The sequence below is a fragment of the Peromyscus leucopus genome, chromosome 1 (assembly GCF_004664715.2).
Source record: "Peromyscus leucopus breed LL Stock chromosome 1, UCI_PerLeu_2.1, whole genome shotgun sequence".
NCBI lineage: Eukaryota > Metazoa > Chordata > Mammalia > Rodentia > Cricetidae > Peromyscus > Peromyscus leucopus.
This window is the reverse complement of record NC_051063.1, coordinates 90,806,544-90,950,722: the sequence shown is the minus strand read 5'-3', so window position 1 is coordinate 90,950,722 and position 144,179 is coordinate 90,806,544. Positions and strand designations below refer to the sequence as shown.

General features: G+C 42.1%; 2 protein-coding genes and 1 pseudogene across 2 annotated transcripts; 1 reads left to right on the top strand and 2 right to left on the bottom strand.

Annotated features, from left to right (window-relative positions):
* Positions 1-67,648: 67,648 nt before the first annotated feature.
* Positions 67,649-110,076, bottom strand: Copb1 (COPI coat complex subunit beta 1). Its single transcript, XM_037211333.1, has 22 exons — positions 109,952-110,076; positions 109,226-109,374; positions 101,622-101,851; positions 100,520-100,689; positions 98,061-98,175; positions 96,950-97,042; positions 95,002-95,139; positions 92,280-92,399; positions 91,448-91,555; positions 91,218-91,364; positions 90,558-90,703; positions 88,153-88,249; positions 86,680-86,840; positions 84,313-84,433; positions 75,832-76,059; positions 75,484-75,663; positions 73,878-74,022; positions 72,650-72,769; positions 70,309-70,454; positions 69,611-69,700; positions 68,494-68,649; positions 67,649-68,028 (listed from the first exon to the last, which is right to left on the bottom strand). Exons 2-22 carry the CDS (start codon positions 109,314-109,316, stop codon positions 67,969-67,971), a joined length of 2,862 nt encoding a protein of 953 aa, XP_037067228.1. The 5' UTR covers positions 109,317-109,374; positions 109,952-110,076; the 3' UTR covers positions 67,649-67,968.
* Positions 110,077-115,232: 5,156 nt separating this feature from the next.
* Positions 115,233-127,710, bottom strand: Psma1 (proteasome 20S subunit alpha 1). The gene is made up of 10 exons (XM_028875883.2): positions 127,587-127,710; positions 126,408-126,452; positions 125,841-125,942; positions 125,625-125,728; positions 124,166-124,254; positions 123,464-123,534; positions 122,747-122,876; positions 120,076-120,155; positions 117,293-117,403; positions 115,233-115,582 (listed from the first exon to the last, which is right to left on the bottom strand). Exons 1-10 carry the CDS (start codon positions 127,587-127,589, stop codon positions 115,526-115,528), a joined length of 792 nt encoding a protein of 263 aa, XP_028731716.1. The 5' UTR covers positions 127,590-127,710; the 3' UTR covers positions 115,233-115,525.
* Positions 127,711-139,102: 11,392 nt separating this feature from the next.
* The window catches only part of LOC114697566, a 14,932-nt pseudogene continuing 9,855 nt past the window's right edge, over positions 139,103-144,179 (top strand).

Genomic DNA, 144,179 nt, shown 5'->3' with positions numbered 1-144,179 from the left:
CAAATTTAAGGTTATCTTTGTTATACTCTCTCTCTATTTTTTTTTTTTTTGAGACAGGGTTTCTCTGTGTAGTTTTGGTGCCTGTCCTGGATCTCACTCTGTAGACCAGGCTGGCCTCTAACTCACAGAGATCCGCTTGCCTCTGCCTCCCAAGTGCTGGGATTAAAGGCGTGCGCCACCACCGCTCGGCTTAACACAACGCTTTTCGTGACAGTGAGACACGTCTGCTCTTGGAGACACCAATCTACTTCAAAAAAGGATGATGAGTATCGAAGAACCCCATATGGAGTTTGCTTTCTTTGTGGTAAAAGCTGGCCATTTGGGCTAGAAACTACCCTTGCCTAAACTGCTGACAGTATGCTGTCCAACCTGGACAAGCAGGACACAAAATAAAGTGACTGCCAAGCTTTGTCAAGACAGGGTAGGACAGTCTTTCAAAATTTCCTGCTTCACAGAAAAGTCTGTCAGACATTCTAGGCATGTAGGCTGGAGATAGATGCGCCAACATTACAGAGGAACCTTGGGTGACTGTTCAGGTAGCCATATGTCTTTGTCATTTCTTATAGTTTTATAAGTTGCTTAATCTGCAATTCCTGTTTGCTTAGGTAATACCATATCCTTCTTGGGTCTTTGATGGGGTTGAAGACTAAATAGCTAGCGTTTTCTTTAGTCATGATAAAAAGTAATAGTTATAAAACTCTAGACCCATTAAGAGAGGTTAATAGTTAATGGAGTATTTTCTTTGAATTTTCCAAATGCAAATGGACTGGACATTGTAAATGTAATTAATACCTGATAATTGTTCTTATTGTATATAGTTTTACTAGGTTAGAGTTAAAACCCTTCCTTTTTATTTAAACAAAAAGGGGAAATGTGGAATAATCTTTTTGTACACTATGAAAATGTGTCACTTGGACTGGTTTAATAAAAAGCTGAAAGGCTAATAGCTAGGCAAGATTTTCAGGGCAGAGAGGATGCTGGGAAGGAGAAGGGTGGGGTTGCAAGGAGACGTGGAGGAAGCATGACATGAGCAGATGAGGTAACAAGCCATGATCCACATGGTAGCATGCAAATTAATAGAAATTGGTTAATTTAAGATATAAGAGCTAGTTAGAAACAAGTCTAAGCCAGATGGTGGCTGGCCCCTGGGGTCGTCCTCCTTCTCTGGCTACTTCTCTTTCTTCTAGATTTCTCCTTTTATATATTCTCTCTGATTGCCAGCCCCACTTATCCTTCCTCCTGCCTTGCTATTAGCCATTTTGTTCCTTATTAGACCATCAGATGTTTTAGACGGACACAGTAACACAGCTTCACAGAGATAAACAAATGCAACATAAACAAAAGCAGCACACCTTAAAACAATATTCTACAACAAGAAATAATGACTCCTAGCTCCCCAAATTATTGTGAGAATTGTAGTATACTATGACCAACACTTCAAAAGACTTCCAGCTAGTATATGTAAGGCTATCTCAGAGAATCACTTTGCAGAATTTCATAAAAGGCCAGTATGAAGTTCTGGTGAACTAAAGGCTTTTTGTTCCTAAAACTCTATATTGAAACTCATCACTCCTAAGGTTACTAACTCTGGTGGTCCAAATGAGAATGTCTCCCGCAAGCTCCATGTTTGAATATTTGGTTCCCCAGTCAGTGCTGCTATGGGAAGACTTGGGTGTAGCCTTGTTGAAGAAGTACATCAATGGAGGTAGGCTTTTAGAGTCTGAAGACTCTAGACATTGTCAGTTTTCTCTCTTGGCTTCCTGCTCATGGCTCAAGATGTGAGCTCTCAACTTGCTATTCCAGCCTCCATACCTGCTGCCTCTGCTCTGCCATCATGGACTCTAACCCTGTGGAATTATAAGCCCAAATAAACTCTTCTGGAAGTTGCCTTGGTCATGGTGTTGTATCACAGCATGGAACATTAACTACTATACTAACTCCCTGTGGAATTAGGAGATAGTGCCTTTGGGACAGGATCAGGCAATGATGGCATAAAATTGGGACCAGTGCCTTTGGAAAACACCCTAGAACCAGTGTGAAGGTGTATGGCTGTCACGCTAGCACTCGGGAGGTGGAGATAGCAGGATCAAGACTTCAAGGCTCACCTCAGCTACATAGTGAGTTTGAGACAAGCATGGGCTACATGAAGACCCTATTTCAAAAGAGAAACAAGCAAAGAACTATGATCCCTTCTTCCTCCATCATGTACAACTCCAGGGAGAAGATGGCCTTGGAGGAGGAAGCTGGCCTTCACTAGATCTCAGCAATGCTGGTACCTTATTTTTGGTTTCCACTAGACTTGCATGAATTGTAATACAGGCCTGGCACACAGTAGTGTTCATTAGGTGTCTGTGCCTCTACCTCCCCCGCACCACTCCTCCAGCCTCCCCACATCCATCTGCACATGTTTGAAGTATGTGGGCCTTACTCAGGAACCGTTCAGAGAGGAGCCAGGCCTCTCTGAGTCCTCCTTCTCACAGCACTTCCAAGCCTGCCTTCTCCATAGTGATCTAGTCTCACCCTTCATCCTACAAGCACGGCAGATAACACAGAACATCGTCCTGCTGTTCTCTAGTGCCAGCTACCTCCTTTCTCTCGCTGGGAATGCAAAGACAGAGAGGCTCGAGGCCATATGCTCCCAGCATCAGCTGTGTTTCCATGACAACCAACCCAGCATAACTAGATGTTTCAGCGGAGAGGGGCTGTGACACTGGGCTCTCCATAGACTGTGGCAAGCTAGCTATTATTGTCTCTCTCACCCTACCCGCAGGACTAAAGCAGGTTGGCTATGACTTGAGGAGGTAGGGAAATTTATGTTTGCATAAGTAGGAGACCAAGTTTGAGAGTGCACTTGGCTGCTCATCATAGCCGAAACTGTTTTGTAATTTAAAATAAATCTAAAAGCAAAATAAAAATTCAATTGGAAGTACCATGACATAGGAAGTTGCCTGTTGTCATATGAATAATATGAATGGAGATTTTGATCTCATTCTTCCTAAGAAGGTCAATAAAACTTCATATTTACAAACTCCATAGGATTTTATCTCTTAACTTTTTAAAAGTCTATGTGTATGTATGTGTGTCTGAGTGTGTATGTGTGTGCATCACATGCAATCGGGAGCATGTGGAGGTCAAAGGGCAGCTTGCAAGAGTCAGTTCTCTCCTACCACCACTGGGGTCTGAGGGTCAAACTCAGGTCGTTGGTTTTTGCAGCATATGAGCCATGGGCACCTGCTGAGCCATCTTGCTGATGCTTAGTGCGTTTCCACCTTGTGATGTTTCCGTTTGTGGTGGGATTGTTGGAGGCCCAACCTCAATGAAAGATAAAGAGCATAAGTAGTTAGGACAGTTATTGTCTCAGGGTCTACAGAAGCCCCTTCCAGGGCTAGGTAATTCAGTAGCTCAGAGGTGTCAGTAAGACTCAAGCACTTTCTGCCATGTACTTGCTACACGTGGAATGCTTTCCTCGTGTGTAAAAGATGATCAAATCACAGACTTGGGAGGTGGCTCAGTCAGGAAAGTGTCTGTCACGTAAGAATGCAGGTCCCCAGCACCTACAGAAAAGCTGGGCACAGTATCTTGTGTCTATACCGCAGTGCTGGAGATGTAGAAAGAGGCAATTCTCTGGAACTCACTGGCTGTCTTAGCCCAGTGAGCTCAAGGGTTGGTGAGGAACCCTGTCTCCAAAATTAAGGTGAAGAGTTGAGTGCGGTGGCACACTTCTTTAATCCGGGGGAGGAAGATGCAAGTGGACCTCTTATGAGTTTGAGGCCAACAGGGTATAATAAGGAGCTCCAGGGGGCTGGAGAGATGGCTCAGCAGTTCCAGAGGACCTGGGTTCCTTCCCAGCACCCACATGGCAGCTCATAACTGCCTGTAATTCCAGTTTCAGGGGATTTAACACCTTCACATAGACATACGTACAAGCAAAACATGAATGCACAGGAAAAAAATAATAAACAAATTATTTTAAAAACATAATAAGCAGCTCCAGGCCAGCTAGGGCTATAGAGTGAGACCCTCTGTCTCTCTCAAAATGAGAGAGAGAGAAAGAGAGAGAGAGAGAGAGAGAGAGAGAGAGAGAGAGAGAGAGAGAGAACTAAGACGAAGAACAATGGAGGAAGATAGTCAGTGTCGACCAGCAGCCTCCATGTGCATGTTTACATCTATGTGCACACATGCATTCACCCCACCAACACAAACATATTCCCTCCCACACAAGCAAGAAGATCAGCTCACATCCAGGTACCACTAGCAGACATTGCATCTCCAAAGACAAGCATTTGGTTTATGCTTTCTTGTTTAGTAGTGAGGAAGACAGACCTCTCCCCACTCACCTTGCCTGAAGACATCCTAAGAGGTCCCACTGGGCCCAGGGTCACATCTTCATCAAGGATTCAAAGTCAACCATTTGAATTTTATCTGGAGGGAAATAAGTAACCATGAAGGAATTTTCAACCAGCTGATAATGGAATCATAAATTTTGAGGGTTGTTTTGTTTTTGAGAGAGTCTCAAGTACCTCAGCCTGGCCTGGAAATAACTATGTTCTGAGGACGACCTTGAACACCTGATCCTCTTGACTCATTCAAACTTCCAAGTGATGGGATTATAGGCATACACCACTATGTCAAGTGTTTAATTCTGGTTTTGTGTATGCTAGGCAAGTACTCTTCCAGCTGGGCTACAGGCCCAGCCCAGATTTCTGTTTTCAATAGGTCATTTAGACAGTAATATGAAAAATGGAATAGAAGGAAGGAAAAGATGAGAAACAGAGAAACCTGTTAGCAACTACTATAAAATCCACCCGAGGAATGAGATCTGAAGTAAAGTGGTGATGGACATTGAGGGTGGGAACTAGATAGACAGAGAACTGAACATGTGAAATTGTGTGCATTAGACAGAGAATGATGGACTCGACTTCAACTTAGACGTCCTGGTTTTGTGTATGAATGAAAAAGGTTTATTACCAACTGAACTGAAGAACAACACAGAAACAACAACAAAAAGAACAAAAATAAAAAACTGAAGGTGATAGCTCAATTGGGTTAAATATGGAACTTAGGGACCATGGCATATTAGGCAAATAGACAGTTTAAGGCCTAGAATCTCAGGGATATGGAGCTGGGAGTTGGCAGCATGTGAGAAATTCGTTGAAGCCAAAGGAATAGATGAGATCACCCAGAGCAAGAAGGGAAGGATGCCAAGGAGAGAACCCTGAGTGAATGCATTTGGGGAATGAACCATGGCTTGGCTTTTCCTTTGAAGAAAGCCAAAGAGAGAATCTGGAAAGGATATTGTTACAGAAGCCAAAGCAAACGATATCTGAAGAGAGCAGCCCAGAGTGTTAAGTACCCAAGGGGGTAAGAAAGACAAGGGGCTGATTATGCGTATGTATGTGTGTGGGTCTGTGCACACAAGTGCAGGTGCCCAGGGAGGCCAGAAGCGGGTGTCAGATCCCCCAGAATTGGAGTTACTCAGTGTGAACTGCCTGATGTAGGTCCTGGGAACCAAACTTGGGTCCTCTGCAAGGGTAGTTAGCATATACTCTCAACCATGGAGAGCCGTTTCTCCAGCCCTGGCTTCAATTTCTATGGCTGGTAAGAATCACTGAGACGAGACAGTGAATGCAGGAAACGTAGGCATCTCTTTAAGTCTCCGTGTGAAGAGGAACAGAGACAATGAGATAACTGAAGCGGAAGGAGGGAGACTTGTGTAAACAGGGCTAGTGCTTGAGCATGTTTGTAGACTGCAGGAAGGAAGCCGGAGCCAGGGGAATACTGCAGTTACACAGTGACCCAGACCTGGGCCACTGTTGGAGCAATACTCTGAAATGTAGAATTTTCTCTTTCTCTGGGGCTACTCCAGGGGGTCCCCAGGGCTGCCTCTCTTAGCAGAGGCCTACTAGGCACCCCTTCCCTCTGAGACAGAGTCGCATGTAGTCCAGGCTGGCCTCAAACTCCCTGTGCACTCCCGACCCTCTTCCTGCCTCCCCCTCCAAGGGATGGGATAATAGCTGTGCACATCCCGCTCTCACACTCACCCCCACTTCTCTGCTTCTGCTCTTAAGGTTGGGTGACACATTCACCCACATGTTCTTTTTGTTTTTAGAAGATAAATGGGAATCCATTTTGGTCTCATTACTGGCTTCCTGGGAATTATGCAAAATACTGGCTGCCATCAAGATCACCTCATTAGTGTCACTGTGTGGTAATTTCATGGAAATGACTCCTAGGCACATTTGATCTGGCTAGCAGGGAGCTAGCCACACTTGAGACATCCAGCCTCCTTATCTTGCCTGGCTCCGCTGTGGTAGGTAGAGTTGTCCCAGGCCAGGCTTCCAGGGGGCTGCTTTGTCACTCTCCCTGCCCTGTCTGTGCTTAGAGCATCCTCTTCCCTAGGCGGCCCCTCCCAATGCTTCTGGGACAATTGCAACTAGAAGCAGAGTAAGGGCTCACCTTGTGAAGATCAGGGAGGAGTGTGTAACTTGAAGGAAACCTGGCAAGATCTGTTAGCACCATAACGGTCTCCCCAGCACGGCGGGCAGGCAGTCCTTATTTTCATAGGTCCAGTGGGGGCACATAGTGAAGTATAAGACTCCTAAATAGGCCGGGCATTGATGGTGCACACCTTTAATCCCAGCACTCAGGAGGCAGAGGCGGCCGGATCTCTGTGAGTTCAAGGCCAGCCTGGTCTACAGAGCAAGCTTCAGGACAGCCAGGGCTGTTTCACAGAGAAACCCTGTCTCAGGGGGAAAAAAAGATTCCTAAATAGACATTTTCTGTACATATGCGATTTGTTTGACTGTTAAGACAGACAGCCTGAAATCTAGAGGGTGGATGGTGAAAAATATTCCAAGCAAATGGAATCTGAAAACATGCAAGAATAGCTAGACTCTTATCTGTCAAAACATGCCTCATGCCAGAATTAGGAAACACAGTCAGGGGGGTAGGGATTTAGCTCAGTGGTAGAGCGCTTGCTTAGCAAGCACAAGGCACTGGGTTCGGTCCTCAGCTCTGGGGGAGGGGAGGGAGGAAGGAAACAGTCAGATCATAATAGCAGGTGTCCTCAACACCCCACCTTCACCAAATAGGCCATCCAGACCATAGATAGATAGATAGATAGATAGATAGATAGATAGATAGATAGAGGTAACAAATAACAGCAAAACTGAACTGAGGTCCTCTGCAAGAAAAGAAAGTACTCTTGCTTTTTTTTTTTTTTTTTTTGAATCTCACATGATGCCTCCTGATCCCACCCATCTTCCCATTTGCCCTCTGCCCTCGCAACCTCTCCACCCCAGAACAAAACAGAATTCAAACGAAAAACCAAAACTAAACCAACCAACCAAACAAACAGAACAAAAAACAAAGCAAAACAAAACAAGCAAAAACAAAAAACAAACAAACAAAAAAAAGGGAGAAGAATCTAGTCGTGGAAGCTTAGTATGGCCTGGTGTGTCACACAGTTCACCCTTTGGTCTTTCCAGCTTCACTTGCAAGTATTCATTGGCACGAGGCACTGGTCTGGCTCCAGGTCTCTGGCATCGGCTACACCATCCATAATGGGTTCTCACTGGGCTCCTCTTGGACAGCATCTTGTTGTCCTGGGTCATGGGGATCCTGCAGTTTGGGATCTGTAGGTTTGTCTCTGTCACATGCTCCAACAGTTCATAGATGAAGTAGATGTTGGGGTGGGCCAACTCATATCCCTGGCTCTGGGCCTGGGTGGTAGCTGGGTGGTCAGGCCTCCAGCTCTCCCCAGTCATCCCCACTGGGGTCAGCTCTCCAGCGCTGCCTCGGCCAGCCCACCCAATGCAGCCTGCAACAAGGAGTGGGGCCAGTTCTCTTGCTCTCAGGCCCTCTGGTCTGGCTCACCCACACTCACACCACCAGCTCCATTGTCTTGCCCAGGTGAGGTGCAGGGCCTGCTCTCTCCATTGCTGTAGGGGGCATGCGAGGGCGATGGTCAGCTCGGGCCCTCAGGGCTGGCTCACCTGTGACTCTGACAACAGGGTTAGTTCTAGTGTGCTGTCCTGGCAGGGTCCAGGGTCCACTCTCCTGTGTGCTGCAGCTGGTGAGGGGCTGAGCTAGTTCTCACACTCTTGTGACCCCGAAGCCCAGAAAGCACTCTCAACCACTGAGCCATCTCTCTAACATTAAGAAGGGCCATTCTCAAACATAATAAAAGTTACCTATGACAAACCAGTCGCCAACATCATACAAAGTGAAGAGAAATAGAGTGTTTCTTTTTAAACTGAGAACAAGTCAGAGATGTTGACTTTTAGTACTTTTAGTCAATAAAGTGCTTGAAATCTTAGCCAGAATAATAAGGCAAGAAAAAGACATAAGAAGGACACATATGGAAAAGTGTTGAAGAACTCAAATGAACCCTATTTGCAGATTATAAGATCTTATGCTTGGAAGACTAGGAGGTTTCTACCAGATGACTCTTAGACCTGATAAGCATGCTCACAAAGCTGTAGGACACCAAAGCAACATACAGACATCAACAGTATTTCTAGGTACTCAAAACAAACTGACTGCATTGAGCATAGTAGTGCATGCCCATAATCTCAACCATAAGAGACTGAACCAAGAGCATTGTCATAAGTTCAAGGCCAGCCTGGGCTACATAGAAAATCCCAGGCTAGCCAGGGTACTTAACAAGATCCTGGAAACAAAACCAAACAACCTCATTGAAAAAGAAGTCAGCAAAGCAGTTCCACTTGGAATAGCCTCGAAGCAACAAAAACAAGCTAGGCATATATTTAACCAAGGATCCTCAAAACTCTACAATGAAAACTATGAAGCGCTGAAGAGAGGAACCATAGAGACAAGTGGAAAGACTTCCTAGATACATAGATTGACAGAATTAATGTGTAGCCATGTATAGTGGCCACACCTGTAATCTCAGCACTGGGAGGTGGAGGCAGGAGGATCATAAGTTCAAAATCATCCTTGGCTGCAGAGTCAGTTACAGGCCAGCCTGGTTCTGTCTAAAGCAAAGTAACCCCAAACATCATCATCATTATCAAACAATAAAGATAATGAGGATGCTTAAATGGCCACATTACCAAAAGCAGTATGTAGATCCAATGCAATTTTCACCAAATTCCAATAACACTTTTCAATAGAAATAAGAAAAAAAAACCTTAAAATTTATAAAGAAACAGGAAAGACCATGAAGAGCCAGAATAATTCCAAGCAAAAAGAACAACATTAAAGGTATGGCCATGCCTGACTTCAAACTGTACTAAAGAGCCATGGTAAGAAACAATGAATGGTGCCAGCACAAAGGCTAAGAGATAGACCAATGGGACAGAAAAGATGGTCCAGAAAGAAGCCTGTGTAACTGCAGTCATCTGACTCTTGACTAAGGTCAAAAACACACTGAGAAAGCAGATGACTGTTTAACAATGGTGCTGGGCAAACTGGATAGCATGGCATGTTGAACACTTAAACAAGATCCCCAGCTCTCACTTTGTAAAGAAATCGATTCAAAATGTACCAAAGCCTTAATGGAAGACCTGAAAATTTGAAATTGTGAGAGGAAAGCATAGGGGAACACTTCAAGGTCAAGACATGCAATTGCTTTTTTAAAAATAGAACTGGAATATCCCAAGAAATAATAGCAAAGACTGGCAAATCTGATTGTGTGGAAACATTAACCCTCTCTGCACAGTAAAAGAACCATCAACAGAGCAAGGACAACCTATAGAACAGAAGAAATCATTGCCAAATGCTCTTCTGAAAACCTAGATTATCCAGACTGTATAAAGAGATCAGTATCTAGATGTACAGAGGGGAAAAAAAATCAACAAATGGTCAGTCAATGGAACTTTTCAAATGAAAAAGTACAAATGGCCAATTGGTACAGATTGAAGGAGGGGAAAGAGACAAGATTGACTGGGCTGGTTGGCAGTAAACTCCAGGGATTTGCCTGTCTCTGCTCCACCTCTGCCCCAACCCCCAGCATTGGCTCTTAGCTGTTGCCTCGCTTTTATGTGGGTGCTGGGGATCTGAACTCCGGTCCTCATGACACATGTGCGGTAAAGCCTCACTGACTGAGCCATCTCCCCAGCCTCCAAAGGCTTAATCTGAAACGAAGTAGAAATCTGATCGCTACCCCACCATCTCAGTTTAAGTTGAGGCCTGACCTGATAGGTGACAGCTGGAGCAGAGAGATGGCCTCCACCTCAACCGCCTACTCTCCTTCATGGGGGGAGGCTTCTCCCTGACCACTGGTGAGTCCTTTCAAAATGGTTCACCTCCATTTGGTGGGACACTCTCCATTGACTTTGAGAGAAGTGTGGGGCTTGCCTGAAACAGGGAGGCCCAGCTGGTTTGCGGCCTCTTCCTCCTCCTCGTTGGAGAAGACCTTGCTTGAAAATATCCGTCACATCTCTCCCTTTCCTATCATTTGGTCAGTTCCTCAGTTCTGGAGGCTTGAGGCTATCTCCACTGCATGGTCACTCTGCCTGCTTCTGGAGGCTGTTGGTTTGGTGGTGTTTGAGACAGTGTCTCATTATGTATTCCAGTCTGGCCTGAGACTTGCTATGTAACCCAGGCCGACCTCAAAGTCTGGGTCCTCTTCCCTCTGCCTCCTAACTGCTGGGGTTACAGGGTGTGCCACCTAGAGTTTATTAGCTGACTCACTTGGCTATTACTGTAAACTGCAGGCCTCAATTTAGCCTGAAATACCAAAAGAGATAATTTTCGTCCTTGTTACTACCTCCATTTGTTTAGAACTCAGGCAGGTAAGATGAATTCCCTGAGCCACCTCAGAGACTTGAACAGCCTTGTTCCTGCTTCAAGTCTAATTCTTCCAGCATATCGGAGTGGGAAAGAATATTAAGCCATCTTTCCCCTGCTGGTTAATCTTGGCTGTCAAATTGAATTGAGAGACACCTAGGAAATTAATAAAGCACAGCTACCAGTGTATGTAGGAGGTCATTTGGGCAGGAGCACTTCATGCCCTGTTTGCCTGAATTCTACATCCAGGGGAAGGGTGGTGAGTCAGAGGAGTGCTATCCCCCCAGTATAATCCATTCTCTTCAAGAGGTGAGATGTTTACTGTTTGCTTTATCATCCACAGACTTCAACGTCAATTGAAGGGAAAAGCCATCAATATCCTGTAAGTACAGATCTAATGGAGACATTGTAAAGGCCTCTTGACCTCACTTCCATGATGAGGGGAAGCAAGGCAGCAACTGGATATAGTCCTACAGCTCTTTTTAAAGGCACATACTAAGTTTAAAGGGGGAGTACATAATGTGAACAGGATCCTGAAACTTCCTTCACGGTTTACAACGAAGAAAATATCCTGACATCTATAAGTTTTCTCACTGTCAGAAAATAAGGCTGAAAATACAGTGAGGCACAAAAGTAGACAGAACCTTCTGGTGTTGATTTAAAATTAAAACAGCAGAGGAAATGTGTATTCAATATGTAGATAGATTTAGAAACAAATATACATATAGGCCAGGTGTATAGAGATGGCTGTAATTTCAGCACAAAAGAGGTTGAGTCAGGAGAATAGTGAGTTCAAAGCTAACCTAGATTACATAATGTTCCAGGTTAGCCTGAACAGACTACATAGGAGATCCTATATAAACAATAAAACTAGTAGGGGGATAGTGGCGAACAACTTTAATCACAGCACTCTGTTTTGTTATTATTGTTTTTCAAGACAGGGTTTCTCTGTGTAGTTTTGTCCTGGATTTCGCTCTGTAGACCAAGCTGCCTCAAACTCATAAAGATCTGCCTGGCTCTGCCTCCCAAGTGCTGGGATTAAAGATGTGTGCCGCCGCCGCCGCCGCCGCCGCCTGGCTGGCTCTGGATTTTTATTAAGACCAGCTAAGATTCATGCAACACAAAACAAAACCTAAAACAAAACAAAAAACCCAAAACTAAATCCACTGGGTGGGAATCATAAATATCATTCTGTGTGTGTGTGTGTGTGTGTGTGTGTGTGTGTGTGTGTGTGTGTAAATTGGAAGTTTGATGGAGAATAGTTGTGTGGGAGCGGGGTAAGGGGAGTAATATGGTTGCACGGTTTTAAAACACCTGCTACAAAATACTTATTAATTTACAAAGCAAAAGAGAGTAAGATTTTCAGTGGGGAAACCTGGCAGACACCACTCTAATCAAATGATCAAAGGGAACATAATTAGCAACGGGGCAAATTGAAACCATGTACCACCTGCTAAGATGAGTGAGCGTATAACATCATTCCTGCAATCTAATTATGAGAAAATATCAGACAAGCCTTAAATGAAAGATACGCTACCAAATAACTAGAACTAGAATTTTTTTCAAACAAGGTCATGAACATCAAGGGCAGCCTGAACTGTGTCGGATTGAAGGAGACGAAAGAGACCCAATGGCTCAACTCAATGTGTGGTGCTGAGCTGGCCCCTTTGATGAAGAAGAACTTAACAGGATAATTGGTGAGAGCTGTGTGGGCTCTGAAGCCTGCATGGCTGTCTTGTGATGCAGTCAAATCCCTGATTTCGAATGCACATTGTGAACACACAGGAGAATGCCTTGCGCATGGGAGGGACATACTGAAGTACTCAATAGTGGTGGGTTATTTATTGTGTTGATATATCAGTTTTGAATGTGGGGTAGAGGTGTCTACCATTTTGTTGTTGTTTTGGTGGACAGGTTCTCCTTTGGTCTGGGCTAGCTCTGAACTGACTACTATCAGTGATGGTCTTTAACTCCTAAACCTCCTGCCTCTGTCCCCCAAGTATTGGGACTAAAGGCATGTGCCGCCATGCTCTGCTTCCTTCCATTTTTATGGCTTTTTTTTTTTTTTTAGAGGTTTAAAAATGTTTCTGACATTTAACTTTCTCCAAGAAGCAGAAAAATGTAAGGTACTAAACCATCGATTGTGATGTGTATATAGGCCACACTTGTTGACTACAGGACTTCTGTTGTAGCTTAAGGAGAGTTGCCCCTCCTACCCACGGTGTACTGGAGAGCAAGCCACAGCCTCATGCATACCTGTCTTAGTTAGGGTTCCTATTGCTGTGAAGAGACACCATGACCACAGCAGCTCTTAGAAAGAAAATATTTCATTGAGGGTGGCTCGCTTACAGTGCCAGAGGTTCAGTTCATTATGAGCATGAAGAGGAGCATGGCGGCAGGCAGACAGATGTGGTGCTGGAGCCGAGAGTGCTACATCTTGACTCAGAGGCAACAGGAAGTCGACTGACTGTCACAGTGAGTAAAGCTTGATTAAAAAAAGACCTCAAAGCCTGCCCCCACAGTGACACACTTCCAACAGAAGGTATAGCCTAGATTAAAGGTGCGCCCTCCAGGTCAAGGTCTGGATTAAAAGCATGTGTCATCCAGCCTCCTCCAACAAGACCACACTTTCTCCAACAGGGCCATACCTCCTAATAGTGCCACTCCCTATGAGCTTATGAGGGCCAAATACATTCAAACTACCACAATGCCAGACCAGTGTTCTACCATGGAACCACACTCCCAGCTGAAGGCTGACTTGTTTTTTTCATCCATTCATTCTTTCTTTCTTTTTTAAAGACAAGGTTTCTCTGTGTAGCCCTAGCTGTCCTGGAACTCACTTTGTAGACCAAGTTGGCCTCAAACACACAGATCTGTCTACCTCTGCCTCCCGAGTGATGGTATTGAAGGCATGTACCACCACCACCTGGCAGAGGGCTAACTTTTTCACTGGGGAATATTACCATCACCTTCCATGGATGCTGTTGCCTTCAGTTCTTGGGGGTTCCTGGTGTACTGCCAGCAGATGTGACTTGTCTCTATTTTTAAAGATACAATTTGCTGTGCGATGTTCTGTATGTCAAATGTGTTGCTCTGATTGGTTAATAAATAAAACACTGATTGGCCAGTAGCCAGGCAGGAGGAAGTGTAGGCAAAACAAGGAGAGCTGGGAAGTGGAAGGCTGAGTCAGAGAGACACTGCCAGCCGCCGCCATGATAAGCAACATGTGAAGATGCCGGTAAGCCATGAGCCATGTGGCAAAGTATAGATTTATAGAAATGGGTTAATTTAAGATAGAAGAACTAGATAACAAGAAGCCTGCTGTGGCCATACAGTTTGTAAGCAATATAAGTCTCTGTATGTTTACTCTGTTGGGTCTGAGCAGCTGTGGGACTGGCAGGGGAGAGAGATTTGTCCTGACTGTGGGCCAGGCAGGACCAGAAAAACTCTAGCTATAACAATTTTATTAATTCTTGAGAATTTCACACATGCATACAGTATATTTTGATCGTGTTATCTCCAATTCTCCCCCCAACTCCTCCTAGATTCACTCTTATCCCCTCTTTTTTCCTCCCCCAGATAACCTACTATGGTAGTTTGAATGTCATTGGCCCCCATAAGCTTATAGGGAGTGGCACTATTAGGAGGTATGGCTTTGCTGGAGTAGGTGTGGCCTTGTTGGAGGAAGTGTATCACTGTGGAGGTGGGCTTTGAGGTCTCATATATGCTAAAGCCATGCCTAGTATCTCAGTTCACTTCCTGTTGCATGCTGATCAAGATGTAGGATTCTCAGCTCCAGTACCATGTCTGCCTGCATGCACCATGTCCTACCATGATGATAATGGACTGAATCTCTGAAACTGTAAACCACCTTATTAAATGTTTTTCTTTAGAAGAGTTGCTGTGGTCATGGTGTCTCTTTATAGCAATAGAAACACTAAGACAACCACCAATGGCAATTTGTGCATCCCAGATACTCATGGGTGGGGAACCATCCACTAGGGCATGGCCAGCTTACCAGGAGCAACACCCTTAAAGAAAACTGGGGGACTGGAGAGATGGCTCAGAGGTTAAGAGAACTGACTGTTCTTCCAGAGGTCCTGAGTTCAATTCCCAGCAACCACATGGTGGCTCACAACTATCTATAATGAGATCTGGTGCCCTCTTCTGGCATTCAGGCATGCATACAGGCAGAACACTGTATACATAATGAATAAATAAATTATAAAAAAAAGAAAAAGAAAAAAAAAGAAAACTGACTCTTCTCCTCCAGAAGCCTTCTGCCACCAGTATCTCCTCAGCTATGGGAAGGCGCTGCATGCTGGAGTGTAGATTGGCTCGATCTTATGCAGGTCTTGTGCAGGAAGCCATAGTGTCTGTGAGTTCATGGGTGCAGGAGTTCATGTCCAGAAACACATTCACTCTGGTCCTCCTGACCTCTGGCTTTAACCTCGCAGGGGAGGGTGTATGTGGTGACATAGATGGATGACTTGCTTTTTGTCTGTGGCTCCCTCTACCAGCGTCTCCTGCTTTAATTTGGTTTCACTTAAAAGAGTGAGACAGAAACCTTGATGTGGGTGGTTTTCAGGAGATGATCTCAGGAAACATGAATGAAGAAATGGAGTAAAAGAGGTCAAAGGGAAAGACAAGAAGATAGGATACCAAGCTTGTCACTGTGGTAGTGGGGGCTGCAGAATATACCACAGAACTGAGCCTGGTATACTGTCCCATGCACAGGGCACCAGCCTGCTTAGGAGGTGAGGAGAGGTAGCTTGAGCCCAGAAGTGTGAGGCCAGCCTGGGCTACACAGTGGAAAATTTAGGGGGAGGATTAGAGTATTAGTTAGTGGGAGAGTATATGAACAAAGCCCTGGGGGTCAACTGCCAGTATCAGATATGTAAGACAAACACTATTTCTGGAGAGTTCAAGGTAGAGGGTGGAGAGTTCAGGGTAGAGGGTGGGTTATGCCAGTCATATGCTGTAACAGGTAGGGACTGAGGGATGCTGGGAGAACCTGGTGGCCAGGCCCATTTCATATGTTAAATAGGCACCACAGCTGTTGGTCCCAGCCTTGAGACCTAACATCCCTTGCATGTATGCCAAGCAGCTTCTATAACATCCATGAAGCTCCAGGGCAAAAAGAAAATATGTGAGTTTCATCCTTGTGGGTCACTGCTGTTGGTTCAGGTGGGTTGAGCTGTGGTTGACGTCAGAGGTGCTCAACACCACTCACATGCTTTGTCTTTGCCCAGAAACAATTTCTTCATCTGCTTCCTTTATTTCAGATGGCCTGTCTGTGTCGTTGAGGATAAAGTCTGTGTTTTTATCAGTCGTCTACATGGAATGGGATGATCTGAGCAGGAAAAGGAAAGGAGTTTGACTTTGCTGTGACGTCATGAGATTTTGCTGGAGCGCTCTTGATGACTGTAGAGTGTTAAGTATTGAATGCACCTTCGTGAACAGTCCCCGAACTGTCCCTAGCCCTCCACTGCTTAGCAAAGTGGGCTCTGCTCATCTGAGGCCAACCACAAGCTGGACTCCTATACAGGAAGGAATGCCATTCAGGGTCACAATTCTCATGACAGTTTCGCTTGCCATTAGTCTTACACTAAAAGGCCGCCTTTAATCATTCAATGGATGACACAAGCTGTAATCCAAGAACATGACTTGGGACTAAATTTAAAAAAAAAAAATTTTTTTTGGACAGGTGAGGTGGCCCAGGAGTAAAGGCACTTGCCACCAAGCTTGATGACAACCTGAGTTTGAGTCTAATACCCACATGGTGGAAGGAGAAAACTGACACCTGTAAGTTGTCCTCTGACCTCGCCATGTGTGCAGTGGTGTGAACACCTCTCTCCAAATGAATAAATAAATAAATGTAAAAAATGAAAACCTTCTTATGGGTGACCAAACCTCAGCTAAGAGCCAGAGAAAGGAATCTGCTGCTCTCAGACAAGCTCAGATCCTCTCGTGTACTTTCGCTCTGTAGTGTTCTATCCTACTATGATTCAATATTTAATCGTGAGATTCACTGTTTAATGGCCAGCCCTCTGTTATTCCCATAGCTAAGCTCGATGGGAATAGCGACGTGCTACCATTTAAAAACCACTTCCCTCCACACCTAGTAAGCAGTTAGATTCTAATCAATGTTTGTACAGTGTGCGCTCTCGGTTGCTAGGGCTGCACCTCCAGCTGATGTGAGCTTTAAGGAGAATGTGGTATTGTGTGCAAGAGGAAGGTTAGAAGTAGCATTGCTTCCCAGATTTTCTTTGACTCAGAGGCTTAACGATGTCATCAGAAACCAGGTTCTTTCCAGCGACTGTTCCACATTCAATATTGGTGTCATCTTCTAGTAATAAGATGTCTGGGAGAGTTTCAGGTATCATATAAAATCCAGAAGAAAAAGAGAGCTTCTCTCTCGGCCTGCCCCATACCTCTTGTATTTTGAGGCAGAGTTTCATTCTCAGGCTGGCCTCAAGCTTGCTATGTGGCTGAGGTTGGTCTTGATCTCCCCATCTTTCTGCTTTCACCTTTGGGGTCTTGGGGTTACAAGCATGTGCTACCATGCTCAGCTTCTCCTGGATCTTTCTTTAAGACAAAGTAAACTTCCCAGGATCTTCCTGTAGACTTATCAGGAAGTTTACATCCACTGAACAGAATGTAGTCATCTGTATCTTCCTAGCTGACCATGGTAGAGAGAACAAGACTGTGTTTAGAGTTGACCTGTAGGCCCTATTAGAGGGGGAGTAAGGAAGAGTGGCCTGCTTCCCATGAGACTCTTGCCTATGTGAAGGAGAAACAGGTAGGGAAAGAAATGATTTTTTAAAACCCTTTCAAATGAAAGCTAGAGGCAACACTGAATACCTACTGTGGATTTACATAGACTCTAACTCCTCCTGGAATACTCCTGTTGGAAGCTGCTGGCCTGAGACAGCCAGCGATGTAAGGCATCGACCTGACGTCAACCTCAAAGCATCTCTCTCTTTCTTTCTTGTTACCCACCTCCCTGACACGTTCTGGAATCAGCCCTCGGCCGTAGCTTTTTACCTTGAGTGGTCTTTTATTCCTCCCTCAAGGCACTGTTTGAATACTTGGTCAGTACCATCACAGAAGATTCTCTCATGAGTTTCCTCTTGAATTGCATGTCTGTATTTATGGACAAGAATCCTCTCATTAAAGAAACAAGGACAATTGCATCATCCATCATCCCTCCTTCTCAAAACCATGGGACTTAGAGCTACACATAATGCTCAATGGCTGTAGTGACCTCATCCCAGGCTCTTGGTACCACTGTGTTTCTCCTTTCTCCAGAAGTTCACCTCAAGTCTGGCTGCAGTTGTTATTTATGTTATAAACTGAGACCTGAAACAACCAGTTTCCAGAATTTTCAAGACCTTACTGAGGAGAGAACCAAAAGAAATGTGGCTTAGTCTAGCATATCCCCCTGGATCAGCGATTGATATCTCAGGTCACATGTCTTCCTTTGACTTTTATGAAACAGGGTCTCAGTAACTCAGGCAGTTCCTGCTGGTGGTGACTACAGATGCCCGATAGCAGTGCTGGCAGTCTGAGTCCTGAAGGAGCTGGGTTTGAGCAGTCGTTGGAAGTTGTCAACTACAGTTATTCCCCCCAGCCCACCCCTTTTTAAAATGTCATTGGTTGAACACTTCTCTACACACTTTAGGATGGTCTCTGCTGGCATGAGGGACTAATGGTGAGATTCTACCTCACTCTTGGGTCACAGAAACTCAGAAGACAGCCGGACTCCCTACATGAGGGCCAAACTGTGTCAGCAGTGAGTCTCCAGAAGAGACCGGCCAGGACTGGGCGAGCACAATCTCAGGGCTCATTGAAGCAGAGGCAGCAGCGGGGCTGCCTGATGAGGAGGCCTCCTCCCTCCCTCCCCCCCCTCCCTTCCGCCCCTCCCTCCCTTTCTTCTTGTGTTTATTCATTCATTCATTCTTCCCATCATTCCTTCCTACCGCTGCCTCCACTCAGAGTTGAAGCTACAGGTGCACATGAGACCACGCCAGCCAGGCTTGTAACATGGGTGCAGGGATCCAAATACAGATCTGGTGGCTGGACGGGGAGGACTCTTAATCACTGAACCATCTCTCCAGCCCCAAGCTTCCACATTTTTCAGTGTCTAAATAAAGTGGACTTACTGGGCCAAAGGTCACTTGTAATTTTGACACACAGTGAGGAGGGACTTGCCTATTACTTCTGTTGTTATTCTTTGAGACAAGGCCTTACAGTGTAGCCCAAGCTGACCTTAAACTCATGATCATCCTGCCCCAGCCTCCACACCTGACAAGGCCTCCCTAGGTTTGAACACATGTGGAACATCAGCCTGAATTATTCTTGGAAATAGCTGGGAGAATCCAGGAATAAAATTTCTTTCTGAGTCTGGCACAGCAGTACACATCTGTAATCCCAGCTGGGCAGAGGATGCAGAGCCAGCCTGGGCTACAAAGCAAGTTCTGGATCACCCTGGGCTCGAGGGCAAGACTGTGTCTCAAAAAGAAAACAATTAATGGAAAGGAAGACTTCGTTTCTTGGGATGGACTGATGGGATGATGATTTAGTGGTTTGGCCTTATTAACTGGGATTGATCTTAAATCTACCAAGTCATGGTTATTTATTATCCTAAGATCATCATGACAGGGCTGACAGTTATCCCCCTAAATCTATTCTCGCCTTCTTTAATAGGAGTAGGTGTTGGGAATAGGCTATAGGCAAATGGCTAGATGTGTCCTTGAGATTAAATTTACAATGGACTGTGAGTGGAAGTCAAGGGAACACCCAACTTTGCTGTATTTCTTTAAGCACATCACTTGCCTTGGACTTCTACTCCAGGCATTTCTTACAAGCCAAATCATGTACTGCCTTGTGGTCCACCCTGGAGCGTGCAGTTGAAGCTCACACTTCAGGGTATTTAGTACTGTGATGCCCAAGAAGGGAAAATGTTCACTGAAGGCTTTCAAGCACTCCTGCAGAGACAGGAGGTTCAGAATTCAGATGTGAAATAGAAGGTTTTAGAACCTTCCTGCTGAGGTGGGGGAGGGATGAGGTGATGGGGCAACTTCATGTATTTGTTTCTGAGTTGACTGGCCTTGCTGAGGTACCCGGTACCTCCTAAACCCATGCCCTGGTCATGAAAGAGGTTGACACATGGCAGGCTGCTGCTGAAGACAAGACCTGCTGCACTCTCTAACTCCATGGAATGTCCTTCGCCTTGCAGGCACTGTAATTTGTAGATGTTTAAGGCAAATCGCTGGCACATGATAGTGAAGTATCTTGAAGCCAGGACACGTGGGCTGGTGAGATCACTCAGTTGATAAGATGCTTGCCACACAAGCGTGAGGACCTGGATTTGATCCCAAGAACCCATATAGAAAATCTGGGCATGGTGGCCTGAATTTATAACTCTAATGCTGGAAAGGTAAAACAGGCGTGTCTCTCCAGCACTCACTGCTAGCTGCCCTGGCTTCCTCAGTCAGCCTTCCAGGCCAGTGAGAGACCGCCATTGTAAAACAATCAATTACAAAGAAAAAGGAGCCAGAGAGGGGACTCTTCAGGTAAGAGCTGGCTGCTCTTCCGAGGACCAGAGTTCCATTCCCAGCCCCCACACAATGGCTCACAACCATCTATGACTCCAGTGCCAAGGGATCCAAATCCATCTTCTGGCCTCCGTGGGCACCAGGTACATACAGGGAGCCTAGACACACATACGAGCAAAACACCCATACCATAAAAAATAATAACTGAGAAACAAACCAGAAAGAAAAAGATGGGTAACCCCTGAGAAATGACACCCAAGGTGGTCTGCTGGCCTGGCCTACTTGCCCCTCCTCTCCCTCCCTCCCTCCCTCCCTTGGGATTTCCCTGCTTCCTGTTATCTCCCTCTCTACACACAGTAGGAGGGAAAGTGTGAAATTTAGTCTCCCATAAAGCCCACTGACAGTGGGGGGTGGGGCGCTAGGTAACCTTTGAGCACAGTCTTAGGCAGCCTGGGGAGTCAGACTCATTTAATGGAGACCAAGGCCTCCAAGTAAGGAAAGTGTCTGGAGGCTTCTGTCAGCCACTCAGAGCAGGCGGAAGAAAGCACACCGAGAATGGAAAGTTTTCGGGATTCCTCCCCTGCCATACAATGGTGTGAGGCTCCCTCTGTCTGTCTAGGAGATTCCCAGGGCCTTCCCAGCCAACACCCTTGCCAGTCCTGCCAAGCGGGGAGCAGATTTCATTTTTTTTTTTTTTTTTTAGAGCTGAGCTCTGAGTCAGAGGGGGCCCACGTGTCAGAACCCATGCTCGTGCGGCCAGGGGTGGAATTGCAAAACCGTCCCCTCAGGCTCCAAACGCATCACCCTCAGATTAATAACTAAGCCCCGAAGCAGCAAGTGGGAAATTCTCCAGCAGCCTCTGCAGCAGGCTTCCTCTCAAGGGACTGCCTTGTTTCTGTATCTCTGTGACCCATGTGGGGGTGGCATTAGCCTTCCTCCCATTGCTCAAGTGTCTCTAGATTGAGGAAGGGATGAGGTGAGCTCCAGAGAGCTGGTGTGGGAAATAATAAGTTTGCCCCAACCAAGCAACCATAACTCCCTAGGAACTTCTGGTTATAAAGAGTCAATTCAAGATTACAGACCAACCACTGTGGCAGCACACACCTGTAATCCCAGCACTCTGGAGGCAGAGGCAGGAGGTTCACTGCAAGTTTGAGGCCAGCCAGGTCTGTAGAAGTGAGTTCCAGGCAACCAGGGATACACAGCAAGCGTCTGTCTCAAAAAGCCAAACAAGCAAATAAAAACACCACTACCACAACAGAAAGTAATCACAGGCCCCACCCCACCCCCACCCCCAGGGTCCAAACTCCACAGATTGGATAATCCTAACATCCTGGATCTGGGGGCCTAGAGATAGTTCTAGCTAATGCAAACATCACAGAAGAAGCTTTAACACAAGTCATTCAACTGTTAGATCTGAAGTCCCTCTCAAGGAAAAATCCGTTCATTTCCCTGCTGGGGCAGCCAGCTACAGTCTTGTTTCTAAGATGGTCCTAGCTCTCCTCAGGCACAGCTGACTAGTAAGGTAGAGATGGAAACCCAAGTCCTAGTGTCACAGGCCTTGGAAAGGCACAAAAAGAACTGGGATAACCGTGGTGTTGACTTGGGAACTTAAAGAGAGAAACCAAGAAAAGGAAGCATTTCGTGGCAAGGTATGTAGAAGGAAGCAGAGAAGCCATGAAAAACTATAGGCAAATAAACGATAAGGAAACAGGAATGACGGGAGCTATGAACAGAGCTAGGGCTGAGAACACGGAGCAGAAGTGTGGATGGGCAGACTAAGCATGTGAGTTGCACCAGCAGCTGGGCACTGAGGGCCACAGAACCCCTGCTGTGGGGTCTCCAGCGTCTCTGGAGCTAGCACAGCCTTCCAGAACACATAACCCAACCCCCTCCCAGACCCCCCCCCAGGCCCCTTCCACTAAAGTAGGAAAGAAGTCTGTCTGTCCATCTTTGTTGCTCTCTCCACTCATTATGTGAGTAAATGGACTGATTTTCTCTTCTTTCTTAAGAAAATTGTCTTTAAAGATTTGTTCTATTTTTAATTTTGTGTTTGTGTTTGTGTCTGCGTGTCAGCATATGCACATGAGTGTGAGGGCTGGTGGAGACCAGCGGGGTCGGATCCCTCTGGAGTGTTAGGGGTGGATGTAAACTGCCCCATGTGGGTGCTGGGAACCAAACTCTGGTCCTCCGCAGGAACTTTACCTGCTGAGCCATCTCTCTAGCCCTGGTTTTCTCTTCTTAACTCGCAACAGAATGAAGCACAGCCTTATCTCAGATGCTTAAGAAATACTACTTCGTAGTAATGAAAGAGTTGAAAGGGAAGAGAAAAATCACCCACTGTGCTTCCCTTTTCAGAATAATATTAATGATGATGATAATGATGATGCTGGTAATAATAATAATAATAATAATAATAATAATAATAATAATAATGGTTTTCACGCACCAATGATCCCTCTGGGTCCATAGGTTGTACACTGTGAAGCTTCTACACTGAGCACATACAGCCTTTCGTTTCTTTTCGTTGTTTCCCACACAACACAGCATGGTCAGACTGCACACAGCATTCCCCTTGTGTTAGGTCGAGTTAGTCTCTAGAAGTGACAAAGGAGACAGAAGATGTAGAGAAGTCCTATGCAAAGACTTAGCCATTTTCTACATGAGCCTTGAGTATCCCTAGATTTTGGGGTGTCCTAGAACCAATTCTCCATGAATATTAAGGAGCTTATGTCCTGATATACATTTTACATGCTAATTTTGCAATTATCAGGAGCATTCATTTTAGTTTGGGTTTCTGTTGTCTTATTAGGGCCTCAAGAGACATTTCGAGAGGTGTATAGTTCCCTGATAGAGTCTTTGCCTGCCCTGTGGTGCAGGAGGGGCCTAGATTCAGACCCCAGCATCAAACACTCACCCATCTACACAGAGAAATTCAAAAGATGGAGGAGGAAAAGGCTTCAGAGAACACCACCATGTGTCTCTCCTGTGTGATGGTGTAGAACCATGTTATCCAACATCATAGTCACTGGCCACATGTGGCCAGTCAAGTTTGCATTTACCTTCATTTCAATGAACTAAAGGAAGGTTTCAGTGACCAGCCACATTTCCAGTGTCCTGTAGCTACGTGTGGCCAGTGACCACCATGATGGCACAGATACAAAACATTGCCCTTATTTCAAATGCTCTCCTGGATGTTGCTGGGGGAAGGTCCCATACATACTCTGTCAGTGCTGTGGGTCTCTCCCACCTGCCTCAAGTGTGCTCTTACAGTGTGAAGGCAAGCACAGACAACACATCAACAAATAAGCACACCCCATGTTCCAATAAAACTTTACAACAACAGTACTAACAACAAGGCAGTGGGCCAGCTTTCACCCCGCCTCCTGTTTTATGTGGTGGGCGGCCTTTGCTCTAGCTCATCCCTGCTTACTTCCTGCACAATAAATAGTCACATCTTCACTGTTTCTCATCTTCCTCCCCACCCTGGACTCTAAGATCTGTGTGAGAGAGAGCCTGGCTTGACTGCTCCTTGCAGAGAATCCCTACCGACAGGTAATGCTGAATGAGTACTTATGCAACCAACTGAATGAATACTCGGCAATGATATTTACTGGACTGGGAAACACCAGATGTACGAACAGTTATTTGACAGAAGAGAATGATTTCCCAAAGAGATGTACTAGTTTTAGCATCATTTGTTACTTTTATTCCTCTCTGAGGAGTGAGAATCTCTTACTGTTTGGGCTCTTCCTCCTCCTCTTTTTCCTCCCCCTCCTCTGCTTGCTATATAGCTCAGGGTGGCCTTTTAAACCCTGACCCTCCTGCTCTGTCTCCCAGCTGCTGGGATTATAGAGAGGCTCCAGAGATACTGTCCAGGAGTTGACTCAGTGTAGCTGCTTTTTGAACCTGCTCTCCAGGAGGCTGTGACTGGAGATCCGATCATGAGAGAGTTCCCTGGGTCACCAGCCATGTGACCATGGGGAGACTTCCTAAGTCTCTGCAAGACTGTCAGCTTGAGCTCTGAGAACTATGACCCCTATCCTGTGTGGTTTGGGCTTAGCTGAATTGGAAAGACAAAATCTGTGACCCAAGGAATTGTTTAATTCAAAATTCCTCAAATTTCAGTCACTTACATACCCCTTCTTGTTTTCAGTACATTTCTGTACTATCTGCAAATGTTTATGGATCATTTTAACCTTTTCAAACTCTTTACTCGTGAGACTAGGGTGTGGCTTGGCGCTAGAGCCTGCCTAGCATGCACTGGCTTCGGATTCAATCTCCAGTACTGGTGTGGGATCAGTGAATGTTCTTCAAAACCTTTAAATATTTAAATCAGTTTGAGTCCCTCCTTAAACAACTCCAAGGATTCCTCATCTCTGAATGAATCTCGGTGCCCTTCCCCCGGTACTTCTCTGACCTCATTTCTGCCACCCGTTTAGTCCGCTCCAGCCACACTGACCTCTGCGTATTCTTGGAACATTCCTAGCAAGCCGCTGCTCCGGAGCCTTGGCTCAACCCACTGGAATGCTTAGGACTCCTATGCCAGTCCTCAGAAAGGACCTTCCTCAACACCCTGTGCAGAAGAGTAGCCTCTTTGCTCTTCCAAATAAGTGTCCTAAGTATCCAGAAAATGTTCACACACCCACGGCCAGAGTACTGTTTGAGATTGCAGTGTATTTCTAGAAAAATGTGGGAGAAATAAATAATATATAACATAATGTAAAACTATACCAGACATATTTTTAGTCAAGCATAGTGACACATGCCTGTAACCCCAACATTTGAGAGGATGAGGCAGGAAAACTGCTGAGAGTTCAAAGCCAGCCTGGGTGGGCTACACAGTACTTTTCAGCATAGCCTGGGCTACCCAACAAGATTGTATCTCAAAAGAAAATCATAGTATTTTTTCCTCCCCTCCTCTCTTCCCCTTCCCCTGCTTAACTTGCTGCATAGCCTGGGCTAGCCTCCTCTGGCTTGTTGTCCATCCTAGGGCTGGCATGTAGCCTGGGCTAGCCTCATCTGGCTTGTCCTCCTTCCTGGGGCCAGCATGTGTGCCTGACCCTTTTGTCATGTGACGTCTGCAGTTCATGCTGCATCGCTTCATTTGTCTAGGTTTCAATCTTGTGTTTTTCATTGAAGTGTTACAGTTTTCTTGATAAAAAGCATTATGTCTTTTATTGGATTTCTTTCTAGATGTATAAAATCATGTTGCTTTTGTTAAGGGTCTCTTAAAATTATTTTACAGCAGAAAATGTTTATAAACCCATTTTTATTTTTAATATTATTTATCCCTTCTCTCACTCTCTCTGAGCCTCATAGATATCAAGGAAGTGTTGAAGACCTGATGGTGTTGAATGGCAATATTATTTTTGATATAATGGAAAGTATTGAAGAGGAATCAAAAGGGGGTGATAAAGGATTGTGTGTGTGTGTGTGTGTGTTGGTGTTTGTGTGGAAACCTTAAATCCACTTTACATTCATCCACTCTGGGGAACATTGATCTGTTAAATTCCACAACTGTGGTTGACATGCCTCTTAGATTATCAGTTGTTTTGGCTCACCCTTGGGCCTCTCTTTAGTTCAGGAGGTGAAGGAAGGATGAGAAATAAGGAATAAATAAGAAAGAGGCAGAGGGTCTCAGTGTCTGGATTTGCTGAGCCTCCCCCAATCCCATGCCCACTGAACTGCCCTCACTGGTCCCTAAGCAGCCATGCACCTGTAGGAGTCCCCAGGGCAAAGGGGGGGGTTGGGGGGGCACTCATAAAGGGTAAAAGTCTCCTGCTTTCCTCCACAGAGGACTGGGCTGTGGGTGTGAAGCAGGAAATGGGGGCTTCTGAGAATCGCTGAGCGTTCCTGGAAGCCTGTACGAGCTGAGACATCTGCCTTCTGAAGCTCACTCTCTGGTGGCATTTGGGGTCTGGAGGACAGAGGCCCCTCTGGGAGCGTGTGCTCAGTAGTTGCAAACTCCGAGGCCTCACAGGATGTTTATGGTGTGCTGGAGAAGGAGGCTTTTAGCTCTGGACTCTTTCCGTCTCCCTCCACTGTGACCCATCCCTGCAGGCAGTCTTTGCAGCTTTTGCCTGTCAAACCGAGGTATGTCTTCTGGGAAGGAAGAACATTTTTCAGGCTCCTCCTTGTCTGAGGAACCTTTGCACTGAAGAAGTCAGGAAGCCACAGACTACTGGGTGGGCAGACCCTACCTGGGGTTACCCCACCTTAGAAGGGAATGCAGCTGGTCTGAGTCATCAGGAGATGTCTAACAAATAACATATTCTTACATGTTCACCCATCAAAGAGAGGGTGGAGGGCAGCTTAATACCCAGAATAGGGGTGTTTCTGAGATAGCTTCTCAGCCTGTGAAAGCCACATGACACTATTGAGTCACATAATCCTTCCTTTTTTTTTTTTTTGAGTGTGTAGATGTTTTTTGAGTGTGTAGATGATAATATATAATCTAATCTGTTATTAAAATATGTTATCATTGTGTATGTGCATTGTGTGTATGTATCATGTGTGTGCACAGGCACACATGCCATGGCTCATGTTGGAAGGACAGAGGACAACTTTGTGGAGTTAATTCTCTCCATCTTTATGTGGGTTCTGGGGGTCAGACTCGGTCACTAGGCTTGTGTGTCAGGCAGCAAGGGCCTTGGCTGCTGAGCCATCTTGCCAGCCCAACAATAGTGTTTTTTTGTTGTTGTCTTTTGTTTTTGCTTTGTTCTGTTTTGTTTTTGTTTTTGAGATGGGGGTTTTTCTCTGTAGCCCTACCTGTCCTGGAACTCAGTTTGTAGACCAGACTGACTTGAACTCACAGAGACTCTCCCTCGGTCTGCCTCCCAAGTGCTGGGGTTAAAGACATGTACCATCGTTCCCCGCATAATGTGTAGTTTATGTGCTGTATTGATTATGGCAGTGCCAGTCACAGTAACAAATAAATTCCTGAATAGATAGAGACTCAACTAGATTTTCTGTCACATCCAGTTCAAGTTGTTTGGCAGTTGGCTCTTTTCTCTTTTGTGCTTCCAGATCCCTGGTCCTCTCATCCTGTGGTTCTACCATCTCCCAGGGCTTCAACAGGCAGAAGGAGAAGCAGGATGCACAGAAGTCACGCTCAGTTCCTGAAAGCTTTGGCCCAGAAATGATAGAGATTTCTGCCAACATCCCATAGGCAAAACTATATACATAGCCACACCTGGTAATATAAATCATGCCTGAATAGTTGCTTCCTGGAAGTAGCCTGTATCACAGGGGGAGTGAACACTGGTCGTCATGCAATGTATGCAACGCAAAGGTGTGCACACGCAGCAGTCTGTCTGTGGTGGCTGTGTGTGCTGAGCATGGGTGGAGGAAAGACACATGCACTTTTCATTTGGAACAATTAATACTGTGTAGGCTCGAATTTGCTTCTGTAACTTAGAGAAGAACAGTGGGGATGATTCACTGTAAAGAACAGGACAAACACATTGCCTGTTGTCATTTGTTGTTTAGTTGGTTTTTTTGAGACAGGGTCTCTCTACATAGCCCCAGTTGTCTTGGAACTCACTACATAGACCAGACTGACCTGGAACTCACAGAGATCTGCCTGCCTGCCTCTGCCTCCCAAGTGCTGAGATTAAAGGTGTGCACTGCCACACCCAGCTGTCATCATTTTTATCATTATTGATGTTATTACTATCTTGATGTCAGGTATTGAATTCAGGGCCTCCAGCATGCTAAGCTGGAGCATCACTCCAGCCCTTTATCATTGCTAGAATCAGAAAGCCTGATTTCAAGCTTTTCACTAAAAGCAGAGAGGTTTTAGGCTGGGTGTGATATGGGAAAAAACAGATTTTTTTTTTCAGTCTTTAAAAAAATTAAATGCCAACCAAAGAAGACTTACAGGTGGGTACAAATCCAGGAAGCAGTAGAATGGTGGGCTTGGAAACACCCACAGTGAATACTCCATATGCATTTCTCAGACACAAACACCAATGGAGTTCTCAAGAAAATGGGATGCCATGCATTGACTCTTACAGGAAATAGAGAATATGCAGGTTTTCTCATTTTATTTGAATGCGAAGATTTACTGTTTTGCACATAGAAAACAAGTAAGTGGCTTAGAAAGGAAGAAGAGGTTTATAATTGACACTATTTAGTATAAGATAAAATATTAACCTGCTCAGAAGATGGATATTAGAGAGATGGGGAGACAGATGGGGGCAAATAGACTACTGTGAGGGCTCAGGGAAAGAATGGAGGGGTCATGAAGACAGGTGGTCCAGAGGAGCAGAGCACAGCTTGTGAGAAGATCCTTGGTCTCTGGATCAGGTCAGAATTATATGTTCATTTAACAAACTGTTAATTGTGCCCTTACTGTGTAGGCCAGGATCCCTCTAGGTCCTTGTATTAGTCACCATTCTGTTGTGGTGATAAACATCATGACCAGAGGCGACTAATAAAGAAAGAATGTAATTTGAGTTTATGGTTTCAGAGAGGGAGTCCATTGCGGCAGTAGGCAGTTGGAGCAGGAAGCAGAGAGGTCACTTACATATCTTCAATGTAAACCTGGAGCACAGAGGGTGAACCGGAAGTAGGGTGAGGCTATAAATCTCAACCCGCTCCTCTAGTGATGTACCCCTCCATCAAGGCAGTTTTATCACCTCCTCAGACAGTGCCACTAAGGGGGGTACAAAGTGTTCAAACCTACGGGGTCATCTCTCATTAGACGGCCGCAGACCGAGACAGGCAGCGCTGAACAGTGTCGAACCTCTGCCCTCCTGGTGTTTGCATTGTCCGGGAAGGAGACACGGTCAACAAGCTAAAAGCAGATGTCATGTTAGGTACTTCAGTGGAAACGAGTGCCGAGCAAGAGAGCAAAAAAGTACAGAGGAGAGGGTGGGCAGAGAGGCGAGAGCTTGAGTGTTGTTTCCTGTAACTGCTCACATGGCCTAGGAAGACCTCACTGGTTAGGAGCTATTTGAGCCAAGGCCCTGAGAGGCTCTTGTGACCTTGTGTGTGTGCGCGCATGCACACAACACACACACACAAGTATCACAGTTTCTAATTGTCTCACCAACGTCCAGTTAACCTTTCCTTCTAAACAACAGAACCCTCCTACTGGCCAGGATGTAATCAATGATTAGGTGAAAGCCAACCCCATCTCTCACCCAAGTGGTTCCCAATTACATCTCAATCCCTCTAAGGCAATGCTGGAAGTCCAACGTCACTTGACAGAGACAAGTTCAGGAAGCCAGGCCAATGCCAATCCACATAGGAGCCCTCTGGCCACCGTCTCTGGTCCAGGATCAGGCATATGACCTAAGCAGCTAGCCTAAGCAGATTAAATGGAGGGACTTACACTTCTGTTTGGGAGGAGGAGTTTTCCTCTGAAGTGAACAAGGACACATGTTGTCACAGTAGTTGCTCAGGACATGGTGGCACGGCCATCACTGGACAATGCAGGAGGCCGGGCTGCAGACAGAGCCAACACAAAGAAGAGGGCAGAGTGGGGAGACGTACAGAGAAACGGAGTCAGAGCCCTGATTATTCCATGCCCGGAGCTGCTACACTTCAAGACTCCCCATTATGTGCCACGAACAAGCTCTTTACTGTCTGTGCCGTTCCAGTTAGGGCTTCTGTTCCGTGGTGTTGGAAGGTCTGAACTAAGACAATAAAGTTTTAGCAGCCAGCCGTTCTCCAGAATGAGCTCATGCCAGACGCACTTTCTCTCTGCAATTTCGTTTACTGCTTCTGACAATCTTAGGAGACAAACACAACTATTGTCCTTATTTGTAGGATGGAACTGGGCTTTAACTCCAGGTCTTATGGGGAATAAATGGCAGAACCAAATCTGCTGGAGCACACAGCCTGTGCTCTTTGCCAGAACGTTGTATTCATTTTCATGTGAAGCGGAAGGAAGGCACAGGAGAGCGTGAGAGGAAGCCAGAGGAAAAAGAGGAGATGGTAGCATTCTTACTGTTTGTTTGATTGTATTAGCTGGCAGTTGTCGGGGACCCAGGGCCTTGGCCATGTTAGGCAAGTGCTCTACCATTGAGTACCACCCACAACTGCCTGCTTTTTGCAATTTTTATTTGGATATAAGGTCTCACTAAGTTGCCCAGGCTGGCCTTGAACTTGTGATCTTTCTGCCTCAGCCTGAGTAGCTAGAATTGCGGGCCTACACCACCAGGTCTGACTTGTTTTGAGGCCGGGTCTCATGAAGCTGGCCTTGAACCTGCTACATAGACAAGGTTGACCTTGGGCTTCTGCTCCTTCTGCCTCCACCTCCAACATAGCAAGATCAGCCCGAACTATGTAGGGAGACCTCACTGCCAAAAAAAAAAAAAAAAAGCTCCAGTAAGCCAGGCATGGTAGTATACTCACAGAATCCCAACAACACTCAGGAGTTAGAGGTAGGAGGATCAAGATTTCAAGGTTATTCTTGCCACATAGAAAGCTTGAGTCCAGCAAATCATTAAATATAGTCCAGGCTGGACTTAAACTTAGGATCCTCCTGCTTCTGCCTCCTAAATGCTGGATCTACAATTGAGAACTGGCAAGTCAGTTCTGCTTTTGTTTTAATTCGTATCTCCTTAAAGAATTAAAATGATGACCAACCAAAAAGAAAAAGTTTGAGGCCAGCCTGGGCTACATCAGAGTCTGTCTCTTCACTACTACTACTACCAACCTCCCAAACCCCTCAAAAAAACTGGCCCATGAGTATTCTCATTAGATGAAACAAAGTTGAGACTTATTAAGATTGAGGACAGTATGTAGTAGTGCAGGAGAATGCTATCACATCTGTCTTATTCCTACAGTCCCTCCATCTGTAATGCCTATTCCTGGGACACCTATTCCCCACACCCAAAGTTTCTCTGCCCAGGGATCCTAGTCTTTAAGAACTTGATTCACATGTCACACCCTGTGAAACCTTCCCATCTCTCCAAACCTTCAACTTACAAATTTTTGTTCAGATTCCTACTATAGTCCAAATATTATCACAATGAGCTCATTTTCAGCTCTCTCTCACAAAGCTCAGGGGCCCCCAGGGGACAGAGACCACACCTGGCTAGACCCCATTCTCCCAGTGCTTGGTTTAGCTAAGAGTCAGTGAACACTAGAATAAGAGCCCATGAGACTGAACGAGTGCACACATATCTGTCAATCATCACATCACAGCCTTGCTAGGTACTGGGCTGAGGCCCTATGGAGATGTAAAGTTAAGAGGACTGGGCCCTTGCCTCTTGACATTCATGAACAAATTGAGAGTGTGTTCACATCTCCTGATCACACATCACAGAAACTCAATATAAAGTAGCTTAAAGGATACAAATAGGGCTAGGATGCAGCATTTACATGTCCCTGGCAGGACACTTCTCACTGCAGAAGCGGCCCAAGATCTAAGGGGTCCCAGCAAGGCTATTCTGAAGATCAGTTCTCTTTCTGTTACTTACCCTTGGTAGCTTTGTTCTCAGCAATCCTCTGTCCATGTGGAAACTCCTGACAACAGCCCTGTCTTTACATCTAATCACAAGCAAAACAGAACTTCTAATTCCAGTGTTTTCAGCTGGGAGTGATTGTACACATCTGGAATCCCAGCACTTGAGAGACTGAGGCAGGAAGACTGTAAACTCAAGGCTGGCCTGGGATACATGGGAAGTTAGAGAGTAGCCTAAATTATGTAGTAAGACCTTATTTTTAAAAAAGGATCTCAGGGGTATTATCACTAAAATATTTTTATTATGTTTATTTAGTCTGTGTATGTGTATATGTGTGTATGTGTCACAGTATACATATGAAGGTCAGAGGACAACTTGCAGGATCTGTTTTTTTCTCCTATGATGTGGTCCCAAGGACTGAATGCAGGTTTTCAGGCATGGCATCAAGAGCCTTTTATCCACTGAGCCATCTCACCAGTCCCTCAATTCTAAAATTCATTTTAAAAAACAATGTTTATTTATTTATTTTTGTTTTCTGAGTAGGAGTATTTTGCTTTGCATGGAGGCATGTACACTATCTGTGTGCAGTACCTTCAGAAGACACAAAAAAGCACTGGATTCCCTGGTACTGGGGTTATGGCCATTTGTGAGCTACCATGCATAGGTGGACTTTTCTTTTGCACCCACCAGTTCCCAAATAACCAACAAGGAGACTTAATATTACTTATAAATTCTTGGCCAATAGCTCAGGCTTGTTACTAACTCACTCTTACATTTAAATTAACCCACATTTCTTTTTATTTATTTATTTTTTATGTATACAGAAGAGGGTGCCAGATCTCTTTACAGATGGTTGTGAGCCACCATGTGGGTGCTGGGAATTGAACTCAGGACCTCTGGAATAGCAGTCGGTGCTCTTAACCTCTGAGCCATCTCTCCAGGCTATTAACCCTTAACCCATTAATCTCTTATCTATGCTTTACCACATGACTTGGTACCTTTTCTCAGTATGGCATGTCCATCTTACTTCTCCCTGTGTTTGCTGATGACTTCATATTCTACCCTTCTCCTTCCCTGCGTTCTTAGTTGGCTCTCTCACCTAATCTTATCCTGTCCAGCTATTGGCCAGTCAGCTTCTTCATTAAACCAATCAAAGCAACATATATTCACACAGTATATAGGAATATTTCACAACCTTGTGTGCTAAGAATTAAACCCAGATCCTCTGGAAGAACAGTTAGTGCTCTTAACCACTGAGCCAGCTCTACAGCCCTCCTCTTTTTTTTTTTCCAATGAAGCAAAGTTGAGATTTATTAAGGAAAGTATAGTAGTATACACCCAAGGGTGGGTGTTGCCTTTTAAAGACAATCTTCTCTCAATGGTTTTGATTAAGTGACTTGATCTACTGAGCTAATCACAATGATTTCATCGAAAAGGCCTCAACCACATGCTTACCTCAAGATTTGAGTTAGAATCAACCTCATCCAAATCATACAGACTAAAAGGGAAGGAAAATCACTGGAGCAAAATCAAGATGTTCTCACTAAAAGGAAGAGAAAAAAAAACCAACACATCATTTGTAAAAGAGATGTTCTATATATGAGTCATATGCAGGGCTGGAGTGATACATGTCTTAGAAGCTAATAGCCAAAGCCAGGTAGGAGAAATGGACCTCTTCAAGGTGAGCCATCCAGGAACATGGAAAGACATGGCCAAAGGCCATGGGACCCTTTGGAAAAATTTTTCCAATTTTAGTGGAAGCCTTTGGGAAACAAGGGCAGGACTTTGGTTGGGGGCTAGGAAATAAAGACCAATAATGTCCTAGATTGGGAGGAAGCCTATTGGTTTGACAGGTACCAAGAATAGGATTCTGTTCCATGCTGATGACTGGGTAAAGCAGGCCCAGGGCCAGCACTCTCTCTGAGACGTTCCCTCCCTTCATTCCACTCCCAACAAGATAAAACAACATGAGACCAATGTTCTGCCCCAACGCCCAGGACTGTGCCTGCCTCTTCTCATCCGTAACAAAGAGGAAGTCTGGGCTAAGAGGGCACCGGAATGGCCCCTGTGGCTCAGCACAGCACCACTCTTTCAGGGAAGCTGTGGAAACAACCATCCGAGTGGAGATACACAGAGGCTACCATGATGGTTGATTCTGGAGACTCAGAGCAGGTGTGACTGTACATGTGTGCAAGCCCAGCATTCATGTGGCAAGATTGCTGTGAGCTTGAGGCCAGCTACAAAACATAACCTTGTCTGAACCTCCCTTCCCCTACCATAGGCAAAGCAGGCAGACACTGGTGTGAGATGGGCCTGGTTTGGAGTCTCACGTTGAAGATTTATGACATTACCCCGGATGCATTTTGTAACTACCCTGAGCCTTGGTTTCCCCACAGTAGTAAAAAATCTATACCTACCTACCAGATAGGTAATGAGGTCAGAATAAGATAGAACACATTAAGAATTTGACATGTTGCAGGTAGTGGTGGTGGCATATACCTTTAATCCCAGCACTGGGAGGCAGAGGTAGGCAGATCTCTGAGTTCAAGAACAGGACAGCCAGGGTGGTTACACAGAGAAACCCTGTCTCAAAAAACCAAAACCAAACAAATAAACAAAGAACATAGCATGTGTCTGTCCCACAGATTGGTCAATAAGCATGACTTTGCAGGCACAAAGTCTTCCAGGGCCCAAATCCTGGCTCCAGCATTATCACTATTTCATTAATTCTAAAGTACACTTTCCTCACTGCCTGCCTCCATATTTCAAATATCCATGAAATCAGGACTCACTCAGCGCAGTGATGTGGTTTACTTTCCTGTGTCTCCCGACAATCCACAAGATGACAGAATGTCTTTATAATCAATGTGCTGTCTTGGGCTAAGTACTTCACATTCTGGTAACTCAGTTTCTCAGTTGTAAAATGGGGATGTTAATAGTATCTACCTTATAAAGTTGTTGTGAAAATAAAATAGGTTTGTTTTGCAAGTTTCTGACATACCATAAATGCTTAACAAATTCCACTTTTATTTGTGTTGCTATGTCAAACCAGGTAGGGGTGTGGTGGGAGCTCTATGATGCGAGCATCCCCTGGCAGCAGCAGCCTGAGGGCCAGTGCAGATGTGGCGGTGTGGTCAGTAGGGCAATGGTGGTTCCCATAATCAGAAGGGGCATGTGAATTGAGTGTGATTTTGCATGCTAGCACTCAGGAGTTGAGGTGGAAAGATCTCTAGCTCAAAGCTAGGCTAGACTACAGAGAAGGACTTCAATCTAAAAAACAAAACGAAACGATGGTGGGGTGGAGGGATGGCTCAGTCCATAAGAGCATTGTTGTTGTTCTTCCAGAGGACCCAAGTTCAGTTCCTAACGCCCATGTCACATGGCTCACAGCCATCTGTAACTCCGGCTCTAGGAGAGCACTGGCATTTATACTCATGTTCACATACCCCCACACAAACACAGACATCTACACATAATTTAAAAATAATAAAAATAAATCTTAAAATTAAAAAGAAAAAAACTAAGGAAGGGTAGAAGAAAGGAGCAGGAGTTTGGAAACTGACAAGTGGCTGCTGGAATATAAAAAGATACAGGAAAGGGGCTTTTTACATGAAGATCAGCCGTGATAGAGTGTCAAGGCTGCTGCCCAGTAGGGATGGGCTGGTGGGTTAAAAGGAATTAATAGACTGGGCCAGCTAGTATATTTCCGTGCTGGACGTGGATATTCCCTAATTATAATTTAAGTTACCCATGTAGTCATTGTTATATGCCCCTGTGCTAGTTGATAATTATTATATTATAATAAATTTTTTTATCAAACCTATGAGTCAGGTGATTTTATTAGGTCAGTTTTGTAGAAGAAATCAAGGTTCAAAGAGATAAGCTGTTGTGCTCAAAGTCATGTGGCTTTTAAGTGGCAGAGCTGGAATTTGAATCAGGACTCTTTTTAAACCTGGGTTCTGGCACCTCAGTCCACCCTCTGTCACACTGCTTCCAGAATTCAGTTCACCAGCAGCTCCCAGTATATCTAGAAGCAATCTCTTCCCTCTCACACAGCCCCCTCCTCAGGTCTCTGTCCCCCAAGCCCACAAATGCCAAGCTCACAAGGCATCTGTTTTGCCAAAATTCTGTTCCGATTCGATAAACTCTAGCCAGGCCAGCTCACTCAGCATGATTCAGCCAGAGAGAATAGCAAGGCTGCATGCCCGGCATGCCGACCGGCTGAGCTCAGGCAGGATGGGTGGTGTTCAGGAGCCTCAGCCTGACAGATGGTTCCACTCGGCTGTCTTCATGGGCCTGGTGCCAGCTGCAGTGCTCAGTCTCTGCAGGAGGGAGTTGTGGGAGCCTAGTCCTGTGAGTATCACATGCATGGATATATGGGTGTGTGGAGGTACAGAGGGAGCACACGGGAGTGAGGGTGTGTGTGATCCACATGCATGTTTGTGTATGTTTACCTCTGTGTGCATGCCTGGTTGTGTGTCTCTGTGTATACACTCAGAGGTGTGTGTGTTCAAGTTTCAAATCTGCATTCATTCAGGTTGCGTGTGCTCACAACCTGGAAGAGGAAGACAGAGAGGTGACGGTAGAGGGAAGGAGAGGTTGCTTTTGACTATCCCTACCTGCAGGGGAAAGCTGCTGCATTCTCCTTCCCTCGGCTCTGCCTTCACCCAGGGACTGACAGGCGCAGCAGCAGCAGCCACCACCGCCATCCCATTCCTCTTGTGAAATGGAGGCTGTGGCTGAATTTCAGATTTCTAAACACAACTTCTTGATTATGTTTTCCCATAAGGTGGAGTATGAATTTGGGGTCCCTCTAAACATCTGGTGGACCAGAATAACAGCCTCAAACATGCCATTTCACGTGCATATCAGGGAGCTCACAAGGTACCTGCAAAACCTATCCATGGGTTTTAGGTTAAGAAACATTTTCCGCTGGGCAGGGTGATACACACCTTTAATCCCAGCACTCCGGAGGCAGAGCCAGGCAAATCTCTGTGAGTTCGAGGCCAGCCTGGTCTACAGAGTGAGATCCAGGACAGGCTCCAAAGCTACACAGAGAAACTCTGTCTCAAAAAACCAGAAAGAAAGAAAGAAAGAAAGAAGGAAAGAAAGAAAGAAGGAGAAAGAAAGAAAGAAAGAAAGAAAGAAAGAAAGAAAGAAAGAAAGAAAGAAAGAGAAAGAAAGAAGAGACATTTTCTAGGTGATAGTGCACGCCTTTGAGAACTCCAAAGGCAGAGGCAGGCCGAGCTCTGTGAGTTCAAGGCCAACCTAGTCTACAGAACTAGTTCCAGGATAGCCAAGGCTACACAAAGAAACCCTATCTCAAAAACCAAAAAAGAAAATGAAACTAAACATTTGTACAATCACACAGGGAGTGCCGACTGGAGTGAAACCTTGTTAGGAGTTCACAAGAGAACCGGGTGGAGATCCATTACAATAGGGCACTGCAGTGAGTGTGGGGACAAATGGCTGGAGGAACGGCCAGAGGCGCTCCAGGAGCCATCTGCAGAAGAGCTGGCTATTTAGGCAGGGCACAGAAATGTGAGAGGCAATTGTGAAACTGCAAAGATGGGGAAGGACATAAAAAGCAGAAGGGATGCTGTGTCTGGTCTGAAAGAGAGCCTTGGAGCAGACCGTGGATGGCCTGATGCCTACCAGACTAGAGATTCTGGGGTTAATCCAGCGTGGTATTGGAATTCTATAAGAGAGAGAATAGTCTCACTTAATGGGTGATTTACAGAAATCAAAACGCATCTAGCACTTGCCCAGAGAGCAAATAGGAATCTGTTGCAATTGTCCCTTGGAGAGAAATGCAGACGTGAGCAACAGGAATGTGGGGAACTCAAGGAAGGGTTTGAACAAAAGATATTTAGCAGATAAACTGTCAAGAGTCAGGCTGAGGAGCCAAAAGGAAAAGCACTGGCTTTCATGTTCCAGCTTGCCAGAAAGGTAGATGCTAGTGTGGTCGGCTGAGCTGGACCCACAGTGCTATAGTGACAGTCTCTGGGAAGAACAGGGATTGGGGACATGGGAGCCGTCCCAGAAGAGGTTTACACCGAGTAATGTGCTGTAGATGTGGAGCACTGCGAAGAGAGCTTAGGAAACACAGATCTGTGAGTCATGAGAGATGGATGAGGAGTGAAGTCTGGGAGCTGAGGGAGAGCACTGGGCAGAGTGGAGACGTCACAGAACAGGACTGGGAAAGAAGTCAGGGTTGAAGGGTGAGTGAAGGAGACACAGAGAGAGGAGTCTTCAGAAGGATTGGAATACATTCAGAAGAGAAGTGACTCCCGGAAGGTAACAGTGTACAGAATTTTAAGAATGAGGAAGTGATCGTTAGTGTCAAAGGCTAAAATAAGGTCAAGTAAGCAGAGGAATGGTGTAGAGTGGGAGGGAAGTACAGAAGCTTTGCACTCTGTTAGCACTGTGGTCACAGCGTCCCTGGACCACTCCAGGGAGGATGCACCGAATCTGAACAGTGAGAGAGCACGGCACAGGCAATTGTAGGAAGCTACTAGAATTAATGACTTCAGTGTTCAGCTAAGATGGGGTACGAAGCACTGAATTTAACTTGCTGCCTAAAACAATGATAAACAAGGCAAAAATACATAACACAACTATTTCAGAGCAGAGAACAGTTGCTCAGGATGCTAATTGCTGAAGCAGGGGGAAAAAATAAGATGAGTCCCCACACTGCATCTGTTTGCTCTGTGGAGAGTTTGCAGGCTGCAGGGCACAGAGGGGCAGCCAAGGTAGAACTGGCAGTCTGAGGGGAGGAGTTACAACTAGTTGCTCAGGGAAGCTAAGATGGCTAGTGCTCACAGGGCACAGAGATCTCCAGAGTTCCGGAGAGGAAGGCCTGTTAAGTCTCTACCTCGGTGGTTCTCAACCTGTGGGTCGCAACCCCTTTGGGGGTCACATATCAGATATTTACAGTACAATTTGTAACAGTAGCAAAGCTATGGTTGTGAAGCAGTAATGAGTAATTTTATGGCGGGGGGCATCACAGCATGAGGAACAGTATTAAAGGGTCGTAGCATTAGGAAGTTGAGAACCATTGCTCTACCTGGATATAATGACTACATACACATGAGGAGGCAGCTAAAAGCTAAAGAAAGAATGCTGGGAGCAAACAGGTGGAACACACTTTGGAGCCCACATAAGGTTGGGAATAGTTCATGCTCCCAACAACCAGAGTTGAGGAAGCCTGAACTAAGCCTGGGGAGAATGCCCAGCAGGATGTTGCCTGACACTGAAGCCAAATTAGTCCTACAACAGGCTTCACTCCCCAAACTACAAAGTAAGCTCAAAGGTACCAAACTGTGTCCACAGAAGTCAACTGCATCCTAGAACAAAGCCCCAAACAAGGAAATGAGAAAGTCCAGCACAGACAATGTAATGTTCACTGACTTACAAAAAAGGTAGGAAATTATGACTCACGATAGAGAAATATCAATGAATAGAACTAGACCTTCACTGACAGAATGAGAGAATTAGAAGAACAAATACATCACATATTATAAATACACCTCATATGGACAGAACAAAGCATGAGCATGGTGAGGAGGGGGATGGATGACATAAAAAGACCCAAATCAAACTTAAAGAAGTAGAAACTGTAATATTCAGATGACAGCAACAGATTAAACAATGCAGAAGAAAATATTAGTGAACTGAAAGTCATAGAAACATGTTTTCTGAAGTGAAGAAAAATTTAAAGTATAAAGGAATCAGCTGCCATTGGGTATAGTGGCTCATACTGGTAATCTTTGCACTCGGAAGGCTGAGACAGGAGGATCACTGCCAGTTTGAAGCCTTCTTGGGCTGCACAGTGCACCTGAGCACAGTCTAGGCTACATAGGGAGACTCTCAAAGAAAACAAACAAACAATAACAAAAAGAAGAAAAAAGTATCAGCAAGCTATTAGTTCCCAATGAATATCTAACTGGAGATCCCAGAGAAGGGACAAAAAAATGTAGAACAAAGTACTATCCCAAAGTTTCTCCTTTTCACAGAGATCTGTCTGCCTATGACTCCAAAGTGCTAGGACTAAAAGGTGTGCACCGTCACACTTGGCCCAATTTTTCCAAATTTAATGAAAACTATAAACTCATAGAGCCAAAATCTCTGGGAAGAGATTGAGATCATCAACTCCCCTATCAGAAAAAGTAAGCCACCAGTTTGATTAAAAGCTTACATCAGAGTCTCCAAACAGAAGACCCAGCCCCAGCTGAGGTTCATACTCTACAACACAGGGTTTTTCTTTGAGAAAAAAAAAATCAACTAAATCTACTGTTTAAAAAAAAATTAAGAAACCATTTACCCAAGGAAGGTAAACAAACTGCTAATGAGAACTTGAGAAGACACTTTTGTGAATAAGAAGATAAAAGCCAAAACAACTATCATTATATATTCACCAGAAATTCAGAAATAAAGCCATTTAGTATTAACTGTTGATGAGGATACGTATATCACCATAAAAAGCTATGTATTCCCACTTCGGACAACAGTTTTCTGCTTCTTAGAAGGTTAAGCATTCTAGGCATGATGGCACACACACTTAATCACCATGTCAGTCAACACACTCATGACACCTCAGAGGAGGCACCAAAGTGATTGATGTTTCCTTAAGAAATGAAGACAGAAACTTCCTCTTGAGTTAATTTGACCAGAGTGAGCCCAAAGTTGAAATCTCTACTTTTTATACCGTACTTTTCATCTGTCTGCAGTCTGTGGTTACTGGGCTGTCTGTAGTCTGTCTGTAGTCAGTCTGTTCTGTCTCTGTTGCCTGTGTGTTGTGCCTGTGTGTTGTCCCTGTGTGCAAGTCTGACTCTGCACCCGTCCCTAACAAAGGGGCTGTGCTATGTGTTTATTGAACAGCACAGAAAAGATGATATGGGATGCTTTACCAAGAATTTCAACAGACTTTCACAAAGGAAGAGGTCAGTTACTGACCCCAACTGACCCAAACTAGCACTTAAAGCATCACACAGACTTATCAACCTACTCCAACATGTTGCTTCCAATTTTGTGGTGGATATCTGTCTCAAGGCTGCTTTCAAACTAGATGGCTGCTTTCAGTAAATGATCACCATAATCTACATACATTATTCTGAGTTAGTGACATGGAAGACTACATAATGTAAGATTAAAGCTCAGCATTTGGCTTAGGGTTTTGTTTTGTTTTTTGTATGTTTGCCTGCATGCCAGAAGAGGGCATCAGATCCCACTGTTTTTTGTTGTTGTTGTTGTTGTTGTTTTGTTTTGTTTTTTGTTTTTCGAGACAGGGTTTCTCAGGGTTTCTCTGCGTAGCTTTGCGCCTTTCCTGGAGCTCACTTGGTAGCCCAGGCTGGCCTCGAACTCACAGAGATCCGCCTGGCTCTGCCTCCCGAGTGCTGGGATTAAAGGCGTGTGCCACCACTGCCCAGCCCAGATCCCATTGTTGATGGTTGTGAGCCACCATGTGGTTGCTGGGAATTGAACTCAGGACCTCTGGAAGAGCAGCCAGTGTTCTTAACCTCTGAGCCATCTCTCCAGCCCTGTCTTAGGTCTTAAAAGCTGATTGTATAGGAAATTCAAGGCATAGTAAGGTTACATTGGTATTTTTTAAAGGCAGGTTAAACTAGAACAGCTTCTGTCTCTGTTACTTTTCTATTGCTGTGAAAGACACCATGACCAAGGCAACTTATAAAAAGAAAGTCTTTAAATTGGGGCTTACAGTTTCAGAGGGTTAGAGTCCATGATAGCAGAACAAAGACATGATGGTGTGAACAGCTCAGAGCTTACATCTTGATCTGCAAATTGGAGGTGGGGAGGGAGGAGGACACTGAGAATGGTGTGAGTCTTCTCAAACCTCAAAGCCCACCCCTAGTGACACAACTACCATAAGGCTACACCTCCCCAACTCTCCTGTGGTGATTTGGAAGAAAATGGCCCCCAAAGGAAGTGGCACTATTAGGAGGTATGGCCTCATTCGAGTAGGTGTGGTCTTACTGGAGGAAGTGTGTCACTGTGGAAGCAGGCTTTGAGGTCTCATATGTGCTCAAGCCACGCCCAGTGAGACAGACCACTTCCTGTTGCAAGATGTAGAACTCTCAGCTACCTCTTTAGCATCATGTCTGCCTGCATGCCGCCATGTCCCACCATGATAATGGACTGAACCTCTGAAACTGTAAGATACTCCATTAAATGTTTTCCTTTATAAGAGTTGCCATGGTCATGGTGTCTCTTCACAGCTATAGTAACTCTAACTAAGACACCTCCCAAACAGTTCCACTAACTGGGGACTACAGATGTAACAGTCTTATTAAATGAGAAACACAGAGCCAAATGCAGAATTAAAAGCCCAAGAGGTCAGAGCAGTAGCTAAGAGCTGAGACTTAAAACTGCCTTCTTATATACGGAGTAAGATCCAGGAAAGGCGCAAAGCTACACAGAGAAACCCTGTCTCAAAAAACAAAAAAACCAAACAAACAAAAAACCGCCTTCACCTTAGGGGATCAAGTATTCCAACATATGAGTCTATGGGGGTCATCTCATTCACACTACTACATGAGGTTGACTGCACTGTTTTCTTCAGTGCAGGTGAAACCTAAACAGGCTGAGCACACAGTAGGACAGCGGGTGAAGTACATGGACTTAAATGATGATTAATGTAGCTTCAAAGTCTGGGGAAAGTTCAGTTTCTTTGAAGGCAAGAGCTATTTTCAGAAAAATATTCCACTACAAACCCCAGCACTCACGAGGCAAAGGCATGTGGATCTCTGTGAGTTTGAGGCCATTCTGTGCAGCAGGCTTTTTCTTTTAGGCTAGGAACCAGCTCCCAAATCATGACACAGGGGCTTATGATTAGTTTTGAATGCTTGGCCTCGCTTAGGATCATTTCTGGCTAGCTCTTTTAACTTAAAGTAAGCTGTTTCTCTTTATCTACCTTCTGCCTCAGGACTTTCTACTTTCTTACTTCTGTATATCTTGCTTTCACTGCTTCTCTGTGTCTGGCTGGCTGGTGGCTGCCTGGCTTCTGGTCCTGGGTGTCTTCCTTGTTCTCTCTTCTTCTTCTCTTTCTTCTCCAGCCTAGAGTTTTCCTTCTATTTATTCTCTCTCCCTGCCAGCCCCACCTATCCTTTTCCTGCCTAGCTATTGGCTGTTCAGCTTTTTATTAGACCAATCAGGCACCTTAGGCAGACAAAGTGAAACAAATGTAACACATCTTTACATCATTAAACAAATGCAGCATAAACAAAAGTAACACTCCTTTACACAGTTAAAGTAATATTCTGAAGCACAAATAAATGTAACCCATCTTAGCCTAGTTAAAGTACTTCTACAATAATCCTGGTCTACATGGTGAGGTCAAGGCAGGCCGGGGCTACAAAGTGAGATCCTGTCTTAAAAGAAGAAGTTAAACACAAACTAGGTGTGAATGTACATCTAGTAATCCTTATACTTGGGAGACTGAGGCAGGAAGGTTTTGAGTTTAAGGGAATCCTAAGTGATTTGACAAGATCCTATTGAAAAACTAGAAAAAAAAAAAAAAGAAAAAGAAAGAAAAGAGAGAACTTGGGGATGGAGGTATCCCATGGTTGATCCCTCTATAGCAAACAACTTTTTTAAAAAATTTTATTTATTTTATTTTACAATACCATTCAGTTCTACATATCAGCCACAGGTTCCCCTATTCTCCCCCACTCCCACTCCCTCCCTTACCCCCAGCCCACCCCCCATTCCCACCTCCTCCAGGGCAAATCCTCCCCGAGGACTGCAATCAACCTGGTAGACTCAGTCCAAGCAGGTCCAGTCCCTTCCTGAACTGAAGCAGAGGTCATGGAGCAATGCTGATTACCAGCTTGCTTTTTTATACCAACCCAGGACCATTGGCCCAGGGGCAGCATCAATCACAGCTGGGCCCTTCCACATCAATCATTAATCAAGAAAATGCCACAGGCCAATCTGATGGAGACATTTTACAGTTAAGGTTTCCTCTTCTCAGATGACCCCTAGCTTGTGTCAAATTGACCTAAGCCTGCCCAGCACATCTCCCTACCATACCCAGCCTCCCTACCCCTGCATTACCCTTTTAACAATGTTTATATGACACATAGTATTGGATGGTTTGAGAACACATCTTCAGCTATAGCAGAGGAGGGGACAGGTCCAGCAGATTTGCCCACAGCTTCCAGCTTTTAGCCATACATTATGAATGTCAAAGTTAATTTCCAGGCATTTGCTCTTGAGTGGTCTAAGTGCAACCTTGATCAGTTACAGCTATGGTATGACAGTGCTCCAGAAGATACCCATCCAAGGCCCAGGGAGCAGCGGGAAGAGGACAGGCGCTGAAGCAGAGAATGTCATAGGAGAAAAGCAGAGCCCACAGCACATGGATGGACACTCAGGCATGTAACACAGTGGCTGAATCAGCAGCTAAACCAGAGCTTCCTGTCCCTTGAAGATGGCATAAAGATAGGAGCATGCTAAAAATGGAGAAGAGAAACCACAGTGTAGAAGCTACAGAACCATCATCACTCTTCCGTCATTCAAGCTGCAAAGAGACAGACCGACAGTCAGGGATGAAGCCGGTGATGGGGGACTGTTCATGGGTATTTCAACCACCTTGACATAGAGATCCTTCTTTCTCAAGAAGGCACAAAGAAGGATCAGAACCTTTGTTGTATTCTTATTATTACTACAGAGCCCAGCAACATCCGATCACTAAAAAAAAAAAATCTTTAAAGGCTACAAAGAAGCAAATAAAAGCCCCATCATTGCCAATTAATTCCTAAGAAACACCTAATGTAAACAATTGCTTATGTATGGATCTAAGAATTTCCACTTTACTTAGGGATCTGGTGAGAAATTATAAAAAAACTTAAGGAAAAGAAGTCATCAGATAGATAAAAAACCTTCCCACCACCAGGGGTGATGGCTTTGGTTTCGCCTTGTTCTTACCCTGGAAGGGCCCAAAGGACACCTAGCATATTAAATGAAAATTACCCATATATCAGTGGGTAGTGAAATTCTGAGCGTTTGCTCTGAAATTTCCAAGCATCAGGGACAAAGAGAAGATTCTAACCTTCTCCTCCTCCCAAAATACATAAGAGTTTGCAAACCATTGTAAGGGGATTGATAGTACACTCGGCACTTCTAAGGCCAAAGCAAGGAGGATTGCCTCAGGTCTGAGGCCAGCCTAGGCTACATAGTGGGCTCAGGACTACATAGTGAAACCATGTCACAAAACACACATTGTTTGGTTTGGATGTGAATTATGTCCCAAAGACTCATGTATTTAAGGTTTGGTCTATAGCTCTTAGATACAATCATTGAGAAACAGAGCATGAGGGTTCGGACCTAATCTATTGGTGGAATCATAATTAGCTGATATTGTTGGGAGGAGGTGGGTGATGGGGCCTTGGTAGAAAAGGCCAGAGCATGTTCTTTGGGGCAATATCTTATCTCTATTAAGATACTGATATCCTCTCTCTCTCTCTCTCTCTCTCTCTCTCTCTCTCTCTCTCTCTCTCTCTTTCAGGACATAAGCAGCTTTGTTGCTGGGGGTGGTATAGCACGAATCTTAAAAGGTCTTATTAATAAAAACAAACCTGGACCCAGGTATTGGGGTGAATGCTGGAAGATCAGAGAAGCAGAACAAGCCACAGCCACCTCACCTTGCCAGTTCCTCAGCTGATCCTGTTTCCTCAAACAGGAAGCTTCTGAGTCCTCATCCAAATGGATCTCAGCTGAACTGCTGCTCAAAAGCCTAAAAGCTTAACCAGCCTTAGTTCCTCATCCTCATACCTTAAGTACCTTTCTGCTTCCTGCCATCACTTCCTGGGATTAAAGGCTCTTGATACCATGCCTGGCTGTTTTCCAGTGTGGCTTTGAACTCACAGAGATCCAGATGGATCTCTGCCTCTGGAATGCTAGGATTAAAGGTGTGTGTGCCACCATTTTCTCACCTCTATATCTAGTGGTTGTTCTGTTCTCTGACCCCAGATAAGTTTATTAGGGTGCACAATATTTTGGGGAACACAATATCACCACAGGGTGGGCTTTGAGGTTTCAAAAGCCCATACCAGGCCTAGTCTTCTTCTCTCTGCCTTCTAATTTTCAGATAAGATACAAACTCTCAGCTATTGCTCTAATGCTATGCCTACCTGCCTGGCACCAAGCTCCCAGCCATGATGGCTATGGGCTTACCCTCTAAAGCTATAAGCAAACTCAAATTAACTGTTTTCTTTTATAAAAGTTGCCTTGGTCATGGTGTCTCTTCTAGCAATAGAAAAGTAATTAAGACACTAGGCTACGTAGCAAGATGTGTGTGTGTTTGTGTGTGTGTGTGTATGTGTGTGTGTGTGTGTGTATGTGTGTGTGTGTGTGTGACTTATTGAGTCAGTAGTTCATTTATTGATATTTTGACTATGCCATATGTCAGGGAACCTCAAATGTCTGATGTCCTGTTTATTTCTATTTTAACTTAACAGGTCCTTCAGAAAATGCTTTAATAGTCTGTCCTGGGGAACAGATGTCTGGATACCTGTACCTGGTCACCTGGAAAGTGAGAAGCATGGAATTACAGCCTCCAGTCTCAGTAGACATGCATTCATTCACACTCCACGACTACACTAGGTAGCTCTTAGCACAAGCGCTAAACAGTGGTTTTCAAGTAGCACTATTTGAAAAGATTGGAAGGATTGGGAGATGTGGCCTTCATTAGAAAATGAAGCTCAGTCTTCTGCTGCAGAAGGGCAGAAGACTCACCTAGGGAGAAGCAGTGAGGAAACACTAAAAATCTGTTTCATCTCTTTTCTCTTTCTCTTTGTTTTAGATTTATTTGTTTTATAGATGGGTGCTTTGCCTACATGTGCATGTCTGGTGCCCAGGGAAAGTCAGAAGAGGGCTTTGGGTCCCTTGGAACTGGAGTTGCAGATGGTTTTGAGCCACCATGTGAGTTCTGGAAATTGGACCTGGGTCCTCTGGAAGAGCAGCAAATGCTCTTAACTGCCGAGTCTTCTCTCCAGACCCAACAATCAATTTTTTAAGTAATATCCATTTGATTTTCCTAGATTTAGTTCCTATGTCCCCTAGCCTCTGTCCTGAGCTTCACAAGAATTCTGCAGTACAAATCAGATTGGTCCTCTGCCTCTATCTTAGTCACTGTTCTCCTGCTGTGAAGAGACACCATGACCATGGCAACTCTTACAAAGGAAAGCATTTAATTGAGGGCTTGCTTAGAGTTTCAGAGGATAGTCCATTACTGTGGTGGGAAGGAAGCAAGGCAGCACAGAAGCAGATGTAGTGCTGGAGAAACAGCTGAGCGGTCTACATCCTGATCCATAGGCAGAGAGAGACACAGAGAGACACAGAGAGAGAGACTGAGCTCAGCATGGGATTTTGAAACCTCAAAGCCCACCCTCAGTGACACACTTCCTCCACCAAGGCCTCGAAGGCCACACCTACTCCAACAAGGCCACATCTCCTAATCCTTCTAATCTTTTCAAATAGTGCCACTCCCTGGTGACTAAGCATTCAAATATAGGAGTCCAATGAGGGCCATTCTCATTCAAGCCACCACAGCCTCTCACTTTCATGAGTAGAATTTAGTTTCTTGGCTTTTTCCTTGTTAGAATTAGTATTTATCTGCTTTTCAGATTCTGAAATCTTATTGTTGCTGTTTTTTTTTCTCTCTCTCTTTTTCCCCTTTATCCTGTGGCTCTAGGCTTCTCTAAAGTGTGTAGGCACAATTCCATTCCTACTGATGGTGCTCCATAGCAGTGCAGATCCTTTTTGGGGGAGGCTTTTTCAGATATGTGCCTTCAGCCTACCACCTTCATTAGGGAGGTCTTTAGAACTTCCTCCACAGAGTCTGCGGTGTGGATCTGCGGGCTGGAATTATTGTTCCCATTCTTAAAGAGGGAAAACAGTTTGTCCAAGACTATGGAACCAACACAAACCCATCTTTGCCTAGACACTTTCTGTTTCTATACAAATGTGTACGTCAAAAGTTACAAACTGAAAACCACAGCACATGCAGTCCACAGAGATTTTTATTTGGTCCCTCGAGGGTTTTGAAGCTTAAGAAACTCCATATAAAAACTCAAGTGTTTGGACTGTCTTCAAGAAATCCAAAGACTTAACTGTGGCGCTTGCCCAGCAGGCCTCAGGCTCATGGTTTGATACCAGCGTTGGAAGAAAAAAGAACCAAGATCTAAATCCAAAAGGCCTGTGGATATTAGACCTGCATTGCTACAGGCACCAGCAGCTGGAGGGGAGCTGCGCCTCTCCCCATAACTGGGGACCTTCCTCCAGTTTGTCACAGCCCCCAGAACCTGCCCACGGCACTCCTGTTACCGCCTTTCTGGTCTGTGATATCGTTTGCACAAAACACGAATTTTAAATTGAACAATGAGTCTTTTTGTTCGTTTGTTTTTCGAGACAGGGTTTCTCTGTGTAGTTTTGGTGCCTGTCCTGGATCTCGCTCTGTAGACCAGGTGGGCCTCGAACTCACAGAGATCCACCTGGCTCTGCCTCCCGAGTACTGGGATTAAAGGCGTGCGCCACCACCGCCCGGCCTGAACAATGAGTCTTACTACACTACACAACTGGCCCTTCCTTTTGGCTTAATTGTGATTGATAACTCTTCACTTTGTTAGCTTCTCCCTTTACAGCTGTGCCAACAAATCAGGCAAGGACCTCTGCGTCCTTTCCCACCTCACCCAGAGATGGTGATGAATCCAGGAGTGGGAATCTGAAACTTAGAGCAGAGATTCTGAGGCAGAAGTTACCAGAGTTGAATCCTAGTAATAGTCTTCTAAAGAAAGGTCCCACCAGCTCTGACCACCCAAGCCCTAGAGCTGCCTTGATGCCTTCTCTATGGAGCTCTAGTTACTCAGTAATTTAGTGGACTCTGTTCTGTCAACTTTTCCAATGTCTTTTCAGTAAATTTCTTATACATACATGTGTTCTTACATGTTTTCTTTTGTTTAAGCCAGATTTGTATATAATTTATTTAAAATTTTTTTTAAATAAAATTATTTATGTAGGTTGTAGTATGGAAAAACAAAAATGGCGGAGGCCACCAGAGCCTGCCTCAGAGCTCCAAGGAGTCTGAGAGACCCATGGAGGCTCTGAAGAGCAATACGGCAGGGTTAGAAGTCTGCAGTAGCTCTGGAACACTTGAAACAAAACAAAACAGACCAGGTAAATGTGATAGGAAGAATCTTTTAAAAAGTGGCCTTGCCGGGCAATGGTGATGTACACCTTTAATCCCAGCACTCGGGAGGCAGAGGCAGGTGGATTTCTGTGAGTTCGAGGCCAGCCTGGTCTACAGAGCGAGATCCACGACAGGCACCAAAGCTACACTGAGAAACCCTGTCTTGGAAAAAAAAAAAAAAAAGATGGCCTCAAGAAATTGGAAAGAAATATGGTGGAACAGAGCCGCAGCACTGAGTGGAGAATGACCAATCTATACCCTTCCCTGTTGCATCTTAGCCAGCAGGCTGCAAGCACAAAGGTGGTGCCAGATGAGCCGGAGCGGCCTGCGCCGAGGACAGGGTGGTGTATGGTGGCATTACTGAATAGGGCTGGCCCCTAGCATGGAGCTGCCACTGCTGCAGCCTGTGCCCTGCTGGGAGACTGCCTGCATCTGCCCACAGGCTACAAGCTCAACAGTCAACAGTCATGCCTGGTGAGCCGGGAGGTGGCCGGTGCCAAGGACAGGGTAGTGCACAGTGGCCTGGAGCTACCTCAGAAACATGTCATAACTGAATAGGGCAGGTCCTAGTCCCGCCAGCTGCCACCCAGCATGCAGTGGTGCTGCCCGCAGGCCACAGGCACAAAGGTTGAAGCCAGGAGGCCTTGGGCCCACAGTCACTGAGGGCAAGGAGGTGTGTAGCCCCAAGATGCCCTGCCTATCTACAATGCCACCCTGACCGGGCAACAGCAGGATATCTAAGAGGAGCCTCAGTGATGGTCCAGTATTTATGGTGCTTCAGAAACCAGAAACCTTGAACCAGACCAACAACTTTTTGTTTTGTTTTGTTTTTTTGAGACAGGGTTTCTCTGTGTAGCTTTGCACCTTTCCTGGAACTCACTTGGTAGCCCAGGCTGGCCTCGAACTCACAGAGATCTGCCTGGCTCTGCCTCCCGAGTGCTGGGATTAAAGGCATGCGCCACCACTGCCCGGCAGACCAACAACTTGTTGAAATGAATATTTGCATGTAAATCTTTTTGGGCAAAAAGAAAGACTGTGTGATACACTACAGTTTCCAGTACCACTATGATGAATGAATATGTGATAGACAGGTGGGAAAGATGGAGGAACAGAGCGGTGAGTGCCGAGTGGAGAGAAGCAGAACTAGAGACTCAAGTGTGGGGATGAGTGTGAGAGAAGGCTGCAGTGGACAGGAGAACATGTCCTTGCTGATTAGGACCGACAGGGTGGTGGTCAGCAGACTCAGCCCAAGCTTCAGCACAAGCCCAGCTGCAGGATCACCCTGGTTCTGAGCAACGGCAGGATGTCCTAGATGAAGAATGATTCATTTTCTGGATTGGACTTCCTTGAAAACCTCTCTGGTCCATGCTGCCTCTGGAGGCCATGTTGGTATCTGTGGTCCATGTTGCTGCCCCAGACCATGTTGAAGCTCAAGGTTCATGTTGATGTTTGTGTTCTGGGATGCTACTGGAGATCATGTGCATGTCCAAGGCCCAGGCTACCATGAGAGGACAGGTAGACAACCGTGGTCCATGCCGCTGCCTGAATCCATGTTGATGTCCATGGGCCATGCTCCTGCAGGGGCCATGTTAATGTGAGTGGCTTGTGCAGCAACCTGAGGCTATGTTGACATGGTCTATGATGCCACTGAGGGCCATATTTGGGTCCGTGGTCCTGCTGTGGCCAGGGCCATGTTGACATCCATGGCCAGTGTTACCACTGAGGGCCCTGTGGATGTCCGTGGTCTATGCCACCACCTAAAGCCATGTTGATGTCCCTGCACTGTCCATGGCCAAGGGCCATGCTGGAGTCCACGGTCCTGCTGTAGCCAGGGGTCATGTTGTTGTCCATGGGCTGTGTTACCAGTGAGGGCATGTGGATGTTTGTGGTCTCTGCTACCTCCTGAAGCCATGTTGATGTCCATGGGCCAGGCTGCTGCTGGGGACCATATTGGTGTCTGTGGCCCATGTTGCCCTGGAGATCATGTTGATGGCTTTGGCCTGTGCTGCCACTGAGGGCTATGATAGTGTCCACGGCCCATGTTGTGGCAGAGGGCCAAATTTTTGTCTGTGGTCTTCATTACCACAAGAGACCATGCTGAGGTCTGTGGCACATGCTGATGGTAGAGACCATGTGGAAGTCCATGATCTGCAATCCTGACGACTGTAAAGGGCAAAGAAGCTACTTCTGCAGTGGTATGGATGACTGTGGACTCACAACGAGAAAGAAAGACATGGAAGGCTTCTGTGACAACTCTTCCCACCCCCAAAAGAAACAGTCTAGACAGGAAGCCATTGAAGAAACCTCTTAAAAATTGTGATAAGGCTGGGCAGCGGTGGCGCACACCTTTAATCCCAGCACTCAGGAAGTTGAGCCAGGCGGATCTCTGAGTTCGAGTGAGGCCAGCCTGGTCTACAGAGTGAGACCCAGGACAGGCACCAAAAACTATGCAGAGAAACCCTGTCTTGAAAAAACAAAAAACAAAACAAAACAAAAAAATGTGATAAGGATGCTAAAGTGTAGCTCTCCACAATTGATGGCTTCTGGTGGGGGTGTAGGTGGGGAAGGACTCCGTTTTCTTTAAGGAGCTGGCCACTGGGAGTTTGACCATGCTCTGGTGAGTTTATGGGCAACACAAATTGGACTTGTTTTCTTCTTCCTCCTCCTCCTGATCCTCCTCCTCCTCTTTGTTGTTCTGGAGCTGTGTGTGAATCGACCTTGGCAGACTGGGAGGTGAGTGTGATCGGAGTGCATGATGTGAAATCCTCAAATAAAAGAAAAAATATTTTTAAGTATATATGTGTGTGGAGTATTGGTTTATGGGTATATGCACATGCATGGAGGTGGAGGTGGAGGTCAGAAGAGGGCATTAGATCCCCTGGAGCTAGAGTTAAAGGTGGCTGTGAGCTGCCTGACAGAAATGCTGGGAACCAGACTCAGGTCCCTTGCAAGAGCAGTCTGTGCTCTTAACCACTGAACTGTCTCTCCAGCCCTTTTGAGGAAGTCCATTTCATGTATTTTTTGTCACTCTGACCACTAATAGTTAGATGTATACTCCTCCAGACAGGTGTTTCATTTTTCCAAAGATGATGTGGGGCTAGAGAGATGGCTCAGAAGTTAAGAATACTGGCATCTCTTCCAGATGAGTGTGTGGCTCTCTCGTGAGAGTGCTTACCTGCCAGGGAGGGAACAAGGTCCATCACCACCATTTTTTTTCTTAAACACTTGGAGCACGTGTGGTGTAGATGAACTGCTTTGTCAAGATAAGAGGCCCCACTGGCTGGAAGCAAACAAAAGGCCATGTACAAATCCTTCTTCTTTTCCCCATCCTACCCAAGGCATGGAAACAGTTGTTTTTTTCATTTCCCAAATGGAAATGAACCTGGGTTGGGGGAGCTCACTATGTTGAGAATTCAGTGAGAAAATATGTTAGGCACTTACCATATCGCCAAGTCAAAAGTTGCACTCAACACAGGATGGCATGAGGCCACAGAGGTGGTTAAGAGCATTTACTGCTCTTGCAGAGGACCTGGTTTCTGTTCCCAGGTGTTCAAACCCAGGTTTGGTTCCCAGCATCCATAAGGCAGCTCACAATAGTCTATAAATCAATTTTCAAAGAATCAGACACTTGCTGGGTGGTGGTGGCACACATCTTTAATCCCAGCACTCAGGAGGCAGAAAAAGGAGGATTGCTGTGAGTTCAAGGCCAGTCTGGTCTACAGATTGAGTTCCAGGATAGTCAAGGCTACACCAAGAAACCCTGTCTCAAAAAAACAAAAACACAAATAAACAAACAAAAAGAATCAGACACTCTCTGATGTCCTTTGTGGTCACCAGGCACTTACATACATATAGATAAAACACCCAAAACATCAACACACATAAAAAATTAAAATGTTAAAGAGTTTCAAAAGAAATTGATGTGTATACCTTACTGCTTCATCACTTTAATAGACTGACTAATTCCAAATGCTGCACACTACCATTAGATCTTATAGAATACAGTGCATGAATTTACCACCATTACTTAAGTGGAGATACACTTAGGTCATTCCCAACAAGTGTGGTTTTTGTTTTATTTTGTTTTTAATTCTCTTAAGATACAGTCTTGCCTTACAGCCCAGATTGGCTAAAACTCACTGTTGAGCCCAAAGACCCAGAAGTCCTGCTTGATTGCTGGATTGAAGGCATGTGTCACTACCTCCGGCTACAAGCCATTCTGACAGAAGCATTCTTGCACATGGCTAAACAAAGAAGTGCTGCAGAAAGCAAATGGAAGCCAAAGGATGACGCACACCTTTTATCCCAACACAGGCAGAAGCAGGCAGATCTCTGTGAGTTCAAGGCTAGCCTGGTCTAGATAGGACATCCTCGAACAGCCTCTCTATCTACAAAGAGCCTGTCTCAAACAACAACAAAAAGGAACCAAATGGACAAATGCAAGCAACAGAATGAGGAGGCCTTTCTTTCTAGAACAATCTTTTAAAATTAGCATACATAGTCATGGGTCCATCATCACAATGTCATGCATAGTTTGCTTTTGGTGAGTTCCCTCCCACTTCCTCTCTTTCTGGCAGGAGTCTCCATTCCACTGCCAAGTAACACACATCCTGTGACCCTCCTCTCTCCCTCTTTTTTAAGCCTTCTTGTTCCTCTTTCAAGGTTCTCTTTCTACTTTCACGACCCACACCCCACTCCACACATATAAAGATTCAAACCTAGGACCCCATATGAGAGAAAATGTGGTAATTATTATATTAAGGTTACTTAGCTTAATATAATAATTTCCCATTCTACCCATTTTCCTGTAAATGCCATGCTTTCATTTTTCTTTATGGCTGAGTAAAGCTTTACTGTTTATGTGTATATTTTCTTTATCCATTCACCTGTTGATAGACATCTAGTTCTATTTCCTAGTTTTTATAACAAGTAAAGTAACAAACATGGCTGTACAAGTGTCTCTATGATAGGACTTAAGAGTCCTTTGGTGCCGGGCATTCGGTGGCACATACCTTTAATCCCAGCACTTGGGAGGCAAAGCCAGGCGGATCTCTGTGAGTTCTAAGCCAGCCTGGTCTACAGAGCAAGATTCAGGAAAGGCACAAAGCTACACAGAGAAACCCTGTCTCGAAAAACCAAAAAAAAAAAACAAAACAAAAACAAAACAAAAAAAACAACAACAACAACAACAAAAAATGGGAACTGGAGAGATGGCTCAGCAGTTAAGAACACCGGCTGCTCTTCTAAATGACCCGAATTCTGTTCCCAGCACCCACATGGCTCACAACCACCTGTAACTCCAGTCCCAGGGAATCCAACACCCTCTTCTGACTTTTTTGTGCACTGCCTGCCCGTGGAATACATACATACAGGCAAAACATACACATACAAAAAAAAAATAGTATGCGCCTCAAACAAAAGACCTCCTATCATTCCTTCCATTCTTGGACCAGCCATTTAAATCAAAGGCCCAGGACAGAGAGTCTGATGGGCTTGGTGAGTGAAGCAGGAGCCTAGCTCCAATGGGGAATGAAGGAAAACACTGCCAGCCCAGGCACTAGTGATGTCTGGAACCTGTAAGAACAGGCAGCCTCCAATCAAAGACTGGAAGAGTTGTACGCGGGAGGTGTGACCTTGACAGGTGGCCAAGCAGGAGGCAGCCATCCTCCATGAAACTAAGGTTTGTAGACATTTTTGTCAATTTGTTTGTTTTTCAATAGTCTCAAGAACTGAGTCAGCAGTAAAAGTGCTATATAATCAAGAGGGGAGAGACCTCGGTCAAAGGTCAGCGTCTGTCACTTATTTGCTAAGCAGTGTAGCCTTTGACTGCCTTTCTTTGAGCTCGGTTTTCCTACTGTGAAATAATGAACACTATCAGGATTATCACATGGATCAAGCGGGTGAGTGGGAGCTGTGAACTGTAACAACCCACACATATAGGCTGCTATTACTATTATTGCAGCATGACTTCATGGCAGCATTTGCAGCCAAGTTCTTGGTTCCTTGCTCTAAATTTAGAATAGGCTTGGGAAGAAGGGTGGGTAAATACTAAAACATTTACTGAGTGCTACTCTTTGTCGGTAACCGAGCTAGGCAGGGTGGCAGTGAGATGAAACAGCCAGGATTCATAATTCTGGAGTTCCCAGACTGAGAGACAGACACAGTAACATATTACATTGTGCCATATGGTATAGTGGTAGGGCAGGGAACCCTGCGTGAGCCTGGAGAAGGGACAACCGAGTCTGAATGAGCCACATTCATAAAAGAAACACTGGTTGAGCTGACCCTTCATCATGCCAGAGAAGAAGAGACCCCACTAGAATTTGGGGCTACAGACCCACAGTTCAGAGTCGGCTTCCATAGCCTTCTTCCTCCAAGGAGGAAGAAGAGGCCTCTTGCTCTCATGGGGGAGCATACTCCGTGAGTGTGCTAAAGGCCTGGCTGCCATGGGAACACTGCATTCATATTCTTGCTTAATCTCTTTGCAATTTACCATCAACAGCATGCTGTCACAGGGTGAAAGCACACCCCCGTTTCCCAGCTAGGAAGTGCCACGCTTGCTTCTCAAGTGCACACCATGCCTGCTGTTGGCTGACAGCCACACTTCACTTGGAAAAGGAGAGGCTGCTGGGTCAACATGTGAACAGCTCTCCTGGGAAAGTGCTGTTGTATTTTTTAAGGGTCATTTGTCACACGCACACTGTGACTGTTCTAGGAGCTTGTAATTCCTCCACTCCACAGATGGAGACAGGAGCCTGGAGTAGCTGGCTAGCCAGACAAGCCATGTCAGCCAGCTCTGGGGTCCACTGAGAGAACCTGCTACCATGAATCAAGTGGAGAGCAAGCACACAAGATTCCTGATGGCAAGTTCATGTGTCCATATGCATGTGGCACATATATTCATATGAGCCCATACGTATTTGCACCCTGCACACACATGTCAACACATTTGTGAACACACATACATGTATGCTCACTATACTCACACACACACACAGATAAAAGAAAAAATCTTAGCTATTCTGTAAACTGAAAGGAATACAAATATTCTAAAGAGATACTTTTGGAATTAATTTTCTTTTCAGGATGCCCAAAAAAAAGTTGAAAATATTCCTAAGAGATACTTAGGGCCCTTCCTTTGGCTACCAGATGATTGAAACTATGGACCTCAAGGAACTGAAATTTCTCCCAGGGTCTCATGCCGGAAGAAAACACTGAAGCCTGGTGCTAGCTGGAAGAGGAACTCATGTCCCAAAAAGAGACTCCACACAGCTCTAGCAGACCACCCAGTCAATGGTGGTTAATTTTGAATGGGACCGCTTCTTGACCCCTGACTGGAAGTGCTTAAACTTTATCCTCCTGTCAGGGCCCTGGAAGCTGGACTTTGGGCGGGGGAGTCTCTTTGTCCTCTTCCCGTATGGCTGCATGGACTAAATCTGTTTTTCACCAGTGGCTCTTTTAGTCAGGGTGCTGAGGCTGGGTAGTCAATCCTGGCTTGTTAGGACCACCCGAGCAAAGGCTTCGCCCACAGCTCGGGGTGCCCAACTCATTTCCACCTCAGGTCGTTCTTAGTGCCCCACTGGCCTGCCCCCTCCTACCTACCAGCCACTCTCTCCTCATGAGCCCATTTATTTTTTCCAGCACTCACTCGTTCGCTCAGAAAATACCTTAGTTGGTGGAAAGCTGTCTCAGAACACAAGCTCATGAGTGCTACCATCTTGGATTTTGTTCACCATTTACAGGCTGGGACAGGCAGAGAGAGGGCCTGCACAAAACAGGGGGTGCAGTAAAAGCAAAACCCGAATCTGTGCAGAGACTGCCCTATCACCCAACAAAAATGTTAAGGAAGGAAGCGGCTGAGGGTGGCTCAGGGGTGGAGCGCTTGCCCAGCGAGCCCAAGGTCCTAGGTTTGATCTGCATCACTTAAAGAGAAGCAAGGAGACCGGGGCAGAAACCCACAGCTGGAACCTGTGAGCTTAAAGGTTAGTAACTATTTCACCTGGGGTGGGGGGGGGGGGGTGGACTCAGCCAGAAGTAGGTGATGAAGAACTTTTTTTTTTCTTTCCAAAAAGCAGTTATCTGGTTTAAATCCCCAGCACTGGGGGGAGGGAGTACTTATCACATCTCTCCCACTCTCCCGACCTCCAAAAGCTGATGATGACACTTCCAAGGGAACACAGTGCATTCTGTTTGTACCAGCTGATTAGAAGTTCCAGCTGAGTCACCTCCCAAATGATGTGAAGAGTGACAAGGCTTCTGGCCTTCTGGAAAAGCTTGACATGGACTGCACACTAAACCAATTCCATCCAATACTCTGATAGCGCTGATGGCCACTCAGCCTACGAGACGGAGGCTTGAAGTCAAGACAACTAAACACTTCCTATGCATACTAAGCACCTGTCATAACTGGGCTTTTCTTGGAGAAACATGCAGACCATTCTGAGCTCTTTGCCAAGTAGGAAAGATGAAGGTGAGGGGAGCTTTGGAACAGCTGAGACAAAGTTGTTTTATCTTTGCGTTTTTGGTTTTTTAGCCAGCATTTCCCCATGTAACCCAGGAAGCCCTAGAGCTCACTCTGTAATTCAGAGTGGCCTTGTACTCGCGGCATCTTCCTGCCTCAGCCTCCCAAGTGATGGAGGGATAGGCACGAGCCACCATGCTGGACGCTGAGACCAAGTCTGATTAGATAACTTAGACAGGGTTTCTCTGTGTAGCTTTGCGCTTTCTGGACTCACTTGTAGCCAGGCTGCTCGAACTCACAAGATCCCCTGCTCTGCTCCGATGCTGGATTAAAGTGTGCCACCACGCCTAGATAACTTTTATACACAGCATACTAACAAACCCTGCACATTCTCACTTAATGTTGTTTGTCTTGAAACAGGGTCTTACTTACTGTGTAGTTCCAGCTGGCTTTGAACTCCCAGCCCCTCCATTCCTGAGGGCTGGGATTTCAGGTATGTACCACCAAGCCTGGCTGCAGTCACTATTTATTTCCATTTTCTAGGGTGTGTGCTGGGTGAGGAGCAGAGAAAGGCTGAAACAAACATATTTGCTCAAGATCGTAGTTAATAAATTACAAAGGGAAAACTTAACTCCAGGTTTCTTTGCCTCCAAAGCCTGCATACTTTCTCTCTGCCACACTTGCCTCCCCAGCATTCCTGGAAATCCTTACTGATGAAATGCATTGGTCATCTTTAAAAAAACTTTTAAAAGGTAATGGTATGATCTAAACGAAAGGAAGCAGGAAGTCATAAACACAAGCAATCCATATGAAATTGCTTCTGACTCTTTAACCCACGATCAGGAACCCTTCAAAGCTGGAAGAGTAGTACATAGACTCCCATCTTATAGAAGGAAGAACAGGGTTGGGATTCCTACTCCTTCATCAAAGTTAGCACTGCCATAAAACCCTGCAATCTGAACCCACTCCCCATCCCACTGCAGTCCACTCCACACCACGTTCTGTCGACGTCACTCAGTGTGTTTGTTCTTTATCTGCTTAGAATCCTTAGCTCTGCATTCCCAGTGAGATGAAGTAAAGATGTCTCAGCATATCTGGTCCCTCCCTCCCTCCCTCCCTCCCATCCTTCTCCTTTCCATTCCCCCCTCCTTCCTTTTCTTATACTTTGCTCTTTCCTCTTTCTTTCAGGGTCTTGTAATGTAGCCCAGGCTTATCTCCAACTCAAGATCCTCTTGCCTCAGCCTCCGGTGTGGTATGATTACATGGTGTGCTACCATGCCTAGCTTTTAGCCTGACATTACCCACCAGACTCTTGACTCTCAAGTGTAGTCTCATGTCTGCTACTGCTTCTCACAAAACCCTGAGTTGAGCAGAACTCACCTCTCTGTGCTACATGTCTCTATGAGTGTATACAAAGTGAGCTTGGCTAGAACAGCTCTGACTCCCTCTTTCCTGTTCATCATCTGACACTTGGTGTGCTGGCTTGTTTCAAGTTAGCCTGACACAAGCTAGAGCCATCTGAGAGGAGGAAACCTCAATAGAGAAACCTTTTCCCCCCATAAGATCTGGCTGTAGGCAAGCCTTTGGGACATTTTATTAATTAGTGATTGATGGGGGAGGGCTCAGTCCACTGTGGGTGATACCACCCCTGGGCTGGTGGTCCTTGGTTCTATAAGAAAGCAGCCTAGTAAACAGCATCCCTCCATGGCCTCTGCATCAGCTCCTGCCTCCAGGTTCCTCTTCTGTTTGGGTTCCCATCCTGATTTCCTTCAATGATGAACAGCAATGTGGAAGTGTAAGCCAAATAACCCTCTCCTTCCCAACTCGCTTTCGGTCACAGTGTTCCATCGCAGCAATAGTACCCCTGACTAAGACACTCAGTGAGCACATTTATGCTTTGATGGTTTAGTTCAAAAGCCATCTACTTATGAAACCATGCCTGGCTCCCTCTAACAGCCATTTCTGTTCTCATAACAGCGTGCACACTTTTCTAAGACTCAAGTAGTTAAACAGTGCTCTGGCTCACTGTTTCATCCTCTGAAGTAAGTACTCACTAGACTGTGCGTACTCTCCTAACTTCAAGACATGGTACAGCCCTAGACATGCAGATCGACAGCCAGAACCTGGGGTCTTGGTGTGTCTCGACTGCTCCTTCTACTGACAAGTGAGGAGATCTTACAGGCTGAGTACTGCATTACCAGGGCACTCTCTTCCAGGACTTTTCCAGAGTTGTTAAAACTGAAGGCTTAAACCGAGACTTGTATTTATACGTCATTACCAAGGTTTATTTCATAATAGTGCCTATAGGCATTCATTTTGAATACAATGCTTGAGTGCCTGGACCTTACCAGTTATATTTCATAGACACCTAGGCCAGGGGTGGGCACCCAGAAGTCAAGCTGCCATTTGTTGCCACCACAAAAAAGTTGATGCATTTAATTGAATTTGATGAGCAGGTAATGCTTTACTAGCAGAAACACAGTATACAATATAAAAGCACAGGAGCACACACAGCCACAAGGACAAGCAGTGAGAACCAGTTGACTACTCCCATGACTCTTCTCTAGTTCTTTAAAAACTCAGTAGTAGGTATTAAAGAGCTAAAAATAATTTATGAGAGTTGGACGGTGGTGGCATATACCTTTAATCCTGGCACTTGGGAGGCAGAGGCAGGCAGATCTCTGTGAGATCGAAGCCAGCCTGGTCTGCAGAGTGAGTTCCAGGACAGTCAAAGCTACACGGAGAAACCTTGTCTCAAAAACCAAACAAGATTATGAGAAGAAACATAAAATCAACAAAATTATATCAGTTTGTGTTTTCTGGGGAGAAAGACCATCACTGTCTGCTTCCAGCTGTGGAACGCAAGGGTCTGGCCTGTGGAATCCTAGTATTCTGGCAGAGAGAGTCAGAAAACCACACTCTTATAGCAGAGAAAACAATTACACCTTTCTGCATGGTAAGGGGCCACTGGGAGATAGGGAATACAGTGTGACTTCAAACAACTTTATAGAAAAACATTTTGATTATGATTCACTCAACTTATACACACACACACACACACACACACACACACACACACACACTCACACACACACCACTGTTGGGTTTCTAGAAATATGTTTGCTCAGCTTAGTACTTTACTAACTTTCCCAGACTCACTTAAGGAGTCAGATAGCCTTTTCCTGACAGCGTGGCTGGTGAATTCCTGCAGTCAGTCAGTCCCCACCCTCCTAGGAGAATGCAGGGCTCCCTCATGAGGGATGCCAGCTCTTTGGGTGGGTCCAAATAGGCTGAGGCTTTGGCTATTTTGAAGCCCAAGAGATGAAGATCACAGATCTAAAAAATTATAAGAGCTGAAATGGAGGTAGGGGGTGGGGGGGATGGGGGTAACTAACATTTCTTTTCAAGCTGTACTAGGTATATAATCAATATATTTCAATTTCTACTCCCCTGGAGAGATTGGCAATGTAACTAACATGCTTATTTTAAACACATACATTCTTACTCAATGGTATATTTTCTTACTGTTATTTCACATCCATGGTGTAATTGACAGACTTAAATAAATTCTTGTATGAGTGTGTATGGGGTGGGGGGGTAGTTTATATGCCATGGCGTGCCATGGCGTACATGTGAAGGTCCATACAACTTAATGGAGTTAGTTATCTCCTTCCACCTTACATGGATTCTATAAGCTAAAATTTAGCTCACCAGGCTTACACTGTGCTGTGTAACACATTCTTGAGAGATGTAAGTAAATGTCTATTTACCCCAGATAGGGAACTGACCAAAGTAAGGATACCACCAAAGTCCAACTTGGTGAACCAATGAGTTTTATTGTGGTTACTTCCATGAATATGGGTGAGGGGTTACTTCAGCAGCAGAAATGACTCAAGATAGCTGCATCACTGTAGCACACCACAGCAGGAGTGACAGCTCACACAAGCTGGAAACCTGGAGTGCACCACACAGCCTGCAGGCAGCTCAGTCCCTGTCTCTTTCAGATGGCTCTCCTGAGAGTGACTCTTAGCAGGCCTTACTGCATGTATATCTATGCTCATGGAGGCCTAGGGAATCTGGTCAGTTTCAGGGACTTCCGGGGCTACTAAGTTGTTTACTTCCTGAGCTTGGTCAGCTTCCCTGCAGGAGGCAATGTTTCATTTCCCCTTACAACATCCAGTTGTTTTATTTCCTCTTTAACATACTGTCTCTCATGGGACTTTCCTCTAAAATGGAAGGTTTAATTTCAGTGGAAATTACTTTATAGCACATCATTGGCCCTTTAGCACCTTTACCAACTGAGCCATTTTACTGGCCCCATTTAGGTGAGTCATGGTTCATTGAAATTTTTATTTAAAAGATTATTAAAATATTTGGATTTTTTCTTTTTTACAATGTATCAAAATAGTATTATCAAGGAAGAGTTTGAGAAGGCAGGGAACCGTACAGTTACTCGTTTTTCCCCCTTTATCTTTTTGAGACAGGAGGGTCTCTCTACATAACCCTGGCTGTCCTGGAATTCACAATATAGACCAGGCTCGTCTCAAACTCACAGAGATCCACCTGCCTCTGTCTCCTGAGTGCTGAGATTAAAAGTGCATACCACCATGCCTGGCCAGTTACTCTTTTTTTAAAAAAACATAATTTTAAGAGGTCTATGTGAAATTTGTTTAGTCTGCTGTAGAGCAGGTTAAAGACACCAAGAATAGAAATCAAAGTAATGACATTGTGTTTGGGATTTAAAATAAAAGACTACAAAAATACTGAAGAAGGTAACACAGGCCTTGGAATTTGATGATATGGGAAAACAGAATTAAGGATTCTAGCTAAGTGACACAGAATACAGCAGAAGACATAGTAAGGGTGTGTTGTTTATTTTTTCCAGGGCTGGGATTGAACCCAGACCCATATGCATGTTAAGCAACAAGTCTCCTATTGAGCTAAACCCCACCCACATTTCATGTTAAGGAGGTAACTATAAAACAAGAGGGTTTTCCTGTATGTTTTTTTTTTTTTAAGCTAGACACTCTAGAAGTCAATCAACGTTTGTTTAATTTTATAGATAACAAGGTAGGCCCAGGGATTATTTTCAGAAAGCTACTTAGAGAATTGGAATTTGCCTGTTCAAGGTTGTGTCAGTCCACCATGCTGCAAACCACCTGAACATCTTCCCGGCTGTACCTTTCTTCTAGACTAGAAGCAATGGAGTCTTCTTAGAAGCCTAGATAACATGCAGAACCCCAGGTAAAGCACACTAACCCTGCCTGCACTCTCATTACTGCACGGCAGGTTTCTCCATCAAAAATGCTGCCACTGCCAGGTGGAAAAACCAGGGAGGACGTGCTCAGATTATCCGGTGACTTCTGATCACCAGACAGCACACTGCCACGGTAACCCTAATGCATGTTACCCCTGCTGTTCAGCTTTTTTTGTTTGTTTGTTTGTTTTTTTAAAGAAAACAGTCATATATGATTGTCATTCTCCAAGTAAATCAAGTGTGTCCGTTAGAGACAATCCATAGGAATATGGTTGGAGACAGCCTCATCTAGCTGAGACAACTTGATATGCAAATAATCTGAGAAAGCTAAGATCAATGACGTCTCAAAGAATTCCCAAGAAACCTTCTTTTAAGTAAAAAGAACCAAAAAGCATTCAAGAAGAATATAAAATGAGGTACTAAATTCTGAGGGAGGCATAATAATAGTGTGTATCAGATTCACTTTTTGTGTGAAGGGTGAGTGGGGAAGAAAAGGAGTAAACACTTACAGTGAATGTTTACTATATGCCAAATAGCTATGGCATTCTAAATCCACATTCTGCCACTTCATCGACTCTGAGAAGTAGACATAAGCATCCTCTAGCTGAGGAAGAGGAGATCAGATAGAAGTGGTGATGAGATTAATTGCAAGGTACCCTGGTTTATATCTGGGCTCATCTCTATTAAGCCTTAAGTAACTTAACCTCTCCTAAAACTGTAGCCATAATCTGTAAATGGTGTTACAGGTTTTGCCTTACAGGGTCGTTCTGAGGACTATAGATGCCATGGGAAAAAGCAAATAAAACATTTAATAATTTGAGTTAAATTTACTTATTTTGTGCTGGAGATCCAAGGTTCTAGCATGCAAGGTAAGTGCTCTACCACTTAGCTATACTCCTTAGCCACAGGTCAGCACTTCAGATAAAAATCACACAGCAAATGAGTGGTAGACAAGGTTTTATATTTAGCAACCTCTAACGAACCACACTGTTGCACCACACTGGTACTTCTTTAGATGCTGCAACATGGAGGTAGAAGGCAGTGCTGAGCTTTGAGAAAGAAAACACTGGTGGTATACCAAGATTCTGGAGAGGGCAGTAAGGCTAGCAGTTTGACTAACCCTACTACATCACAACAAAAGAGCCTATAATTTTAATGCAATCCTTTTCTTGGTGGGTGGTATTAAACCCAGGACCTCTGAACATACTAGGTAGTTACTCTACCACTGAACTACATCCCTAGCCCTTGAATTCAATCTCTCGTTAGCCTTTTATTTTGTTCTTTGATGTCACCTATATATAAAGTGCATATTTATTATACCCCCCCCCTCTAATTACCCTCTTACCCCTTTTACTCCTCAGTGGGTACATGACTAAAGACAATAACTGTCTCTTCTCTAGAATCTGTCAGTAGCCAGTAGTTCAGCAGGGACAGGTAGGGTCCCATGAACACCTACCTCCTTGACTTGTTACTGTTTGCTGACAGGTCCAGTCTTGTGTGGATTCACTGCAGGCAGCTACAGCTGCTGTGAGGTTGTGACTTCATTGGCCTTGTTATGTCCTTATTTTCAGGCTCTTAGTCTTTCTTTCCATTCTCTATGATGTTCACTTGGAGCAAGTGGTATAGATCTCCTATAGGGTTGAGTACTTAACCATCACTAAGGTGAGTCTTGTGCTCCTCTGTGTGTGTGTGTGTGTGTGTGTTTATGTGTGTGTATACTCATTTGCAAATATGCATGTAGAAGCTAGAGGTCAATGCAGATTCTTCCTCTACTCTTTATTTTTATTTATTTATTTATTTATTTATTTATTTATTTGAGACAGGCTCTTACTGTTGGCCTGAATTATGCACACCAGGCTGGCTTTGAACTCAAAGATCCTCTTGCCTCTGCCCCTCAAAGTGTTAGGATTAAAGACCACCAAACCCATGTGCCACCAAGCCCAGCCCTACCTTACTTTTTTTGAGACAAGGTCTCTCACTGAACTTGGAGTTTGCCAGTTCAGCTGGATTGGCTGGCCAGCAAGTCCCCAGGACCCAGCCATCTTCACTGCCCACTGTAGAGTCACAGACGTATGCTGCTGAGGATCCCCCTTTCCGACCTGGGTTTTGGAGACTTGAACTCAGGTCTTGACGGTTGCACAGTAAGCACAAAACCCACTAAGCCACCTCTCTAGCTTTCGATCGTGATTTAAGAGAAAAGCTATACATAACTGATTAGAGTATTTACTAACGTGGAAGAAACAGGTCACCAGTAAAACTTACTTCATTCAATACATTTCCTATCTACTGCTGAGCTTTTTTAAATGACATTTTATTTGTGTATGTATGTGTGCATTCATGCATGAATGCAACAGAACACATGTGGCGGTCAAAGGACAACTTGTAAGACTAGGTCCTCACCTTCCACTGTGTCAGTCTCAGGGATGGCCAGGGTGGGCAGCAGGCATCTTCACCCCTGAGTCATCTCACTGGCCCTTGTGTGAGTTCTTAAATATATTTTAATTCTCTGGCCTTTTCACATATTCTGAATTTTTTTTATCATTCACATTATTTTCTAAATTATAATGGAAATGTCTGACAAGTAGCAAAACATTGCTACTAACTTTGACATCCAAACTCCTTGGTTTATGTTTTTGGACTGTCTTCTTATATAGCCCAAAGTGATCTTAAACCTGGTCTTCCAAGTACAGGTTGTGCATTGCAGTACAAGTTAAAGAACAAGGTAGTTTTCTATCAGTGAAGTGAGCAATTTGCTTATTATATCTGACAGCTGTATTAACTTTTCTTTGTTCTTTTTATGAATTAAGTTGAATCACCTTGACTTTTCTTCTTATAGAGATAACTTTAAATACAAATCTTATCTAACCCCCAAATGAAAATTGTACAGAGCTCCCTCTAGTGTCAAGACATTAGTGAAACATAACACCGTTCTGGTATTTATAGGTCTAATACACTAGGGTCTTAAGCCTGTACTTGGTGTTAGGTAGTATGTTTATTTTCTCATGAGACACTGTAATTGTAATTATACTGTATTATCTACTGTGAGTTTCCATGACTTTTAAATGTACATTACATCCAAACTGAAAGGTGACACTGTAAACAAATTCTCCCAGCAAGTGTTGCTATGCAATTTAGTTCCTAATCATTACACGCAGAGATGGTGCACAGAACAGCTCATGGGGCTAACTGCACTTCAATTGTCATTAACTTCGGCCAACTCAACTGCATCAATGTCTTTTCTTTTTCTCCTTATTGAATTATAAAAAAGATAATGTGAGCTGGGCCTGTGGGCATGGCCTGTAGTCCTAGAACTCAGGATGCAAGGCAACCTGATTCTAATTCCAGCAAAGTTGGCCTGGAAGCTGAGAAATGTATTGGGTAAAGTGAGTTCTACTGGTGGCTTGCTTCTCCACATCAGTCAGCGCTCTAGGGCAGACGATTGCATACTCCTGTGACTTCTGGCTGATTGTGAATATGAGACTATGGCTGCCCAGCTGCCCATAGCTGCCCAGGCTATGTCAACAGTGTCCTTTGATGAAGAAAGATTAAGATATTCTGCTTTCTTCACTGAAGAATCTCTCAGAATCTTTAGCATGCCAATATGCACTATGACTCTCCAGTAAGGACTATACGCAGCATTGCCTAAATTACTAGCTGTGGATCTTTCTCCTTCAGAATATCTAATGCTGTGGAATAATCCTTGTACACTGTGTAAATGACACCAGTTGGTTTAATAAAGACTGGCCAATACCCGGACAGGAGAAGGTTAGGTGGGAAAGCCAGACTAAGGACACTGGGGAGAAGAAGGGAGGAGTCTGAAAGGTCACCAGGAGGCACAGGGAGAGCAATACATGCTGGAGGGAAGGTAAAGCCACGAGCCATGTGGCAACACATAAATAGAAGTGGGTTAAGTTGTAAGAGCTAGTTAGTATGAGCTATTTTGGATGAGCATTTATAACTAATAAGTTTCCATGTGGTTATCTGGGAGACTGCTGGGACACAGAGAAACTCCTCCCACAATCTAATGTCACTTAATGAAATTCATGTTCAAAAGAACAGTGTGTGGGAAATGATCTAATCATTCATCCTTCAGCTCCCATCAAGAATCTCCACCCTTTGACTCTGTATCAAAATGACTCCTTTCCCACAGTTCTTGTATCTCTCCTAGTTGACAGCTAGAATTGTTTAAAGACTTTAATGCTCTAGGATTGCAAATGTTTTGTAATTATCTGATTTACTGACTAAAACAGTAAGTGTCTTCAAAACTTATGACATCATACATAGTAGTAATCTCCATACAGGCCCAACAAATCATTCTGTTCTCACCCAAACCAAAAGATGTTATTTCCATTCTGTCAGACCTTATCTATGGATTCGTGGGGCATGAAGAATGAAGCCCAGGGGAAAGATAGAAAGTAAGTGATGGTTTAAATTAGATTTAGTAAAAAGATCAAACCATGTCAATTCTTCCTAGTATAGAGCCCAAAACGCAGCCCAGCCCAGGAAACTGCATCTACAAGCATCTACTCAAACAGAGGCAATTGGGAAATGGAACAGCCCACTGAATTCCCTAACAGTAATCCTCCTAGTGTAGTGCCAGTAACTGGCTAGAACTACAGTAACACTAATAAGCATGAATACCCAATGCTAAATGTGCATGGTTTTTAAGTTGATTTTAGATGATCTAATTTTTATTATAATCAGGATCATCAACAACAGTATGTTGATGTCAGTCAGAGTCTGTAATTGCTCCTTTAAGCCAAAAGATGGACCTTTTCTCATGTAATTTGTATACTTTCTGGCTGATCAAAGTTTGAGAAAAGCCTGTGGAAATTTTAGAGATGCTGATCTCATAGAAAATGAGGAACCAACAATATAGTAAACCAGGACCTGTTCCATTTTAGATCACTGCCTTGTAAGTTATCTTCATGTATATATATATATTTTTCATGTATATATTTTTTAAGTTAAAAAATCCCACTGATACAAATCTAAAATTAAGTAATTTATTTATAAAATAACAAAAATTTATGAATAGGTCTGTTTATTTTACTGTGAAAATGGTCTTGGTACATGAGAAACATTATATACTTTGAGGACAGCATTCAGAACTATTAAGACAAAAGACAAACTATAATTTTTAACTCATTCTTGATTTTGGGGAAAGGCTATAAATTACTGGCTGGAATGCATTCAGCATGAGCTCAGATTCTATATAACATAAAGCATGAAAAGAGTACAAAAGATGTTGGAGTCCAATAAGCCCACACCTAAAGTTTAACCATAAACTTCCAAGGACTTTTTATTCATTCTTATAGATTAGTCTTCTTTTGAGACAGGTTGATTTTATCTCCAAGGCTCAAGGCCATTCCCTGTAAAGAAGAATGAAGATGTTTATATTTTTAATCTAATTTTTGTGATGTTGGGGATTAACCCAGGGCCTATACATACTATGAGAGCACTCCCCAGACTGAGTTATATCCCCAGGCTCAACAAAGATGTAATTATTGAAAAAATGCCCAAAAGTAAGTGACACCAGCTTAACTAAGGCTCCATTCATTCGATGATATCCAACAACAACACGGATTCCAAAAGAATCTGTTCCACAAGCATTACACAGGAATCAATGTTTTAGGCAGTATCTTAGAGTGAGCCATTTTAAATGAACTGAAGTTCAGAAAATATCACACATATAATACATACATACAATATGTGTATTTTTCATCTCAAGCATAAAACATGATTATGACAGAAGATATCATACTATTGAAACAAAGACATGAATCCTTCCTCCCTTTATTCAGTTCAGAGATGTTCTCAAAAAAGGGTGTTATTACCTGACTCTTTGCACGAATTCTTATATGACCAGTAACAGCAGCATCTGGTCCCTGGTGAACTGGCTTCTCAATGCTGACATTTGCAAGTGCATCCTCTCCAAATATAGAACGAGCATACAGGTTGGCTGCCATAAAGCCACAGTAGCCAGAAAGGGCCTGGGAGAAATTGTGATAAATTCAGTATGTTGCTAGAGAATTACACCCTGGCAAACTCAAACTATTATTTAAAATCTTACCTATGTGTTACAGGGTATAGGACCATATGAACTTACCAAGACTCAAAGCAAATATATGTGTAGGAAGTGAGAATTCCAAGTGCATATTCTATTCAATAAACCTGACTTTCAAGAGAATACTTATTCAAATTTGTATTTATATATTCGGTGCTTATTTACTTATTTGCCTCTTGCACCAGACTTTTAACTTCAATAAAGAAAGACTTCTTTTGCTAGACTTAGTAATCGATGAAGGAACTAATATATGAACTTAAACCTACTTGTTTGGCAGTAAACATGTCCTCTCTCTCTCTTTCTGTGTGTGTGTGTGTGTGTGTGTGTGTGTTGTGTTGTGTTGTATGTCAAACAAACATTCTATCACTGAGTTACATGCCCTAGCCGACGGTAGACATTTGCTTATTAGTAAGTTGCACATTACGGTGTTAACAGAAATTTTCTCAAGAAAGATCCAACTTCATTTTGTCTTTGTTCTAGTCTTTTTTCATGTGGACACAGCAGAAAGCCATTGTATCAGAGATTTATTCTGACTTACAATCAGCCCATGAGGGAGGGGCATTTGCTAATCCAGTATCACAAATAAACTGTTTTGGAATAAAGTCTCTATCTGAAAGAGATATAAGACAAAAAACAAAAACAAAAAACAAAACCCCAAATAATTTGACTGTTCTAGTAAGCACATGACCATGAACAAGCAGGATGACACAGTTTAGAAAGAGGTAAGTAGATCTAAACATTTGTGGGTGACTTCTTGGAGATATTCCAGAGTGACACTGTTTTCTCCATCCTGAATTATTACGAAAACACACCCGAGGAAACAGGAAAAGGCCAGCAGTCTACTGTACCACTCTTTCAGACTTTAGCCTTTTCTAGTAAAATTTTACCTTCTCTGGAGTCAGGCACTTCATGTTGGTTGACTTTAAGATATGTTGTAAATAGTCATTTAAGTCAATCATATTGGTGTTAACTGTCACCTGCAGAGGACAAAAACTGAGTAAATCTTACAGTGAAAGTTGCAGATAATTGGTATTTCATCCTAGAACTATCTTCCAACAATTTAGGGGAAGAGTGGGCAATAAAAAAGTGGCACCTACAACATCAACTGGCATCAGAGCAGTGCTTTCAGACAGACCCTTCACTAGACCATCAGGGAATAAAGTTTCCCATCAAACCATGAACAACACTAGAGCCAATGGTAGATTACCATCCAGACACAGAAGAGGGGGAATCCTGTCTACACTGTGTCAAATTAGTTACAGTCACAACTTGCTTAGGCCTGGTGGTGCATACCTGCAGTATCTGTGCTTAGGAGATGGACTGAGGTCTAGGTACTGGAGACTTGCCTGGACTACAGAGTGAGATACTGTCCCAAGATTTCAAAAAGAATTGCCATTCTATTTAATTGACAACAGCGAATCACTAAAGTTCTTGCATGATTTCTAGTAAAGGATAATTCACAGGAACAGATAATAAAGAACTGTTTGCTTTTCACTTTTGGTGCTTTTTAGTAGGAATTATTTCAAAGAACTCCTTATCACTAGTCAAAAGGAAGACAGGTAAAGGAAACCTCTCAAAGACTAACTTTATTTTCCCATTCAAATTCGGCCCACATCTGACGGAACTCAGCATCAGTGCAAGTTGCAGGCTGGATATAGTCCATGATGTCAATGTGGATGTCACTGAGGACCACACAGTTTCTGTCACTTGCTGCTCCAGAGACATCATAAACTGTAATATACATTCAGAAAGACCCCAATCAAAGGGTAGATGTTAGTGAAAAGTTACAAATAATTATGATATTAGCAAACACTGATATATACTAGATTCTAAGTGCTTATAAATATTACCAATTGAACAGGGCTATCAATCCTACCTTACTATTTTCCATCTCACAGAGTAGGAAAGCAGTGCAGCCAAATAAGTTGTCCAAGGTTACCCAACTGATAAGCAATAGGACTTAAGGATTTAGACTCAGGTATACTTTGTCTTTTGTTGTTAAGCAAACAGTTCAGTTTGGTGAATATTTATAGAACAGCTATAGTGGAACAGGTACTAGATATCCAAGTAGTTCAGTAGTCTCATAGTTGGGACCTATCTATGAATCCAAATGTTTTTTCTAATATTTGGATATATGTTGCTGAAACTTAGTAAAATAAGATTATCTGTGTCTATGACTGTCTCTTCCATAGAAAGATATAATCTGGGCTGGTGTGATGGTGCATGCCTATAATCCCAGCAGTTGGAGCTGAGGCTGAAATGTCAATTTCCTTGAGGCTAGTATGGGCTACCTACTCAGTGAGACCTTGTTTCAAAAAATGAAACAAAATATATTTAAGTTATAATCTGATTGGGGTCTACTTTTCTTCTCACCCCTTTTTACTTTCAGAGAAAACTGAAGGTTTATTTAAAAGATCTTTTTTTTACCCTCCCTTCTCTCCTTTATTTTCTTCAAGATTCACCTTTTTGCTGCCTATGATTCTTAGTTGTGTTCAGGACCTCACTCCACCATAATTATCTCTTTCAGTCTCACAGTTTTACTCTTCCCTTCTGTTAATTTTGTTACTGGCAGTCTATAAACACACCCGAGGATTTCTTTTTATTTTTAATTTATTTTTTTTTCTTGCTCAGTCTTTAACCCACATACTGCCAAAGATATGCCACAGACGTGTTTTATGACCAGCAATGGACAGATCCAAAGGCCTAACTTTCAGGCTTTATGTTTCTTCAGATACTTGTTGAAGACTTACCTTTCTAGACAAAGCTTGACCAACTGAGCTACACCCCCACCCCTCCCCCTATTGAGGATTCATATTTGGAGCTTTTTCAAATTTTAGACTCATGTCTTACTTCCCTTAAGTATACTTAGCTATTTGAACACTCCATTTGCTTAAGATCAGTTTCCCTTGTTCCTCTCACATTTGCCCTCTTTCCTCCATCAACCACCCAATCCAGGTACCCAAGGGCTCCTTCAACCATTTCCTCTCGGTTCAATAACTATCTCCTTAACATCGATCCGAGTCAGCCCTTCTTTCTACTCTAACCACTGCTCTGTCAGGACAGGCCTCCCCCTCTCACAACAGCCTACACAGGCAGTCTTCCTGCATCGTCTACAATGTTACTGTCTATATTGCTGTCACAGAAATAGTTAATCATAGATCTCATTTGTAATCCTCCAGTGTCTTCCTGTTTCATGGATAAATGCTTGAATCTTTCCCAGGGCAGGCAGGGTAGAGCTTTCATCGACATTCCTGATTCACTTTTGCCTACCACCACTTTCAAGCCACTCTGCCAGGCCTAGCAATCCACGTGCATTGTTCTGCCTGCACTCTTTATCATCTGCAGAATACTCACTGACTGCTGAAACCAGTTCAACCTAACATGGCTTTTCTAACTTCTCCCCAATCTCTTACACCACTTGAGAATTGACCAAATCCCTTCACGGACTCACACACTGCTTCTCATACAGGCTTCTTTCATAGCATTTAGCATTATGTAATCCTTGAATAATAAGCCTTCCTTTTCCCAGCTTCTCATACTATACTGTTTTCTTTTGTCCTTTTTTTCCCCCCTCCCAGAACTGAGGACCGAACCCAGGGCCTCTAGCAAGCGCTCTACCACTGAGCTAAATCCTCAACCCCTCCACTGCTTTCTATATGGCCCCAAAGTATGGAGTGTGTAAACCAACCCTAATCATGTCATTATTTTTGTCTCCTCATTTTGCCTCGTGGTTTCTTGAGGACTACGAGTCTATCTGGCTCATTCTGGTATATCTAGAATATAATATAAAAGCCTGGTTACCATAGAGAGTACCGTATAAATAAATGGATTCAGGTTCTGCCCTCAAGCCATGCCCATAGCTGCATACTACCAAATTCTTTACTAAAAAGCATTCAACTATCACGTGCTATAAAACAGAACCATACCTATATTGCCAAAAATTATTCCATTTTCTGTTGATGCTACCTTGACATTAGCTTTAATATTTGCAAAATCATGAGGAGCAAGAGTCAAAGGAGATGGTTTCTCCACAAGTTTCAGATCCCCTGGGAGAAAAAAAGGTTTGGACATAGTTAAAAACACATATTCTAATCATTAAACAGTATTAGAATGTATGCAAATTTAATAGTTTTTAGAAAAATGAAGTGTGTGAGTCAAATATTATGAGGAAAAAAAAAAGGAAATAATCTAATAAATATCCTAGGCAATGACAATCTATACAACCTCTGTTAAAGGGTAATAGACATAATTCTAATATTCTACACAGAATAACTATATTTATGAGTGGGACGGATACTTTGAGTATACCATTTTATTTCCATGAATGAATATGAGCTTCTCAGAAAGCTCAATGTACATATACCATAGTCTTAACCTACATACACCATTACAATGAGCAACACACCCTGCAAAAAACCTGTACATTCTGAGTCATGACTCACTGAAGATAGGGCAAAGTGTAATTTCTCTGATATCCTAATGTCCCCAAACTCTTGCATAAGCCCCATGGAATCTGGAGGTACTTCACTGTTCTATACATAATTTACATTGTCAACACTATATGTAGAAGTGGTTACAGAGAATCTAATTCATATGCCTTTACCAAGTGAAAAAAACACACTGAAAAATGCCAATAATGATGCACTGCTTTGACTACATGTGGCAGGTAACAGAAAATACTTAATTCCTTTCCAAGACAACTTAAATTTTAACTAAGTGAACTACTTGGTAAATATGTTTTTATTTATTTGAGACAGTGGGTTGTGTAGTCCAGTGATGTCCTCCAACCCCTGAAATTCCTGGCTCTACCCAAGTCATGGGAGTACAATCACACTGAGTTAATGTGGTGCTGGAGATGGAGCCCAAAGCCTTATGCATGCTAGGCAAGCACTCTCCAAATTCACACAGTTACCAGATCAAACTCAGAACTGAACCCATCTCTCAAACGAAGAGCATAAGCCAGTCAGTATGACAAAGGTTCAGAAAATTGGTAATTTAAGGAGACAAAATTTTAAACCTTAAACTAAGCCTTGCTTAAACAATGTTACAAAGCTCTTGAAAGGATCTTTACACTGAAAGCTCTGACCCTTTCTTAGTAATTCACCATGAAGACCTATTATATAAAAAACGGTTCCTTAGGATAAACTTCCTCACCTAGAGTAGCTAACTCTAATGTGCAGTTCTGCAAAGTATCACTGGTTTGGTTTACAACAAGAACATCCAGGACAATATCATACTGATTGACATGAACATAAGCTTCTGCGTATACAGGATCCGAGAAACCTGTCAACTGGGTGACCTGTCAAAGCAAAAACAGACATAATCAAATGAATGAAACAATTTAGCAGGAGCAATAGGAAATGGGAATGGGAGTTACTGTTACATGGGTATAAAATTCAGTTTCACAAGATAGACAAATTCTGGAGATGGTTGTACAGTTATGGAGACGGAAGTAACACTACTGAACCACACACTTAAAAGGTCTGAAATGAGGGAGCTCAGCCTTGGGTTCTGGGTTCAACTCTCAGCAGTGGAAAGAAGCAAAACAAGTAGAAACAAGCATCAACAAGACCAGGTTAAAACAGTAAATTTTATGTTCTGTAATTTTTACCATAATTAAAAGAGAAACCTAAGCCAGGTATGGTGATGCACGCCTGTAATCCCAGCACTTGGAGGCAGAGGCAGGCGGACCTCTGAGTTCCAGGCCAGCCTGGTCTACAAAGCCAATTCCAGGACAGCCAGGGTTGTTACAGAGAAACCTTGTCTTGAAAAACCAAAACCCAAAACAAACAACAACAACAAAAACAAAAACAGAAAAAAAGAGAGAGAAATCTAAAATATGTGTAAGTGTAACACTGTTGCTAACAAGTCCTAATTTGTTGGATCTTGCTGTCTCAGTTTCCCAAATGCCAATTCTCAGTTTTGAGAAAAGCTCTAGCAATTCTTCTACTGACTTTTATTTGTAATGGTCAAATCAACTTGAGACCATTCACTCATCTGATAGGTGAGGGATAACTAGCTCACAATCTGTCTTTTTGCTAGGTAGCCCAGACTGCCCCTGGCCTTGTAATCTTTCTGTAAGTGCTGAGATTATATGTCTGGTTCAAATGAAGTCTCATGGACCTAAAAATCACAGGGACTGGGTTGAAATGGATGCTAGGACTGGAGGTACAGTTCAGTGGAACAGTGTTTGCCTGGCATCATGAAGATCCTAGACACATAGACATGCTCTCATGTGTGCACACACACAAGCTCCCATGTACCTCTCAATTCTATGTAACTAGTTATTTAATTAAAACAACAACAAAAATCTGTACACATGCACAGCAGGACCAGACACTTCCTGATTACTATATATATATATTTTCTTTTTTTAAAAAAGATTTATTATGTGTACAGCGTTCTGCCTGCATGTTAGCAGAAGGTGCCAGATCTCATTATGGATGGTTGTGAGCCACCATGTAGTTGTTGGGAACTGAATTCAGGACTTCCGGAAGAGCAGCAAGTGCTCTTAACCTCTGAGCCATCTCTTCAGCCCCATGGTTACTATAGTCTTGAATAGCCAATTTAAATAAATTTTCAACTGGGCACGGTGGCATAAGCCTTTAATCTCAGCACCCGAGAGAGAGCTCAGCAGATCTATCTGAGTTTGAGGAAAGCTTGGTCTACATAGTTAGTTCAGGCCAACAAGGGCTACACAGTGAGACGCCACCTAAAATGAACAAACAACAAACAGGTCATATATCTGAGACTGTGTTACCTTGTTAAGTTTGGATGCTAGGGGATCTGCTGCCTCTTTCCTCTGCGTATTGCCCATTGCTGCCAATAAACTCAGCTGAAACTGATCTTCCTTGCAGTTCATTTCATTCTTAGCAGTTAGTTGCATGAAGGAAATGGGGTCATCAGGTTGTACTGTTACATTCCTCTTTTCAGATTCTTTCTGTGTTGAAAAAGCAATGCACATGTCTTTTTATATGGAAAGAACAATAGCTTTTCATAAATTTTTCACAGGGACAGAATCACAGATAGAGACTGAGAAAGCAATAAAATTAAGATGGAAAAACCCCAACTTATAAAGCACTTTATGGATTTATCATATATACTTTACCTTTTGGGATAGTTTCTCTTCTTCGAGTTTGGCAGATAACATTTGGGAAAGCGACTGCCTACATTCCTTATTAAAAATGTCATTCATTAAAGGTGAGCACTCAGATAAGACCTTGAGGCACAGGGAAATTCGGTCTACATCATCATCAGTAATTGGCTTCTTAGGAAGAGAAGATTTTCCCAAATGAAGGATAGTTGCCATAAGCAACATAGCCTCAGCAACAAAAGACTACAAAAATAGAGAAATTGGTTATTGCTATGATTCTCCAATTGCAGTAAAGTCACTCAAACATAACTGAGAGACAAATCAAGAATTCACCAGAATTAAACTTCAAATTGCCTGAGTTTATTTCTCTAGTTATCCCCACAGCCTTCTACCTGTTTTGTTCTGTCAGCTTTCTAAGGCTTCACTGACTCTTAGTTCTAAAATAGCAAGGATTTCTTAATGCTTTAAACACCCCAAAAAGCTGAAAGAACAATGGGCTTCAGCAACTGTTGACTTTTTAACCATACTTGCTTTCTTGTGTTCACATTCATGTGGGTGCATGCACGTGGAGGCAGGGGTCAACCTCAGGTGCTGTTTCTTAGGAGCTGTCATCTTGCTTTCTGAGACCAGGCCTTACTCTGGGACTTGAGGCTCAATGATTAGGCTAGGCTTATTGGCCAACAAGTACCAGGGATACTTCTGTCTCTGCCTCTACTCAGATTACAAGCACGGCACTGAACCTGACTTTCTATATGGGTACTTGACTCAGGTCAAGATTGTGTGATAAGCACTTTAATGACTAAGCTACCTCTCCAAACTTCCATATTTGCTTTCTTATTAATTCATATATGCACACTTTGGCTGGTTATATAAAAATAAGATTCTCTTCTTCATAAGTATACTAGCAACTACTTACTAAGAATAAGGACAGGGGGCTGGAGAGATGGCTCAGAGGTTAAGAGCACTGACTGCTCTTCCGGAGGTCCTGAGTTCAATTCCCAGCAACCACATGGTGGCTCACAACCATCTGTAATGAGATCTGACGCCCTCTTCTGGCCTGCAGACATACATGCAGGCAGAACATTGTATGCATAATAAATAAATAAATCTTTAAAAAAAAAGAATAAGGACAATCTTATAAAAACAAAGTACTGATTTCTGATCAATCCCCAAATATATGTAATAGACTCTGAATTCAAATAAATCTTCCTAAACTACCTCAAAATGTTTTTATTTTACTTTTAAGCCCAGGATCAGCTTCACACATTTTAAAAGCTATTATTCTCTTCAGTCTCTTTTACACTAGACCAGTTTTTGTTTTTTTACTTTTTATTGAACCTTTGTAAATTCCAAATCATACACACTAATCTCACTCATCTCCCTGTCCATCCATGTAGGCCCTAGCTCTTGCAACCTCCCCCCAAATAAAAAAGCAAAAACAAAAATAAAAATATAAAAATGCAAATTAAAGAAAACAAAAAAGAAATCTCACAATGGAAGCTGTGGTTTGTCACAGTGTGTTACACAGTATACCCTTTTGCCCAAAACAGCTTTACTTGCAAATGTTTGTTGCAACGAGTCACTGGTCTGGTTCGAGGCCTCTGGCTTCTGCTACAGCTACAACATCAATACAGGATCTGCTCTGGGACTCCTCTCAGATATCCTATTGTCCTGTGTCATAGAGGTCATGGAGATCTTGCAGCTTTGGTTCTGCAGGGCTGGCACCTCAACTTGCTCCAGCAGTTCTTAGATGGGGTGAATGTTGGGGTGGGACAACTCAAAGCGTTGGATCTGGGCCTGGATGGTAGCTGAGTTGGTCAGTCTGCCTGCTCTCCTATGCCTGAGCCACCAGGGCCAGTTTTCCTGTTTTGCTCAGATGAGGGGAGGGGCTAGCTCATCCATACTCCCACACTGCACAGGTGAGGGCTGCACTCACAACCTCTGGGCTTGCTCACTTGAGGCCAAGCCATCAGGGCCAGCTGTACTGTGCTGCCCAAGCAAGGTGAAGGGCCTGCTCTCCCAAATGCTGCAGACAAGGAGGGGCAGGGTCAGCTACCCCATGCTGCCCAGGCAAGGAGCAGGACCAGTGCTCCCAAGTACCACAACCAACGAGGAGGAGGGCTAGTTCTGCACAGCCCTCAGATATCAACATGGCCTTAGGCAGCAGTCCAAACTAGGATGTCGCATGGTCTTTAGTGGTGACATGGGTCACAGACACAGACCCAAACCCTTGCTGTTGTAGGGCTGTGGACCAAGACATGGCCCTCAGCAGCACAGGCTGGGACATCACCACGGCATCAGGCAGCTTCAGGCTGTTCTTCACTATCCTTGCATCTCCAGTTCTGCCTCTCTTCACAGTGCAAACTGTTCTGCTTCTCTTATCTCTCCACCGCGTTCTTGCTCATCATATTGGCAACTACCCACCTGGGGCTCATGGATGTAGGCAGGGGGCCTCTCTGGTGTCTCACACACACCCCCAGTGCCATGTAGCAGTGGGCAACGGCATCTCTGGTGTCTGCTGGCCAGGCTCTCCAGTGTCCCTCACCACCTTGCCCAGTGCTAGAACACCAGGCATGGTCTTGTGGCTCCCTTGGTGTCTCATTGCTTCAGGCACAGCATCAGTCCCAATGAGGGCCCCAAACATGGCCCTCGGTGTCTCTGCTTCCTTTCTGGTATTACTTCTGATGCAGCACCAGGATCTCTGGCATGGCCTTCAGTGTCTTGTTGCTTCCTGGGTCTCATTGCTTCCTTGATTATTATTGTCTTGTTATTTCCTCTGTCTCATTGCTTCTGACACAGCGATCCTGGATCCTGGCCGGGACCCTAGGTGTGGCCCCCCATGTCTTGTTGCTCCTCTGTGAAGGGGACTCCCACACAGTGGGGTCTCCCGGATTAGGCACAAACCACACCCAAACAACTGTTTTTACAGAGACCCTTTATTAAACAGGGAAGAAAAGTTACAGCGGCTGCTTTCTGACTTGCAGAAAAACAGCAGCAAATGACCTTGAAGGTGTAATTTTTAAGAAAAAGAGGGGAGCTCTGTGTTAGAATTGGCTAGGATGCAGTGTTAGAGGAAATAGAGGACAAGAGAGAGGGGGAAGTAACAGGGAAAAGGGGCGTGGATATTTGTTGGGGGTGGTGCTGATAACAAAGGACTGCGTCTGGATAGAGACAGACATGGCACATAGGCAAATGGCAGCTTTATAAAGGTAAAAAGGAAAACCCCATGTTAGGATGAGGTGTTTAATTTTAAATGGGCATGCTAATTATGTAATCCAATGGAGGCTTTGGATTACTAAACTTTGGTAGTCTGCCTTAGGAGGAAGAAAGGCCAAATAAAGGAACAGACCTTGGTGGCTAGCTTTAGGAATATAATTGGTTTTTAGCAAAGCAGAGAGAGGGAATGGGAGAAAAGAACAAGGCATGCCAGAGCCACATGCTCGAGTGGGCTAGTGTCCCTTCACTCTGTATCTCATTGCTTCGGTCTTAGCACCAGGACCCCAAAGGGGCCCTAGGCATGACCCTCGATGTCTTATCTCTTCCAGCACAGCACCGCAGCACCAGGACCCCATGGGGCCCTGGCTGTGCCCGTCTGCACACGGTACAAATACGATTAATTCGTCGATTCCTCGATGTCTTGTCTTTTACGATGCACAAGGGAGGTGCAGAATGGTAGCACAAGACGGCGGTACAGGACTACAGCACTGGGAACTCCCAGCTGTGTCCGTATGCCCTATGCATGGTACAAATAGTCTCATCGATTCCTCGATGTCTCTTTACGATGCACGACGGCGGTGGCGCACGGTGGCGCAGGATGGTAGCACAGGACGGCGGCGCACGTTAGCACAGGATGGTAGCAGAGAGGACGGCGGCGCACGGTGGCGCAAGATGGTAGCAGAGGATGGCGGCGCACGGTGGAGCAGGATGGTAGCGCAAGTCAGCAGCGCACGGTGGCACACGATGGTAGCACAGGACGGCGGTGCACCGTGGCGCAGGACGGTGGTGCAGGACCACAGCCCTGGGACACCCCATGGGGCCCAGGCTGTGCCCATATGCACATTATACAAATACAATTAGTCTCATCGATTCCTCAGTGTCTCATCTCTTACCACACAGGAGGGTGGGGCAGGATGGCAGCACTGGGACCCCATATGCCCATATGCACGTGGTACACATAAAGTCAAACAGGCCACATACATAAACATAAATTAAACAAACACCTGGCCTGTGGAAGCACCAGCAGAGAAGTGGGCATAATAAGTCTGAAGGAGAAGGAAGAGAGGTGGGAGTGTTAAACCAATGTCTGAAGAAATTATGGCTGGAAATTTCCTAAATTTATGAGAACTATAAACCAGACTCCAAAGCTCAATGAAGCACAGAGGGAATGAACATGAGGAAAACTACACTAAGCCATGAACAACACATACTGCTAAAACCCATGATAAGAATAGTATAATGCTGGGTGGTGGCGGTGACCACTTTTAATCCCAGCACTTGGGAGGCAGAAGCAGGCAGATCTCTCTGAGTTTGAGGCCAGCCTGGGCTACAGTTTCGTGACAGCAGGGCTGTTATACAAAGAAAACTGTTTCAGAAAACAAAACAAAACAAAACAAAAACAAAAAAAAGAAAAAGAAAGAAATGGGAAGGATATAAACCAGCCATGTACAGGTGAAGGAGTGACGAGAGATTTCTCGCTAGGAAGACAGAGGACGATGAGCGCTACACCTTACAGTGCTGGAAAAAACAATGCCAACGGAGAACTCAATTTCTACAAAGACATCTTTCAAACTGTAAATGAAGGGGGCGGAGGGAGATAGTGCAATTGGTAGAATGACCGTGACGTAAGTGTGAGGGCTTGAGTTCAGACCTACATTATAATGGAAGTAAATGCACATTCTTTAGGCCTAAGATCTGTGATAAATGGACACTCCTATTTGAGAAGGCCAGGCAAATACCATGACAGGTTCCTAATAATTCAGTTAAGAACCAGGCCTCAGTTCCTAGTTCTGCCTTTTGAAGCTGGACGGACATTTCTGAGGAAGCCACCAACAAAGGGCAATCAATCCCCATGCTCCTGACAACAAGTACAAGGGGAACTGCACATACCAGGCCCCAGCCAGCCTCCACCGTATCTCAAGGCAAAAGCCAAATAAAGACAAACCTGGGACTTGTCCGGATTTGCTCAAAAATGGTAAAATTATAGCCTTAGCCAATCCCTGTGAGCCCTAACCAATCAGAAATGTACTAATATGATTGCCACTCACATAAGCCAATCATAGACCTCACTGCCTTTACAATTCCTTTAGCTGTGTATGAAAGACCATGCAAGGTTCTCTCAGTGTTGCCATTTTTGTGTCAGAGGTGCGGCCCCAGCATGCTGGAACTCTTAACACTCTTGCTGATTGCATATGTGGATGGTGGTCTTTTGTGGGACTTCTCTAGGACCCTAAGACTATTCACACAAAGAGAACAAAGAGAAAGGGAAATGGCACAAATGGAAGCATGAGAATGAGACAACAAAAAGCAAGTGTCCTTCTTTGTATGAAGCACAGCTGAGTGTACTAATAAGACCTTAAACTGATATTGCAAACATTCTCCTAATCATTCAAAAGTGATGCAACAATTCATGAGGAAATCAATTAGACTCTTGAGATAAAAATGGCTGGAGGCTTGGACTATAAAACTATTAAATATTATGAATATGCCTAGGAAGGGTTTATAAAAATATGGGGAAATGTTTGTTAAAATGTTGAGTAAAAATGCAGTTTGTAAAGCACAAAAATGATTTTTTTCAATTGGTGAAAAAAATATTAGATAGATACTAGCCAATTCAAACTCTAGAGGGTTTTAATGATCCTGTCTTTCAATTGTCTATCTTCACTACAGCATTAACAAAGCTTGTAGTTAACTGTTGTAATCATAAGTGACTTTCACTCAAATTTATTTATTTTTAGTGGTGCTAAGGTTCAAAACTGGGGCATTATATATGTTAAGTAGGTCCTCTACCACCACATTACAACCTCTTATAACATTCCTTGTTTACCTTAAAAATGAATTTAAAAATACATAAACATTCAGAATTATATCAGGAAGATACTTTTTCTTTCCAAGTGAAAGAAAAATAGGTAAATAAGTTCTGGGAGCTTTTCTTTGTTTGTTTCTTTTATTTATATATTATTTTCAGGCAAATAATATAGCCTCAATCTTGCAATCCTCCTGCTTCCTGAGTGCTTGGATTATAGGCATATATCACTAAACTTGGTTCTGAAAGAATTATTTACCAACTGACTTATAAGAATAATCAAGTTATTTAGGCAAAAAGAAAATTCTCCTGCCTCCACCTCTCAGGTAACTGGGATTAAAGACAGGTAGCACCATGCTCAGCTCAAAGAATTGACTATTATGACAAACTGTAAAGAGAATCTCACACACACACACACACACACACACACACACACACAAACAATATAGTTTTATTCAGCCTAAGGAAAGAATTCTGATGGAACATGTATGAACCATGAAGATATTCTGGTGAGTGAAAGGACAGGTCTCCTGCATGATTTCTTTTAAACACAGTACCTAGAGTAAGTAAATTTCTATAGACAGTTGAGTTGGTCTTGTAGTTAAAAGCACTTGCTATGCAAGCTTGACAACCTGAGTATGGATCTTCCGAACCCACATGAAAAGCTGGACACAGTGGTACATGTCTAATCTCAGCACTCCTGCCAGGAGATGCCAGGTAGAGACAGGAGAATTCCTTTGAAGGCTGTGGGCCAGCTAACCTGGGCATGCAATGCAATGGTAAACAACAAATGCCCTACTTCACACTTAAGCTGTCCTTTACATCTGTGCCACGGCACGCACACATGCATCCTAACACTATACTACACTACACTACACCACACACACACACACACACACACACACACACACACACACACAAATATTTAAAAAGTAAAATACAATAAATGTTACAAGGGACTGAGGACAGGAAGCAAGGCAGAGTTACTGTTAACTATATATAAAGTTTCCTTTTTGGATGATAAATAGAAGCACTGGGAGGGATGGTAGCCATGGTCACTTAACACATGAATGTACTTAAGGCCACTTAACTACACAATTAAAAACTGTTAAAATGGTAAGGTTCAGGCTATGTATCCTTTTACTAGAATCTTTAAACTCAGTAAAAAAGTACTTTGGAGCTGGGCGGTGATGGCATACGCCTTTAATCCCAGCACTTGGGAGGCAGAGGCAGACGGATCTCTGCAAGTTTGAGGCCAGCCTGATCTACAGAGTGAGTTCCAAGACAGGCTCCAAAGCTACACAGAAAAAATACTGTCTTGAAAAACCAAAAGTACTTTGGAAGGTGCTTAAACTTTTTGTCTTGTTTCCAGCTCTCAATATCTGGTCATTTCTCATCTGGATCCAGACACCAGAAAAAATATTGGAAAATGGATATTTATATTTTTATTTTCTGAGACAAAGTATCATGTGGTTTAGGCTGCCTTTAAACATAGATTTTCCTGCCCAAGTCCTCTGAGTGCTAGGATTTCCAAGTATGTGCCATCATACTGACAAAAATTATTATTTTTCCAAAAAGAGGGTTTATGAAGCAAAATAAGCCAAACTCAGAAAGATAAATACTATGTTTTCTCTCAATATGGGACTAAAATATGTGTGTGTGTGTGTGTGTGTGTGTGTGTGTGTGTGTGTGTGAATAAAACCAGAAAGAGGATCATAACAGGGGAAGAATGACCTTAAGGGAAGGAGGAAAAGAGTAGTGGAATTCATGGGACAAGAAAGCAGAAGGAAGACATTGTTTAGGAAGAGAGAACGGGGTGGGGGTGGGGGGGTGAGGGGTAGGGGGATATGAGGGAGGACAGTGAGGCTGGGGGTAGGTAGGGCAGTGAATCAGAATAAATATAATGACACCTACGAAATACAATAGGGAAACCCATTACTTTGTATGCCAACTTAAGAAATTAATTTTTAAAAAGAGGATTTGCTATTTATAACAAAATAATAATGCATCATAGCTTATAATGGATATGTGGTAGGAAATGTAGGACGATATTGCAAAGGGTCGGTGAGGTTTGAAAGAATGGAAGCACACTACTGTAAATGAGAATATACTCAGAACTCTCAGAAGCTGTAATCAGGTACCAACTAGAGATGTCATTAGGTATCAACAAAGATAGAACTATTTAAGACATATTGTAGGATAAAATAGGTGACAACAAAGATGCAACTGAGAAAAAGTCATTACTTTCATTGGCCACAGAAGTGACTTCATAACCCCTCATCAGACTAATCTTATTATTTTAGATTACTTTGTCAGTTTTATAGTCATGTTATACTACTGTGTCTATTTCCCCTACTAAGTCCCAGGCTCTTTTAGGACAAGACCGTTAGCATTAACTTTTAAGTTTTTCACTGTTCAATGGAGTAGACACTCAATAATCAATTACTGGGTAAATATAGAATAAATGAACATACGTTTTGCTTTTTCTTCTCCTGAACCAACGCTACATAGCGTAATGCAATCTTCGTGAGAGTTGTGGCAAGGGAGGCAGCAACAAAGAAATCTCCATCCAGGAGGAACCCTCTCAGGGGCGGTCTGCAAAGGAATCAGCGAACATGAAGCCCAACAAACCCTTGAACAGCACACAGCTTTTGCATAAATGGGTCAGACACTTCCTGTTTCTCTTCGGTGGTAAGGATGTCATTAAAATTCCTCATTAATTCTCAAAATGAAAAAGAATATCTAACTAACACTTTTCTCAAATAAGTCAACAGTCCAAAGAACAGAAGGAAAAGGGAACTAATAAGCTACTTCCAAGTGCCAGTTTATCTACCAGTTCACAGGGTTGCTTACAGGGCTCTCTCTTTAGGTCTAAATTCCTCTTCTTGAAGATGGAGATAGTACACTCTCTCTCAAAGGGTTGCTGTCAAGACTATAAGACAAACTACTTAGCCTGGTTTCTAGCACATAAGACATATTCAATAACATTGTATCCATCATTTTCCCCACCTTATAGATACAGCAGAATAAAGAGGAAAAAAATCCCAATGTAACTTTATCTGTTAGAAATGGATGGTTGGAACTGGGACTATAGCTCCAGTGGCAGAGCACTAATCCAGCATGTGAGCAGCTCTGGGTTTTATTTCAAGAGAGAAATGTACAATTAAATAAAAAGAAAAAGGAAAAACTTCAAAATATCTTTCTGAAACTGACAAGCAACCAAACTTAAACATCAACATAGTATTTCCTATGTGAACAAAGTTTTTGTTTGTTTTCTCGAGTAGGGTTTCCCTGTGTAGCCAGTGAACTCGATCTGTAGACCAAGCTGGCCTCGAACTCAGAGATCTGCCTGCCTCTGTCTCCCAAGTGCTGGGACTAAAGGTGTGTGCCACCACTGCCCAGCTGTAAAGTAAGGTTTTTTGTTTTTGGTCTTTTGGGATAGGGTTTCTCTGTGTAGCTCTGGAGCCTGTCCTGGAACTTGCTTTGTACACTAGTCTGGCCTTGAATTCTCTGAGATCTGTGTGCCTCTGCCTCCACCTCCAGTGTGTTGGGATTAAAGCTGTGCACCAACCACTGTCTGGCTGTAAGTGTTTTTGTTTGTTTGTTTGTTTTTAAGGATTACTTGTTTATTTAAAGGTTTGTGTTTTTTTTTTTAATTTTATATACTGCCCACTGTTCCCCCTCCCCCCACCTCTCCCCACACTCCCCTCTCCCCCTCCTCATAGGGGGTAAGGCCTCCCTTGGTATTCAACATAGGCTGGCATACCAAGTCGGGACAGACTCAAGCCCCATCCCCTGCATCAAGGCTGAGTAAGGCATGGCACCATAGGGAATGGGCTCTAAAAAGCCAGTTCATATACTCGGGATGAGTCCTGGTCTGATTGCCAGGGGACTCACAAACAGATCAAGCTACAGATCTGTCACCCTCATTCAAGGGGTCTAGTGAATGGAACTAGAAAAAAATTATCCTGAGTGAGGTAACCCAGACCCAGAAAGACACACATAGTATGTACTCACTCATAAGTGAATATTGGATGCAAAGCAAAGGATAAACAGGCTACAACCCATAAACCCAGAGAAGCCAGGTAAAGAGGAGGACCCTGAGAGGATCGCCCCAGGAAGGGGAAAGGACTAAGATCTCCTGGGAGGGAGGAGTAGAGAGGAAGAGATGAGGGATAGGAACATGAGGGCTTGAGATGGCCAAGTTTGGGGAGGGACAGAGAGGGAGAACAATGAAAGAGATATCTTGACAGAGGGAGCCATTATGAGGTTAGGAAGAAATCTGGTGCTAGGGAAATCCCCAGGAACCCACAAGGATGTCCCCAGCTAAGACTCATAGCAATGATGGAGAGGGTGCTTGAGCTAGCCTTCCCCTGTACTCAGATCGGTGACTACCCTAGTTGTCATCATAGAACCTATATCCAGCAACTGATGGAAGTAGATGCAGTGATCCATAGCCAAGCATTGGGCTGAACTCCTGGAGTTCAGTTGAAGAGAGAGGAGGGACTATAAGAGCAAGTGGGGACAAGATCATGATGGGAAACACCACAGAGACGACTGACCCAAGCTAGTGGGAGCCCATGGACTCTGGACTGATGGCTGGGGAGCCTGTAAAGTAAGTTTTAATAGAACATTTACTTCACTGCAAACAACAGGAACAAAGGACTAAAATCAAGAGACAATTCACAGGGAAACCTTACAAACATACTTTCTTAAGAACCTTAAAGGGCAAACACTTTGACTTAAGCATCAAAACCTAACAAGAGAAAGAAAGCACATGAATGCTTTATCCCCAAGAGTAACAGTACAGCAGTTGAGTAGACAAAGCATGGACCTGTTACCTGTCTTCTTCTTTCTTGGTAGGTCTAGAGCTGCTGAGGGCACTCTGGGTTGCATAGGTACCCATCTCTGTAACCAATTTCTGAACTGGCCCAACAGTTATTTCCTCTTCCGGTTTTAACTCGCCAGCTTCTTTCTTTATTTCTGACTCTACAATTGGGATCTAAAAGCCAAATGAACACTTGAATTTAATAACATCACAGTAGAGTTACATTGAGATAGTCAATCAACTTTATACAGAAGGCATTCTGAGGGATTTTGGAACATGGCATTCTGCTCTCCATTTTCTTTCCTTCCTAGGATAATGTAGCAGGAAGAACACAAGCTTTGAGCTGGTGATTCTCATCTGAATTCCCATACCACCACTTATAATTTGTATGACGCCGAGTAACATAATGAAATAATTTTGAATGTCACTTGTTGATCTGTTAAGGGGGTATCCTAATTCTTTCTAAACAATTCCTTAACAGAAAAATGCATATGACAGTGTCTAGCAAAACAGATGTGCAGTAGGCCTCATTCCTCCTCATTTCTGCCCTGAAATATGAACCTAAACACTTATTCTTCTAAAATAAAAAGTATAAATAACATCACCAACCACCTTTTTAGCTGATCAAAGGGCTATAATACAGCTTGTCTTTTTTGTTAACATTTTACCTTAAATTTATCATGTATGTAAGAACTCTAAGAGTCTTTAATTATAACTTATTTTAGTTTAGAGATGAAAAAACAGTCCAGGCAGTTAAACTTAAAATGAAGGTCTCAGAGCTAATTATTAACAGTAATTAACAGAGAACCCAAATCTTTTGACAAAGTAGTCTATTGTTTTTTGTACTCATGAATTTGTTTTGGTGAAGGAATGTTCCAATACTAGTACACAAACAGTCTAAAGTTAGCCTTGCTCTGAAATATACTTTCCAAACACAGCAGCAATAGCAGAATTTACCAGCTACTATGAGGCACGGTGGTGCACATCTTTAATCCCAACACCCAAGAGGCAGAGGTAGGTAGATCAGTAAACCTTTCGGTTCAAACCCAGCCTACTCTATTTAGTGAGTTTCAGGCCAGCCAGGGCTACAAAGTCAGACTTTGTCTCAAGAAAAGAAGAAGAAAAAAAAAAAAAAGGAAAAGAATTTTATTAGCTGCACAGAACATTCTGTTCAAACAAAATCTCACCCAAAGGTAAATAAACAATTTGAACAGGTTTTATGTTTATCATGGTGGCTGGGGGCACTATTAGTTTTCCACAGCCCCTGAGGCTTATTTATCTGGATAATTAAAATAAAAATTTCAGTGTTCTTTAGCCCAAACACTACAAAAACATAAAAGTGAACGATCACATGAATATCAACTGCTGTTTTTCTTTCTGCTTGTGCTAGGCATTGAACCAGGCATGTACTCAATCACTAAGCTGCTAGTCCAGCAGAGTTTTCTAAAGCACAAACCACCACACAAAGCAGAGTTTAAACACATACCTCCCCAAGGGACCTGCGGACCTCAGTCATCACACTCTGAATGTCTTCCTTTGTACTACAGTATTCTCCCAGGATCCACAATGCTCCTCGATAAATCCTAGAAGAATAGAAAATCTAGGGGTTGGAGAGATGGCTCAACAGTTAAGAGCACTGGCTACTCTTCCAAAGGACCTAGGTTCAATTTCCAGCACCCACATGGCAGCTCACAGCTGTCTGTAACTCCTGTTCCAGGAGATCCAATGCCCTCATACAGACATGCATGCAGGAAAAACACCAAGGTACATAAAATAAAAATAAATAATTAAAAAAAAATATATATATAAGATCCAAAATAAAGATCTGGGAACAAACCTTGATGCAGAAATGTTTCTCTGTGAATTTAGGCTAATACAAGAAAACAGGACTTTGTATTCTGGAGGAGGAGGAGTTTTAGAAAGACTGTGATAAATAGGAAGCTTTGTTTTTCTCCAGAAATCACAGAAAAAATAGCTATTTTCATTCACTGTCATTAGATACATCCTATATTCAGTGAGTCACGCAGTAAAAATTAAATACCAAAATGTTTCCCACAGCATTAATTTAGGGAACAGATAAAATAAACTTGGCTTAAATGAATGGAAACACATGAACTATGAACCAAAGGCTGATGGGCCCCCAGCTGGATCAGGCCCTCTGAATAGGTGTGACAGTTGATTGGCTTGATCAGTTTGGGAGGCAACTAGGCAGTGGGACCAAGTCCTGTGCTCATTGCATGAGTTGGCTGTTTGAAACCTAGAGCTTATGCAGGGACACTTGGCTCAGTCTGGGAGGAAGGGACTGGACCTGCCTGGACTGAGCCTACCAGGTTGATCGCAGTTCTCGGGGGAGGATTTGCCCTGGAGGAGGTGGGAATGGGAGATGGGCTGGGGTTAATGGGGAGGGGATGGAAGAAGGGAGAATAGGGGAACCCGTGGCTGATATGTAGAACTGAATGGTATTGTAAAATAAAATAAATTAAATTAAAAAAAAAAAACTTGGCTTTAACACTTTCTACTGTAAGAACTATATTATTTGAATACAGTTTTAAATTCATTACACTTTTTATCTGGAGTCACTTCAAGAGACAAAGTGCTGAGCAGAATGATGAGAGGAACTTGGGGTGGGGTCAGCTCACTGGCACCATGCTTACCTCAGATGCACAGGGGCTGGATTTGATCCCCAGCATAAAAAAGAAAGCAAACAATGACAGCCAGTTGTGGTAGGCACTCAGGAGGCTGAAGCAGGAGGCCAGTCTAGGCTACTCAGAAGTGCCCTGTCTCAAGAACAAAACAACTCCCCTATCCTAGAATGTTAACAAAGACAGCAATAATTTTCCATTTTAAAATGTTAAACTGGATAAAAGTTTAGCCATCCTTTTTTTTCTACATTTAAACTGAATTTATTCAGAAAAATAAAATCAATCACGGAAACCAAAGCTCCAGAAGATTATAGCTATCAAAAGCAAAGCTTTGGTATAATTTTTTTTCTCAAAAATGGGACAAATCTTATTTACTTTCATACATATAAACACACATTGTACATAATATGTGTATGGTATGTGTGCATATGTATGTATGTCAGTATATATCTTAGTCATTTTCACATTACTGAACCAATCTTGCACTGGTCTCAACCTATCTAAGTAGACATACTATAAATCTCTTGCAGTTTATCCATTTAATGCAGTAAGAAGCAAAATTTGTACTCAACAACCCTTTCTCATTAACAAAGGCTATCTGAATCTAACATACTATCAAGATTCAGGATGTGGTTTCAATCCTTTTTCAACAAATGCTACGGTGACATAAATAATAGTAATCCAAAAAATGATTTTAAGTAGTCCACTTCAAAACTATGCTTTTTGAAAAAAAAAAAAATGCTTCTTGGTCATTCTGGGATTCACAATGTTTTAGATGTAATTAGAATATAGAAGCCTAGCTAAAGTCGGGCAGTGGTGGCACACACCTTTAATCCCAGCACTTGGGAGGCAGAGGCAGGTAATTCTCAGTGAGTTTGAGGACAGCCTTGTCTACAAAGAGTTTCAGGACAGCCAGGACACAGAGAAACGCTGTCTCAAAAAACCAAGAAGAGGAAAAGGAAAAACAATCCTATACATTTTAATGAAAGCGGGGTGTGGCGCAGCTTAATCCAGCACTCGGAGCAGAGCAGCGAATTCTGTGATTGAGCAACTGGTAAATGAGCTCCAGAAAGCAAAACAAAAAATGTCTCAAAAAACAAAAAACAAAAAACAAAACAAAACAAAAAAACATTTTGAATTGAGAACAATGGTGGAAGATGTTGTACATAATGTGTCTTATTATCTATTTTATTTTCCACCAACTGACTCAAAATGCTCAACTTTACACGTCTGTGTATTTTAAACTTACTTGACAGACTTAATAGCATGGAAGACTTCAAGCATCTTTTCAACAATCAGCATTCTCAGGTTGTCAAAGCGCTGAATGGCTTCACGAACAAACTCCAAGACATCAGCAGCTGCGGCTTCATTACTGTCACTGAGAAACTCCATTAGCTAACAGAAAAAAGAAATGGGACAAATAGTTACACAGTTTTGAAATTATCTAAAGCCAGAAATAAATTAATGAACAAAGAATAAAAGTATCAATAGCCCTGTGTGCAGCAAAGTTTTTGATGAAGATTAAGACAAAGAAATCTGAGTTCTTACCCTAGTTAGAGAGGAATACACATAAAAATTTGAAATGTACAGTAAGATTTTTGTTATCTCGGACAGTTGCAATCACTGGAGATAAGATGTAAAATAACTCAAAAACAAAAACAGAGACAGGAGAGATGGCTCAGCAGTTAAGAGCACTGGCTGCTCTTCCAGAGGTCCTGAGTTCAACTCCCAGCAACCACATGGTGGCTCACAAACACCTGTAATGAGATCTGGTGCACTCTTTTGGTCTGCAGGCAGACTGATACAGGCAGAACACTATATACATAATAAAAAAAGAAAAAAATCTAAAAAAATAAACAAATAAAAACATCTTGAGAATCTTCCAATTAAGATGATAAGAATTACATACCACAGGGATAACATTTGCAGCCATATCTGGAAATCGGACAGAGCAGGAATGCAGGGTTCGCACAAGGAGTTGTCGGTATTTGTCAGTGTCTTCATGCTCAGACACATTATTTGTTTTAATTACTTCCTTCTTCAAGACAATAACCAACTATGGGGGGAAAAAGTAAAACCAAGTGAGAATTACATATGTTTGGACCACTTATAAATAGTGTCACCAATGTTCTATTTTACCTCTTCAACATTCCTAGAAGAGACAAGATCCAGTGCTAACTGCAGGGTTTTCTTACGCACTTCTAAGTCTGGTGTACTCAGTACTCTTAAGATGTCCATGACCAGATCCTGAAAAAGAACAAAAACTATAGAGTGACACCAGTCTTTTTCTTCAGAAGAACAACATCCTAATTACACCAGGGTACTTTTCACCCCTCATCACCCCAATCCTCTGACTAATAATGAAATTACGAGAGTTGGAAGAAGTAGATCTTCTGGGTCTCCTAGTGTAATGAGACATCAAGGATAACATCATATATGATGTAGCCAAGCTGACAATGTATTCTTTGACTCTATCAAGTTTTAGGTCCAACTTGTTTCATGGAAAATACAAAAGTCAGAGGAATAAGTTAAGTGACTTTACAGCAAAAAAACCCAGCCATATCCCAGAGGAAGAACATTTTACAAAAAAAGCTAGTTTAGTTAATATTCAACAAATCAATGTCATGTAAAAATCTAAAAGGAGGGGCTGGAGAGATGGCTCAGTGGTTAAGAGCACTGTATGCTCTTCCAGAGGTCCTGAGTTCAGTTCCCAGCATCCACATGGTGGCTCACAACCATCCATAATTTGATCCGGTGCCCTCTTCTGGCCTGTAAGCATTCATGTAGACAGAATACTGTAAACATAATAAATAAATAAATATTTTTTAAAAAAATCTAAAAGAAGATGGTAATATAAGAGTTACATCTCAGTTACACAAAATTTACACTGCCAGGCTTCAAGTTCTAGGTTAGGTTACCTACAGTGGCAAGGCTTGGGGATAATCTAAATATAAAGGATAACAACACTTACCTGGAGGACTCGTTCATGAGCAGGATGCTCTTTTAATTCTACCAATCGGTCCAGAACTATGAGCTTTACATTGTTATCACTCTCCTTAATAATTAAATCAATGTAACACTGAGCAGCAGCCTATAGAAAAAAGAAATTCATTCTGAAAATTCAAACATTGTGAAAATAAGAACTGCCCCTCACTGGGCAGTGGTGGCTTATACCTTGAATCCCAGCACTTGGGGGGCAGAGCCAAGCAAATCTCTGTGAGTTTGAGGCTAGCCTGATCTACACAGCGAGATCCAGAATAGGCACCAAAACAACACAGAGAAACCCTGTCTCAGGGGAAAAAAAAAAAAAAGAACTGCTCCTCCCCACAAGCCACTAAGAAGCTAACACTCAGTAGCCTTTGCACTGACATTTATGCATTTTATTTAGAGGAATGTGCATGTTTGGCCCCTAATTATAGCAAGTCTCAGTGTTACTCTAGACTACAAGGCATTGGAAAGATTACAAAGTGAAGGATGGAAAGGAGCGCCACAAGTAGAAATACTTATGGGCTAGAACCAAGGAAACAGTAGAAGAGGATAGCAAGTCTGAGTATTAAATATCTTTCACATCAGGGATAAAATATAATACATCTTTGTATCTTTATTACAGTGATAAAAAGCTAGAATATAAATAAAACCCAAGCTATGAAATATTTTAGCATATATTTAAAACTATTTAGGAAGTAGTGCTGGTGACTGAACCCAGGTCCTTGAACACCCCAATCAAGAGCTTTAGCAACTGGGCTACATCCCTAGTGCCCTATTATCATTTTTACATAAGACTTTTAAAGGTGCAATGGTTTATAGAATGAACAAGTCTAAAATCAAAGAAAAAAGTAGCCAATCTAGAAAAGGTCTCAATAGTCAAAGCTGGAACAACTTGGACAAAATAGATAATGATCACAGTGGATGATGATCTATAGAATAAATATTCATACTGATAGAAATGAAAAAGGAAAAGGAAAGTCAGCACTTCCTTACACAGGAATGCCATAGTAACTGTACAATGAAGCACTACAAAATCACCCTTAGACTATTTAGTAATAAATATTCCTGAGGAAAATCCACTTATTGGTATAAAATTAGTGGATACAAATCTGAGGGGTGACAGGGGGTCAACAGTCTCAAAGTACCTCGAATATATTTTAACTACAATGAGAAAAATCAGAACAATGGAGAAGTCAGGGAACCAGCACTTGATCTAACTGATTATGAGTAAGGTATACAGACGTCAGTACTAAGAACATTTACAATGGAAGATCAGTTCTGTGGTACTCTTCTCCAAACGCCTAATTGCAGTGATTATGAGAAAACAGGAGATAAACACAAGTTCTGGAACCTCTTATAAACAAACTGGTATTCTTTATGAAGGCATGAAAAATAAGGAAAGTCGAAGAACCCTTACAGGTTAGAGGAGACTCAGACAGACAACAAAATAAGCTGTGGGATCCTAGAGTGGATCATGAAACAGAAAGGGGCATTAATGGAAAAACTAGAGAAATTTGAACAAAATTTATTTAGTTTATTTGACAATACTATTTCAATGTTAATTTAGTTTTGGTAATTATATGATGATTACATGAACATTCTAGGATGCTAGAAGAAGAATGTATGGGAACTCTGTCCTATTTCTGTGACTTCCCTATAAGTTTAAAATGATTTCTAAATAAAAAGTGCTTTAAGTATTAATGGGTCAAACAGTAAATTCAACAATTCAACAGCTGGCTTTCCAGAATAATTATTCTCTGCTCATATTAGGTTTTGACAAAGTCTTGATGGAATGAACAAAAGAAAAGAAATGCAGTATTCTATTACTGAAGATCCCCAATAAAATTGTTTATAAGACATCATTATAGATCCAGTTTTTAACATAATTATGAAGAGAGATCTTAAAACATCAGTATAATTCTCTAGAAACTAGATACTGTTTTGTAGTGGTTTCAAAGAAAATGGTCCCCAAAGGAAGTGGCTATTATGAGCTGGTAGCTTTGTTGGAATAGGTGTGGCCTTGTTAGAGGAAGTGTGTCACTGTGGGGGTGGGCTTTGAGGTCTCATTTACTTAAGCTATGCTCAGTGTGACACTCAGACTACTTCCTGTTGCCTGGGGGTCAAAACATAGGACTCTCAGTTCCTTCTCCAGCACCGTATCTACCTGCATGCTACCATGTTGCTCCAAGATGATAATGGACTAAACCTCTAAAAATGTAAACCACCCCAATTAAATGTTTTTCCTTTATAAGAGTTGCCATGGTCATGGTGTCTCTTCACAGCAATAGAAACCCTAAGACACTATTATTTTCCACCTCTCTCTTTTTACATACATGTGTGAAACAGGAAGAAAAGGCTGAATTATTTAAGGAGGCAAATCATCTTACAAAATCTGTATTCTTCTCTACCACATGTGTCCAGCCTTTGGCCCAATAGCCAAGGGCAGCTGTGAATGTAGCCCAGCACAAAACTGTTCTTACTTAAAGCAGTGTGTGTATGTGTGTGTGTGTGTGTGTTGGGGGTATTGATTCCCACCCCCCCCCCCCCCCCCCCCTTTAACTCAGTTGTGTGGTTCTCAAGCAGGAACTTTGTAGATGATGTGGTAACGATGTCAAAGGTTGAACATATGGGCATCAGTGTATCAAGCAGTGTCATTAAATCATGAGGGATAAGACAGGATGTCTAGCATCTAATCCCCCAAGTACCTTTATTGCAGTTGGTGCACTTGACAGTGTTACCAATGTCCCAGCAGCTTCATATTTTACAGCAGGACTAGATGACTGCAGTAAGTTATAGATACAGCGAATGAAACGGGCCCTTTCTGATGGATTAGCATGACAGACCTAAGAAAACAAAACATTGAGGCTTCAGTTGTCTTCAAGGACACTATATACATAAAATACAACATGAAAGCTATGAATGATCTTTTAAAGATACACAAAAATACAAGCCAACACTGGGTGAGATGTAACAAACACACTGATAATTTCAGAAAGAAATGTTATTTCAAATAACTATCACAGGAGCTGCAAGATGGCTCAAAAGGTAAAGAGGTATTTGTGGAACAAGCTGGCAACATAAGTTTGATCCCTGGAACCCAAATAAAAGTAGAGAGAAAGCACCTCCTACTCCACAGTTATCCTCTAACTTACATAGGTGTGCTACGACATGTGCATGCACACACAAAAAATTAAAAAGTAAATTAAAGCAACTGTCATAGCTACTTGTGCATTTATTCATTTTATCATAATTTACATTTCATTGCTTCACAAAAGGTCTTCAATTGACTTATAAGACATATTTGTATTTTAAACAAGTGAGAGAAAAGTCAAAGTAAGAAAAGCTAGAACACATTCATCACTCTACTGATGTAAATGTCCTGATCGATTATTACATTTTATCTAATCTTTATTCTGGATGGACACCTGTGATCCCAGCACTCAGAAAGCTAAGGAAAGAAGATTGTGATTATGAGGACAACCTGGATGATATTTGTCTTTTGTTTTATCAGAACACTATGACAATCAACTCTTTCAGAAGACATTGCAAACTGTAGTGCAGTCAATGCTAGAGGACAGTTGATTCTGGGAGTTCAAGGCTAGCCTGGGATGCACAGTCAATATTCTGCCCCTCATTCCCCACAAAACCCCAACAACAAAAATGCTGCCAATAAAGTGCTGACCCTCCCCCCAGTTTTAACAGTACTAAGAGCAAATCCAGGGCCTGTGTGGGCCAAGCAGTATTCTACAAGTACTTTGGCTCACAACTAGGGCTTGATAGTCCTACAGTGTCCTCTGAGAACTACTTCAGGGTTTCATGAGACCCACTTTTATCTTTTTTTAAGTTATTTATTATGTATAAAGTGTTCTACCCACATGTATGCCTGCACGACAGCAAAGGGCACCAAATCTCATTTAGATAGTTGTGAGTCACCATGTGGTTGCTGGGAACAGAAATCAGGACCTATGGAAGAGTGGCCAGTGCTCTTAACTTTTGGGCCATCTCTCTAGCCCCCACTTTTATCTTTTAAGGGCAGTGGCCTTCAATAACTTCCTACTAAGTTTGACCCCTTATATTCCAACACTTCTATACTAACACACAGTGAGATTCAAGACTTTTTGGGGGACACACTCAAACAATATCTAAACCACAACACCACGTTTAATTATTTCTAGTATTTGATTCATATTGAGAGGTATGTCTCTTTTCTTTCCACTTAACCCAGAAGCCACCTTCGTGTTATTGGCTGGTAAATATTGTAAAATATTGACAATATTATTGGAAAAATACTACTGAGAGATTTGCTCACCCCAGGATTGCCACAAACCTTAAGACTGCAACACTCACAAATGTTTCTGAAGCATGCATGATAAGGAGGTATTTTCAGTTTCAGTGAGATGGCTATGTGGGTTAAGACACTTGCCGTGAAGCCTGATAATCTGAGCTCTGTCCCTGGGACTCACACAGTGGAAGGAGAGAACTGACTCTCAAAAGTTATCCCCTGAGGTATGCCACCAGCTCACAAGAAATAAATGTGTACAATATCAAATATAAAATTATCATAGTAATTGAGGAATATTCTAGAATAAGACTATTTACTTTTGTCTTAAATTGTTGAATTTATTTACATATCATATAAATTATCATTCTTACCTTATATATTAGTTCAACAATAACCAACTGTAGAATGTCTCCAAATGTCTGAACTTGATCAATACATGTGCTTAAATAATCCAAAGCTCGATCCTAAAAAATAAAAATACATTTATCATACTCTTCATTTAGTGCAATGAATTAATACAACTTTAGAAATATTACCTCCAAATATAAAACTAAAGAAACCGGGGCAAAAAGGAATTAATCGGGGGTGAGGTGGAGGATGGGGGAAGAAATGGGACAGTAAAAGAAACTAAGAAAAAAAAGCTAACACAAAATGGACTACAGTTACAGGCAGTTGTGAGTAGCCATGTGGGTGTTGAGAATTGAACCCAGGACCTCCGGGCTGGCAGTCAGTTGCTCTTAATGACTGACCATCTCTCCAGCCCCTATATTGTCTGAATTTTTTAAACAGGTAAGCCAGGGGGAAAGTACTAAGTCCTACATGACTCAGGATATTCATATAACTGAAATAAACCAGGCATTTAAACGTGTAAGTTATTCCTAAATCAGGTGTGGTGACACATACCTGTAATCCCAGCAACTTTTAGCACAGGCAGAAGGATCCCTGCAAATTTAAGGCCAGCCTGATCTACATAGCAAGTTCCAGGCCAGCAGGGCTACATAGGGAAATTCTGTCACAAAAATCCCAAAATGAAAGGAGTATAGCTATATTCCTATTACTGAAACCTGAAAGAAAAAATCTTCCAAGCAGCCCCCATGATCAGACAATGAATACACAGAACTTAATATCTTCGTAAAACCATTAATATATTTTTTTTTTTTAAGAGAGAGGGTTTCTCTGTGTAACCCTGGCTAACCTGGAACTTGCTCTGTAGACCTCAAACCATAGTACTCCAAACTAATCCACTAATTAAAAACATGCTACATGCTGAGGCTAGGCATAGTGGCAGATGCCTTTTATCCTAGCACTTGGAAATCAGGTGGATTTCTGTGAGTTCAAGGCCAGCCTGGTTCTAGGGCAGCAGAGCTACATAGTAAGACCCTGCCTCAAAAAATCCAATAAAGAAAAGAAACATGCTAAAGACTTTGTAGTATTTTTAATTTTAATTTAACTATAGAAAGAAAGTACTCTTCAGCACTTTACCTGATCTGCATGAATCAGCATCATAAATGCATTTCTTTTGCAGCTTGCATCCTTCTCATTTACCAGAAAATCATGTATCAACTCAGGAGCATCAGGTATAAGATGTTCAAAATTTCTTTAAACAAAACAGGTAACATCCATATTAAATAAAAACCCACTTTCCTATTTTAGTTAACTTCCCAGACATTAGTAACATTAAAACTTAAACTCTGTAACACAACTCTTTTGTTTTTAGAACTGTACATCAATTAGAAGTGGAAGAAATCATAGGTTATAACTTCATCTATTAAATTAACAAATTATTTTCTAGTTTAATCAGATAAAAATATGATTTATTTAACACATTTTATTAACTAATGTCAAATGACTGTCTTTAGGACTATAGTATCAATCTTCACAGTATTACAACCTTTCTTAAGAATTATATAGAGAATAAAACAGTCTGTTTTCATTATTTGTATAATGTATTTACTAACAACACTACTTTAGAAACTTAAAAGCATTTGTAGTACACAGAATGATAAATATTAGCATAAAAGAATAATACATAGGAGCAGGAGAGACAAGTCAGTGGTTAGGAACACTGGCTGCTCTTCCAGAGAACACAGTCTATTCCCAGCACCCACACAGTGGCTCACAATTGTCTATAACTCCATTTCCAAAGTATTTGAAGCCCTCTTCTGGCCTTCTTGGGTACTATTACGTACGTGATGCACATACATACATGCAGGCAAAACACCTACATACATAAAACAAAACAGTAATAATTTAAAAAAGGAACATTTAATAAAGTACATATCATAACAGAATTTGTTATCATAGTTCTAAAAATTTCTAATTGCATCATACAGCCAGATCACTGATCAAATTTTCAATTGTCTTTTAACTGTCCCCATGCTTATGTGTCATTTAAGTTTCTAAAATATATATAGTGCCTCTAGTAACATTTAAGAATTCAATTACATTATCAACAAAATATCACTTCTGTCAACAGACAGTATAACATAAAGATAAATGCCAACTGTGTTTCAATCAAGTAACATATTAAAGTACAAAGAGGCTTATAAAAATATTCCAGAGGTTGAAGAGATAGCTTAGCTGGTAAAGTACTTATAGACCTAAGTTCCATCCCCAGAACCCATGTTTAAAAAACAAACAGACAAAAAACACCAAGCTGGGCATGATGGTACAGGCCTTTAATCCCAGCACTCTGGGAGGCAAAGGAAGACAGATCTCTGTGAGTTTGAGGCCACTCAAGTCTACAAAAGGAGTTTCAGGATTGCCAAGGCTGTTACACAGACAAACCTTGTCTCAAAAAAGCAAAGAGGAGGGGTTGGGGTTGGGGGACAGGGACAAAGCCAGGCTTGATGCTGTGTACTTGGAATCCCAGTGCTGAGAAGGTGACTGACAAGAAGGTACCTGGGCCTCTCTGGTCAGCCAGCCTAGACTATTTGGTGAGTAACTGGCCAATGAGAAACCTCATGTCAAAGTTAAAGGTTGATGGTGCCTGAGGAATAATACCTAATGTGATTCTCTAGCCTGAGCATTCATATACATTTATACAAATATGCATATACACTACACACACACACACACACACACACACACACACACATTTTTTTTCTGTATTAAACTAGCAGTGCTAGGATTCCAACCCAGGACCACCCTCACACACTCTAGACAAGGACTGCTTCTGAGCTCTACCCCCATCCTTATAATCTACTTCTAAATAGACTGATGGCCATGACTATAACAATTTAGCACTCTAGCCTCCTCTGAACCTTACAATTGTTTTAAAGTTCAAAATCTTCAGCTTTATTATTTTACTCTACTGATTATTCCAAGGTCTTGTTCCTGCTAAATAAATACTCACCCACTGAAGCATGTCCCCAACCTTTTTCTATTTTGAGAGACTCATTAAGTTGCCCAGACTGTCCTCAAACCTGTCATCCTCCTGACTCAGCTGCCTAAAAGCTAAACTTAAGAGGATGCACCACTTGTCCAGGCTAAATTTTCAGCCTTATAGTAACAAAAATTAGTTAAGGATTGCAGCCTTTTTCACTAAGAGAGTTCCTTCCTCAAAGCCTCTAATGTAAGAACCAGTCAAAATGAGAATTTTAAAACAAGGTAAAAAATGCAATGCCTTTAGCAAGTAAATAAATGAACTAACTGAACTGCAATAATACAACTAGGAATGATGGTTATAGTCTTAAAGTAGAAAGCGTACAATAATGTTAAATGGCACTGTGCCATTCAATTTCAGCTGACTGAAACTAGGGTCCACTACTGCCTATCTTTTTGACTTCTCCATGTTAACAATTTACTGATAGTAAGGAAAAAAAATACTGTGTTGATTAGCAAAACACATTTACAAGTACATACATTCTGCAACCAACCATGCTGGAACCTCTAGTCTAAAGTATTTAAAATAGAAATAAAGCAAAGGTATCATTCCTTACCTGTAGATGGTGTAGATGGCCAAAACAGCATTTCTCCTAACATAGCTGTGACGATGTTCCAAACAAGCCCGGATAGCGGGCATTAAAGGTTCTAGCAATTCTGCTTCCTTCAGTTTGCAAAGGAAACGAAGAGTAGATCCACGAATAAACTCATTAGGATGCTGAAGATCCTGATATAAAAATTTCAGTAGGAAACACTGAGTTTCAGGTTAAAAAAACAAAAAACAAAAAAAAACAAACCAGTGTATTTAATTACTTATTTGTGTGCGTGTGTGTGACCAAACTTGGGTATCAGGCTTGGCAGCAAGCTCTTTACGTGCTGAGCCTAAGTTTCAGTCTTTTATAAAAATCAAGTTTTAAATGTAAAAACCTTCTAATTTGAAAAAAACTAAAGTTAGTTTTAGGAAAAAGATCTAGATTATCGATTTCCTTCTGATTCCTCTAGAGTAAAGCAATTTTCATGCATTTCACATTTTTTTTTTAATACACAAAACGTATAGGAAATGTAAGAAAAGGCAATAACACAAATTTTTTACAGTAAATTTTACAGATGCATCCAATCTTTTAACATTACAATAAGACACTGTCATCTACAAAGTTCATGCTGAGAGTCATGTAATAGTGTAATAGTTAGAAAAAAAAAAAAAAATCCCCCGGCCTCAAATCCACCAAAAAGTATCAGATAATATGTTAGGTTTTTATGTTGAGCAGCATTCACAGCTATCCCTGGCCTCAAGCAACCTAAGCCTATAGCTACAGGTTGAACACATTTTTTGAGCTTACAACTTCAATAGTAAATATTTATAATTTTTCATCTCATCAAAGATTTAATTTTGAAAACTAAAAGAGTACCTATGGCCGAGCGGTGGTGGCGCACGCCTTTAATCCCAGCACTCGGGAGGCAGACCCAGGCGGATCTCTGTGAGTTCGAGGCCAGCCTGGGCTACCAAGTGAGCTCCAGGAAAGGCGCAAAGCTACACAGAGAAACCCTGTCTCGAAAAACCAAAAAAAAAAGAGTACCTATTAGCACAATTTTATAATTACAAAAAAAAAAAAAAAAAAAAAAAACCACCCCAAAGCAAACAGTTACGGTTTGGCTTACCTTTCTATATGCATCACATACAAGAATCATTTCATGTAAAAGTCTCCCATCTGGAGTTGTTTTAGGAACAATCTCCCAGAACACGAGAAGCAACTTTTTGATGGTGTGATCCTGAAGAGGCAGCACAAAACGGATGATAGTCATCAGGAGTCCAGGAAGCTTTTCACCATTCAGAATCATAATGATTACTTTCTTCAAAGCTTCAGTCTTGGACTTCACATCACCTTTCTCTGATTCAATAATTTAAAAAAAGAAAAAAGCAATTATTTCAAAACAAAGTTGCTCAGAAAGTTTTAAAAGCTATGAACAAAACAAACTAAATTTACTACCAGTGTTAATAAGGTTACAAATCCAAATGACATGTTTTTGATTCTCTTTTGCCTCTGAATCTCAGATGCCTTACACATGATCTGAAGGTACTGGATTAGACTCCTGGTCCCTAAACAACTTAGTTAATATAGTTCCTGAACCTGTAACTACACCACATGACTTTGGTTTTCAAACAGCTCTGGCAACCTGCCCTCCCTAACCCCCAATACCAAAAACAAAAAAACGTAAGCATATCCTGTTAAGTACTTCTAAACTCAAAATAACTCAGTTTGTGTGCATTTTCTCAGTTATAGCCATTTTTTAAAAAAGGTGGCATGAACAGATTGACCTTTATTAAACATTTAAAAAAGGGTCCTCAATACTCATATAACTTTAGAGATTTTCTCTTCTTGTCCATCTGAACTGGAAAAAAAAATAAAATATTGAATCAGTAGCTACTGATTAGAATTAAGGATATATTATTTATAATAAAATATAAGTTTAATGTTACTAAGGCTAAAAACTATTCAATATAAAATATTTTATGGAGCTGGGTGGTGGTGGCACACACCTTTAATCTCAGTACTTGACAGGTAGAGGCAATCAGATCTGAGTTTGGGGCCAGCCTGGTCTACAAAGAGAGTTCCAAGACAGTCAGGACTACACAGAGAAATCCTGTCTCAAGGAAATAAACAAAACAAATTTTTTTAAGATATTTCATGAAAAAAATCATCTATAATTTTAATTACTATGAATACTGAAAAATTAATAATATTAAAAAAATCTCCTGGATCCAAAATTCAAGGGCAGACAGAAGTACAGAGTAAGTAAATTGCTACTGTAATTGTTTCAATCATAAAATAAGAGCTGGAGAGATGGTTTAGCAATTAGGGGCACTGGCTGCTCTTCCAGAGGAACTAGGTTTGAGTCTGATACCCTCTTCTGATCTCTGAAGACAAAACACTAATATACATAAAATAAAATTAACGAATCAAATATTTTAAAGAAGAGGGGACAAAAAGAGAAGGCTTACTCCTAAGGCTAGCATAAGGAAAATACTGACTATTGGGTCTAATTATGAGAATGGCTATCAAAAGAGTTCTTGGGACTGGAGCGTAGCTCCATGGTTTAGAGCCCTTGTTGCTCTTGTAGAGAGGACCTGTGCTTGAGAATTCCTAGCACCCTCATCATGGCTCACAACTATCTCTAACTCTAGTTTAGAGGATCTACACCTTTTTCTGAACTCTCTAGGCACCAGGCATACATGTGGTGCATATACATACATGCTGGCAAAGGACAATCAGACTGCAACCCACAGATCTAGGGAGGCTACCTAGCAGGGAGGACCCTAGGATGACTCTGACTTAATAATAAGTTTTGGTTTTACCCAATCACTGGGCAAGCTTTAGTGAAACATTTCACTATTAGGATAAGAATTTGTACCGTATCATGCTGATGAAAGAATACGCTGGCTATACATTCTGGAGGGGAGGCTAAAATCTTTTTAGATTATGGATTAGCCTATAGAAAAATGTCTGCCGTAAATCAAACAGTGAAGGGGAAGATGAATAGGAATCTCACTTACACAACTTAAGTAAAACATAGCTCTCTGAATTCTGTATTCCAGATTCATAGAATTCATAGATTCTGTACTCCAGAATCTAATCAATATTTATATGTATAATTCAGCTATTATTTGGCTTAAAAGGGCTTGAGAAATGTTATAATTTTTACTATTTTCTAGAGAAAATATTTTCCAGTTTCAAATAACCCTGGACTTTTGAATTATAAGCTGTTTTTATGTTCAAGCTATCTGTGTATTATTTCTCCTGCAATTGTACATATAATGTTTTTACATTCAAAAAAAGGGACAAATACTATAGAACTGTATTACATGAAATATATAGAATATACATATTCATAGAGACAGAAAGATTAGACATAATCTCAAGATGGAGAAGAAAGGAATATAAAGCAATGATTTCCTAAGTACAGAGTTTCTGTTTTGTGTGATGGAAAAGCCCTACAAATGGACAGTAGTATCAGGACATAATATCATGAATGTAATAAATCAATACAATTAATGTAATTAATGAATATCATAAATATAATTATTGAACAAATACTGCGAATGTAATCAATGAATACCACAAATGTAATTAATGTCATGAGTATAGTTAATGAATATCATGAGTGTAATTAATATCTTGAATGTAATTCATGACACTGAATTTTGAACTTAGAAATGGTTACAATTGCAAATATTATGTTCATTTAAAAAAATAAGGTGGAATGTAATCACCATACATTATATGTGTGTATGAAATTGAAGACAGCGATGTTCTAAAATAGAAAGTGGTGATGGTGTCATGGGCCTATGAGGATTCAGGACTAAAGTCTTATCAAATTGTGCAAACAGGCAGACTGTATACTATGTGAATTATTTGTCAATAAAGATTTTATAAAATGTTTAAAAAATGCATACATGTATATAAATTAATCTTTAAAACCATTTTAAAAGATAGTTCTTTTTGTCAAAGAGAGAGACTGTACATGACCACTCATTAGGATTACAAGCAGAGCTCCAGCTTCAGAGGAATCATACTAAGTCAGTCAGTTGCTTGTCACTGATCCTGATGGCACATTTCTGTAATCTCAGCAATCTAGCAGTGAGGCAGGATAATCAAGAGTCCAAAGTCAACCTCATCTACATATTGCACTGAAGGCCAGTCTGGGCCATATGAAACCTTATCTCAAAAACGAACGACCTCCCCCAAATGTCCTTTATCACTCTAAAGGCTGTACATTACCCATAGTTGTATCTTCCTATGCTGCAGAACAGAGAAAATCTTCATGTTTGATTAATTAAAGCAATGTTTTAATTGGTCAAAGCGGTACTCAGAGCCTAAAAGATCTTTTGTTTCTTTATTCTAAGCTTCCTCCCTGTTTAGGTTTTGTTTTGGTCCCAAGATTGAATCCAGAACCTTGTTCACGAGTGCTCGACCACTGGGCTACATTCCTCAACTCCCTTTAGGATGTTTCAGGTGTTTGGTTCCCTATTCTGTTTGATAATCTAAAAGACTCAAAGTCTAAAAGTCATAAAATTAGGCCGTTATAACCTTGATGGCTTCTGTTTATAAATTAATAAATTTCCAAAAGTTCAGCAGACTAGATCTCAATTTATAAGTACAGTTTCAAAAGCAAGTTTAACACCAAACAAACAAACAAAAACTTTATGCCATCTGTACTTTAAGTGCCCCGACTTCAATTTCCCTTTTTTTAACAACTTAAACTGAGAAAGATATGTTCCTTTTTCTCCAACCTCTGCCTCCTTAGTGCTGGAATTACAGGTTTGTGCCACCATTGGCAAATAAAATATTAAGTCTCTATAAACTTTAAAGTACTTCCTAAAGAATAACTTCCAATTATCTGAAATACAATTATCATTGTATTTAAAACAATGTTGGGTCAGGTGTGGTGGCTTACATCTTTAATCCCAGCACTTGAGAGGCAGAGGCAGGTAGATCTCAGTGAGTTCCAGGGCAGCCAGAGCAAATAGTGAGACCTTGTCTCAAAACAAAACAAACAAAAAACAAAACAGTGTTATCAGTTTGATTTGTACTTGCTAGTAATTCAATAAGAATCAATGTGACAGACTCACTTTGAACACCAGTCATGGTGGCACACACCTCTTATCTTAGTACATGAAAACTGAAACAGGAGGATCATGAGTTCATGGCCAGCTCTAGGACAGGTTATAGAGTAGGACCCTGTCCTCAAGTCCATACTCTAAAATTATACAACACATTCATTGTCCCCTTCCGAGTACTGGGTACTGAATTGCAGGCCTCCCGAATGCTTGGGAAGTGCTATACTTAGCACCATCCACAGCCCCTGTCACTTCATCGGGACAGGGACCTAAGTTATCCAGACCATTTCTGAAATGTGACCTTCTGTTTCAGTCTTTTGAGCAGTTGGGAATACGAATATGTATCACTGGAAACAGCCAGTATATACTTTAAAAGGGGCAGAGCATAGGCTTTCAAAATTCAAAACATATGTTTGTTTCTTTTGCAAAAAAATGTTTCCAGAATGAAAATATAAAATTGTAGGGAATATTCATGTTTAGTTCAGTATTGACTTCATTTATTTATACCAACCTATTACCTACAGAAAATTGTCACTTACATTTAAGTGTCATACATTAAACATGTAAGAAATTATAATATATTTTTTTTTTTTTTTTTTTGGTTTTTCGAAACAGGGTTTCTCTGTGTAGCTTTGCGCCTTTCCTGGAACTCACTTGGTAGCCCAGGTTGGTCTCAAACTCACAGAGATCCGCCTGCCTCTGCCTCCCGAGTGCTGGGATTAAAGGTGTGCGCCACCACCGCCGGGCAAGAAATTATAATATTTTTAAGGGACAAGTAATTAAATTTTTTTTTAGCTTTATTAAATTAGACTGGGATATTATTCTATTTCGCTATACCAATACTGCAAGTCTAAGGGGAAAAAATTTTCCTTTTTCCTAAGACAAAAGATCTATTGAAGAAATTCTCAAAAATTCTAGATGGGAGGCTGGAGAGATGGCTTAGGGCAGTACGTGCAATTAAAAAAGTCCTGGGTTCAGTTCCTAACACCCACATTGGGCAGCTTACAACCACCTATAATTCTGGTTCCAGGGAATTAAATACACCCTCTTCTTATCTGAGGGGACCTGCATTAATGTGCACATATCCACGTACAAGTATACATAACTTATCAAAAAAAAATCTTTATCATAACTCTAGAAAAATTAAGCACTTCTAACTATAAGGGAATGTGAAATATTAAAGAGTCTCTTGAGTTTAAAATTTTCACTACAAAATATCAATGTTTACCTGGATTCTAGCTGTTGTTTTACAAATTAACTATTGTTGTTGTAGTATATGTGTATGTGAGCATGGGCACACATGCCAAAGCATGTACATGGATGTCTGCTTTCAGGGGTTAAGTTTTCTCTTCTATTATATGTTCCAGAGATCAAACTCAGGTTGTCAGGCTTGGGTAGCAAGAGTTTTACTTTCTGAGTCATCTTGCTGACCTAAACCTAACCTTTTTCTTTTTTTTTAAATTATTTTATTATTTTGTGCATATTGGTGTTTCTGTCAGAATGTATGTCTGTGTACCATATGCATGCAGTGCTCCTGGAGACCAGAAGTGGGCATCATATTCACTAGAACCAGAATTACAGTTTGTGAGCAGCCATGTGGGTGCTCAGGATTGAACTCTGGTCCTCTGAAGAATAGCCTGTGCTCTTAACTTCTGAGCATCTCTCCAACCCCTAATCCTAGCTTCTTAAGCTGTGAGTCACAAGCGGATCTTGGGTAGCACAACTGAATGTGGAATTTGGCAACAGTGAAAGGTTTCTAAATACAAAATGAAAAAAAAAATTCAAAATCACTTAATGAATCCAGTATTTCTAGTAGTACTAGACTGTGTTATACTGTATGACTTCATTGTAGCCTTAACTTTTAACACACAACATCATCACGTTACACTGGACATGTAATGCAACACATAACACAAAATAATGTTGTTTGAAGCACCTCAGCTCAGACTCTAGACAATTGTGCGTTATGAGCTGCAATGCTTTTACTATAACTATTTTTTTCTCTTAAAGAAACAATGGTTTAATCATGGAAAACAGAGTTTTAATGTTTTCCTATGGTCATTCCTTAAGTGTAAGCATCAAATTAGTATATAATTGAATTGTATTGTGCTATAATGTATAATTTTAAAAATTGTTGTTTGCGCCAGGCATAGTTGCACCACGACTGCCTGGCAGCACACACTTTTAATCCCAGCACTTGGGAGGCAGAGGCAGGCGGGTTTCTATGAATTCAAGGCCAGACTGATCTACAAAGAGAGTTCCAGGATAGCTGGGGCTGTTACAAAGAGAAACCATGTCTTAAAAAAACAAAACAAAACATTGTTGTTTGAAGAGGCTAGAGAGATGGCTTAGTCAGTAGAGTGCTTGCCACATAAACAATGAGGATCGAGTTCAATCTCTAGCACCCAGGTAAGTCAGGCACAGCATATGCCTGTACCCTTAGCACTGGGGAGGAGGATCCCTGGGATCAGCAAGCTTCAGGTCCAGTGAGAGATCCTGTCTCTCCAGAGTGAAGGAAAGCACTGGGAAGGCCCAGCAGGTAAAAGGCACTTGCTGCCAGGCTCAAGAACCTGAGTTCAACGCCTAAAACCCACACGGTAGGAGAGAGCTGACACCTAAGAGTTATCTCATCACCACACTAGTGCTATGCACATTTGTCTGCCCACTTCCCACTAAAGAAATCAGTATTAAAAAATAAAAAAGTCTGGGAAATGGAAACAGCTCAGTGGTTAAGTGCACATTAACACTCTTGGCAGAGAACTCAAGTTCCATTCCCAGCATTCTCATCGGGCAGCTCACAATTGCCTGTTAACTCCAGTTCCAGGAGGATCCAACACCTCTGGTCTCCATGGGCATTTGCACACACATGTGCACCCCCGACCCCCATAGACATAATTAAAAAAAAAAATCTTAAAAAAAAATTGAAAATCTAAAAAACAAATAAGGTGCAATGTGACTGAGAAAAGGATCTAAGGTTTACCTCTGGACTGCACATATAATTACACACAACATGTACATACACCAGCACACATTTGTGCACATACACACATAATATATAAAATACTTCCTCAAGTGAAAGAGGAGTCGAGAGGAGAAAATTTTAAGATGTACCGATATACATCATCATAGAAGCTGAAAGTAAAAGCTGATTAATGGCCGTGTCGGAAATCTCAGCACTTCTGAGGTAAGAGGGCTGATACAAGCTTGAGGCCGCCCTGGCCTATTAGTGAGTTCCAGGCAGCCGGGGAAGAGTATGGATAGCCTTAATGTAAGAGAGAAAAAGAAAAGGAGGGGCAAGGGTAAAGGGAGAGAAAGGTGGTTAACCAAGGCTGGGGAGAGTAAGAAAGAAGGAAGGATGGGAAAGGCTGATCAATGGATACCGAGGAACAAATAAATTCTGGTATGATAATGTATACCAGGGAGACTGGTGTACATAGATAATAACTATGTACTCTATATTTTTGAAAATCTCAATGAAAGGATTCGAAATGTTTTCACCATAAAGAAATGGTGAATGTTGAAACAATTATATTTGACAAGATCTAATTATACAAATATACATGTGTATAAAAACATTAATTTGTCCACTTTTTAATGTTTTAATCTATCAATTAAAATAATTTATTTGAATTAAGAAGCTATTTACCCAGATCGTTTTTTAAGCTGATTTCAGAAGGAGGTTCTGAATCCATTGGCACGTTAATTAACGTATAGCACACGTTCTCAGCTGCTGTCATGGTTTCTGTTTATAATCAACACAATACAAGATGAAAATGACGAAAGGAGCCAGGAAAGCTACAAAAAATGAATACAGGTATCAATTAGAAAAAAAAAAAAAAGGTAAGTTTCGCAAATCACTCCTGATCTTTATACTGCCTTCAGTTCTTTCCGTGTCGCTTCTGAGGATGTCGATCTCGAGTGTTTCCCCACTTCCATGAACTCTAGGGACAACCACACCGGACCCTGCTGGTCCGCTCCCCGGCCCAGGGTGTGGAAAGCTGTGGAGTCGAGGTCCACACAACAGTGACAACCCTGAGCACCACGTCACCGGGCAGTGATTTCCAACACAACACAGCCGGATCTGCTCCAGGAGGGCAGCCCGCGAGCGAAGACGCTGCAGAACCTTGGACTCCGCCGCCGTGGCGGGTCCCCCGTGGGTGCGCCCCAGCCGCCCCTTCCCGGCCTCCGTCCACGCACGGCCAGGCCTCAGGCTGCGCAGACCCCGGTTCCACAGCCCCGGGGCCGCGGCCCAGCTCCCCGCCCCCACCGCCTGGCGCCGCGGCCTAGCCAAGCGCCCGGCGTCTCCCCGTCCGGTGGTTCGCCAACCCCGCGCGACTGGCGCAAACCCGTGGCTCGGGGCTCAGGCCGCTACCTGGCTCCAAGGGGCGACGGCCGGGAAGGAACCGCGGAACCGTGGACTACAGCTCCAGCCAGCGGCTGCCTAGACGGATCCACCTAGTCCTTGGCTGACGTGGAAGGGGGCGGGGAGTCGAGCCAGGATGCAGCCGCAGATCCTGTACGGCGACCCAGGCAGGACAAGCTTTCTTCGTCCTGCGGCTGCGCGCTGTAAGTACATGCTATCCTCTCCCTTTCTCAGGGTTGGTTTCTGCAACAGAGTGAGCAAGTATTTAAGTTTTCCCGGTGAGTAGGCCCTGACTTAAGCGCTGTGGTCACTGAACAGTTCCCAGGAACTAAAACTTGTACAAAAGATCAACAGAAAAGTCCAGCGGACTCTCTTATTACTCTCATTTATAATAAATTGGAAAATTAACTGATTATTAAGCCGATGATTTTAGATATTTTAATAAGGCAACTTGGTTATATGAAGATACACTTGAGGGCTTAACACCTCTGGTGATCTGAATCTGGCTTTATTCAGTTGACCTGGAGTTACGTGAATATCAGAAGTTGTCTGGCAACTATTAATTCTACTCTTTATTCAAGAACTGTCTTTCACGATCCTTTCAGAGCACCCAATAGTTTAAAAGTTTGTATGCATAAAGGAGATAGTCAGTCTCAAAAGATTTTACTTTGTTTCCAACTTACAGCTACGATTAGATATATAGTTCTTGTTCATTTGTGGTTCCATATCCCATGCCAATGTCCTAGTCAATTATTAATAACAAAATATTTGAAAACCTCAGCAGGGTCTTCCAAAATTGGTCTTGAAAAGAGGGTTTTCAGTTTCTGAGCAGTTGTAATTACAGGTGTGTACCACATGGATGCATATTGTGTATACAAGGTCTGATGGACCTGTTTTGTTGACCTGTTCACCTCACTTGGGAACACAGAATACAAATAGTATATCATCACCTGGAATGCAGCTATTCTGACATTTCTCTTTTCTGGAAACACTAAGTTAAAAAAAATTCCCCCAGGACTCAAAATATACCAGAGGACTGTATGTTTCCAACACTTTAAGGGTGACCTCTCTGATGGCATTTTTTTTTTAAATTTTAGATGGTTTTACTATATAAGCCCAGCCTGACCTTCTCCATCTTACTGCTCTCTTGCCTCAGCCTCCCAAGTGCTAGGATTACAGGCACTTGGCATCACACCTGGCCTGTGTGTTTTTTTAAAAAAAAGTTTTAAATCGGGGCTGGAGAGATTGCTCAGCGGTTAAGAGCACTAGCTGTTCTTCCAGAGGTCCCGAGTTCAATTCCCAGCAACTGCATGGTGGCTCGCAACATACATGCAGACAAAGGGCATAATGCAGACAAAGCACTTGTAAATAAATAAGTCACTAAATGCTTTTAATCTAGGTAATTGTAGGATAAAATTCTTCTGGCAAGCCCTATAGTTCCTTCCCCTGGTTCCTCTGAATAGTGAAGTCTTGGAGGAAACTGACCTGTCTCCTTATGGAGATTTGACCAGTTTAGATATTCTCATTTATGTACTTGCTTCTAGACAGTCAAGACAGAGAACAGTCCTACCAGAGACCCTCCTGCTGTCCCAACCACTGTCACAGCCATATGCCCACCTTAACCCTGGCAACTATCTATCCATTCCAGTCTATAAATAGAATCATACAATGGAGTCTTGAAGATTAGCTTTCTTCTACTCAGCATAATTCTCTAGAATGAGATGCATTCAAGAACGTTCCTTTTGTGTACTCATTTTTTTCACATGGAATGCAGTTATTAGTTTTCCAAATTCACTTGAAATTACACCAAACAAGGTATAGAGATTAGGTTTAGGAATGAGAAGGCTCAGCAGTTTAGGACCATCTTGGTGTAGTCTAACCATGTCCATGCATCATGTTAAACTTTAGGGTTCTTTATGACTGATTCACTAAGGAAACTTAGAAGTATGACAAGAGCCGGGCGGTGGTGGCGCACGCCTTTAATCCCAGCACTCGGGAGGCAGAGGCAGGCGGATCTCTGTGAGTTCGAGGCCAGCATGGGCTACCAAGTGAGCTCCAGGAAAGGCGCAAAGCTACGCAGAGAAACCCTGTCTCAAAAAAAACCAAAAAAAAAAAAAAAAAAAAAATAGAAGTATGACAAGATAGCATTTTAGGTCTGCACCTGAACTTGCCACTGGTAATGTGCATGGTTTTGCTTTTTAAAACTTGGAGCTTCTTGAGCAGATATCAAGACCTTATATAACTTCACTAATTTTTTGTTTTTTTTTTTTTTTTTGTTTTCTGAGACAGGGTTTCTCTGTGAAACAGTCCTGGCTGTCCTGGAACTCACTCTGTAGCCCAGGCTGGCCTTGAACTTACAGAGATCCGCCTGGGTCTGCCTCCCGAGTGCTGGGATTAATGGTGTGCGCCATCACCACCTGGCACTAATTTTAATAAAGTATATTTTCGAAACTTTTAACCCTAGAATGTCATATCATTTTGAATGTTCTCCAAATCACAAATTATTTCAATGTAAAAATTTGAGTATCAGAATTATAAAAGTATACAATTGAGCACACTAAGGACTAGAGACTTGCTCCAAACTGCTTAATGGTCAACACTAAGAGTTTAGAACATGAGTTTGTTTGTTTGTTTTGGAGACAGGGTTTCTCTGTGTAGTTTTGGTGCCTGTCCTGGATCTCGCTCTGTAGCCCAGGCTGGCCTTGAACTCACAGAGATCTGCCTGGCTCTGCCTCCCAAGTGCTGGGATTAAAGGTGTGCACCACCACTGTCCGGCAGAACACGAGTTCTGACATCTATTTTTCGGCTCTTTATTTTTGACAGTACCAGTTCTTCAGAACTGCACCTCAAGATGCTCAGATTCCAGATGACATCATCTTTGTGTCAGTGGGAAGACCTACATGACACTAGCAATCTAACTGCTCAGTTATTCAGCAGATTAAATGGAGTAACTGAGCGCAACAGACTAAACATAAAAGGACATCACAACGAACTCTGTAAGGTCCCTAAAGTGGAAAACTTTTGTGTGGGAGGTCCAACACCTGTACATATTAGTGGAAGGCTGGAGGAGCATAAGCATTCTGCTCTGTCATCCTGATTTACTCCCCAAAGCCAGGGTCTCACTGAACCTGGAGACAGACTAGCAGCCAGTAAGCAGCAGCCAGCCTGGTATCTTGTAGTGCTGGAGTTAATGGTGTAATTCATGCTGGCACAGCATGTGGCTCTTAATGAATTTGTTTTTTCTATTTCCAAAGTGGGGAGAATTTTGAAAATCAGTCTTTAGACTAGAACCGCATACACACTAGGGGAAAAACAAAAAACCCAACCTATTTGCCAGAGTCCAGCTCTAGCAGGGTTCACGTCCCAAAGATGAGGTGTGGAGTCAAGTCTGTGAGGGGAAGGAGGAGACTGACATAATCTGAGGGTGAATCGTGATGGCTGCCACTTTACTGAAAGAAAAGGCCATACTTTTATACTCACTAATTGCACAAGGATTAAATGGGAGAAAGGGGGCATGTGAGCTGGGGTGTGGCTTATGATCAGGGATTGAGGAAACATGACCTTCACAAGTTAAATAGGCACCACAGTCATATGGAAGGGCCACAAGTTCTCTTGCCAGAGACAAGAATGTCTCCATTTTTAGCAAGCAGAAACTTTCTTCAAGCCTGTGAGGGAATAGGGGCTTTTGTCTAAATGCCTGATCTTTGGAAAAGGACTTTCTTGGGGTACCAGACCATTATTGAACACTGCATTTTTTTTTTAAAAAATATGGCTTAGTTTATCCAAATAGCTAAAGCTTAACATAAGCAAAGATGAAGCTAGACAAGTATTACTGTGAATCTGAGTAGACCTTAGGAATTGATAAATCTTGATTGTTAAATATACCTTATTTATCAAACATATCTAAATTTTTCTAGCAGCTTGGTATTGACTTGTGTGGGCGTAGGCAGTTATCACACTATAAGGTTTCACAGTAGCCAGTACCTAGGGTAGGCTTTCGGACAAAAGGAGAGCACAAGGAAGGTGAGGTTGTGAGCCAGAAGCAGAGGAAGCAGATGAACATGCCATGCTGAAAAAAGGTACCACCACATGGTAGAGCGTAGAGAAGAAATATGGGTTAATTTAAGATGTAAGAGCTCGTTAGTAGCTAGTATCTAGTTAGTTTAATAGTAAACCTAAGCTCTTGGCTGAGCTTTTATAATAAGTTTGTGTGGTTATTTGGGAGCTGGCTGGTGGGACAGAAAAATCCCGCCTACACATCCTTATGCTCCACTGAAGCCCACAGGAAAGGTGAGAATCATTAAAAGTGAAAGTAAAGGGTGCTGGAGAATTGTGATCCACAGTCAAAATGCTGGAACTTTGTTAAGCAGCAATTGTTGCTATGTGGTCCATACCACCTACTAAAACTATCCTTAGAATTAAGTTCAATGTAAAACACTGTCACTTTTTAATCTTTAGTTGAGTTTTAGCCAAGTAATAGTTTGTATTTAGGAAACAGATTTAAAAAAAAAAAAGCACACGATTTTTATCTTTTAACCACAGATCCACTCAGCACGGGGAAGAAATACAAGTTATTAATTTTAGCCTCCCTCTCTAGACCATGCACTAAAGTCCAGGAAGTCAGGAACTTTGTAGTTGTAGTGTTTCGTATGTGCTTGATGCAACTCCACAGTAGTTTGCCACATGGTACTTGTGGCCAGTTCCCAAACTTAAATGACAGGTCTCTGAGGTTATTTCCAGTGCAGAGACTGACATTACCTACACACAAATAATCAGAGATAATAACAAAGCTATTAGGGTGTGTGTGTGTGTGTGTGTGTGTGTGTGTGTGTGTGTTTTGTTTTCTTTCCAGTCTTCCTTCAAGAAGATCTAGAGAGATCCAAGCAACTGAATTGTTTTTTGTTTTCTTTTTTGTTTTTGGAGACAGGGTTTCTCTATGTAACAGCTCAAGCTATCCTGGAACTCACTCTGTAGACCAGGCTAGCCTCAAACACAGAGATTCACTTGCCTCTGCCTCCCAAGTGCTGGGACTAAAGGCATGCACCACAATGCTTGGCCACAAATTCTTTTAACTATAGTATTTCTTGAAAGGGCCTCTCTAAACCAGGACTAAGTGATTTGTCTAAAGAGAAAATTCACTGGTTAGGACTTAGGTCTAAACTCTGGGTTACCATCCACAGAGAAACCTTCTCTAGAAAGGGGTGCTACACTGGGAAATCGCTCCTCCAACCTTAACAACACTGTAATGCTGTCTGCAGTTGAAACTACTTACAAACAGAAACTTGATACGACAGGAGGTGAAACAATTTTATTTCACAGTTGTCTTTAAAACTGCAAAGACACTATTTTCTTCATATAAAAACATTGGTATAGATACCTATACTTTCTAGAAAATGATTATGTAGACCCTTTCAAAGAAAATGCACCCATTATATGGTTTCTGTGAAGTTGCTTGGAGAAAACTCACATCTGGACTGATTCCTAAAACATACCACCCCATACTCTGCAGCTGTTGGTTTTAAGTACAGATTATTGTCACCAGTGTATGTCTCTGCATCCTCATATCTTTGTATCCTTTATCACTTAATGTTCCATTGGTTCATCAGCTTTTTCTGCAGGTTCATCAGCAGCCTGTGAAGGCTTTAAAAGAGAAAAAGTGAAAAGATGTAAAGTGAACATTTAATATACACTCCTAAATCACAGGTACGATGTAAGAAATTAGTGAGAAAAGGGGTTAAAAGATATCACAGACACTTGATTTCAGTACAATATCCTGTTAAAATTTTTTAATAAAGCTTTAAAAAAGTATACATATATATAAAAATAAAATTTCAGTTCTTCAAACTTAAAGATCATCCACAATTAATTCTACTTTTTATCATTTGTCTTAAGAGTTAAGACTTTCTTATTTTACACTACTATGCTTAAAACACAGCCAGTAGCACCTTTTAGATTTCCTTCTGTTCAGAAAAAACATCAATACCCACAAACTAGCTACATGGGACTCTAGAGCATTCTTCCTAACAGTGCTAATTCTTACTAACAACAACTAAAATACAGATCTTACCCTCCCAAACAGCACCAATAGTATATTTGCCAAGTTGAGGAAAATTAAAAAACTCAAGCTGGAAGAAACTCTACCACTACCACTCCTTTTTTGGAGAGGGTTTCACTGTGTTGGGATTATAGGATGATCCTATAATCTGTAGGTAAAATTTCTGAACCACTTTTTATATTTCACAGCCATGAAATCCACCTCCATTAATAGCAAATGTGAGCAGTGTGTGGAGTGCATGCCTGTTATCCTACAAGCTTAGAGGCTTTGGTAGGAAGATAAGTTTGAAGGGGAAAAAAATCAAATGCATATTCTCAGGAAAAATTTATAACCCTAGACTAACTTTATTTTCAGTTTTTAAATAATCTATTTATTTAAATATTAATTTAATTTAATTAATTTAAATATATATGTGTGTGTGTGTGTGTGTGTGTGGTGTTTTGCCTGCATGTATGTCTGTGTGAAGGGGTCAGATTTGGAGTTACAGACAGTTGTTAGCTGTCATGTGGGTGCTGGGAATTGAACTGGGGTCCTCTGGAAGGGCAGTCAATGCTCTTAACTGTTGAGCCATCTCTCCAGCCCCTATTTTCAGTTTTTAAATCAGTATTTCTTAATGTTTTTGGTCACCACTTATGGAGAGCCAACTTAAATGTCCAAAGCTAGCTCCCAACAAGTATTCTTTTCCAGACCTTTCTCAGAAGAATATAGGCTAGCCCTGTCTCTCACTTTAACCTAAAGAATGTGCTAAAGTGAAGTTGTATCAGTCCTGAGTTCTAGCCTTTAGAATGGCTGGCAACCTTCACTTTTGAGCTTTTCCAAGCTCTGCCTACCACTCTGTCAGAGGGGCCCTGAGAATACATAGACAGAAGCCTAGTCATTCTAGTAGTCTACAGCCTTCTAGCTGACTCTGAGTGAGATACCTAGAAAGCCAGTGAAGAATGAAGTCATCTTGGATGCTCTGCCCCTTCTTCAATCAGACTGCGGCATTTGTGAGAGCCCAAACGAGAGCAGCAGAGCCATCTAGTTATGCCTTGGTCCATACATAACAGAACTCTGAGAAATGTGGTCTAACCCTGAAAATTTTGGGGTCACCTTAATTATGTTACAATAGAAAACCAAACTCTTATCTCTTTTTGTGTTTATGGAGATCATTGCCCCTTCAATATTTAACTTGACTCAGTTTTCTCTTTGTTATTTCAATTATGAATCTATCTTAACAATTAAAAACAAAAGTAGGGAATTTACATGGCTGTGATAGGAACAGCAGCTTACAGTAAAGCTGACTGGTAACATACCTGTGCTTTTCTCTGTGGTCTTTCTTCAAGACCGTCCAGGAATGGCGACACATCATCATCATCATAGATTGTAAACTCCAAGTCTTTACCAACAATTCCAATGGAAACATTCTGAGGGTGGAAAGGGAAAATTAATGTGTATGATAAAATGCTGGGCAAAAAAAGTAGAAAAAACTAACACAGCATTTAAATTCAAAGTTTGAAAAACTGTATGCAGGTGTAAAAGAGTCAGGAAACTATGGCTCTTTTCAATTACAGATTCAATATTCACTTTTGGTTATCATGAGTAGCCTCAAAGGTCCACATTATCTAGAAACAAAGTCTTCACCTAGAGCAGTGTTCTCTACCTTCCCAACACTATGGTACTTTAATACAGTTCCTCATGCTCTGGTGATGCCCAACCACAAAATTATTTTGTTGCTACTTTGTAACTAATTTTGCTACTGTGATGGATGAGAATGTAAATATCTGATATGCAACCCCTGTGAAAAGGTTGTATGACCCCCGAAGGGGGTCATGGCTCATGGGCTGTGAACCACTGAAATAGATACTAAATAACAATTACCCAATAACTAACAAATAGCTTTACAATGCTATCACACTTAAAAGTATTACACCCAAGTATACCTTCCCTGCTCTTTTATGATCACACAACTTAGTTCTTAGATCATCCACAACCCCTCTCCCTCCCCCAGTGCTGAGGACTGCTTGTCAGGAGCAAGTACTTTACCCCTGAACCACACCCTAACCCCAATCTCCCCTTCTCTTAACATTCTCCATCCTTCAGCTGGAAACCTGTTTTTCCATTTCATTGAGAAAACAAAAGCAACTGGGAGACAGACAAATTTTCTTTCTTTCCATTACTATGAATAAATACTTATTTTTTCTTGATAGCCAATCTTTCCACATCTGTGTTGATAAAAGACACAGCTCTGACACAGCTCTGGCCAGTTTCCTCATATCTTTCCTATATAATAACTATTTCGTTTTACACAGAATTATTACTATAATCATACACCAAACGTGATGTAATTTCTTCCATCTTAAAAATCTTAAACAGTGAAAAATATTTACTACCTCTTTGCCCAGGCAGTACTCCATATTTGTCTGGAATAATCAATGGAAAAAAACTTATCTCCTCCAAAGAGATCTCTCAACTCCTCTTCTCTAGAGTCCATTCTTCTCAAGGCCTTCCTTCCCCAGTCAACTAGAATTGCTTGTCAAGTCCTTGGGCTACCACTGTTAATGCAGTGGGTAGTTTTCAATTTGTACCTTCTTGGTTTCTTAGCAGGTTTCTTCTCCAAGTCCCTTCACTTGCTTTCAAGGCTGTCTCATTTTCCAGGTTTTCCTCTGTCTCAGGTTGTCTTTCTGAGTCTCTTGCTAACACCTACTAATCTCCCAATCTCTTAAAGGTTAGAGTGTTTTTGGCCTAATCCTCAAAGTGATTATCTATTATCTTTAGAAACCATACCTATTCTACTCTTTAAATGTCATTTCTATGTAAAGACTCCAACATTTTTAACTCTAACCTGGACCACTCTCCACAGAAGTCTAGTGGGTACTGAAAACTGCTTCTTGTCTATCAATTAGACAGACAGGCATTTTGAATTTTATACATCTTAAACTGACTTACCTTTTTCTATAATGTCTGTCCCTAAACCTGTTCCTTCCACTCTCATAACCACCTCAGTAAAATGATAACTCTTTCTTCCAGTTTATCACGTCAAAAACCTTAAAAGCATCATGCTCCAATCCTAACAAACTTGTGAGCAAATTCTAATTCCCCAATATCTAACACCGAATCACTTCTCTATCACTGTTCCTGTATGTATGTATGTATGTATGTATGTATGTGTGTATATGTGTGTGTGTGTGTGTGTGTGTGTGTGTGTGTGTGTGTGTATATAAAAACATATATATCATTTCTGATTTCTTGCCTTCTCATTTTCATCTTGTTCACTGGCTCCAAGTCTACTGACTTCCTTCTTTAAACACTGGGAAAATTTGGCCTCATGATTTTTGCACATGTGTTTGCTGGAATAATCTTACTCCAGACACCAGTATGGCTCACTTACCTTCTTTAGGTCTTTTCTGCAAATTTCACTTCATTGGTGGTCATCCTTGATCACTGTTTTAAATTACATCCACTCACTAATGACCAACACTCAATAGGCTCTTTCTATTGTGTTGTTATTCCTTCAGCACTTGTCACCTTCTGATATAGCAGGTCACTTATTTATGTATATATTATTTACCCTCCCATTAGACTCTAATGAAGGCCAAGATACTTGTTGAATTATACTCTCAACACCTGGAGAATGTCTGAATACAGCAAGTGCTCAATATATCTGTTAACACTGTTAAAAACACAGAAAGGGCCTGGTGGTGCAGGCTTGCCACTCTAGCACCTGAGGTGAAAGCAGGAGGATCAGGAGGTCAAGGTCATCCTCAATTACAGAGCAGGTTGGAGGCTAGCCTAGGTTATACTATACTTTTCTAAAACAAACAAAACAAAAGTAACAACAAACCAAAGACAAAGGTATGACTAACTACTTTCCGAAACAAAACAAAACTGAAGAACATTCACATTTACTGATTTTATTGCTACATAAACTCCCACCCCAATTTAAAACATGACATTTCAAAACCAGATCTTTTTGTGAATAGAAAGGAAAAATGACCTAAGGCAGCCCAATTAAAATAACTTAAGCAATGCTATCTCATTACTTGTGATTGAGGATTAAACTACACTGTTAATAACTACAATTGGAACTATGAGTTACCTTTGTGGTCAGGTCCTGCTCTGCAGGGAGTGTTTCTCTTAAGGCACGCAGACCATGCTTAACCAGCTCATCCATATTGCCTGTATGCAATAAATTAAAAATAATTTCTTAGTTTCACTATCATATAAGGCTTCTTTTAATTATCAAGTCTATAGCCTGAAACTGTGGTTTGAGTGATACTGCACAGAATAAAATAGCCAATAGTTTAATGTTAGCTGTATAATCTAATCTAATATCAACCAACATCAATCACTATTTGATGTCTTTTATTAATAAATATGATGTTCTTTTACTAGGTTAACTAAAAGTCCCAATTCACAAATGCCATTCTAGTTTTGTAGAATGTTTTATAGAATGTTGGCTCTTATATTCATTCAAGAGCCTTTAACTCATCCTATGGGGTCATATTACCTGACACTAAAACCATCACAGAAAACTACAGACCAATCTCCCCTATCAATAAAGACACTAAAATAAGTGGCTCATATCTATTACCTTAGCACTTGGAGGGTATGGGGGCAGGGGTGGAGATTAGGAGTAGCTTGGGCTACATAGGTATTTCCAGGTCAGCCCTAACTACACAGTGTGATCTCATCTCAAAACAAAAAAGAAAAAAACAAAACAAAACAAAAAAAAAACCCAAAACCATTATTACCATTTCTACCACCACCAGAAACCAACAACATAGAGAAAAGATTACACATAATAACCAAGTGTGGTTTTTCTCAAGAATGTAAAGATGGTTAACATTTGAAAGGTCAATCAATGTAACACAATACGGACTTAATAGACTAAGAGAAAAAATATGTATGACCATTTCAATTAGATGTAACATGCATGGGATAAACTCCTACCTAATAAAAACATTCATTCAACTAGTATTTGAAGGAAACTTCCATCTATAAAATCTCACAGCTAACATCATATTTAAGAGAATAACTGAATTATACCCCTTCAGGATCAGGGGTAAAACAAGGACATATGCTTTCGGCACTTCTTTTTACCAGTTATAGACAAGGCATTTGATGAGACACAAAATGCACTGGTGTGGGAAGCAAGAAAGAAACAATACACATCAAGGCTGGGACTTGGGAAGTAAAACCACCTCTACTGCTAATGACGTGATCTAGTGGCATGATCTCAGATCTAAGGATTCCCCTGGAAAAAAGACTGGAATTAACGAAGGGTTCTTAAGGTTGGAAGACATGAGATCAATATACAATTATCAGATTTTTACAATGGGCAATCTGCAAATGATATTGAGAGACTCTTGTTTAAAACATAATGAAAAGAATAAAATGTGAATGAATTAAACAAAGAAAACACAAGACAAAAACTGAAAATTACAAAATACCATTGAAAGACTTAAGTAAATGTAACAAAATCCCATGTCTAGGCCTCAAAGACTTGTATAGATGTTGCCTAACTTACAATGGGGCTTCTCACAGTAAATAGCAAATGTTAAGTAAAATGTGCATTCAACCCACTTTGCCTACCAAATGTTAGAGCTTAGCAACATATGACTGTGTAGCTGGTCGAGACCATGCTGCCTCCCTGCATCATGATAGAGGGTCTTACCATATGTGACTAACTCATGATGAGATCAAAATTCAAATTCAGGAGTTCACTTCCTACTGAGTGCATGTTGTTTTTGTACGTCATAAATTCAAACTATCCTGAGCTGAGCCATCATAAATCAGTGTCATCTGTACAATAGTGGAAGTACCAATGCTCTACAGACTTAAACAATCCTTAAAGCTCCGTGGACAGAAGCATCACACAACTGCTATGACACTCCCTAAGGAATCCTTCAGGTTTCCGACTCATCTTTTCCTTCTGTGATCAAGCTTTGTGCCCTTATACTGCTCTAAATCTTACTTAGGGTATGACTACATGCTGAGTCTTAGTGCTCCAAAATCTCCCAATGTGTGGGTCATCTTGGGAACTCCCAGTCCAATTCTAACTCCTATATCCACTGAGCCTCAGATATTTCCTTCAAAGAATACTATATTGCCACAGGACAGGTTGTCTTAAAAGACAACCAAGAGAAATCTTTAAAGTCTTGATATTAACCCTTCTTCTAGTACAAAGCAAACACTTGAAAACCAGCTCATCATCTTACACCCTTCACCCTTTTCCCACAGCTATACTGACTTTTACTTATTTATGGGCCACTTAAAGCAGAAATGCTAAGTGGCCTAAAGTAGAAACAGACTTACAGACCAGAAGTTGTACACAGAATTTGCAAATAACAACTAGTGTAATGGTTTTCAGCTTTGGCTGGAACCTATTTCAGACCAAATGAATGAAGAATTTTCAACAAGGCTGGAGACACACCCACACTGTTTGTTTGTTTGCTTGTTTTTCCAAGACAGGGTTTCTCTGTGTAGCCCTGGCTTTTCTGGACCGTGCTTTGTAAACATCCACCTGCGCCTGCCTCCCAAGTGCTAGGATTAAAGGCATGAGTGCCTGGCTTGACACATTTATAGTTTGATAAAGTTTTCATATAGCTAGAAGTACAAGTTAGTATGTGTTACATAAACAGGCACTTTATGAACTTAGGACTTTTAAAAGCTAAAGACTAATGGTTTTCCTCATTTAGGATAGATTTACTAATTATATAAAGCCTAGAAGAGGCAAAACAAAGTAAAGTAAGCCAAACTACACTTACACTCCATAAATTCAGACATATGTCTCTCCAGGTAAGTCCGGGCTGACTGAGAACGGGCTCCAATAGACATAGCTCTGCAGTCAAAATAGTTAGCAGATGGACAGGTTTGGAAAATGTGAGGGCCCATGTCCTGTAAACAAAAAAACATACTATGAAACTTCAAAGTTTCTAGGCTTTAAACATTGTTAGGATATAATAGTGATAACTAGGATGGTTAATCACTGTCAATCTGACTGGATTTAAATCACCTAGGAGACACATCTCTAAGTTTGTGTGTGAAGGCATTTCTAGATAGGTTTTTTTGTTGTTGTTGCTTTCTCAAGACAGAGTTTATCTGTGTAGCCCTGGCTGTTCTGGAAATCATTCTGTAGACCAGGCTGGCACGAACTCAGAGATCTGCTCGCCTTTCTCCATATCGTTGATATTAAAGGCCTGTTCCACCATGCCCAGAGCCAGACAGGTTTAAATGAAAGGGGAAAACTCACTCTGACAGTGACTAACACCATTTCATGGGCTTTGTCCTGGCCTTAACTACAAGAGGAAATAAGCTGAATACCAGCATTCATCTCTTCCTGCATTCTAACTGGAATGCAGTGTGACTGGCTACCTCAAGCTCTTCTATGACAAACTTTGTCTCTTCCTTGGGTTGTTTATGTCAGGCATTTTGTCACAAAAACACAAAGTAACTAATACACGAACAATGCTCTAGGAACTTACATCATAACCAGCAATAAGCAGCCCAACACCATATGGTCTCCGGCCATACCGCTGTGTTGGGATCTGGGTCTCTGAAACTAGTTAAGGAGTTGGTTTCAACATTGTAATAAATTAAAGACTTTCAGCTGCTTCTTTGTTTTTTTTTTTTTTTCCTGAAACAGGGTCTCCATATGTAGCTATTGGCTGTCCTAGAATTCACTCTGTAGACTAGGCTGGCCTTGAACTCACAGAGATCTGCCTGCCTCTGCCTCCCGAGTGCTTGCACCACCTCTTCATGGAGACTTCTAGCCTCTTAATTGTTCCACAATCTTTTAAAAGTAAGTAATAGAATAGCATTCCTTTGGCCTAATATATATAAAGTTTGAATTTCCACCAAAGCCAAGCATGAACACCACAAAATGATCTCTTCCTATATAGGGATTCGTTTTGGATATAAAGGGCCAGAACTCTGGTAATAACTAGAACCATTAATAAATTTCACTCTCTAAAATTATAATTGAATAGTTCCCTAAAATTGGTCTGTTGTGTTTGGGAACCATCAGCTATTTATGAAGGCTAGTGAAAGAGTAATCCAGTTCCTCAAACCTTTACAATTTACAATCTGATTTATGTTTCATGCTATCACATTCCAATAACTAAGACAAATACTGAGTACCCAAACTCTTTAAGGTTTACATTTATAAATGCCAACATAAAGGATACTGCTTCCAATCAGAGACACAAGGCGAGATACTGGAAGTGGTCTGTCAAATACAAATCTGGAATCCAAACACTCCTGGCGCATAAAATTACTAAGAAAGAAAACAAACAAAAACTAGTTCATATTACAGAGAATAAATACAATCTAAACATTTAAACAAGGCAGTTTGATTCCATTTTGCTTTCCTGAAAACATTTTCATGGGGTACATACATAAAAATCAGAAAGATGAGATATGGCCAAAAAGATTCCTTTGAGTATGCACATGTGTGCAAGGGGCTACATGAAGATTTAAAAATAAATGACCAAGTGAGGCAGGGCAGCTCATCCCTATAATCGACCATTTGGAAAGTGAAGGCAAGAATTCTAAAACCAGGTTCTAGTAGTTTTCATACTAACTGAATGTTGGTCTGGTAATAGTTTAGATACTGAGTTAAGTAGCATGTTTGACCACATACCAGACTTCCTATTTTGAGAGCAGAAACACATGTAGTGTCATTCTACTACTAACTTAAGAGACTGGCTGATTAATTTGAAAAACCAATGGTAATATGGTCTTTACTCTCACATTCTTTCCTAATCAAACCCTGATGAACTGAAGAGATTAGCTTTGGCTACTTTCAGTTCTCTCCACTCTTTCTGAAAGTACTGTGTTAAGTGTTTTACATGTCAGGAGACTTATTGGGAAAGATTATTTAAGTTAACTAGCTCAATCTCAGATATTAAGTTATGAAGTGAGAATTTAATTGGTATGATCTCAAAGTCCTATCATTTCATTTATGTGCTATTTCTCAACAAGAAATATCTATTTCCTTGGGATAGTCAAAGAACTTGCCTATTACTCTCTATTTCACACCTAGTGTTATAATAAAATAGGTTTTAAGTTCTCTAAAGACAAAATCTATAACTGAGTCACCTTTCTATACCTGTATTATATACTACTGAGCTTTTTGAAAACAAATGTATAATAAATATTGACATAGAGGAGTGTCCAGCTCTTATGCATACAGGGCTTGAAACAATATACATGTCACCAACTATCTCATCCAGGGACTTTTCAAAACCATTAGGATGTTTAACACCACTATGAGAATTAGGAAATGGGAATACTTAGTAACACACTCAAATATTATAATTTATAATATTCTAGGGGCTGGAGAGATAACTCAGCTACTATTTCAGAGGACCCAGATTCAATTCCCAGTATCCACATGGCAGCTTACAACTTCTATACTCTAATACCAGGGGAATCTAATGTCCTCTTCTGGTTTCTGAGGGAACTGGGCACGCATTGGTACACAAACATACATGCAGACTAAACACCCATATAAATAAAATACATAGTTAAAAATTGTTAATATTCTGGGAGACAACTTCCTAAAATATCTTATTGGGGTATTTTCTAGAAAAATACACCTTTATGAATCAAAAGAGATACTTAATTTTTCATGGTCATACATACCATAACAGTCTAGCATCAGCAGTCAGACCCGCAATTGAGATACCAATATGGTTGTCAACATGGAGAATTTTCTTCTGGTGAGCTGCAAGTTCTGACTGTGCCCTCTAAATAGAGACACAGTATGATAGATATTTTAGTTTATACCTTTATTATTTATCAGTGAAACTTACATCTAATAGTTCTGTTTCCCAAAGGAGGAATTATCATTTCACTTACCTTCAATGCAACCAACACTGCATGTGTTTTTGACTTTAGACCAACTGTGGCTGAACCTTGTTTAACAGCTTCCATTGCATATTCAATTTGATGAATCCGGCCCTAAAAACAAAAAGAAAAGCACATCTTATAGTAACTTTAGAAGATCAATTTACAAATTAAAAATTAAAGTTTCCAGATCTCAGGTGAGCATAATTAAATTTCATTTTTAAAACCAATAAACTAATTCCCCCCCCTGCCCCGACTATCCTGGTACACCCATAATAGACAAGGCTGGCCTCCAGCTCACAGAGATCCCCATCTCTGCCTCTCGAGTGTGGAGATTAAAGGTGCGTGCCTCTACTACCCGACTAATTTTAATTCTAAGTTCAGCCTATAATTTCATTGTCTTTTAAAGATAAGGTTCTACTAAGCTGCTCAAACTGGCCTCCAACTCCATGATCCTCTGGCTTCAGCATCCTGACCAATAAGGTATGCACTACCAAGCCCAGTTCACAATCTCACAAGTTTCTGAACCTATTGCAGTCATGAAAAGCCACTTCATAGACATGGCATAAAACATTTTACCTGAGGGCTCCAAACAGTGACATCATTGTCATACTGGTTGCGAAACTGAAAGTGGAAGAAAGACAGATTAATATGAGAACATTACAAACCTCAAATTTTAACCTTTAAGACTTGTGCCTGCATGTGTTTCTGTTCAACCGTTAAAGACTTTCTGCTAGGGCAACTTTCCTGAAACATTATTACAGCACTCAGTTTGCAGGTCAATTCTACCTTAACCTTGGGCTGTTGGGATGAGTGGACCCGGGTCTTCCTAACTTCCTACTCTGCCACTCTCCACAGCACTCCCCTTGGGCAGTCAATTGCTAAAGTATGTATGTACACATCTACTTCTCTTTCTTTCTGCTTACACCATTCTCTTATACAGGGTTCAAATAATTTGCCAAAGGCCTTGAAATTGACTCAGTTTACATTATGATTAAAGTTATGTCTGGTTTAAACTTTGCTCTCTTCTTGTACCTTGTCACTGAATGAATTAACATATACACAAATCCCCAGTAAAGAGGTGGGCACAAATAGCTACAGTGGCAGAACCACTACAGTTATAACGCCATTACTAGAGCAAGTGCGTGTGCACTTGGGAGAATATTCGTGAGAATGAGAAGATCAAGAGTTCCTATGGCAGGAGCGACAGAAGTAGTTCAGGGCCCTTACGTTGTGAACCTGATTCCATCACTTCCCTTCTCATTTGTAACTAGGTGACAAAATAAAGTGACTGAATGGAGCTTCTTCCCATAGCACTCTAAGAAGTCGGATAAAGTCAAATGGACCCATGAAGAAGATGGGCATGGTCTAAGGACCTGACTGCGGGCTCAGGTCTGCGCCGGCGGTGCGGGAAGGCCAACTGGACTCCCATCCTCTTCCTCCAATGCAGTCACGAGGGACCACAGGGCCACCTGGAATCCGTCACTGAAGTAAACTGAGGGGCGAGGGTGGCTAGCTGGTCGAGAAAGAAGCGCCTGGACCCCATGTAAAGTGGAGAAGCCGCGCGAAAGGCCGCCCCAGCTACCGACCGCTCCTCGCCGGCCAGGCCGCAGATGCTGAATCACTGCCGGGGCCCGTTCGTCAGCTAAGCTCCCTCTCCCACCGCCCTGCGCCGCGCCAAGGGGAACAGAGGCCGATCCCCGACCGCGTCAGCGGACCTCAACCCCAAACCCTCCGAGGACCCGGGGCTCAACACACCATAGCTCTGGCGCGGCGACACTCAGACACAGCAGGAGACCCAGGAGCACGGACCCAACTACGGCTCGGTGATCTTCAGGGAAGCCTGCGGAGTTTTGACGGCCGCAGCGCAGGTAGCACAGTCTATCCCAGAGCCACGGATCGGCGTTTAACGCCTCCCCGCCTTCCAGCTCTGGGTGGGCGGGGTCTGGGGCGATGGAGGAACTGGGATTGGCGGGAAACTCTGGGGCGCTACTGCCTATGCGCAGAGAGAGCCGGGGCGTGGCTACACGTCATGCACGGATTTTCCTTGCATTTTTTTTTTTTTTTTGGCCAGGATTGCAGATTCCCGCCAACTCTCCATCCTCCTGCAGAACACCGCCGCCCAGTTCGGGGTGATGCGGCCATGCCGCATATCATCGCAGTCACAGTCCACAGAGGCTTGGGGAGTTGCCTGACAGAAAGAGGCTGCAGAAGAGGCCGTGTGTATGTGTGTGTGTGTGTGTGTGTGTGTGTGTGTGTGTGTGTGTGTGTGTGTGTGTGTGTTCGTGTTTCTGGTGTGTGTGTTTCTGACGTTTGCGTGTGTGGTGTGTGTATGTGGTGTGTGTGAGGTGTATATGTGTTTGTGTTCATATTTCTGGCCTTGAGTATCTTGAGGACTTGGAGAGCCCGTCCTTCATGGTTCCATGGTCATATCGCTCATTTTATGATCATTACTTGCTAGTGTCGGACTTTGAACTTCACCAGGGTTCTGTTCTGATATTTGATAATTCGCTGTCCACAACTAAATGCCGTGCCTGGTACATTAGGCCACTAGGGGGAGGGTGCGAGTTTCCTTACGAATTTTTACAGAGCATCTTTTGATTGTCCTCAAAATCAAGACAGCTCTGCGCTCTCTGCCTACCTAACATCTACATACTGCTTATTCTGTTGAAGAAAGGAGGACCCAGAGTCAGTTAGGGGTCCTTAAAGATCGGAGCTTTGAAGGCGGAGCAACACATCACTGAAATATTCGTGTTCAGAGCAATTAGTATCACATTCTAAATATTTTAATGTATATACATATATATATATATATATGTTTTTACATTTATTTGTTTTATGTGTCTGTTTTATGTGTGTGTGTGTGTGTGTGTGTGTGTGTGTTCCTGCATACACTTATGTGAAAGTCAAGATAACTTGAAGGAGTTGGTTGTCAACTTATTATGCCTATAAGTAATGACCTATATTATTCTTAGTAGTTTATGGAGGTCTAGTATATGGAAATATAATAATTTGTTATTGGAGCTATTAGGTTATTTTCAAGACTTTGCTCTTATGAAAGTAGTACAATGACTATTATACATGAAAACCTTTTGTGTACTTGATAAATTTATAAAACTTGAGAGACGGGCGGTGGTGGCGCACGCCTTTAATCCCAGCACTCTGGAGGCAGAGGCAGGCGGATCTCTGTGAGTTCGAGGCCAGCCTGGTCTCCAAAGCGAGTTCCAGGAAAGGCGCAAAGCTACACAGAGAAACCCTGTCTCGAAAAACCAAAAAAAAAAACAAAACAAAACAAAAAAAACCTCGTGAGGTCAAAGGGAAGACATGTCTACAACTATAATAAATATGTTAATTATAAGGTTTAATATCAATTTGTACTCTGTGGTGCCTGACAGGCCACTTTGTATATACCTTCACCAGCACTGGATATTGTTTATTCCTTTTATGTTATCAAGTTGATGAGCAGAAAAAGATAAAAGCCTCTAATATGAGTTTACTTTGTCTTTTATTTACTAGAGAAAATCTTTTCCTGTGTGTCTTGGCTGAAGTTGTTACTTTAATGATTCACCCTTCCCTTTGCTTGCATTGTTTCCCATTAACTTGTAGTCATGGTAGTGCCACTGTGTTCCTACTAAAGAAAGATCTTTCTGGATACAACGAAAAGAAAAACCTTCTGACAGTAGCACACATAAAAACTGGTGTGTGTGTGTGTGTGTGTGTGTGTGTGTGTGTGTGTGTGTGTGTGCGCATATGTGTTTATTGTAAATGTATAACAGGAAACCATATAAACATTCAAGTTTTTGAATTTGAAATTCATAAAATTTAGGAATTTTGTTTTTTGTTTTTTATTTTTTGTTTGTAGCTCCTGTCTGGCCTGAAACTCACTCTGTGTATCAGGCTGGCTTAGAATCAGAAATCCACCTGCCTCTGCTTCCCAAGTGCTGGGATCAAAGGTGTGCACCACTATGCCTAGCTAGGATAGGAAGTTTTAACTTAAAATTTTCTTTTGAGACAAGACCTTATCATTTAGCCCTGGCTGTCCTGGAACTTGCTATGTGGACCAGGCTGGCCTCTAACTCAAATCCAGTTGCCTCTACCTCCAGAGTGTTAGGATTAAAAGCAACTGGCCAACTTTTAAGATTTTTACTGAGCATTCATAGTATCTGGAACAAAGCCTGGGATATTATATGGTGTTCACTAAATCTTGATTAAATGAATGAAAAGTAATAGACCTATCATTCAGAGAAATGCTCTTTTGATATTTATCTTCTCAGCAAATGTCCTTTTGATTTTTACCTTCATAGCAAATAATACGATATTTTTCTTTATTCACAAAGCTCCATTTATAGACCAAGAGAAAAGGCATGTAGTTTTGGTTCTCCCTCTTTCTGTCTCTGTTTCTCTCCTCAAGGTCCTAAAGCACATGTTATAGTTCTTCTATGCCTGTTTTTGAGGATTTGGTTAATGATGCTGAAAAAAAATATATCATTAAAGACATGTTGTGGGAACAGGAGCTCAGGAACCCACTGATGCTTTAAAGTTGTTAGTAAGCAATGCTAAGCTTTTTACTCTTATTTAAGTCATTTTTTTTTAATGTGTGGGTGTTTTGCCTGCATGTATGTCTATGTACCATGTGCATATAGTGTTGGTGGAGGCCAGAAGAGGGCTTCAGATCCCCTGTGATTGGAGTTAACAAAGGACTATAAGCCTCCATGTGGGTGCTAGAAATCCAGCCTGGGTCCTCTGGAAGAGTAGCCGATGCTCTTAACTGCTGAGCTGTCTCTCCAGTCCAATGATGGGCTTTTATTTTTTTTTTCCATCACAGGCAATTTATTTTGTTCTATTCATTCACAGTTAATACAGAAAATACTTGGAAACATTTCCATATAATGTTTGACACAGAAATCATCAAATAGAAGTATACAATGTTGACAGGAGGCAGTACATTTATAATTTATAACCCCAAATATATTTATAAATTAGAAATGGAAAGATCTACAAATGAAATTATGAAGGTTCACCAAAGTCATTTAATCTGTCAGTTTCTCATTCATTTTTATGTCTTAATAATATTCTATTGTATGAATAAGCCACATTATATTTCTCTCCAGTATTTGATAGCTATTTGAGTTGTTTTAACTTTTTTACTATTAGCAACACACTGCTGTAAACCTTCATGTACATGTTTCATAGGTGCACATTTTCAGTATTTTGAGGATATATTCCTAAGGGTAGAATTGTTGAGTAACAGAGTAACAATGTTTTGCATTTTGACCAACCACCAAACTGTTTTGCCAAAGTGGCACACCATTTTACAATCTCACCAAATCCTTGTTTTTAAGGCTCTGATTTTTGTACAAAAGCATTCAATCATTCTGTCAGACCAAACCAGGAAAAGTAAGCTATAGTTCAGAGCTGTTCTATTCCATTTACTATGCAAAGTCATTCTTGGCGTTTGCAACTCTCAGCCCTTTTGAGTATTCTTACAGTGTTCACCTTTTCCTCCACCACTTTTTTTTCTTCTTTTTTTTCTGGTTTATTTTTATCTATTACAAATGTATAAAGAATCCTCCATCAACACTGCTGATAGCACCAGAACCTTGAAAAATATACCTTTAGTTTGCCTCAGAAAAGGAACACATATTGCACTGTAAAGTTTATAAAATTGGCGCAAAACATTGTGATAATGTTACAATACCAGTTTTAAGAGTTCAGTGACTAATGGGGAGCCGATGGGATACATGCAGAACTGTGAAAGCGATCTCACTTAGCCAGCTGTACACGTAGACTGTAAATCTACATTCAGATCATTTCTGAACTAAGACTATCATCTCAGTTTATCTGTTGAGGTCAACCAGGAAACCCTACAATATACCTTGATTTTTGCAAAAAACAAAATAGGGGGAGTGTAGTGGGTAGCCATTCCAGCTTGGTTCTGGAAGTTCCAACCCCCATTGAGACTCTGGCAACTGTCACGCCTACGAGGCGGGGCGAGGGGAGGCGCCGGGGACCCGAGAGCTGGATGGGTCAGCACTCTCGCTGGGCGCTCTCTCGGTGCCGGGACACTGACCGGTGCAGATTGACTGTGCAGAGCTCCGGAGAACACCGCTGGACTGCATTACACCTTCCCCAGACCCTGCGACTTACCCATTACTTAATTTGTGAGTTACGCCATTAAATAAATATCCTTTTAACTACGTGGAGTGGCCAAAATAATTTCTCCAATAGGGGAGGGGTTTCTTCAGCATTTCAGTCCACGAGTAACAGTATCCTAACAGGCAAAGTGTTCTCTCACTGTCAACATAGAATGAACTGCTGCTGGAGGTCAACTTGGGCTTTAATTTGCATTAGCACTTACATGCATAGTAGTCCAAGTTGTTGACCTCATGACTTTAAAAAGTAACTCTAAAAAAGTAAAATGGCCCTTCTTGGAAGACTAAAGAAAGACATCCAGCCACAGTTGTAAAAAGTCTCATCAAAACAATATACCCTTTTATGAATTATGCCTCAATTAAAAAAAAAAAGTAGCCCCAAATAAGAAGCAGCTCGGAAAAAGAAAATATAACTTAAGATATTTGAAAAAAACAAGGTGAATACAGGTTCAAAAATAATTAAGATACATTTTCTTAAGGCTACCTAGAATTAGGCTTTAAAGAATTCTACCATTTCAAGTTTACCACTAGTTACTAGATACCTATTTACAAACAAGATGTTCACCTTTTTTTTTCCTTTATCAAGAGAAAAATCTACCTTCAGACTATGATGGGGAGGGACTAGAAAACAAGATTCAAACAATCCCATGCAAATATCACATTTTTCAAATGGAAGAACTCCAAACTGCACTAGAAGTTCCAATCACTAAGACACTTTCCATTGAAATGATTTAAGTACAACTACATGGCACCAAGGTTTAGGCCTAATATAGGCCTGACAACCAAGTCCTTGTTTTCTGGAAGAAAGGCCTCACAAGTCCCACTCAATTCCACATAACAATACTTCAAAGATCAATTAGGTTTTCCTTTTCTTAATATTTTTGTTTTTGACTTCTAATCTTAAAGACTAGATTAAAACTTAGCTCATTTCCCAGAAGGCATTGCTTCCCTTTGCTCTATGAAAGAGTCCACCAAGACCTCTTCCTCAAAACCATCTAGCTCCCAGCCTCCAGCCTGTGCTTGTGATGCATCTTTCTCAACATCCTGAAAAGGTAATGTAGGTAAAATATGCTCATAAACATTAAAACTAGTTGTTAGAAAGACGTAACTAGCTTTATAATTTGTTTTAAAACATAAATACTTGCAACTTAATCTGCACTGACAATGATTGTCGAAGCCTAGAATTCAACATTTACAAATTCTCATTCACACACACAAACCACACTATTATCACCCAACTTGTGTCTTGAGAGAATCTTCTGCTTTTTAAATCTTTGGCCTCCCAGTCAATCCCAAGTTCAACCAACTTTTCCGAGTTCTGGTAGTTACCTGGACCACTGAGGCATTGCCACAAGACTTCTTCTCTTTTGAAACATCCTTTTTCTATATATATTAGGATAGCTACACCAGCTTGTTTCTTCTGTGGTGTATGTTGGTGTGGGATTATCTATTGCTTGATTTTTCATGGATGTGTTTAGCTTCTTTGGGTTGAATTTTCCCTTCTAGTGCTTTCTGTAGGGCTGGGTTTGTAGACAGGTATTGATTAAATCTGTTTTTATCCTGGAATATTTTGTTTACTCCGCCTATGGTGATTAAGAGTTTTGCTGGGTATAATAGTCTGGGTTGGCATCCATGGTCTCTTAGTGTCTGCATGAGATTTGTCCATGATCTTCTAGCTTTCATAGTCTCTATTGAGTAGTCTGGTGTTATTCTGATGGGTTTACCTTTATATGTTACTTGGTCTTTTTCCTTTGCGGCTCTCAATATTTTTTCTTTGTTCTGTGTGTTTAGTGTTTTGATTATTATGTGGCGAGGGGACTTTTTTTTTGGATCCAGCCTATTCGGTGTTCTGTAAGCTTCTTGTATCTTCATAGGTATTTCTTTCTTTAGGTTAGGAAAGTTTTCTTCTATGATTTTGTTGAATATATTTTCTGTGCCTTTGAGTTGGTATTCTTCTCCTTCTTCTATCCCTATTATTCTTAGGTTTGGTCTTTTCATGGTGTCCCAAATTTCCTGGATGTTTTGTGTTACGACTTTTTTGTCTTTAGTGTTTTCTTTGACTGACGAATCTATTTTCTCTATTGTGTCTTCAGTGTCAGAGATTCTCTGTTCCATCTCTTGCAATTGGTTGGTTATGCTTGTTTCTGTAGTTCCTGTTCGTTTTGTCAGGATTTCTATTTCCAGCATTCCCTCAGCATGTGTTTTCTTTATTGTCTCAAATTCATTTTTCAGATCTTTGAATGTTTCTTTCATCTGTTTAATTGCTTTTTCTTGGCTTGATTTGATTTCTTCCCATTTTTTTGTTCATTTTTTCTTCCATTTCTTTAAGGGAGTTTTTTTATTTCCTCTTTAATGGAGTTTTTCATTTCCTCTTTAAGGGAAGTTTTTATTTCCTCTTTAAGAGAGTTTTTCATTTCCACTTTAAGGAAAGTTTTTATTTCCTCTTTAAGGTAGTTTTTCATTTCCTCTTTAAGGAAAGTTTTTATTTCCTCATTGAGGGAATGTTTTATTTCTTCTTTAAGGGCCTCTATCATCTTCTTAAAGTCATTTTTAGGGTTGATTTCTTCTGTTTCTTCTGTCATGGTATGTTTAGGTCTTTCAGGTGTAGAATCACTAGGTTCTGATGTTGCCATATAGGTCTTTATGTTGTTGCCTGTATTTTTGCACTGGCGTCTATTCATCTTTTCCTCTGTGCGGTGCAGGTGATGTCTGTGTCTGAGAGTGCCTCTCTTGTTCTAATTTTTAGTCTTGGTTTAGTAGGGGTTCTTGGTTAAATTGGTGCTATTGGGCTGTTTCTTCAGGGACAGCTGATTTCAGTCGGTGAATTATATACTTATGATTCTTGTGATCTGGTTTAGTGGCTGGGTAGCGCCTTCTTCTGTGTTCCCAGGTCACGTTTTATTCATTTGTCAACTCCTCAGCTGATCTTGTTTCTTCAGACTTCAAACTGTAGGCATCTGAATCCTCTCCCAGATGGGTTTCAGCTGAGCAGGGTAGTCTCACCAACACCTCCAAGTTGTTGGGTTTCACAGGATCAGCAGTTGGGCCCCGGGCTGTCCCCAGACAGAGTGCCCAGACTCGCCCTGGTTCCGACCCACGGAGATAGCCTCTTCCCCAGGTGTTGGGGCCAGGGGCGCCCCCGTTCCAAGCTGCGACCACCCCTCTCCGTCCCAGGGCCTGTCCACCCCTGTGGCCCGCCGCCACAGGCCCACCTACGTCCACCTGTCTCTGCCGCCGCCGGGCCTGTATGTCCCTGTCAGCTGCCGCCAATGATGGGCTTTTAAAGAACAGCTTTTTTGTTTGTTTTTTGTTTTTTCCAGACAGGGTCTCTGCATAGCCCTGACTGTCCTGGAACTTACGCTGTAGACCATGCTGGCTTCAAACTCACAGAGTTCCACCTGCCTCTGTGTGGTTGATATATTGTGTATCCTAATAAACTTATCTGAAGGTCAGAGAACAGAACAGCCACTAGATTAGACATAGAGGCCAGAAAATGGTGGCACACACACCTTTAATCTTAGCATTCTGGAGACAGAGATCTTCTCTGTGAGTTCAAGGCCACACTGGAAACAGTGTTAGGTGGCACACATCTTTAATCCCAGGACTTGAGATATCATGTATTGCTTGGTAAAGACACATGCCTCTGCCTCCAGAGTTTTCTGATTAAAGGCATATGCCATCACTGCCCAGTGTCAGCTCATTGTTAATAGCTAGCATCTTCAGGTACATGGCTAGCTTCTTTGTATGGAATTTTTTTTTTTAATCCCTCGACGTGATCCTTTTCAGTAGCCCAGTATGATTCAAAGAAACACTCACAGAGGAATACTTTGCCTCAGACCTCAGTGACTGTGGACTTTGACCAAACCCCAAACTCATTTTTCAGTGCATCAGCAAAACCCACTAGCTCCTTGGCTCCAGGAAGGCACAGAGGTTTTATCCATTCTGTTCACCAGGTTTATTTTTTAATACATACTAGAACAGTGACAATGCATGATAAAGTTATATGAGTACTGACTGAATGAACCCCTCAGTGGGAGCCAGGCACTGGTTCACTGTGGCCTCTGACTCTATGGTTATATTAGCAAAATTACACTAAATCCTTGAACTTTCTTTCCCTAGGAATAGCAAAGGAGAACCCCGTTTACTCACGATGCACCAAAAATTGCTCAAAAAATCTTCTAAACTCAGAAATTTCCCCCTAACTTAGAAGTGAGTAGATAGTCAAGAGTTGCAAAAGGCACCCCCCACCGTCCACCCCCTTTTACTGAGGATTTCTACTTTTGGTGGTTTTCCCTTTTATGGTGGAATAGCTGGCGTGTTACTTACTTGGAGAGTCAGCCAAAATCAAGACAGAGTCCCATTTTACCACTCACATAATACTTACCTTCACTTACTTGTTTACATATTGTCTCTCTCTATTAAGCCTTAAGCTCCTGAAAGACAAGAACTATGCCATGTTTCCCACTGCACATATACCAAATGTGTCCCACAAGCTCAGTGCTCAATGAGATGTAGTTAGAAGAGTCAGCAGTAACTGGCGAGATGGCTCAGCAGGTGAAGGTCCTTAGGACCTACATGGTGGCTAGAGAGAACTGGCTCCTGCACAGTCTTGAACTTCCACACGCATGTGAGTGTGCACATGCACACAAAACAAATGAAGGGAGACAGCCAGCCAGACGTAGCTGATATCCCCAGACAGGTGCCATGGCCCCCTTTTGCTCCCCACAGCCCTGACACTGAATAGGAGGATTTGACTGATGACGTCTCTTGATCTTTAGCCAGGAACTGAAAAGTTGATCAACAAAGACATTGTAGGACAACCAAACCAGCAGAGCACTGTTTCTTTAAAGCCATTAGTAAGCAATGCCAGATTCTTTTAGAACCAGGTAAGAGTAATTTCTAGGCCTGAAGAGATGGCTCGGCAGTTAAGGTACTTGCTGCTCTTGCAGAGGACCTGGGTTCAGCTCCTAGTACCCAACAGCCTACAACTCCAGTTTCTAGGAATCGAATGCCCTCTTCTGGCCTCCACAGGCATCTCAACCAATAACTATAACTCTGGGTCCATATACAGTGTTATTTTACATTTTCACCAGGGGGCAGGAGGCATATGATTCTCTTTCTCGTGTGAAAAAATATTCTGTTAAAGTGGAGTTTTATGTTATACTTAGAAATGTATTTCACATTTCAAGTTTGTGGTGTCAGACCTCCAGGCGCGGGTATGAAATAAATGGTGGGCATATGTGTGGAGGTCTAGACGGGTGTATTAGTTAACTGTTCTTGTTCCTGAAACAGAATCCCTGACAAATATGACTTGAGGTAGGATGAGTTTGTTTTGGCTCACAGTTTGAGGCTGCAGTCCATCATGGTGGGGAAGGCATGGTGGCAGAAGCTTGAGGCAGATGGTTGGTCACAGGGCATCCATAGCCAAGAAGCAAAGAAGATGGGTACTTGTGCTCACCTTACTTTCTCCTTTCAATGCAGTCAAGATCCCAGCCCCTGGGATGTACTGTGCACTTTTAGAGTAGGCTTTCCTACCTTAGTTAACCTAATCTAGATAATCCCTCACAGGCATGACCAGGAGCTTATCTCCTAGAGGATTTTTTTTTTTAAAGATTTATTTATTTGTTTATTTGTTTTGCCTGTATATATTCTGTATGAGGGTGTTGAATACCCTGGAAATGGAGTTACAGACAGCTGTGAGCTGCCATTTGGGTGCTGGGAATTGAACCTGGGTCCTCTGGAAGAGCAGCAGTACTCTTAACCGATCTCTCCAGTCCTTTCCTAGAGGATTCTTGATCCAGTCAAGTTGACAATATTAACCATCACAGTTGGGAACCCAAAAGTGAGGAGTCATGCTGTGGGACGGTCTGTATGTCAAATTGCTCTGATTGGTCAATAAATAAAACACTGGTTGGCTAGTGGCCAGGCAGGAAGTAGGTGGGACAAGGAGAGAGGAGAATTCTGGGAAGCAGAAGGCTGAGGCAGAGAGACACTGCAGCCGCCGCCATGACCAGCAGCATGTGAAGACGCCAGCAAGCCACCAGCCACGTGGCAAGGTATAGACTTATGGAAATGGATTAATTTAAGCTATAAGAACAGTTAGTAAGAAGCCTGCCACGGCCATACAGTTTGTAAGCAATGTAAGTCTCTGTGTTTACTTGGTTGGATCTGAGTGGCTGTGGGACTGGCGGGTGACAAAGATTTGTCCTGACTGTGGGCAAGGCAGGAAAATTCTAGCTACAAGTCATTTTCATGGACTGGAGTGAGAATATGCTGGGGCACCCCGTAATTATGATAGAATATGGAAAGTGTAAGTTCTTTGGGTTTGGTTTGGTTTGGTTTGGTTCCAAGACAGGGTTTCTCTGTGTAGACTTGGCTGTCCTGGAACTCACTCTGTAGACCAGGCTGGCCTCAAACTCAGAGATCTGTCTGCCTCTGCCTCCTGAGTGCTGGGATCAAAAGTGTGCACCACCACTACCCAGATAAAAGATCTTAGTTTGAATTTAACTATTTATAAGCCTTGAGGTCTTTTATAACTTATTTGACCTCTCTGAGCCTTCATTTTGTTGTTGAAACCCATTAAATGAAGACAGTCTATAGAGATTGAAGTTCACTGGTGGAATGTGTGCCTAGCATGATCAAGTCTGAAAGTTTGATCTCCAACATTGTCCTTAAAGTCAACTCCAGATAGGTCAAAGACAATGCAAACCCTCAAACTCCAAAATGGTTAGAGGAAAGGCAAGGAAAACACCTTAAGACACAGTCTTAGCAAGGACTCAGTTTCTCAGAAAATAGTCCTAGCACTTGACAAATGGGATCTCACAAAATTAAAAAGCTTCTGCAAAGGAAGAAAATGATTAAATGAAGGGACAACCTAAAGAATGGGAGGAAATCTTTGCCAGCTATGCATCTGACAGGATTAACATCTAAACATACGAAGAAGTCAAAAGTAATAAGAAATAAAACAACAAATAAGTGAGCTAGTAAGTTGAACAGACACCTCAAAAGGTGGAACACACATGACTAATAAACACAAGAAATAAATATTCAGTTTTACTTTTATCAGAGAAATGCAAATTAAAATCACAGTCAGATTTCTCTCACCTGAATTGGGATGGCAGTCATTGAGAGTATAAGTAATGGGAGCGGAAGTGTCCTTTCCTTTCTGCTGGGTACGGCCTTGCTGTTGAAATGGGCAAGTTCATGAAACCCGGGAAAGTGATACTGGTCCTGGCTGGACGCTACTCTGGACATAAAGCCATCATCGTGAAGAACATTGATGATGGCACCTCAGACCGCCCTTACAGCTATGCCCTGGTGGCTGGAATTGACTTCTATCTCTGAAAAGTGACAGCTGCCATGGGCAAGAAGAAAATTGCCAAGAGGTCAAAGATCAAGTCCTTTCTGAAAGTTTATAGCTACAATCACCTCATGCCCACAAGGTACTCTGTGGACATCCCCTTGGACAAAACTGTTGTCAACAAGGATGTCTTTAGAGACCCAGCTCTGAAACGCAAGGCCAGGTGGGAGGCCAAGGTCAAGTTTGAGGAAAGATACAAGACAGGGAACGGCCAGGTGGTGGTGGCGGCAGCGGTGGCGGCGGCGCACGCTTTTAATCCCAGCACTCGGGAGGCAGAGGCAGGTGGATTTCTGTGAGTTCCAGGCCAGCCTGGGCTCCAAAGCGGGTACCAGGAAAGGTGCAAAGCAACACAGAGAAACCTTGTCTAAAAAAACCAAAAAAAAAAAAAAAAAAGACAGGGAAGAACAAATGGTTTCGCCAGAAGCTTCGCTTTTAGGTATATTTTTGTTCCCATCATTAAAAAAAAAAAAAAAAAAAGGAATGTTAGTAATGGGCTGGGCAGTGGTGGCACATGCCTTTAATCCCAACACTCAGGAGGCAGAGGCCGGAGGATCTCTTTTGAGTTCGAGGCCAGCCTGGTCTACTGAGCGAGATCCAGGACAGGCACCAAAACAACACAGAGAAACCCTGTCTTGAAAAAAAACAAAACAAAAAACAAACAAACAAAAAGAAGGAGAAGGAGGAGGAGAAGAAGAAGAAGAAAGAAGAATATAAGTAATGATGGCTGGGCGTGGTGGTACATGCCTAGCACTCAGGAGGCAGAGGCAGGTGGATCTCTGTGAGTTCCTTGCTATGCCATGTCTGCATAGCAAGTTCCAGGACAGCAGAGCTACATAATAGAGAGAACCTGTCTCAAAAACCCAAAGTAAACGAATATAAATTTTAAAAAAGTTAACAAGTACTGGCAAGGATATGAACAAAAGAGAATCCTTCTATGTGACTTCTATATTGACTTCAGTCAATATGGAAATCAGAATGCTGGTTATTTTTTGAATTATTTATTTTACTTGTTTATTTTTGAGACATGCTTTCACTAGGTATCTCGTCCTGGAACTCACTATGTAGACCAGGCTAGCCTGGAACTCACAGGTATCCCCTGTCTCTGCCTCCAGAATGCTGGAATCAGAGGCTTTCACCACCATGCCCAGCAGAATGGTGGTTCTTAAAAAAAAAAACTAAAAATTGATCTATCATATGGCCCTGCTTGACCATTCTTAGGTATTTACCCAAAGTATTCAAGTTGACATATAGAGACACTTGTATATCAATGTGTACTGTAGCTCTATGCACAGTGCTTAAATTGTGGAAACAACCTAGGTATAGGAATGTCCAACAGTATAGGAGTGGTAAAATGTGGCATATACATGCAATGGAACTTTGCAGCCTTAAAGAAGAATTGAAGTTATTCATTTACAGGAAAATGGGTGCAACTGGAGATAACCACATCATGCAAATTAGGTTAGGTAAGTATCAGAAAGATAGATATTGTGTATTTTCTCTCATTTGTGGTTCCTCTATTTTATGCAGATAAAATCATATGTATCTATGATATGCAAGGAGAAGTAAAATTGTCTAGGGGGAAATGGTACTAAAAGGAGGGAGCTGAAAAAGTTAGGTATTGGAATGGGGGAGTATGCTCCAAATATGTTATATACTTGTGTATATCCTTTTGTATGTTAGCTCCTTTTCCATTGCTCTGATAGAATGCCATGGTCAGAAGCAACCCCCAGCAGAGTTTATTTGGGCTTACAGTCCAGAGAATCTATAATGGCCAGATTACGAAGCTGAGAGATTACATCTTCTCAACCACATGCAAAAACCAGAGAGTAGCCAGGCGGTGCACACCTTTAATTCCAGCACTCGGGAGGCAGAGGCAGGTGGATCTCTGTGAGTTCGAGGCCAGCCTGGGCTACAGAGTGAGTTCCAGGAAAAGCGCAAAGCTACACAGAGAAACCCTGACTCGGAAAACAAAAACAAAAACAAAACAGAACAACAACAACAACAAAAACAGAGAGTGAAGTTGCTATAAAAGGTCATCTCCTCCAACAAGGCTCTGCTCCTAAAAGCTCCATAACCTCCCTTCAAAATACCACCAACTAGGAAACAAGTGTTTGGATATGTGAGTCTGTGGGGGATATGTTTCATTCAAACTACCACAGTAACCTATTAGCATGTATAGTGAACATACACCAGTGGACAAAATCCAGATAGATTGACAGCACTTCTTAGGATCATTGTGACAATTAGGGGAATTTCTCATGTAAAGTGCTTAGGTTACTGCTCGGCATGTGATAAGTAGTCCCTGAGTGCTAGCTGTCATCATCATTGCTTTGAGAATCCAGTTATCTTCCGAAAGCTGCTGTTGCTGGAGTGATCACTCCTGCTGGGACCATCACAGCAGGTGTAATGCTTACTGTTTAGCTAACTCAAGAGCAGCAAAATGGAAGTGTACAGTGAGCTGCCCCCCCTCCACTCCCGTTTCTCAAGTAACCCTTTTAGCAGAAAACCTAGCTTTTGAAGTCTTTCTAAATTTTTTTTTTCCGAGACAGTGTGTTTTAGTTAGAGTTTGATTGCTGAGACAACATGACTACAGCAATTCTTACAAAGGAAAATATTTAACTAGGGCTGGCTTACAGTTCAGAGGTTTCATCCATTAGCATCATGGCAAGAAGCATGGCAGTGTGCAGGCAGACATGGTGCTGAAGAAGGAGCTAAGAGCTCTATATCTTGATCCGCAGGCCCAGAAGACTGTGACACGAGGCCTAGCTTGAGCATATAAGACCTCAAAGCCTACCTCCACAGTGATACACTTCCTCCAACAAGGCTACACCTACTCCAAGGCCACACTTCCTAATAGTGCCACTCCCTATGGGCTAAGCATTCAAACACTTGAGTGTATGGGGGCTGTTCCTATTCAAGCCACCACACATGGTCTTAGTGTGTGTCCTTGGCTGGTCTGACTGGGGCTTGCTATGTAGACCAGGCTGGCCTTAAACTCAGAGATCCATCTGCTTCTGTCTTTTGAGTGCTGGGATTAAAGGCATATGCCACCATGCCTAGCCCTAAATATTTATTTTAACTTATTCTTTTTTGCCAATTTTACCCATTTTGTTTGGTTACCAAGGTTGGTGAAGCATAGCAATATAGTACCCCTTGAAAGACTTTGACATGCAGGGTGCCTGACAAAAGAAAAAACCAGTTAGTAGGGTTTGAAGTACAGACCCCTGGGGCTGGGAGGTGGCTTGGGTGGATGCAGTGGTGCCCACATTAGGTGAAATGGGAGACAGAGACAGGAGACTACTCCAGGTCCTGCTAGCTTGGTGTCTGCAGCAGTGAACAACAAAAAACCTAGACTCAAGCAAGGTGGAATGTGAGGACCAACACCTCACCTGAGGTTGTTCTCTGACCAGCACAGGCATGCCATGGTACACACGTGTACTTGAACTCACATACATATACCACGCATGCACACAAATGCAGAAATATGAACTGAGATTGTTTTTCTTTTCTTTTCTTTCTTTTTTTTTTTTTTTTTTAAAGATAAGGTCTTTCTATGTAGCCTTGGCTGTCCTGGAACTTAGTAGCCTTGAACTCACAGAGATCTGCCTACCTCTGCCTTGAAACTGAGATTTATAAAGAAAGACACCTTTCTTTAATATATTTGAATAATAGTTTCATGTAGAAATTATTTTATCCCTTATAAGTGCTTTCTATTTTTTCTAAATAAACTTAAGCTTACTGTCCTAGCAGAATAAAATACATTCTGCTCTAGTTTTTAAAAATAGGAATGTATTCTGAGGTTATTTGGAAAAGTGCTTTCTGTACTAAAAACAAGTATTTCTTTCCCTATGGGCCACAGCCAGTGTCTGTCTGTCGGGGATGGCTCCAGGCTTCCCTTTCCTTTGGCCTGTTGCTGAGGTGGCTAAGGTAACAGGAGAAAGGACATTTCATGATGGAAGTAATATTTTTATAAATAATTCAAACATATTCATCTGCTCTGTTCTATTTTTTTCCTCAAGGAGAGAGAAAAAGTCAATCCTGAAGTAGGCTAATGATGTCTCAGGTATTGTTCACAATAAAAGCAATGAGCCCTTTGGAAATATTTTCTAGAACTTCAGTCCTGAGCTAAGTGTGAAATTCCCTTCTCTGCTGTTAGGTGGCAATTAATGCCTTGGAAAGGGGGGATGGGGAACCCATTAAAAAATTAAAAATTCTTCCTTCACTCCATCCACTGTGCTTTGAAAGACAAGTGTATTTTCTTTGGTAGGGTTGGATTTCTCTGAAGGATACTCTGCTTCATCTTGTCCAGCTGAATTTGCATTCACTTCTCCCTTTCATTGTTAAGAATCACACATGCAAATCAAACAGCACTCTAGCCAGGGGAGAACAGATGGTATCTTGAAGGAGGTGGCTTCTACAGTGTGCTGGAAAGTGATAGAGAGAGGGAAATAATTGCTACAATTTCCATCTAGGCTATTTTTCTTTTATTGTGTATTCTTCAATTTACTAGGGAAAAAAAATCCCCACAAAAAGAATTTCAGTTGACCCATACTAACATTATGCCTAATGTAATTAATTATAAATGTAAGTAAGAATTACTTTTCAAGTGGCCTATAGGAAAAATAAATCTTTAGAAGACCAGCAAAGGGTGATCTATAGAAAATAAAAAGCAACTTTTCCTCCCAACTAATCTATCCAGATTTCCAGGAAAATTATTGAGACTCATTAAGAGTCTCTATATACCTTTAAATTTAGAAGATCTGCTCTCTTTCATATATATGGATATATCTGTGAACACACACACACACACACACACACACACACACACACACACACACA

Excerpts from the sequence above, each read along its gene's own strand:
- Copb1 (XM_037211333.1), bottom strand. The coding sequence starts at position 109,316 with ATGACAGCAGCTGAGAACGTGTGCTATACGTTAATTAACGTGCCAATG. Across the intron at positions 97,043-98,060 it reads TGCTGATTCATGCAGATCAG|GATCGAGCTTTGGATTATTT; the intron begins GTAAAGTGCTGA and ends TTTATTTTTTAG. Across the intron at positions 88,250-90,557 it reads CATGCTATTAAGTCTGTCAA|GATTTATCGAGGAGCATTGT; the intron begins GTAAGTTTAAAA and ends CTATTCTTCTAG.
- Psma1 (XM_028875883.2), bottom strand. Across the intron at positions 125,729-125,840 it reads CAGTGTTGGTTGCATTGAAG|AGGGCACAGTCAGAACTTGC; the intron begins GTAAGTGAAATG and ends GTCTCTATTTAG. Across the intron at positions 124,255-125,624 it reads GCTGATGCTAGACTGTTATG|TAATTTTATGCGCCAGGAGT; the intron begins GTATGTATGACC and ends TTTCTTTCTTAG.